General features: G+C 46.0%; 2 protein-coding genes and 1 long non-coding RNA gene across 4 annotated transcripts; 2 read left to right on the forward strand and 1 right to left on the reverse strand.

The window, feature by feature from the left end:
- Positions 1-2,293: 2,293 nt before the first annotated feature.
- On the reverse strand, positions 2,294-72,348 carry pigg (phosphatidylinositol glycan anchor biosynthesis class G). 2 transcript variants are annotated; one of them, XM_049002607.1, is made up of 13 exons: positions 71,531-72,348; positions 70,850-71,055; positions 59,697-59,906; positions 58,933-59,121; positions 49,248-49,386; positions 46,505-46,717; positions 38,118-38,335; positions 33,267-33,551; positions 28,723-29,099; positions 21,781-21,972; positions 15,161-15,470; positions 13,675-13,838; positions 2,294-5,466 (listed from the first exon to the last, which is right to left on the reverse strand). In XM_049002607.1, exons 1-13 carry the CDS (start codon positions 71,682-71,684, stop codon positions 5,247-5,249), a joined length of 2,877 nt encoding a protein of 958 aa, XP_048858564.1. In that variant the 5' UTR covers positions 71,685-72,348; the 3' UTR covers positions 2,294-5,246. The 2 variants fall into 2 exon arrangements, with proteins under 2 accessions (XP_048858564.1, XP_048858563.1); XM_049002606.1 differs by having other exon boundaries at positions 2,294-5,469.
- A 1,143-nt stretch (positions 72,349-73,491) lies between these two features.
- On the forward strand, positions 73,492-76,708 carry si:dkey-109l4.3 (uncharacterized protein LOC559137 homolog). Its single transcript, XM_049002620.1, has 4 exons — positions 73,492-74,458; positions 75,059-75,253; positions 75,388-75,470; positions 75,694-76,708. The coding sequence occupies exons 1-4, from the start codon at positions 74,251-74,253 to the stop codon at positions 75,730-75,732; spliced, it is 525 nt and encodes a 174-aa protein (XP_048858577.1). The 5' UTR covers positions 73,492-74,250; the 3' UTR covers positions 75,733-76,708.
- A 13,075-nt stretch (positions 76,709-89,783) lies between these two features.
- On the forward strand, positions 89,784-103,952 carry LOC125726328 (uncharacterized). The gene is made up of 3 exons (XR_007388157.1): positions 89,784-89,866; positions 94,842-94,956; positions 103,815-103,952. It is a non-coding gene; the product is annotated as an uncharacterized LOC125726328 (long non-coding RNA).
- The last annotated feature ends 40,227 nt before the right edge of the window (positions 103,953-144,179 follow it).

A 144,179-nucleotide genomic window follows, 5' to 3' on the forward strand; every position in this document is an offset into this window, starting at 1 on the left:
GCTGCAGAAATGAGCCATCAAAGGCTGGGATGACAGAAGCTATTTCGGTCTTTGCAAATGCTAAACCTTGTCTACGCTCAGTGTTGACTTTATCATGCACACCTGCTTGTTAGTGCAAACAGTCTGCTCCTCCAAATGGTGGGTTGTGTGACTCAAACGGAATACATACAGGACACACAAGGGGTCACTCACTGTTTGACTAAGCGTTAGGACAGCTAAAATACATGATCTAAACGTTTCTAAACCCGGTGTCGAAACCTCTTGAAATCCTCACTACAGCGTCTAAATAAAAAACATGTGGCCAACAGTAGCTCTGTGGGGCAAAAACACCATGATGATGAGAGAGGTCAGCAAAGAGCAGCCAGACTTGTTAAACCTAACAGGAAGGCCACACGTGCAAAAAGTACAGTACAACTGTGGTGTGCCAAAAGGCTATTCCAAAACTACAACCCGTTTACCACTGTAGTACTTCTGGAGACTAAAGGGAATCTTATTTGTTAGAACTTAGAGGTAGCTAATAAAATGGACATAAAATGTAAGTAAAGAAACTCAGGAACAACTGGACACAGAGGGCATGATTTAGAGCGGCCAGATTCAGTCTGACCCGATATCTCGCCGGCTTTTTCTATACATTGTTTTGAGGCTACTGTATAATGATCGGAATGCGGAGGTTTGAGAAACGAAGCCTGATTTTTTATCTTTACTAATTGATGCCAGGAGGGGATAAATCACGTTTTTCAGCAAGCTATTTCAACTCATTTTTAGGCAAATATGAACAAATTAAAGACAAAAAAGGTACAACAAAAACAATCCAAAACAATATCCTTCCTCAACGCTCCTTAAGGATGCTGGGAACCAGCCCAACAAACGTGAGATTTAGCCGCTTCGTCATTCTTCAAAAAAATGATGGAAACAAATCTTGGGCAGGTGTATCTAACGTCGACTTGTCAGGAAGCGCTCCAGTGTGTGGAGAAGGGTCTGCAGCCGTGACCTCACATCACCTTCCTGCAGTGATTTGTAACCGAGGCCTAATGAGAAGGTAGGTCGACGCATCCTGTGCTAAGCTGCTATGATCATTATGGCTGGTTCCACTTCTGCTCAATTAATAAGCAGATTTGAGATGATTTCCTCCATAGTGGGAGCGCGTAACACATAATGATCTCCTGTAGATGGAGTCATGTTTATTTTATGTTGATTAATAATCCTACTTTATAAATCCTTTTTCTCCCCCAGCACAAATCAGGAATATTATTCTTAATAACCAGCAGGCAGAAACTTCTAAATAGGTTTAAAGTATGTCCATATGTTTATGTCATGCTCTAAGATTCCAGACACTGAGGGAAAACACCTACTTTTTTTCATTGTTTTACACCAACACATAAATATGAATTTATGAATGACATTAATATGGTGCAAAATGCCAGAGGAAATCATTCTGGTTTTGAGTAGGCGGTGATGACTCCAGCGCCCCCCCCCCGTTGACACACGGCCCCAACCTTTCCACCATTAAGACTCCATTAGACTTCACTGAGAAGATGATGAAGGTTTGAGTGGGTATTGAGGATGGGGGGGGGGTGCAGGTTTGCCACCTACTCTTGCAATAAGTTGCACGCCTCCATCGCGAAGCATCCATTTTTGGACAGACGTTGCCAAGGACGACGAGCTGCCAGCTGAATCCCCATGGGCCAGGTGCTAATAACGCATTTCCATGATGCAAAACATCATTATGGCTCCTAATACTGACCAGGATGGGTCACGTGGGACTGGGAAATGAAATATTCGAGATATACGTCACAACACACCGTCAGAGCCTTGAGATTCTGATATCCCTCCATCAGCGGCAAACCTCTGAAAATACGCTTGAAATAATCCATTATAATAGAAGAACATAAAGACACAAAGATGTGACAGCTGTAAAGTGGGATTGTCAAACACATCACACACAAAGAAAAACCCAAAAACATTTTTGGATCTAAGTGTAATCGAACAACACGTTCTCCTACTGGACTTACTTGTCTTTCCAATTCACACTTCAAACCAAGCCTTTTATAAGAGCGATGCCATATAGTCCATATTGATCAGCTTATTATGCAGATGCATTAATCCCGTCTTTCTTCTGCCCTACAAAATGCCCGGTTGAGCCAAACTCAGTTCTAGCAAACCCGTCCCTTTGGAAAACACCCAGTAAGATAGAAAAACCGGACTACTCTCCTGTGCCACCTATTGTCTGATATGCTTTCAAATCAATCTTCCATTGATCACGGAGTACGTGTAATGAATGAAACCCTCCAGATTGTGAAAGTCAAGTCATTTTATTCGTAGCGAAGAACCACAGCATTTCTGGTATCTGATCTGAGGGCGAAATGCGACAAGTACAGGAAACAAACTGTCATTGTTCAAAACAATATCTCATAAGCCCCAAACAGAACATTAAATTAAATGTATAAATCAATATAGAGGCAAGGAATGGACTCCACGCTCTCGATCATTACATATCAACGCCGAAAAAAACCCCAATAAAATATTTTCCTAGAGTATTCCACTGGAAAATGATAAACTGTGAAAATAAAAAAGGAACACAGATTAAAGTTGATGCAAACGACAGATAAAAAACGGTGACATGCACACAAAAAAAAAAAAACAAAAACAAATGGGAGCCCAGCTGGAAAACAACAAAGTGAAAAATGCCCCAAAAAAGGTGCAGAGACTGATTAAGGTGGAGCCATTTGAGAGCCCGGACCTCACGGCCAAGCCGCAGCCTCAGAGCCCCATCATCCCCCACCCCCGACCCAGGCCAGGTGGGACATCATGGAAGTCAATGGGTAACAGAAATCTCTGGAAACATGCTATGTTGAGGGGATGACTTGAGCCAATACTTCCTGGATCTGATCACAAAATGAACACTAATGGAGAATCCAGGACGCAGACCTTCTCTCAGGGGCCAATCACACATTAGCATGACAGAAATTTCCGGATGCTCCATCGTCAACCGCAACTTTTTCACTCCCCCCCCCCCCCCCCCCCCCCCTTCACAAGCCTCATACCCTCGTTTTAAAGTCACAGGCTAAGAGAACGGAATGACTTCCTCTACTCCAGTCGGCTCCTCCTTTGATGACCTCCCAAATGCCGGTGATGGAGGCGGACGTCAGTCCTCTTAAAGCCCCCTCTGGAGGAAGTGGGCCGTCAACAGCACCCAAGTGGCTACGCTGCCAGATGATTACTCTGACTTCAGTGGCTCTATCATATGCAAATGTGCTCAATAAACTGGTACTTGGGTGGCAGGAATGGACCTTGAGTACAATGAGTTGGCGGCTTCCACTCTGCTGCCCCGCGGGCATCGCGGCATGGTGCTCCGTGGGGCGTCGCTTTAATGGTGGGGAATTTCACCCCCCTCCTGCCCCGATTGCATCCCTTCGACAATGACGTATTTCTAGGCTACAGGGAGCTAAATCTTGCCCGCCTCTGCCTGCTGGCTCGGAGGCAGAGGCGTCCTGATGCTGCCATAATTTCGCCTGACATGCCGGCAGGAGTGGAGTGTGCCGCTCCTCTGATTGGTTGGGGGGGTCATTATGCGGGGGGCGGGGCTTTTTAAGATGCACCATGGGAAATGCTAATCACAAAATAAACACTCCCACCCAAAGAAAAACAAGAACTCGGATTATGTTAAAGAACTTCCGAAAAACCATGCCATAACAGAACAGGGCTGCGGCACGCATTTAGTCAATGATAAATGGGCCCGTCCAGGGTTGTAAAGCACATACTCTGCTGCCTGGTTTTGACTCGCTTGACAGAAGCCACACAGTGGGCCCCCCTTACGACTTGCAGTTGTGCTCAAAATGTTCCTCGTCTCTTTATGTTTCCGAGAACGCACACAGTGACATTAATGGTGCTTCGGTATCTCCGTCGATTGTAGCCCTTTCGAATTTTAGGTATGGAAGATGGAGACGGGCGCAACTAGCATCAACATACAAATGTGGCTGCTAACTGCTAAATGCTAACTGCAGTTGCTAACCACTAACAGCTGCCGCTAACTGCGAACCATGGCTGCTAACCGCTAATGTAAGCCGCAAGCCCAGATAACGTCAGCCACTGCCCACCTGCTTCAACTTAGTAGACAGTGTTGCTTTTCCACAGGCAAGAGGAGACAACTAATCAAAGACTAATCAATGCCCCGGGCAGGTAGGGTAGACAGACTGTGGCCCCACTCACCTCTCTAAGCTGGAGACAGAAGACAGACCAGAAAAAAAACATCTGAGAGCAACCCAACGGAAATGAGTAAACAAACGGGTGCAGGAGTCTGTAGAGTTTCCTGTGAGAAACAAGGGCCCGTGGACGGTTCCAGAGGCCAGTGGGATCCACCGTCTGACTCGTGCATTCATCACGGCCAGCAGGCGGCTGCTACGTGTCCAGCCTCCGCCTGAAATTCATGCTGCTCTCCCCACTTCGCCCTTGAGAAAACCTCGCCCCCCCCCTAAATTATTGCCAAATAATTCTCTCACAGTAATAAATACATACATAAAATATACACCTTCACATAAACGCTTATAGATTCCTATACTTTTGGTGACTGCGTAGACAGTTTGGGCTGCAGACAGCCCTTTTCAGTGGGGGGGGCACAGACGAGTTCTGTATGAATAATCACCGCATTAAGCACGAAGGAGACTCTCTCGACTGCCAAATAAGAACATGTGGGGGAAATCTGAACTTTTGTGCCGGGTGAATATTAGTATAAACATTGCATAATGTCAACAGAGCAAGAAAAAATAAAACCACATTTGCTTTGGTAGGCTGTTTTGGTTATAATTTTCCCAGATGTACCCCTCCACATCCATTTCAGCTCTTTGTGTGTGTGTGTGTATGTGTATGTGTATGTGTATATATATATATATATATATATATATATATATATATATATATATATATATATATATATATATATATAGATAGATGTGCCAAATTTGCTGCACACACATGCGAGATGCGGCGCATTTTCAGATGCGCTGTACTGAGACCCTGTCAGTGGGAGGTGAAAATGGCGCCTGGCCAGGGGGCGCATTAGTGGACCATCACCACTGCGGAAGGGGGCAGAAAGGGTAAAGGAGGATCCATAAATAAATCCACGGGGCTCTCTCCAGTCTGGGAGGAGGTTTGGTACAAGCAGGAAGCTTGTGGGATCGTGACGGGTGGGGGGCACCCTCCGTCCTCGTCGGCCTCCAGCGTGGCCCCCCATGAGCTGTGCCCCAATCCTAGAGCTGGATGGTGGGCTTCCGGTCCATGGCGGTGAAGAAGAGGCAGACGACGGTGATCACCAGCGTGTGGGCACTCTCGTACAGCAGCTTGGGGGAGAAGACACTCCAGATGAAGAGGTGGTAGCGCAGGGCGGTGACCATGATGATGTAGGCAGCTGCAGGCGTGGAGCGCAACAGCGCCAGGCAGAAACAGCCGTGACCCAATGAGGGCGCAGCTCTGCTGTGGGGGGAAAGAGGCATGGGGCAGAGTGAGCATTGCGATTGGTTCTACGACCTCCGGGGGAGGGGGGCCGGGACTGGCTGGACCCATATCACATGTTCACAGAGATCATTCAGGATCATCTCTCTGAAGGCAGCCACAAAACCTACAACACAGATATACCTAAGCCAAAGAGAGCGATGAGAGGACTGGGATGATGATGCAATGAAAAGCAGGAGGGAAGGCCTCCTGCCCAGTATTGCGGTGACAGACAGGGACCCTGAATGAAGTTAGGCAGACCCAATCTCTGTTAACGTACTTTTCTAATCTCCCTGTAGACAAAAATCCAGTTCACAAATTTGCTTCAAATGCAGCAATAACAGAGATGGGAGATGGTGACACTACTATATAGGCACTTGAGCTGCGTTTAAGACACTGTCTATAACAATGATGACAAATTGAGCCTGCATTAGCATGAAAATAGCAGAACATAGCTTAGGAGTATAAATTTATATCACAGCCCTGCAGCCCCCCCTCCCCCCCACATCAAAAGACTGACACCTCCCATTAATTTCCCCAGTATATATTCCCCAAATTATTCCTCTGATTTCCACTTATCCTTAATCCAGATGTTAAGCAGCTACTTGAAAAAGACACTAATTCCTCAATTGTCCCCCGGCTATGGTGGCGGGGGGTGGGTGTCTCTAGGGTTTGCCATGGCTTTCGAGCGGACAAAGCCAAATAAGGGCGAATGAAAGGTCTTCGAAGGCCTGGGGAAGGCAATGGAGGCCAAGGTAGGTCAAGCCATGTGATCAACGTGTCCCGCCACGTGCCCCGACCTTAACGACCATCCCCATGGGAAATTTCATACCCAAGACGAGGCTCTCTGAGTGACGGGGCTCCATCATCCTCCTTGGATGCATTTGGCTAATCCCGGTTACCAACTGGGCCTCTTAGAAACCAGTGCATTATTAGAGATGCGGACTAGCAACTCAAAGAACGAGGGTGGGAGAAAGTGCCAACGATAGCATCGGCAACAGCAGGAAGCCCGTTAGCCATCGCTAAGCTTTCCTTCAGCGAAACAGAGGGACCAGAACCTTCCTCTGTAACTGCCCTTGATAAGACCAGGGAGGTATGCTGCATTCCATTTACCTCGGAGGTCTGAACTGGGAACTGGGAACTGGGAAATGACATCACACACGAGTTAAATGCGTTCAAGTTGGAAAGCCATTTAGCAATACCAGGGAGCCGTTTCAAAAACCAAGATTTCTTGCTTAGCTGGATAACTTGTTGGATTTAATTCAACCCAACTGTAAATGGCCTTTATCTTTCTTCACTTACATTTAGCTCAGACTACCATAAATCCGAAAGCTTGCCCTTCTAGGGAAGAAATCCTGCTTTCTGAAACCAGCCCCAGTTCTAGGTCCATTAAATGTTAGCCACTGTTAGAAATATCAGTTGATAACACATCATGTGGTATTTTGCACATAAAAACACCATATCAACATGTTCCCAAATATAATACTGCTGGCCAGTATTGTGTGTACGACCAATTTAATGAGCGACAAATAAGACATAAGCGCCAATGAACAGTATAAAACTACAGCTTTAACTTCTATTGAAAAAGGGTGCAGCCATCTTGAATTCTAAGGTCGGGGTTGTGTGGATCCCTCCAACTTCAGGAGTTGGAATTCCGACTTCAGGGGACATTCCAGTTAAAATTTCTGACTAGGAACTGGGAATATCCAAGTCACGAGTTCAAATGGAATGCGGCAGCACATCACCATTACATGCGTGCCCAGAAAGATACACACAATTAGGTGTTAGCATATAGCATGGTAGCTAACATCACCAGCCGTCATCCAGCTGCTGTGCCCCTTGGTATAAATGGTATAAATCGAAAGTCAACACTGGACAAAAAAAAGTCAGTTAAGAGGCTGGATACAGGCTGCTGGGAGTTACGTGGGAGCTGGGTTTTTGTCGAGCTTCAGTGGTATTGCATTTCCGAGCGGCTCTGCAGGATGCTAAGCCTCTCTAACGTCCCAGCAGCCTTGTTCTGACACGGGCTGTCAGCTGAATCTGCGCTGTCGCTAATGGGCCGAGAGGTCTGGCTGTGAGCGAGCCTGGGGGTGAAGGACAGCCTCCTGCCAGCACCAGCGATAGCAAGCTTCTTTGATACGGGCCTGGCCTGTCGCTTCATAGGAACAGGTAGCTACCGGCTAGTGGCCGGAAGTATCGGAACCTGATTCTGGGGTTGATGTGCATTTACCCCTCTGGAAGGTCTATATGAAATGCATGGTGTAGCAGTGCTGCCCGTTGACTAACCACAAGCCAAAGAGAGATCCGCTGAATTTCTTCCCCGAACACAAACAAATGGGTAGAATGGAAGGGGAAGGTTCACTGATATGGGGATTCACTTCACATCATTACCCTGTTGAACAAACAAGGCTTGGACATGGTTCTTTTAGGACAAAGACGAGTTCTCCTCTTGACAACGTGATTGTAGGGTTAGAGAAATAAGCCTTGTCATTGTCAGAATAGGTAGCTGCTTCCGCACATTACTGCTTGAGGGAGGCATCTTCCTCCCAGGCAACTGGGAGGAGCTAGAGGGACCAGGAGCCTGGGAGCTTGCTGATGCATTGGGGTGGTAGCAATGCGACCAACAGTGGGTTGGGGAGCCAGGATCCCTGCTGGAGCTCCCTGAAATGAGACACAGCCGCACAGTCCATGGACCACCAGGGAAAACCCAATTAGAAATCTTGTTACATCACTGGGCTCAAGGTACATCCAGTCAGGAGGTGGCTTACATCAACATCTGAGGGTTTCAGGTCCAATGGAGCTGGTAAATGCCCCGTGCTCATCCTTGCATGTGAGCAGAATCCTGGAGGGAAGGTGTCACTGCGATAATGAGCACGCCTCGGGAGAAAAGCTCATTTTGTGTTGAGACAAAAGCGAAAGGGAGTGCAGCTCAATCTCACCTCAATGAGATGGTACCCAAAGAGACAGGAAGTCACAGGAGCTCAAGGATCTCCATCGGCATCTCCAACAGAGCCCCAAGACCTTCACAATCTCGTCCCTTCCTCTTATAATTTATCAGTCAAGATCTACCAAAGATCTCGGCCCACGGCAACTGCAGTTCAGGGTGAAAGTTGCCAGATGTGTCACTAGCTAATGATGTTAAATGTAGGCTGCTGAAAACCCAGGGAGACCCTCCCAGCCCAAAAGCGGCTAGTGAGCCACCCCGAGCGTGAAAACATTGGTAATTAACAATTAGAAACTGTAATTGTGCTCAATAATTAATCGTACGCATTTCAAACTCCTATTCTTTAACATTTAGTTTCATAACAAGGCATCACCACATATCATTTTAAACATTCACAAGGCAGAAACGAGTTAATTACACATGAAACACAAGAAAATTACAGGCGCACAGCATTAATTGGTACCAGGCTAGCTCGCGGTTGCTATGCTAAGCCTTTTAATGGGAGGAAATGATATGCTTGCATTTGCAAAGTACTGCTTGGAGCTCGTGGTTTAAAACTGAATTGTTTTGAAATAGGGTTTCCTATCTAGGGTTTTTTTGTATGGAAGCAAAAGATGATATCATTTATAGGTTTTACGGCTTTGCTGAACTGAAGTCAATGTTCCCACGGAAGGTCTATCTGTAGGTTTTCCCGACATGCCTTTGGATGTTAATAGCTGGTAGTCACTCTTTGCGAGTAACATCCACACAGGCTCAGAGGGTCATGTCACAGCGGACACTTTACACAGGAATTTGCCCCCCATAATCCGAGGAACGGTAGGTGCTTAAGGCAAATCCGGTTGTCTGCGTCAAACCATCTTCTTGCTTGAATCTTTACCTCATTTCTACTGGGCAACTGTGTTGAATTCGGCTTCCATGGACATTTCACAGGACTAATATGTGATCACCTACTTCATAAAGTTTGCTATTAAGAAAAACTGATTCATTTTTGGTTTTTCCCATGTTATGAAAACACATGTTTTGGGGGGCGGGGGATATGTTGCATTAACTAATATTTGACTGTCTCGCTAATCAAAAATATTTTTTTTCGAGTTTACCACCACTCAAACCACACAATTGAGTTTGGCCCCAAACAGCTATTTCACTAGGGGGAGCCCTGAAGTAAGTTTTTCACTGGGGCCAAAGCAACAACAAACATAGCCCCTGTATATAGTAGGACTTCAGAATAGGGATCAGGGAAAGTTCTAGGCTTAGTTCTCAGTCTGCCGAAGGCAGTGAGGGACTGTCTGCACCACAGAGCGTCATACTAAGGCCTTTTCCTACAATCGGTGCAGTCGCACTAAGACACAGCCCATATCTTTCCATAATCATGCCGCCGCGCAAAGCCCTCGCGTTCGTGCCGAGCACAAGGTTAAACAGATTCACAGCCCATCCGACAGAGTGATCAAAGGCCCGCGACGGCCGCTCCCCAGGCAGAAGAACGAAATAACGTAAATAAATTAGAGCTGGCACTGCGGTGGCATTAGCGATGCCCCCCATTCACGGATAACGGCTGTGCGAGGGGGGCTTTGTGCTGTAATGAAAGGTGGCTATCTGTAAAGGTCAAGCCCTGATTGGGATTCATAATTAAAGCAACTTGGAAAGCCGGGGCAGGTGCCTACGTGCATTATGATGTCACAATAGCGACCCCGGCCCATGTCGCCGCGGTAACACCCTGCCGAAGCTGCTTTTAGGCGACAAGACTTTTCATTAAATGAGAAAGGCGGGTATTATCATCATATCTCAGAAACTAAAGATGTTTCACTATTCTGGCCCCCAGCCAGACTCTCCGTGGATTTCCATTTTTCCTTTTGACTCTGTTAAGACTTTAATTTCATAAAGTCATCTGGTGTTGAGAGGTGGCCATTTTGTTCTCCATTTCTTGTCTTTTTATTTTGCGAATATGAAAATGAATTCAGCTCATTCTCTCAGATTTTCTTAAGCTTGTTTTTTTTATTTCATTTTAAAAGCTCACATTCCACTTGTGAGCGATTTCTCCCCCCCCACCATTTCTTTGTTTCCCATTACAGAGAGAGAAAGAGAGGGAGAGGGAACAAACAAGAAAGTGGTAGGTACAGTTCTGTGAGAGGAACACATACTGGACTATGTTTATAAACGGTAAAATGCCATGCTGCCTCTCGGGACTGGGGGTTGGAGAGGGCAGAACAGGGGTACAGAACCTTCGGAGGGGTATATATCACACGGCCTGATCAATGCGGCCCGGGAGAGAGTCCTTGGTTCCCTTCGCGAATCCCCTGTGCCACGTTAATGCCACAAAATACCAAGTGGCAGTGAAATGACATAGAAGCCTGTCTGGGCCGTGAGGGGTTCTGAGACCCACTTTGGTAACTCCTGGGGACCAGACATCTTGTTCTGTAGCCATGACAGCTCCGGTGTAAAGAGGGGGGGTTGGGGGTACTTATGAAATGAATGAAATAGAAACGCACGTGCAGTTTGCTCCGGATAAACGATGTGGCTCGACGTCCCGCGAGCAGGATTCGCACGGCGACCGCGACCCGACCATCAGGTTAATAGATGCTGTCGGCTCGTTAAGACATGCGGAGCGGCAGATAAACGTAGGTGCCCGGGAGGGGGGGGGTTTTATAAGTCATATTAATGGCGCGACAGCTTGAGAACATTCCGGTACACCTTCTAGGCGGCCTCCCCGAAGATAAGGGGTGCATGCGAGCGTGTGTATGAGCGCCTGACGTTCCATGTGGGAGATCCCGAGATTACGACGCTCCCGGCTTGATTCAATATGCATCAAGCACTCCGAATTACACCCCCCACACCTCACGCCCTGCCACCATCTCATTTCCCTTAGGGACAGTCACAACTGAGTTACATACAAGATGAGTATTACTCCCGCAAGGGCCCCTCCTCCCTCGTCTTTCCGCTAGTCCCCAATCCTCCACACCACAGCAAATAGAGGGATGTGCAGAGGCTGGAAGACCGTGCCTAGGAATCCAGCTCGCGGTGCATACGGAAGGGGAAAGCCCTCTGATTCTGCTACAGCAAAGTGAGGCGCTGGTTCCCTTAAAGGGGCAGGGTCCCCAGGGCCCGGAGATGCAGAAGCACGCTTGTCTGGCTGAAAGGCCCCTGGCGCATCACCCTCCGACAGGATGGAGAAACGGGGGAGGTTTATTGCTCCACTGTGTGATGCGTCATCTCCATTATGGGCCCGGGATGCTGCGTCGGCGAGTTTTTAAAGAGACAGAAAACAAAAAAGGACGAGGAACGCAAAACAAGAGGGATCCATCATCGGGGCTATGATGAGGCTTCAGAACATAAACAAATATATAAATAAACACCCCCCTGCTCCCCTGCAATTTTCCAGCTCCTTCAAGATGGAGAGTCACTGGTTATTGATCACAGCCCATTTGCGCAGCTCAGTCAGTAACCTAGAGGGCCATTACGGACATGCCGATCCGGCGCCGGCCTGTTGCTTTATCAGGGCTCGCTCAAATGGGGGGGGGGGGGGGGTGGGGGGGTGTGAGAGCATCTGTGCAGCGAAGCATCTAAGGAATAAGGGGGATTTAATGGGGCATCTACTACCTCATGAGAAAATAAAGAAATCAGTCTAATGTGTAAATCAAGGGTCTGTGCAGAAAAGTAGTGGCGGGGTTCCTGCCTATCAGGCAGTGTTGGACATGGCGGAGCTGAGATATCAGTCCACTGCAGGGGACCAAATCTTCATGCTAGGGCTATGAAATTCATGGTAATCAAGGTCTGAGCAGATTCTCTAGCCGTCCTCCACCGGTCAGCCAGGTGTGAAGCCTCTGGCCAATCAGTATTTATTAAACTAGCTACCTGGGAGAAGTGAAAACAAGACCTGGATTTGGAATCAAGGTTCAGAGTAGAATAGCCAGGCTCTATGGGCAATTTAGAGACAGCAGCTTGCAAACTCCAAGATAGTATTGCTAACTCCACACACACAGACACACACACACATACAGAGGGGGGGAATTTAACCCCTAACCCTGGAGTTGTAAGACAACAGCGCTACTCACCGTGCCTCATTTACTGTACTCCATTTACTGTTTATGCTCAACTCTCAGTGCAAATTATCGCTGCAATTACCTTTCCATTAAATGGAGAATGTGGGGACAACACAAAGTCTGATTATTCCAAACTGTTGACAAATAATTCTGGTTAACTCAGGCAGTGATTGGCTGCGTTCTGGTCGGTACGGTTATGCCGAGGAGTGGATGTTATCAATGGGAGTTGGGGGCTGTCTTGACACTTCGGTGATACTTTCATGCAGGGATGGGGGATGCAGAGGAAGAGGCTACCTCTGCCTGCCCGCCGTTCGGCCTCAGTAAAGTTCGTAACGAGGGGCTAGAAGCCATGATGAACTGCGATGGGAAGCCATCATCCGGAAAACGGGGCTTTAAATCCCTCGACTGGCCATCAGATACCGGGCAAGCAAAGCACATGGTGCCCTTTAACAAGGCCTCGGCTATGTGCCGTAGGAGGCAGGAAACGACATTTTCTGGCACATTCTGCCCTTATTTACCCAAACCTCCATTTCTGCTCTCTGAATGGGTTTCTGCATCTTCAGCGTTTTAATCATCACGTTGGATAACCTTTAACAGGGAAATTAATCAGCCGATTTCTTAGGGGAACAATAGCATATGTTGTACAAAATGTTCTCAGCTTTAGATAATCTTTCGTAATTCCTTTATAATGGCTTGTTAATGAATAACTGCCAAAAATGAATAGTCTTTTCATGCGCCTTAATAGACGCTGGCTCTTCCCCTGTGCGGATCGCGTTGGGAATGCTCTAAGCCATCACAGGCATTTTTATAACTTTAAAGCATGTTCTTCCCTCTTATAATGCCAATATGCGGCTATACAAGTGGTGCCCATCACCAGAAGGTTGCCGGTTCAAATCCCGTGGATGGCCTAGCGGTTTCATTATTGGGCCCATGAGCAAGGCTCTTAATCCCAATTATTCCAGGGACTGGCCAACCCTCCATTTTCAAAAATGCACGTTACTTTCCATATAAGCGTCTGCTAATAGATGTAATGCAAATGAGTGTATTACAAATAAAGGGACTTTTGACTATCCATTAATAATGTCCACAAAATATGGTTAATTTTAATGACAAGTCGAGAAACAATTTGGGACAGTACAGAAGGGGTGATGTTTGCGAAGAGAGATATGGGTGAGGAAAGCCGCTTTAGCGCAGTGCGCGGCCCACCTGTCTTGCTGGGAGGTGAGGTACCATGCCAGGTGGATGGCCCAGAGCAGGGGACCGGTGTAGGTACTGAAGGCTGTCAGCAGGCAGGCCGGCGCCTCCACGTAGGTCTCCAGTCCTATGAAGCCTGCTGAGATGTCCACCGTGCCGATGTTGTTGGAGTTACCCTGCGGAACAACAGGCTGGTCAGGATGACCCAATGCTGCTGAGCGAGGAGAACAGCGATGCCAGTGCTAATAAACAGGGCACTGATGCTAATCGAAGCTGGCATCCTACACAGACGTTCCTTAATTGGATTTGCTTTTAACGAACTTGGTAGCATTAGCTTAATCGTGGTGGACACCAGGCCTGATTATAAAACTGCAAACTGCACGACGGGTCGTCAAGACTTCAAAAGTCATCAGTTTCGTTTTACACATGGAAGGAGACCTCATGCACACAGGAGACCACACACAGATGGTACCCTTACCGTACCTTTAAGGATTCAGCTACTTCACAAATTTAAATGTACTGTAAAGGAATGTACCAACTGGCAGAAAGTGGGTGAAAAGGGGGGAGGCGGATGGTTACTTAAGGCCCCCGGTAGGTGGTCTTTCACAAAATAGCCCCTACGAGAACAATGGTGAAGGTTGCTTCTCCACCCTACCCATCTCTTACGAGGGTGCTGGTGACACCGCCAGGACGCCAAGCGTTCAATCCCGGTGCCCGTCCCCCCCCCCCAACACTCGTCACATGATTCTGCTCTCTGGTGTCTTTGTTCAGATTTATTAAAACCAGTGGAGATGCGGGGGTGGTAGTAGGGGGGGAGCATAGCAACAATATGACTGGGGGCCGTCTGAGATCAGTCACAAATTGGGGTCATTGTTTTGTTCAGACGGACATTTTCCAGGGCCTGCAATTTCATGCTTGAGTGGTTAATACAGTAATAACCAAGCAATGGCATATTAATATCCCACAAAAAAAAAAATTATATATATATAATGATTGACAATGGAGAGTAGAGGGTCAACTCAGTCTTCAAATGCAGGCAAAGAATATCCACTGCAGCGAGCCTGAGTGCCCTCAAATTAAATTTCATCACGACAGATCCATAAGTGTGCCGAAGCTTCACAAACTGTGGAATCACTTGTAGAATCACCGATAAGTTCGTGAGTAAAGTTTGGGGCCTAATAGAGACACCAATGGTGTGAGACTGACAATACTGACTGCAGACTGCAGGGACCTGATGACGAGGTTGAGGGAGCAGGGCTGTAAAAAGGGGAGGAACTGCAAACATGAAGCTGCTAGGGCTTTGTGCCAGGGTGATTGAAGGATATTTTTTAAGGTGGAGGGCATAAGAAAGCCCTTAAATGATATGGATTAGTGAACCTTATCATTAACCAATAATATGTGTTGCATCGGTGAGTGACAGGTGAAGCGGCCAATCGTCTTTCAGCAGGGGTCAAAGCCCCTGTGGCCCCCTTAGACTCGCCCCCTTCATACTCTGTACCTGGAAGTAAAAGAAGGCCTGGCCGAACCAGACGTGCATGATGGTGACCTGCGCCGCGTCGTACTGCAGGTCCCTCCAGATGAATCGGGTCATGGCCACCTGGATCAGCAGGCAGCCAGAGAGCACTGGCAGGTTGTGGGGTCGCGAGACTAGGGCAGCCAGCAGCACCAGGCCAGCGTACACCTCCCACAATCCCCTGCTCTTCAGCCCGCCATCCGCCACGGCCACCTGTGAGCGCAGGAGGTCCTTAGCGCCTGTGAACAGGATGCCGAGGACGAAGACGTAGACGAAGCGCGCCTCCAGGACACCCCTTAGTAGTGGGGGAGAGAGAAGACGAAAAAAAAACAAATGTCACCTGTGTATGTTACATATCCATTATCCTGAGAGGTTCACGCAAGGCCATTACGGAACGTGTGCTGAAATACGTCGCATCAATCTCTCGCGACACACCGCAGAGAAGACAGATATGCTCGCAGCCCCCAGTCGCGCCCGTGGCCGGCCACGCGACTGACGCAGGTATGCGAGCGCCTGGCGGTGGTAACGCAGTGGACGGCGCCGCAGAACCTCTGCAGAAAAACCAACATGCGCCTCAGTCCCGTTCTACAACCAAACAGCAGCACACTGTGCCTCCGGACCAGCAGGGTGCCAGCTCAAATCCTAGGGTCAGCTGAGTGAGCAAGGACCTTAACCTGAAACTGTCTCCAGGGACAGTCTGACCCAGCGTTTTCAAAACAAGTAAATCATTCTACAGAAAAGCATCTGCTAAGTAAAATAAATGTACTCAACTGAGTACAGTGAAGGTGAACAAACCATCAGTCAATACAGAAAATAAAGAAAATTGCTTTTGCTGTGGCATTTTTTTGCTGAAACATAATTTGAATGGAATGTAAGGGTCAGCTCATGCATACACAGCAGAAGCTTGGTCTTCTTGGTCTATGACGTCATGCTGGATTATATTTATAAAGCAGAGCTTTTTTTAAAGGCGACCTAAAGGTGGGGTGGTGTCTGGCTCTGTGCGTTAGCGCCTGTCAAGTCCCAAGCCCTGAGAACAGCCCCTAACCCCAACTGCTCCGGAGACGCTGTCCAACACTGCTTTCTGATCTTCACTTGCATGCTGCTTTGGACAAAAACACGGAAGGCAAGGAAAGCTTGCGGTCAGAGATATAGTCAGCCAGCATCCCACGGCATGGGGAACAGCCAGAGCTAAGGGCCCTGCACGGTGCCGATATGTTCACTCTCAGAACCGTAGCTAGGATCTTAAGACAATCCAGGGCATAGGCTAGAAATGTAATCTGTCCTAGGGTACATCAGCTGATAACCATCCATCCATTTTCTAAACCGCTTATCCTACTGGGTCGCGGGGTGTCCGGAGCCTATCCCGGAATCAATGGGCATGAGGCAGGGAACAGCCCAGGATGGGGGGCCAACCCATAGCAGGGCAGACTCACACACCATTTATGTGCACATGCACACCTACTGGCAATTTGAACAACTCCAATTAGCCTCAGCATGTCTTTGGACTGTGGGGGGAAACCGAAGTACCCGGAGGAAACCCCACGACGACATGGGGAACCAGCTGATAACATCTGAGCTAAACAGATGATTCGGGGCTGGTTCAGAATCATTCGGGGCTTCAACCCCATGCTCGTTAAGTCAAGAGGGGATTTATTGTTATAAAAATCATATTCTGTTTACGGCGTACGGTGATACACAGCCTAATAATGTTCCCCAGACCACGGTGCTACATATATACAAGTGCATATATAGACAGGACAAGTGTGTGTGTGTGAGAGAGATAGAGCAACAGAGAGAGAGAGAGAGACCACAGTGCTAGATATATATAAAAAAGAACATGGATAGACAAGACAGAGAGAGAGAGAACATCAACACACAAGGCAAACAATGATGGAATGTTCCAAATGGGCCATGATGGAAGCAGCTGGACATGTGACGGATGCATCCACTCACTCTACTAGCCACAGGATTTAAACCTTCCGGATATGGGCATAGATCCATAACCTACTGAAGCACAATCCTCTGTAAAACGAAATAAATTGTGGGGAATCACCTCACAGCTGGGATCTACGTCTGGCCTGCATTAGGAGCAGCTGCATGGCTCTCTAAGCAGGCGATGAGTGCTAAATACTGGCCGTTCCCCTGTAATAAACCCCACAGCAGGCCTGCTTCAACCAAGCAGAGTGTCGGGGTCTTACAGGCCAGCAGAGAGCTTTCAGAAAGGCCGGCGTAACCGTGGAGAACCTGCACCTCTTCATCTGGCAGAGTGAGTGTGATGTCGTCCTCTCCAGTTGGAGGCACGGTGCCAAATAGCTGAGGGAATCCATCCCGGTTTCCATGACACCTGCAGCCCTGTGGTTGCAGTGCTACTTCACTGTGGACAGCGGGATCTGAACCCCAAACCCCCCCCCACCCCCGGTTTGTATTGCTTTATTGAGACAGAAGGATGACTCAGCTCAATTACCGTGCTAATGACACTGGCTGAGGGCTTACATGCCCGGCTGGACTGAAAACCCACACGAGCGCAGAAGCCGAGTATGGAATCCTGGACAACCTGGGAGCCAAACCTCAAAATAAAGCTGATATGAAGCGTAAGGTAATAGGTCAGGGATCTCCAGAGGTGAAGAGGGCCTATGGCCCCTGGGTATGTTTAGAAGAGCAGAATCTGCATTGACAGGAGGCCACGGAGCCATTGCCGTGACAGCAAGAGGCACCTCGAAACTAAACACCGCTTCCCGAGGTGTAACCATGGTGACCAGACTCGGTGGCATCTAGTCAGAACATTATAGACTCCAAGTTGAAATGTCCCAGGATTCCCTCAGTAGCTATACGAGGCAAAGAGCTGAGAAACTGAAGTACTGAATAATTACCACACCAACACACGTATGTATACACCTCCCCGGTGACCCCTCCACCGAGCCTGGCTGTTTGGCATGCTATACCAGCCTGGTGGCACTTTGATGGAAGCAGGTTCTTGTCAGCTTAAAGATGAGTTGAGTCGTTAGTGTTAGTGCTGGTCCCTGGTGAGTGGGACAGGCGGGGCATAGGGAGAGGCGGGGCATAGGGAGAGGCGGTGCATAGGGAGAGGCGGTGCATAGGGAGAGGCGGGGCAGAAGGAGAGGCGGGGCATAGGGAGAGGCGGGGCATAGGGAGAGGCGGGGCAGAAGGAGAGGCGGGGCATAGGGAGAGGCGGGGCAGAAGGAGAGGCGGGGCAGAAGGAGAGGCGAGGAATAGGGAGAGGCGAGGAATAGGGAGAGGCGGGGCAGAAGGAGAGGCGGGGCATAGGGAGAGGCGGGGCATAGGGAGAGGCGGGGCAGAAGGAGAGGCGGGGCAGAAGGAGAGGCGGGGCAGAAGGAGAGGCGGGGCATAGGGAGATGCCCAAGCAAAGGCCAAGGAGGTGTTTCACACACAGGCGCTCAGTGAAACACGTGCCGAACACAGACATACTAGCTTTGAATTTCCATTTTTAGGGTTACCACGCAGAGAGCATCAGAGTTACAGCTGATTATGTGTCTCACTGTGGTGGGGATGCGAGGGGCGCTGTCCCCCGCAACTGAGCCATGCTGCCACTCCCCCCACTCCCCGGTGACCCTCCCACAGACGCACCTGCAGCAGTGGCACTGAGAATTCATCTCCATCTTGATGAGGGACCTCATGAATAAAAATGAGTAAATAAGACATCAACATGGTCCACGATTGACTTAATTAAGTCTATAATTTTCATCCCTTTTACGCGGCTGCATCAAATCAATTTCTGATTACAGTGTGCAAAAAGTTGTTAAACAATACGTTTGTGGAACATGACAGTAGCTTCTTGTTAACTCTTGAATATTAGCGATAATGCCACCATGATTCCTTACGCTGCTGGTGTAACTGGGGGAAATGTCACACTCCGGTGTTCACAGTGATAGAATTAAATAATGTCAGAATCCATGTCCTTTCAGTTTAAATAACAGTTCTTGACTTTGTGTGATTTGTCTTCAAGGGCTATTGCTAGTACAATTGTACTAATCTACATAGGTGCTGTGTGGCTGAGTAGGTTATACCTGTGACCAAAAGGTCATTGATTAAAATCCACTGGGCCCTTGCACAAGGCCCTTAATCCCCAGTAGCTTCAGAGATGCCAGTCCTAATGAACAAAGCGATACTTTATAATAACTGCCCCTTCATAATGCCTTTATAATGCATTTATATAAACATTCAGTGCACCTTTATAATGCATTCATAGAACATTCATAAGCAGAATGTAAGTATAACTTTACATCCTAACATACCCTAATAGCTTTAATATACATTAATAACAAACATCATATGATTATATCATTATAATGTTTTTTATTAAAATATATGAAAGATGATATGTTAGAATGTTAAGGTATACCTACATGCTGCTTATGAATGTTCTATGAATGCATTATAAAGGCATTATGAAGGTGCAGTTAATGTGAAGTATCAGCTAATACAGTGCCACAAAACAGCCTAAATTTTGCGATTATGAAACCTACGTTTTTTAAACTTTAGAAGCTACAGTACAGAGATTGCCTTCACAAACTCATAACCGCAAGAGCGTCACGTCTGACATGCAGCAGGAACCTTGCTTCATATTTCCATACTAGCCCCATATCTCCATCACTGAGGACTGCGATGAAGCTGTCAATTAGTCTCCTCCAATCCTATCCCTGACAATGAAATTCCCGCACTGCCGCTCGCCAGTACCTCAGCTCTGCCAGATGGCTGCCTTATCGATCCAGGCGGCACATGCAGCTGCTAGTCTTGTTCCGCTACCGGCGTCACCGGAAGGAGACCCTCTATAGCAGTGTATCCCAATCCGGTCCTTGGGGACCAGCAGACAGTCCACATTTTTGCTCCCCCCATCCCAGCTCCATATATGTAGACTGTCTGGCAGGGAGCTGGGAGGGAGCAAAAACGTGGACCGTGTGTGTGTGTGTGTGTGTGTGTGTGGGGGGGTCCATGGGGACTGGGTTGGGAAACACTGCTCTAAGGGATGCCACGGTCCAAAGGCTCCCTTTCAGACCTGATGGATTAGCACATGCTAGCTAGAAATCCATTTGTGTTACTCCAGCCTGCACGCCACATTTAGGGCCCTGTATGGTAAACTTTCCATTTTCACCCTCTGGAGCTCCAGTTGAACTGTTATATGAGGGCATTCCTGTCTAAAGCCATTAGACTGTTCAATGAGTCACCCTGTGAAGGGGGAGGGCGGGGTGCACTCACTGTCTGAATGGACCAGAACCACTTAGGCAAATTTCACATACACAGAACATTCATTCTTCATAATCGTTCCCTATACAACCCGCTGTGCAGCACTGTTAATTTCTGAGCCATTACTAGGTAATTCCATGCAATACCACCCCTCACATTCTTTGCATTGATACAGTTTATTGATGTTTATTTACTGTTACTGTCTATTAATGTCCAAATGTATTATTACTGTCTAAATGTGTGTGCTGTGCTACTGTAAACCTGCAATTTCCTTCAGGATTAATAAAGAATCCATCCATCCATCCACTGGAATTTCTGGGTGCTACTGGGGGCTGGATTTGGGTCAGAAAAATGGAGTGAAAACATAAATGGTCACGGCGATCAGGAAGCCAACAGACAAAAGCAAGCCGAGTCCCGTGGTGAGGGGCAGTAGGTTATTCGAGCTTAGGAATACAAACAGATAGAGGGTGCAGTTAGAAGCCAGAGCACACAACGTGAATGAAAAGAAACCAGGAATGTAATGACAAATGGCCGTAGTGAGCCAGAACCTGCTGGACACGCACACAGATTTCAGTGTGAACAGAGCTGAGCTAAACGAACACGATGACAGGGATTTGAATCAACACCCCTGTGAGTCCTATGTGCGTGTCCCCACACACAACCAGTACGAGGAATGGCTAATATATTCACCATAACGCTTCAGGAGAGATCATCCGGGCCCTTCCTCCAGGGCAGTGTTCCCCAACTCGGACCTCAGGGATCCCCAGACACTCCACGAGGATATGAACCCACAACATTCCGGTCAGTGGGACAGATGTCCAAACCACTGACTTTTAACTTCAGTTTCTTTTGCATACAGAGCGGGACTGTCTTGGGGTACTTGAAGACCGAGTTGGGAAACATATTGCTTTGCTTCTAGAGCAGTGAGTATCATAACCTGGGTTCCATCCCCGCAATCTCTGGCCAAGAGGATGCAAAACGGCTGTTTTTTTGGATGAATGGCTGCGAGGGTGGGTTTCCTTTCCATCTTCTCATCCTACAGCTGAATTTACTGCTGAGTGTGAGTGTAACCTGCTCTCCCAGAAGGTCATGAGGTACAGCCCATAAATGGGGGGAGGAAAGTACACAGCAGATGAGTGGGCTATGGTGAGATTACTTGAGCATTTTAGATGGAGAGGGGGCAGGTAGTAATGACAAACGACAACAAGAATTATGCAGAAATTTGTGACCGATTCATATTTTCCGCTTCATTATTGACAATGAGGCCCTTGGTGAGAAGGATTAAAGCCTCGGTACTTATAACTTTTAAAAGATGATCCTGGTATCAAATAATAAAAAGGAAGTGCAAGAAAGAGGTACGGAAGGGAAGGCTGCAAACTCACTTAGAGAGGTCGCGACCATCCTGTTGCCATGGGAACAGCACATTGCCCACGGCTGCCCGGTAACTGTATACTCCCAGCAGGCCGAGGACCAGGGCTATCTTGGACACCAGGGAGCAGCGCCGATGGACCAGGATGAAGACGAGCACCAGGGAGCCAGCCGCGAGCAGGGACAGGGCCCCCTTGTGTTCCGAGCTGTAGGAACAAAGTCAAACAACTGACCAATCAGGAAGGAACAAACAACCGCAGGCCAATCGGTGAACAGCAAACATTACAGTGCACGGAAACTCCACTTTTATATTTTTAGCATGAGTAAGATGAAGTGATGACTCCCTACCCCCACAAAAGCAGCTCAAAGACGAAAAGAAATCCTGCTGATGTACTTACTCGGCTGAAAGATGCATTTGTCGCATTTTTTTGTGTCCCCAGTATCAGTGACTCCAGCGATTGCAATCCTCTATGGCTTTGCCCAAGTAATAAGATGACCTATCATACAGTTACAAACTCCTAACTCATCTCTGGCTTGTAAGACACAAGATCTACACAAAGTCCTCCTTTGTTACATGGCATGCAGACCAACAGCGATTTACAGAGTTCCCCACATTCGGCATAAACCAAGAGCGAAAACTGGATAGGAAATCCCACCGCTTGGACACCGGGTCTAACGAGACCGCCTTTGCCTGTTAAGAGCCGTGTTGGGTCAAATCATTACTGGAAGGCTAAGAATCTCAGTGCCCTTTGAGGAGAACGCGTACGTGAAAGGGATCATAGGCTGGCTAATGACGGTTAAAGTGACAGTTGACGTAGACCATCGTCGTGGAGGTAATCCGATCACTGTATGCTGGTTGGCTGAAAAAGCTGAGCGGGGGGGGCGGGGGGGGTAGAGGCCGGCTCTCAGCGGCTGTCAAAATCAGGCGAGCACATGGCTGTGGACACACCATGGGGTGGGATCGCCGTCTAGCGGACAGACGGGCGTGACAGTCAGCCTGCAAGACTTCAAAGCTACCAGGCATGTAACCGGTCCTTAGGGGGACCCACTTCGTGTACCGGAATCGAAAGGACATGATGATGATGATACAGGGGTCCTCGGTAGGTCCACTTCAGCACCCTCGTCTGTACATATCCGACAGAATTTGATTACCGTGTGTGAGCTTGGGACTCCCGTTTCTCGGTGTTCCTGCCCTCGCCCTGCTCTCCGCGCCTCGCAAACCCACACAGACACACGCAGACAGGAACAGCCGCACGCCCTGCGTGGGCTCCGCCTCCTCGTGAGAGTTCCCAGGTACACGGCGTCCAGCGTACAAACCGGCACCATTGCTCTGCACTGCCTCTGCTCTTATTCTACTGAATTAGGGTTTGAGAGCAGCACCAGACGCATCTTCCGCACGAGCCGTGTGGGACATTCAGCTCATATCTGCTTCGGTTTCAGACAGGAGCTTGAAGTTTGTCCCTCAGATACCCTGGATCTTTGCTGAAGGGAACATTCTGGCATTAAATAAGGAGTAACAGGAACCACTGGGCTCAACCCTGTTCATCCACCTTCAATGACCTCTTGACCTCACCCCCAGGCTGTCTGTGTGTGAAGCTTGTACATTTTCCCTGTGCGTCTTCCAGGTGTTTTTCCCACAGCCCAAAGACATATGGGTAGTAATAGCAACATTTTGGAAGTAAACATGTGCTCCTGCTGTACGGTCCTCCAGTTCTGCTAGCTTAAGGCTCCATTAATTTATCCATTCATTTTCTATACGACTTTGCGGGGGTCCAGGGCCTATCCCGGAAACAAGAGGTACAAGGCAGCGGATGATGAGAGACACCATTCACATACCTTAGCACGTTTTTGGTCTGTGGGCCACCCCACTTATGAAACCTGTCATACTAAAAGTACACAGATTAAGGAATAAAAAGATACCAGATTCGATTCAGCAATTCCCCAGTCTCCTGTACCCTGTGAGGAACTTGGCTTCTGTTTTAATATCCATGTCTTAAAATGTAACATCTATGTTTATATATTAGCATTTATATCCTATTTATTACTTATTATTTTTCATTTGCACTACAACCAGTGAGCGCGATATTTCAGCTCAGTGTACAACTCACATGCATCCCATCACAAGCTAAGAATAAAAGATACCTTGAGTATTGACATCCTAACTGGTATCCTGTCTAGGGCACCGTTTCCCAACCTGGGCCTGGAGGACCCACAGACAGTTCATGTTTTTGCACCCTCCCGGTAGGGAGCAAAAAATGTGAACTGCCTAGCAGGGAGCTCAGAGGGAGCAAAAATGTGGACCGGCTGTGGATCCCCAAGGACCAGATTGGGAAACACTGGCCTAGGGTGTTACCCTACCTTCTGCATCCCTATGACCTTAATGAAGTTAAGGAGGACACTGGGATGGATTTCTTAGGAGATGTACCCGATGAAGACCTGAGATCCACACCACTATGACTGTTTTTGGTAGCACTGCATGGAATCGTGTACATTTATAGAAGTGACTCAGGCCTTTTAATGTGAAAGTCAGGCAGCATGGCGCCCGTGTGAGTATCTCCTCGCACGCTGCACAAAAACGACAGTCGCACACGAAAGCCAGCGTCTTTGATATCCCGGCGATACCGGCTCACCACTCCCCGGCAAATAATAGGCTGTTCCCAGCATATCGAGGTCATCTCTCAAGCCTCCGGAGTGCCGCAATAGCAACATTCAGGATCTAAACATAGCGACGATGAAGAAGATGCTAAAAATCAGCACTATCTGAGGGTCAATGGGCCGCATCCAGCATGGGTCAGCAAGCGGCAAAGGGGAACGCAGCCAGTCCTGAAACACTCAGCATCAGCGCCCAGACCCACTTTACTTTTAATCAGCTCATGGGCAGAAGCTCAAACGAGGTGCTCGCAATCGCTTTGTTCTTCGTGACCTGTGGTGCCCTGCATAATCCCTGCTCCTCTGCCACCGTCTTTTACAGATAATTCTGACAGCACATCAGTCTATTTTCCCATCATAAACCATACAGAGAACCATGCCGCTTACGTCAAAAGGTACCGGACTCTTTGGTTCGAGGATATGACGCTTTGCGCAAAGGCCATGATCACGGTCAATCACCTGGACCATCCATCCCAATTTAGATACTTTCATGAAATATTCATGACAGAAAGGCAGTTAGCTATTACCTTAGCACACCATTTTACTTCACACAATATTGTCGATTTGCACTGCAAAAAAAAAAAAAGTTAGAGAACAGCTGAAACAAGACGTAAGTACTTAGAACCATCACTACTGTTTCATAAAATGTCAGTTTAGAATGAAGATATAGCCCTTAACCATCCATCCATCCATCCATCCATCCATCCATCCATCCATCCATCCATCCATCCAGCATGTCCAGCACAGAGTTGTGAAGACCACCAAATAAAACCACCTAGATACTCTTTGCACATACAAATTCACATAAATTTAAATGGATGCACATTTCTAAACAAATGCCAGCCCGGATAACGTGCTTCTCACAGCTGGGAGAAGTGTGGTGAAGGAGAGCTTATGCGGCGGCCTTCTGACGCACTTCCCACGAGGGGATTCTGCCCGAAACGAGGCTTTTTCACTACGAGCTCTCAATCAAAATCAGGAGAGAGCAGATGCCTCCCACTACCACCTCGTCGGACGACTAAAGCACCGGAAGCCGACTTCCAGGGAGACAGGAGCCCGGCAAATGGGCCAGAGAACTGACTGCGGACCGGTGACGCGACGTCGATCTCAGCCGCCGGGATCCACAACTTCCCCAAGGACGGTTATTCTGGTCCTGCAGGGGAAACTCCTGTCACACAAGAGGTGGATGTGGAGGCAGAGCTTCAGTCGAGCTTCCAGGCATTCCCGGGCATTCCCCGACTGAATATTCCTCGAGATCTGGAAACACCACTTTCAAGTAGGATGTCCTTCTCCTGGCCTCTCCTTACACCGCGCTGAACACAGAGACCAATTTTTTCCCATGTCAATGAGCAGGAGCTTTAACGAGGCCACTAATTAGGCCGACGTCTGATCCATTCGCAAAAAAGCAGTACTTAGGGCTTTTCAGGAATTACATCTTGACCATCTTCCATTAATTCAAGGGGAAGTGTTAGAATTCCCGTTATTAGTCACATGATTGCTGAATTGTTACATTTTCCTTATACAAAGGGAGCCGACGGCAGATGATATCATTTCAAACAAAATCCTACCATTATCTTAAACATTTTCTATTAAATCCTCAGGGCCTGGGCTGTACCACCTCCGCTCAGATCATTTCAATTCTCACTGACTGGTTTCTCGGCAGCTCAGCACAGAGATTCCTGAGCTCAGCCTTATGAAATGAAGTGGGGATCATAACGAGTGTTAAGCTGCTTAATAAAGAGAGTTCATTGCTGGAATTATGTTAATTGCACAATGAAGCGGCTTTGGAGAGACACACAGGTGATTTGGGACAGATCTTCTTGGATTGAAATACTTCACGGTCCTAAAGCTTCAGACAAAGGCTAACACCCAGGAACATGCAGATACTAAATAAATACAACTCAGTACAAAGGAGTAACTTAATCCACTGGGGTTATTTCCCTAAAAGAACAGCCTTCGAAAGGTAATATGAAGTCTGGTTAAATCGCCATTTGCTCCTTCTTTGAAGATTAACTCAGGCAAAGATGAATTATGAGTTCTGGATCAAACGGCTCATTGTCTGCTGAACTAAGGTAGCAACTGAACCCTCTGTATGAATAGCATCATCAACCTGGGACCAATCCAAGCCATGACAGTAACAGTATACAATGTGATCTACAGTAAACTTGCATCAGAACTTCATGGGTTCAAGACCCCATACAGACACACCTCCCCTCCACTGTTCACCCCTCAGTTCCCAGCACTCACTATTGCGCCGCCTGAAATCAGGGGGGGTCAGCTGGTCCCTGTTTAGCCCATGAGGGACCCCACCTGGCTCGTCCTTCACATCGCTACATTTTTTCTGATGCTGGCGAGACCCCCCCCCCCCTCCCCCCCATCCCCCGCGGAGATACAGGCGGAGAAAGCGCCTTGAAGGGCTAAAAGCAAAGCGAGGGCCCCAGGCAAGGAGGGCCCCCCCACTGAGGAGGATACCAAGGAGCTCTGAGAACAGTAGTCAGGTGGGGCGATCGGTGGGGGGGGGTCGTGTCAAAACATGGAGGCGGACAGTTCAAATCCAAGTTGGCTCCATGTTGGAGACTGGATACGAAATCGAACTTTTGCTATAGAAAAAATCTGTGGCATATATGGTACTGTACAAAAGTACCGTATATGCAACACAGTGAAAGTCAGTGAAAGAAAGTTGTATTTATATGACTGGCATATTGGCTTAGCCATTTCAAATCCTCTCCTAAATTCACCCCAGTATTTGCAGCAGCTGAGCAATATATCCATATTTCTGCTGACTGCACGCATACCATGTCTGGCCAATCAGTACTTCGTTAAATTATCTAACTAATTAAGTTAATTAACTGAGCTGATGGTGAAATTTAATGAATGCGTGGAATGGGCTGGGGTGGCCCTGAGGAGAGGTTTGGGAACTGAAGCTGTGTTCATCTAGACATCCGACTAGATAATGGCAACTTTCTGGAGAACGGAAGGAATTCTTCTTAGTTTTTATTGTGCTGCTGTTAATTTGCATATGATCTAATGTTAAATTGTTCTTTTTTTTGAGAAAATACACACTTTCTAGCCAGATAGACAGATTTAAACATTGCACTTTTTAAGACTTTAGCACAGCATTTGTGTATAAAAAGCACAAAAATGTAACAATTGTGCATCTCATCACCGGGACGCTTTGTAAGTGACCTGTTGCGCCTGAGTGCATCAGTTACCCTGCTATACCGTATATGCTGTTGCTCATCACAGAAATACAGAGATACAGCAACCTTCTACAGGCAGAAGATGCTGACATTCTGACCTCACACCGGTGCTAGATCACCTTGGCCATCGTTCATCTGCTGCGCTGTCACAGACAGAAACACACAAGCCGGGAAACGCATGCTGAATTACGGCCACGCTTCAAAAAAAAAAAATTGAGAATGAGATCTGGCCCCCTTGTTGCCTCCCCGATTTACTGCTGCGGAAAGTGTCACAACATCCCAAGCTCGACAAGGACAAGTGCACAAATCCCGCACTTGACAAAAGAGTTCGGCCACAGGCCAGACCCCCCCCCGCCCCCCCACCCCACCGTCGCATCTGATTAGTCAGCGGTGAGGTGATGCTGGCACACTTGGGGCGTGACTCTGGCGTCAGCCTCCAGACAAGCGGAGAAGCTCGTCGCTTCCTGAATTGTAGGCCTGTGACCGAAAAAAAAAAAATCGAACTTACCATCTGGCAGAAAACTTTAAAGACCCCCAAGACCTTGGCCTAGGAAGGACATGACCTACGTGAATCGCAAAGAGGGTCCTCGCTGATGTTACACGTGCTCACATGTCCACCACATTTCATTATATGTATCCCAGGTCACTCCCGCCCCGACACGCGACTCATCACCCAAATGCTGCCGACTTACTCAAAAGTTGCAACACAAACACAAATAAAAATCACACTTGCAACTCCTCCGAGTTTCCTTTGTTTCTTCCCATAAATACAAACGTCCTTGGTGCTGATTACCAAAGACATTACACCATCCTCGTAATGTTCTAACCTCGGTTATTTATGTCTGTGGCAAAGCTATAGTAATAATAATTTATTAAAAATAAATAAATAATAGAAATATGCTGAGTCATGAGCTTTATTAATAGTGCACAGTATAGAGCCGCATAAAGATATCGACTGCAGACACTGTGTGATCTATCTCAAACACAATCCTTAAATCTTGGCTATAAGATGGATAGTGTTATTTATCTAGCCGAGGGTCACAATATTAATGCCTCTAGAGGTACGTTGCTGGATCCTAACCCTTTATACCCCAAAGTGGTGCTTACCTGGTGAGCCAGTGTCCCAGGTCCGGCAGGTGTGCCCACTGCACCCCCGTCTGATTGAGGGAACGCAGAAGGCGGCAGAAAGTTAGGGTCATGAGGGGCGTGGTCAGGGCTAGCCACTTCCTGTTTGAGGAACTGGAATGGGCCGGTTTGTCACGGGGGGCCAGCAAGGCTCCGTCATCCGCCGGGGGCCTTTTCTCCCGGAAGTACTTGCGGCAGACGTCCTGGAAGACGGCCAGGCAGAGGGTGTTGAGCAGGAAGTACCAGGTCTGGTGCTCCTCCTCGATGAAGCTGCTGGCTGCCAAGCTGAGCGTGTGGCCCACCGTCCCCGACAGCAGCAGGACGTCCAGCTCCGAGAAGCAGCCCGAGTTACCGGCACTCTGGGGATGCGCCAAGAAGGCATGGGACAGCCGGGGGGGGGGGGGGGGGGGGGAGGGAGAGGACAAGAGCTTTTAGGTAATTGCTTAGTTGGTTGTAAAAAAAATATATACAAACATGCACAAACATAATATAAAATATGCAGAGCACAGTGGCTTAGCATGGTGCTGACACCATTAGGGAGGGGGGTTTCAATCCTCTCTATGCTCTATGTGTAGGATTTGCATATTTCCCCGTGTTCACCCATCTGGATCCTGTATTTCGAGGAAACGGTACAGATAGCAGACTACAGTGTCTTCAGAAAACAAGAGGGAGCGAGAGCAGGGTGTGATTGCTGGGGATGCAAGATGTATTTCTTTGGGGCGACACGAGATATTGTCAAAAATCTCAAAGGAAGGACGCAATAAGATCTTCAGAATGAAAGTTCAGATCAAAAAAAGTCAACGAGCAGAAGTGGACTCGAATCAGCCTGAGGAGGAAGAGGGTATTAAACTTCCGAGAAAACGTCCGGGAAAATGCTCGACGTGATCTAAGAACGTTCCACTTATCTGGCTATTAAATACAAAGCTAAATGCCACGGCAGCTAATTCCGCAGCCTGCATTCAAGAGCACAGTACCTTCCAGAAGTGCCCGCGTCCATTTTTGGAAACCTTTATGTAAGTCAAAGCCCACTGGACAGCTCGTGAGGCAGTTGGATTTTTTTTTATGGTTTATCTCCAAGTATGGAAGATGAACAGGCAGCTTGATGGTCAAGGAGAGAAACTTCTGCTTCATCAAACAATGACAGAGCCAAAAGGTCTGCAGAAGATTCAATCATTATGGGGCTTCACTGACACCCCAGTACCAACACCACCCTTGTATTCTAGATATTCTAGATATAAATACGGTCTTACGTCGAATTACGCCTGATCCAGTAGGATGTTAGCGGGTGTGCTACTTAGAGTAACAGGTGCGGGAGAACAGGGGACATTGCCAGCCGGATACTGTAACAGCTAACTCTCCATATCTGACTATCTAGAGTAATGTATTTGTGATGGACAGCTACAATATCGAGATACGCCCAAATTGACATGCATCCAATGTTCCAGGTCCCAAATGTGATCGCAGGTCTACATAAGGCTGCAGAATGTTAACGCAGTAAGATTAGCTCCCTTAAAACGACGCCATTTCAGAAAGTTCACCCAACCTTAGATTTGCATTTCACGTATATAGCGGACAGGTTCGTCCAAAGCGACGTACAAGTGAGGCAAATAGCACATCGTAAACCTACGTGCTGTCAAACAGTTGACTAGGCATAGCTAGGCTGAGCTTCCAGTGGGTGCCCAGGTATGAGTGCCAGCAGTATTGGAGCAGGAGCTACACAACGTCTCCCAAACTAAGTGAGAGGCTAATAAGATTAGGTGATGGCGACACAGATGTGCAAAGGCAATCACTGGGTCCATCCTCACATCATCACTGACAGTCTGGTGCAAGGCCACCGTGATACAGGACAGGTCCAGACTCCTACGCCCTCATCAAGTCCGCCCAGGTGTCAGCTCAGCTGTCACCCGCCCTCCGCCCAGGTCCCTCACACCTCCCGGCCCAAAGAAGGAGCAGGCAGGATCATCGCCGATCCCTCTCCCCCACCCACGGCATCTTTTAAACACCCCATTCTGAGCTGACATTCTGGTCACTGAAAACCAAGACTTTTAGATGCAGAAAGTGATTCTTTCCCTGGGCTGTCGCAGAATGACACTTGACGATATATGTTACGTCCACAATGTCAGGAGTACAACTCTACTAGTTCCGGGAATCCAGCAGGGCACCACGCACCGTACGTTTATCCGTTATTAATTTACTTAAGTTGTTTGTATGCTGATTTTCAGATGTTATCACTGGACTCCTATCCCAGCTCTGTGCTGTTGTTTGTTACATGTTGTAAACACCACGCCGAGCCGAACTACGAACTTACACGGCCAATAAACGTCATTGTAATTCTGATCCTCTGTCTCCAATCACTTTCTCCAGACCCGAACCCTAAAAGTCCAGCTGCCTCGTCCATCTCCCTGCCCGTCATATATATTCCACCCCCATGACGCCCCACTCTTAGGTATGGATTACAAAGTCCCCCCTCCCACCCCCCGGCCCTGCTTAGCTACCTGGGAAATTACTCACAAGCTCAGCATGCTGACAGTTCACTCACAGCTGCGCCTAGGGACACACACACACACACGCGCACGCACGCACGCACACACACACACACACACACACACACACACACACACACACACACAGTTAATCATTGTCCCAATCAGTCACACACTTGTGTCACTCAGGTACACAGTCATAGTTATACATAAATCTGCATGTTTTATGGGGGGGGGGGGGGATTCTCCATACAGAAATACAACCCCGCTCCCCAGCTCCAGCCCAGCTATTCCCTTTATTGATCAGCAGTGCCACACACCCACGCTCCTGGTGGACCGTGTGACCAAGCGCACCTCCGTCTCCACCGCTAACGCACACGGCCAGCCCTCTCCCCAGCCCCCAGGTCTCTCATAAGTGAAATGTGTTCTGGGAAAACTTATACCCGAGCTCTCTGCAGCCCAGCTTCTGATTGGCTACTGCCTCTCTGGCTGCTCCAGCCTGTCACATCTTTGGGGGGGGGGGGGGGGGGATCCAAACTGCCTATTTAAATGCTAATCTGTCACTGCTGCTGGAGACTCCCCTCTGAGGCCTCTGTTGATTGGGGCCACACCCACATCTGCACTCGGCTATGACATCACCGAGCTGCTTCCCGGCCATTAACCGACCGCATATAGCTAAGGGTTACCTGCGGTCAGACGAGGACCCCTCACCTGGCCTGAGGATGCTCAAGTTCACCTACCCCTGACCTGCCTGGCCACTTAATCTGCTTTTTGCATTGGCACTTCCACACATGGCACAGCAGGGGGCAGCAAAGAGCCAAAGGGCAAAATTTCCCTGACAGCCATCGACGTGCGTCCGGGCAGCTAGACACTGGTACGATGACGCGTCATTATGGTGGCAAACATTAACAACAGGTTCAGGCTGTATCACAGCAGGAGGTGATCTCGAGCTAACCTCCCCGTTCCATCTTTGAGTTCTTTGAGGTGTATGCGGCGGCATCTCGAGTCTGAGCGCGCTCCCACGAGCTTTCCCACGCCTTCCCCATCAGCCTCTCTCTGTCCTGGTCTCGCAAGCTGGTCCATGTGAAACCGCTGAAATGCCATCTCCGGTCTGACAGAAAACTCTCCCCCATTAAGTGCCATCGTCGATGGCAGCTGATGGTAAATAATTAAAAGCGATGCACTTAAAATGAAATGCCGTCTTCGTGGCGGGGATCCTCTGCCTCGGAAAGCATTCGCTAATCATTAAGGAGCCTCTTATTATATTACACTAGAGCTGAAAGACAGATTTCATTACGCTGCACGACCTACACAATGCAGGCTTCATAAAAGTGGATACTTGGTGGATTTTTTAACTAGTCTGATGATCCATGCTGCCTTTTCCTCCTTGTCTGCTTTTTGTTCCTGCCCAGATCAACCCCCACCCGCCCCCCCCCGGGGGAATTAGCATCTCCATTTACATTGTGATCCCTGCCTTAGGCCCACCCCAGCCTCTCCCATACCACCAACCCCGCCCCACAACCCCACAACCGATGCCATGTCCGCAGCACCAGCCCTACCCACACCAATCAGCCTAGCCCCCAGCCCCACCTAAGTCCAGCTCACAGCACCAATCCCACCCACACCACCAGCCCTGGCCCCAGCTCCACCTACAGTCCGACCCACACCACCAGCCCTGCCTCTAGCCCTACCCATAGCCCCGCCCACACCACCAGCCCCACCTCTAGCCCTATCCACAGCCCCGCCCACACCACCAGCCCCACCTCTAGCCCTACCCATAGCCCTGCCAACACCACCGGCCCCGCCTCTAGCCCTACCCACAGCCCCACCCACACCACCAGCCCCACTTCTAGCCCTACCCACACCACCGGCCCCGCCTCTAGCCCTACCCATAGCCCCGCCCACACCACCAGCCCCGCCTCTAGCCCTACCCATAGCCTCACCCACACCACCAGCCCCACTTCTAGCCCCGCCCACACCACCAGCCCCACCTCTAGCCCTACCCATAGCCTCACCCACACCACCAGCCCCACCCCAACTCACCTTTGCGGCAGGGCGTCCCATGGGGGCCAGCCTCCGGGCAGCCAGGCTGAGGAGAAGGCAGAGGCCAGCCGAGGCAGCTGTGAAGAGGATGATGGTGGCCCCCCAGTGCAGGTTGCAGGGGAAGCAGAGCTCCCCCGCTGATGTGCACACCAGCACATGCATGGCGGCTGCCAGCAGGCAGAGCAGGAAGAAGGGCAGCGAGAGCAGGGCGGGGCCTAAGGGGAGCTCCACCTCCGCTCCGCTGCTCAGCGCCTCCGGCATGGCCAGCAGAAGGAGCAGCAGCACCTGTGTGGAGAGGGCGGGGCAGTCAGGCCTCACTGAACCCACCCCCCCCCCCCCCCCCCAAAAAAAAATAAATAAAAAACTCAAGTCGGAAAGACACTACTTGTTGCTTTAGTATAAAACATCTCAAACTCTGGGCAAGGAACCAACCAGCTGGTTGGAGGGAAAAAAAAGTGACAGCAAACTAAACCCTGCAGCGTAAATATCGATGTGCGGATGCATGAATGGAATTCGGCAGAAGACTACAGAGCTCCGACCCACAATGACAGCAGACGACTGGCCTTTGAACACATATATTCCCATTTCCTGAAGGAACGCCCACAGACAGACGGCACCAATCCAGGCTGCCTGGGGTCGTTTTGTGATGTTTCCTTCAAGGACTTGGCTAACTGGGCAGCCCCACGATTTAAATGATTGGGGGCGGACGACTAAATCAAGTCACAGACAGCAGACAGAAAATGAAAAAAAAAAAAACAAACAAAAAAATAATTAATTGTTGCAGTTTGAATTTCAGCGTCGGAGTTCAGCCAAGACTTCCAGCCTGACCTTCCTGACCTTCCTCTACCTGCCTGTCTCCAGAGGAGACAGGGGTTTCATATCCACGGTGACAGGGCGCTGGAAACCCCCATTCTGGGGAAGAACTTCCCTGCCTAACTGTCTGTACCCCATCCCTGCGACGAGGACTCGGAGAACGTGAAATCCTCCGTCGTGACCGTCATACATTCCTGCCTCTGTTAATGGCCAGATCCTGTCGCAGAGTAGGCTTTAGGGGCTGTTTCCGCTGTAAATAAGGCACGTCACTTTTTATTCTGTATCCCATAATGATATGTTGCCTAATAAATTTAGAGAATAATTATTTAATAAAAAGACAACGGCAATGGAAGCAATTTTTTCGGTCCTTTTGAGTATGACTGTCTTTTTAACTTCTTAAAAACACAAATAGCCCATCACTGTAATTACTTTAAGTAGAGTGTCCGCGCTACAATACTGATCTGGGATCAAATATCAGAAGAGGGAAAGTAGCCAGACACTTAAGCTGGAAGGTAGCCGAGAACAGAAAACCCCGAAACAGCCAGAGGGCATGAAACAGCATTATAAGGAGGAGGGGGTCAGTCCCCGGGGTCGTTCAGCGCCCCATCCTGGCAGAGGGACATGATGTAATAAGCGCCGATTCTGAACCCGGCACCCCGAGGGAGGTGACTCACTGCCCGAGTAATTAAAGCAATTAAATAGCAAAGGTAAAAGCAGGACTGGAATGCGGCACCCAGCGGGCACTTGGTTCACGACCCCCTGGTTAAGTGTCGATGTCCTGCTTAATTTCTCAAGTGGAGCTTGAGTCGAGACGATATGCACAGGTCAGGAGAGTAGAGGGGCTGGCTTTGGAGGAAGATTATGAACTGTGGGAGGAGAGATAAAAATCCACCCTAGACTAGGTACGGTTTACATTTCTCGGAGTAGAAATGGTGGCTCCGCCTCCAGGTGTTTCCTCCCCGCTAGTTTTTGCCAACGACGAACATGGTCAGCCATTAGCAGTTACTGCAGAGTTGTTCACAATATGAATGGTGGTCAAATGCACGTTTTTCTATGACTGTGGCAGGGGGGACTGGCCACCATAAAGGTGCCCATGCAGTGTTCCTGTCATGGGACCCGTGAGAGGGGGGGCGGATGTCTTGTGTTAATCCCTCACATCTTGTTGCGCGGCTCGGCCACTCGGCTGTCAAGGGAAGGCTCTTATTTACCCTTTGGCTGGAGGCGTACGAGGCCCAGAAGGAATACATGAATTTACAATGTCCCATGACTGCAGGGCTTTCTCACATGCTCTCTCATGGGTAAATTTTGTCCTTTAATACTAGACACTTCCAGCTCGCCAGTGGAAGCCGATTCTGTCGACTCGAAGTGCACAGCCCCCCCGCCACCCCGGGTCAGATATTTCTGAATAGAGCCCCATCTCCCCAGGACAGCAAACGCAGCATCCGAGGGACAGCGTGAAAAAAGCTAAAGTTAAAAGCGCTTAGATCTGTGGAATATCGAGCTTATTTTACCCTCATATATATAAATGTTAGCGTAACGTCTGTCAGCGTAACGCATGTTTATAAACACTGGCAGCCTTTTTGGGCTCCTGCTATGTTTGTAACGCATTACTGCTGCGATGCTGGATATTTCATTTCATGCTTTATATTTTAGTGATGTGAATTAGGTACTTTTTTAAAGGGTGCTACAACAAGCACCCCCCCCCCCCCCAAGTATGTAAGCCAACAACCTTCAGGTATGTTTATAAACACTGACTTTTTTGGGCTCCTGCCTTGTTTGTAGCGCTTCACTGCTGATACCGCGCTCGATACCGATCATTCACTGGATGCTCAGCCTAGCTGCACTCATCCCTAATTGGCTCCTTGAGAGCTGCATGCTGGTAATGCGCCATCTGCTTCACGTCTACGTTGCTTTGGTCGGCTAAATAAATAAACGTACGCGAGATATAACACAGCATCAGCTGCGAGAGAAAAAGATGGATAAGCAGAGATTTGCGCTGCCTCCTCTGTCCCGATGTGGATATTAAACATCTGATGCCTCTGCGTTGGTGGAGGGAGGAGGAGGCTTCGGTGTAGGTCGGCTTTAAAGCACCGTCACCCTCTGCAGAGAGGGTGTGGTCAAAGTGTGGATGGTTATCAGGCTGGACTGGCAGCGGGGGTGATTACCATTACTCAAAGCACGCATTTGTGTGGGGTCCCCTGTTGGCCACAAACAGTCACTACACTAAATTTTAAATAAGCTTCTGATTTAAGAGACGCTGAAGCAGAATGTTCTGCTAACCAGCTAGCTAGCTACCGTCTTCTAACTCGACTCGCCAGATAACGTTAACGTCATATGCAGCCGTGAATGGTTTGTATCCCAGTGGCACCACAAAAGAAAAACTATCAGTTTTTTAGCGGGGGGGGCCCCCAAAACACCAAACCCGCCCCTGGACACACGGGTGTCGCACTAAAAGCCCCTCTTTGATGGCGCTGTCCCTGTTAATGAAAAGCCCGAGAAACAGGACTAACCAGAGGACAGGAACTGCTGGTCTGGGGCAAAAATCACATGTGAATAATCAGCAATGGCATTTCAACAGGGAGCGGATCGATAAGAGTGTATAAGAGACCCGACGGATCTCGTTCCCGCAGCCTCGCCTTCCCGCCTGGAGCCTCGCCAAGCGCCACTGCAGAGGGTCTTCTCCTCCCCTCCCCTCTCTGCACCCCCGATGACGGCAAGAACACTCAATTTCACACCCGTCTACCGAGCCTGGGGCGTGAAGCAGAACGAGGCCCCCAAACCCCACCAGAAGGAACCTTTCCGGCTTTTCCCGGCCTTGAGGCGCTGTCTCCGTTGCGAGCGCGGCCTCCTAATTAACTCTGCAGAGTCACACTCGGCTTCTTACACCCACATAGGCCACCCGTGAATATAGACTGCTCTGTTTATAGTGGCTCAAGCTGCTGGTTACCCTGGAAACCTGCTACTTTCAAAGCAAGAAGACAGTGAGGTGTGTGACACCTGAAGTACATGTGACTGGGCTAATGCTAGGGCTGACGCAGCATAGCGTCCGTGTGTCGTACCATCTGCATGCTGAGTACCTCGGCAGTTCCCATAGACTTCCACGAGCCAGGCACTTAAGCAGTTCTTTTTAATGATCTTTTTCGGAAATAACATTAGGGGAATCGCCCATCAGGGTTTCATTTGCATACGGAAAAAGCTTATTGTAAATTAACCCCTATTTCTTAATCCACACTCAAAGAATCCACATTATAAAAATAAACAGCCTTTAACATAATGCAATACAAACTATCATTAAAGTAACTCCTTTCCTTCAAGAAATGGGTCTTTACACACAGAAGTCGAGGGGGCAGTATATAACACTTGCGACCATAGAAGGTTGTGGGTTCATATCCTCATCGGTCATTGAGAAAGGCCCTTCATTCCAACTGCACCAGCCCCACTGGCTGACTCTACTCTCTGATCATCACTTATATGTCACTTTGGATCACAGCACCTTCTAAATCAATTTAATTGCAAAGATAATATCTGTCATGTACATGTTACTTCGCTGCACTTACCAATGCCCCAAGAGAGACACCATGCAACATAGCAACTGGGGAACCTGTGATCTGATTAAGTGTCTGAGTGAAATAGAGAGGTCTAGTTAACCTCGTGACCACAATACTCAAGTAAGCCATGCTGATTAAGTTCTAGAACAGCTTTTCCCATCCTGGTCCTCAGGAACCCCCAAACGGTCCACATTTTTGTTCCCTCCCAGCTCTTCACACAAAACAAACTAAAGTCAGAAGCCAAGGAGGCAATACACAGCTCCGTGGTTTAGAAACCTGCGACCATGACCGGAAGGTTGTGTGTTTGCATCCCCATTACCACTTAAGAAAGTACCGGGAGTTGGGAGGAAGCAAAAATGTGGACCGTCTAGGGGTCTCTGAAGACTGAGTCGGAAAATATTGTTCAAGAAGAGTCTACAAAGACAAGCAAAGCACAAGCAGAAGAGCGGGTTATTCTCAAACAGGTACCACCATTGGACCTTGGACGCACCTGGAGGATGAGCACCATGCCCAGCACCATGGAGTACATGTCGTACTTCCCCAGCTGCCGGCTGAGTGCTGCGTTCATGGCCTTCAGCGCGTCCAGGTACTGCTTCAGGACCTTCTTGCCCACGTTGAGCAGCACCTCCGACGCGTTACCTTCCAGGTACAGCTTCACCCAGTTGGCGTGGGACTTCTCCGCCACGCGGAACAGCTCGTGGCCTTCCTCTGTGGGGCGGGGGATGGGAGAGGAAGGAGGGCATGATGGGAAATGGACACTTCCTGTGGAGGCCTCTGGCCCTTAAAAAAACCAGGCCAATTGTAACTGGGGGTCATAAAAACAGCGAGTGCTTTTTGTGTCCATTTTATTGAGAAATGTGAAATCATCAGTACTGGGAAACATTTCTCCCCAAAGTGGGGGCTGGCCAGCGTGCGTGTAACGCCCACCCCCCCCATGTACGAAATCTCTGTACATCCCAGGCTGCAGCCCTCATAAAAGCCGGATGCCTCACTGTCACTCAAAAACAAAAAGTGCTTCCCCCATCGCCTCCCCAGCTGAGCCTCCATATCTCATCAGGAGGTCGTCGCAACCCCCAAACCCAGCAATTTTCAGCGTCTGCCACAAGGGACCTCCAGTGCTGATTAAGAGCGTGGGAGGAAGGGAGAGAGGAAGGGAGGGAGGGAGGGAAGGGCGGAGGATGGTGGAGGATGGTGGAGGAGAGGGCTACGGTGCCCTGGCCAGGCCGGTAATGACAGGCTGGCTGGCATTTCTCAGTGCCGGCTTCCTACAGCTCTCACTGCATCGCTGCTGCCGTCAGCCCCATGTGATCTCACCCTCTCAGCGGATGGGAGTCCCCTTCAAGGGAGCGGCCCAAGCCAAACCAGCCTCCACTATTCCGGAACCATCTCCACGCAGATCGCATTGCTTAGACCAGGGGTGGGCAATCTTATCCTCAAATGGCCAGTGTGTATGCAGGTTTTTGAGATAACCTTCAGATCAGCTGTTCAGACCCAGGTGTGAGGACTCTTCAGCAAATCAGTCCTCTAATTAGTAATTAACAGCATACACTGTGGCCCTTTCTTGATAAGATTGGCCACGCCTGGCTTAGACTAACATGGGAACTTCCCTCACAACTGCTTACATCAACGTGAAGCCCAGATTTATACCACCCATTTGCAATACAGTCAAGTTATAAAGAAAGAAAAGCAACATTACCCGATATTTTACCAGCCTGTCCTTGAGAAGCGGTTCGGAAAATGGACAGAGGGTCCTTTAATCATTGGTTGTGACTGGTGCATGACAACAATCTGCATAGATGTATTGTGACTCACAAAATGATGACAAAACACAAGATGTCAGAAGGATTTAGTGCACGGAACGGGCATGATGAAAAGAAGCTGCAGCAATGGAAATATCACTCAGCTGGGGCTGCGAGCCAGTGTGTCATCCCAGGACCAGGATTGGATGAGATGGTCACGTGACCCAGAGGACTTTTCTGGGTCAGTCAGACAGAGAAAGCTAGACGTAAGGCTGCCCAACAGACTCGGCTCATGTGACTTCTGCTGGTTCCATTTCTTTGCGCTGTGGGTTTTAGACACTTATCGATGGGCTCACTCACACATTCTGGAACGTTCCTAAGCCGCCCATCAGCAGCCAGAACGCCCGCTCTGTCCTTCTGTAACATCTGGCAAGATGCAGGTCCAAACCCGGCCCACGGATCGGTACCGCCGGAAGGGCACCCCATTCCAGCTCATCCTGCTCGGCCCAGCTGCAGAATCTTTCCTCAGGCTAAATATTTACGGCTTTTGCAGTTTGGGGGGGGGGGGGGGGGTGAAATTAGCGTAATTATAGGAACCAACCACACAGGGATGTGCAAAAAAAAAAAAGCTAATTAAGGCACTTAGAGAGTTTAGCGATCGCTACAGACACCAGAGCAACTTGCGAGTGATGTCTGTGGTCATCATGCTGAAGGGACCCCCCCCATAAACCCATGGTACCTATCCACATGAGGCAAAGCCAGCCCCGCCCACATGAGGCAAAGCCAGCCCCGCCCACATGGGGCAAAGCCAGCCCCGCCCACATGGGGGCAAAGCCAGCCCCTACTAATTTGGCTGTGGGAAATCAAGCCCACAGAGAAACGCTCTGTGTAGCTGGAAAGTGAGAAAGAGGAAAGGTGCATGAAGAAAGCTCCACCACCAACCTGGCTCACACTATCAGCGATGATCGTCCAAATTACGACAGGTTCAGTCTAAATGCCAAAAAATTACTGTAGAAGCACCCTTATAACTCGGCAAAAGTCGGACCTCATATTTAAGGAAAAGAGCACATGACCGCAGATATATCAAACTTACTGTTGTGATGTGACAGGAAAAGCTGAAGTGCGAATTCATCAAAGTAATGTTTCTCAAACCTGGAGCAGGAAGTGATTTGTTGGCCGCTGGATTCAGGCCGGCCGATGCGGCTTTCAGAACAGAGGGACAGGCCACAGACGCGAGGGGAAAGCCATGACTGACACAGAAAGCCTGAGCAGCCCAGACCTATTTCAGGCAGGGAGGATAAGAGTCTTCATTTCAGTGAGAAATCAGGGCAGTGAAGCCTCCACTCAATGACATTTGAAACATGCATTTCCAAAACACAATGAGAGTGAAAGAAAAAAAAAACCCACATAATTCATCAGCATAGTTCAGCAGCATGAATAACAGTCACCCAAAGCAATACTGACTGCTGGAAGGTTCAGCACCATGAACAGCAGTCCCTGATGGCAATACTGACAGCTGGAAGGCACAGCACCACAGACAGGGGCCCCAGAAGACGACGTGAAAAGCTGGAAGGTTCTGCACCACAGACACCGGCCCCAGATGGCAACACTGAAAGCTGGAAGGTCCAGCACCATGGACAGGAAATGTACACAGTGACACTGAAAGCTGGAAGGCTCAGCACCAAGGACAGCAGCCCCACACAATGACACTGACAGTTGGAAGGCTCAGCACCACGGACAGCAGCCCCACACAATGTCACTCAGTTGGAAGGCTCAGCACCACGTACAGCAGCCCCACACAATGACACTGACAGTTGGAAGGCTCAGCACCACGGACAGCAGCCCACACAATGACACTGACAGTTGGAAGGCTCAGCACCACAGACAGCAGCCCCACACAGTGACACTGACAGTTGGAAGGCTCAGCACCACGGAGAGCAGCCCCACACAGTGATACTGACAGCTGGAAGGCTCAGCACCACGGACAGCAGCCCCACACAGTGATACTGACAGCTGGAAGGCTCAGCACCACAGACAGCAGTCGCACACAGTGACACTGACAGTTGGAAGGCTCAGCACCACGGACAGCAGCCCCACACAGTGACACTGACAGTTGGAAGGCTCAGCACCACGGAGAGCAGCCCCACACAATGTCACTGACAGTTGGAAGGCTCAGCACCACGGAGAGCAGCCCCACACAGTGATACTGACAGCTGGAAGGCTCAGCACCACGGACAGCAGCCCCACACAGTGATACTGACAGCTGGAAGGCTCAGCACCACAGACAGAAGCCCCAAACAGCGATGCTGACAGCTGTATGGTTCAGCACCATGGACATTGACCTGTTTGCAAAGGCCCAGTACTCTGCTGGATTTATTGACCGTCACCAGCCGCCTGTGGCTGCCTTTTACAGCGGGTTGACAGTCCCGGTGAAGGCAAACAATTGGACATTCACCAGTAACCTCACAGCAGGGAGGGGGATTTGCTTCTCTAGCTCCTGAGTGCTCTGGGATATCCGGCCCCCCACAGGGCCTCCCCTCTCCTGCCCTCTTCCTCCTCGCTCCATCACCCCTAAAAAGCCTCATGAAAACATCACTCCAGGACTCTCCTTCAATATCTGACTGAAACAACAGTCCATGCTTCTCTCCAAAAGCAGCCTTCCCTCTTCTTCCGTTTTCTCTGATTTCCACATTCTATGCATTTTTTCACTCCTCTGACGACTTTTCCAGAGATGATGGGTATCATGGGTGAAGGTGCATCTAATTTCCAGATTCAGTTAGAATCATGTTTCGGTTAGTATGGGGGCTGCAAACCTTTTGATGTTTGGGGGGTGGGGTGGGGAATGGATCTTAAAAATCTCTAAATTAACCAAATCCCAGCATGCTAGACACCTCCGCTTTAGTGTCACGTTTGATCGGAAAATAATACAAATATTGAAAACTTCCTTCATAAACGGATGAGCAAATTTCCAAAACAAATTCCTTTGAGTTTTGAAAATTAAAAAAAAAAAATTCTTCATTGGATTAAATGATGACTGCAGTTTTGGCTCCCAATCCTCTAACATACGATGAGGAACCCTGGCTTAGGTCATTGGCAGTTTCATCTCAACAACAACAACAAAAAATGGATTTAATGATTGGAAATGCACATGCTGTAGCAAAGCTGCAAGCCAGGTTCACATAATGCTTCTGTAACACTGCAGCACCCCTAAATCCTCCTCTGAATGCCCAGCACATCCCAGGGCGCTTAATGACCACGGACAGCTGCCAGGCTCAGTATCGGGGGCTACGCACTCGCCCAGCCTGTGCTGCCGTCTCACACCGGGCCAGGACAGCCGGACCTCCATGCCCACTCGCAGCATGAAAGCAAGGCTGACAAAGGAATCACAGAATAGGCGTAGTCGGCTCCAGTTGGGATCGTTTGCATTATTTCTGCTCTTTGGTGATTTGGCAGACGAGGGCTGTGCTGGGCACCAAAAGGGAAGCAGGTAAATTTGGCTGAGAGTTGCCACAGCGAAGGGCTTGGGAGTCGCTGCAGAAAATCAGCGGAGTTTCTTCTTCAGCCAGAGACATTACTAAAGGTGGACCGAGCCCCATTACATATAAAACAGGGTGAGGGTGTTAAGGTGGTTCTCACTTTTGAGTTTGGAATGTAAACAATGGGGGCGAGTGACTGCACACTGTAAACTGCTCAGTGTTGTGGGGGGGGGGGGGGGGGGCTTGAAGGAGTTCAGTCGTTATTCCAACAGTACCAGTCAAAAAGTGTATCAGTACTATCCTCAATTATTTAAAAATGTAATCAAGACATCAAAATTATAAAAATAACAAATATTGAAGTATGACCAAAACAGTAACAACAAATAATAATAATAATAATAATAATTCATTGGAGTGTGGGCAGCTCTGTGAGGATGGGACTCAGAAGGTTGCCGGTTCAAATCCCTGGGTCGGCTGAGTGATCCCACCATTGGACCCCTGACCAAGGCCCTTAACCCCAATCGCTCCAGGGACTGGCTCACCCTGCTGTCTCCTCTACGCCAGATTCATGAGCTGGCCTTTTTCAGCTGTCCTGAAGGAGGACCTACATATATACTTGACCACTCATTGGCCAGTTTTCCTTCACTCTCTGGTCATACTCCACCAAAACGATCTCTTTTGTGTTCATGTCAGGTGGCCAGTTCATCTGACACTATCACTCTCCTTTGTAGGCGTGTCCAAGTAGCGTAAATGGTAACGTATAAGGCGTCTGGTCGTGAGACCCCTCTGGTGAGACCCCTGCCGTGGAGCAGTTCTGGCATGTCATTTTGAAAACCAGGTTACCGGCCAGAAAACACTGACCAATCAGAGGAGGGGTTGGCTCTTTTGGTGCAGTGAGCGAAAGCCGTTAATGGAAATCTGGCTGTGTTTTCGTGTTTAAAAAAAAAAAATAAAATCACAAAAACCCAATTTCCTTTGCCTGGCAACAGCAAAGTTGCAGCCGGTGATATTTCAAAAGCACTGCGGTCGCCATGGAAACAGCGGTGCCCAAAAAATATGAGGGGAAAAAAAAAAACCCCCAGATGATGATGCTGGTAAATGATGCCCAGCGAGAGTTACACCCTCCTCGAGTTCCAGCACCCAGGGATGATTAAGCCACTCTGATTCATTACGAGGCGTTTCTTGTACTAATAAGCCCTAATCAGTAGCAGACCGATCGCAGGGCAGCTGCACTTGAAAACAACATTAGGGGATGGTGGTCAATTTAATCACTGGTGGTTGGAGTCAAGGTTTGGTGCACCTGGGTTGCTTTATGGGTGTGGAGGGGGCTGGAGATGGGGTAGTGATAGGGAGGTAAATCGCCAGGTAGGGGCACCTGTCTATCCCAAAACAACACACATGGAAATTAAAGCCCTTTAGTCAAGGGCCCTCTGTAGATATGTTCAGTCCTGAGGGCTCTCTTTGTTCAGTTACAATGGCTGCCTGTAGTCAGTCTCAGTCGTCTGTCTTTTAGTTATAAAATAACTATAAAACTATAGTTTTATAAACTATAAAAATCTACCTGTGTTCAGTCCTGAATTCTACCTGTGTTCACTCCCGAGTGTTGCCTCTGTTCAATACTGAGTGTTGCCTGTGTTTGGTTATAAAAGTCACCTGTCTTCAGAACTGAGTGCTGCCTCTGTTCAGTCCAAAGTGTTTTCCGTGTTTGGATATAAAAGCCATGTGTGTTCAGTCCTAAGTGCTGCCTGTGTTCCGCCACACAAATTCCCTGTGTTCAGTTCTGAGGACTGCCTGTGTTCAGTTCTGAGGACTGCCTGTGTTCAGTTCTGAGGACTGCCTGTGTTCAGTTCTGAGGACTGCCTGTGTTCAGTTCTGAGGACTGCCTGTGTTCAGTTCTGTCTTTCATCATGAGTAAGTACCAGCTGACTCTCTCTCATATCACACTTCCCCAGGTGCGGCAGTGAGCTCAGACCGACTTGCAGCTGGGAAGAAGACTGTCTGTCCTTTAAGCCAGTCACAGCAGGCTGCAAATCCCAGGGCTCCTGCTACTGTAACCTTTAGCCATCTTCTGTAACAGGCAGGAAAACACATGGAAGCCAAGGCATTATGGGTAAGAATGAGGGACCCAAGCTTCCAGGAAAGAGTTGGGACAATCATGGACGCCGTTTCCCGTAGTAGATGATGGGATGGATTATGGAGTAGGGTAGTGATTGGCCAGTGATCACAGGATGACACCAGTTCCCCAACCATAACAACGCTGAGCATTTAGGCTAAAGACACGCCCCCTCATACCCACAGATGATGAGCATGAAAGACCAGCTCGACCAAAGACCAGCCTTTTCCCCTCCACACAAACACACACATTAACTGCTCGCTCTGGACTCCTGCACGAGTGTTGGCTTTAATCATCGGCAAGCGGATGTCGGGTTAAAGAAGCCAAAGCCTGTGCACTCCTGCACACCGAAACAGCAGGTCCTGGCCTGAGTGGCTGTTAAAAAAAAACAACAAGAGTTTCTTCACCCAGGGACGGTGTTCATGGGGGGAGGGGGTACATGACAAAGAGGTCTTTGGGGGCCCTTTCATCAACACGCTGCATGCATGCATGCAGTTTCTGCTCCACCCATTTAAAAAGCACATTTCTCACTGCAAGCTTCCCTGCTACAGACTGAACTACCTGCCCCACGCTATATAGAAATTTACAATGACTGGCCAGAACGGCATAAACACAGTTCAGAATGGATCAAGATAAAGCTTCACCCTCTGGCTGACTTATGGCTGTCTGTCGATCTACTCTCATTTAAAAATATCAATGGAACCTTTGATTAAAGAAGAATGTGTCAGTGTAACCCAAATCTATCTCTTTATTTACCTCAAAAATGTTCTACTGAGGTGAAGAGGGCAGGCCCAGTGCTCCTCTGGGTAGCCAGTACTATTGGCACATTATTAATCAAAGAGACGTCCCTAAACTCTGGATGGCTGGGTGATACTTTGGAAAGGATTCTAGTCTCTTAGACGGAGTGACAGAACTGGAACAGCTTGTCGGCATGTTAGCTTGGGCTCCGTCTGCCCCAAGAGCTACACCCACGCGAAAAACAACCCCGTATACAGCGCTGAGGGTGAATTCCTGCACCACTTGTTAACACTGCCTGAAGTATGCAGCTCAGTGGGCTAGGCCTCTCCATGTCTGATCGGAAGGTTATTGGTTCAAATCCCGTCCTTGGAAAAATAGTCCCATCTTCATTGGGTGTTTGAAAGAGGCCCTTAACCCCCTGAAAATGCTCTGGGAGAGCTGAGTAAATGGCTGACCCTGAGCTCAGACCCCCAGCTTTGCTCTCAATTGCAGGTGTGTGTCTCTCTCTCTTTTAGAGGAGAGCATGATGGGATATGATAAAAGAAGCATTCTAGTGCACCTGTACTGCACATCATACTCGCACCAACAGTAACTAAAGCTTCACTTCATTACCATACACTGCATCAGTGCAGTGTTAACACGCCCCAAACACTCCTCTATCTGGAGGAACCAGCATAAAAACTTCTAAGCGCCTGAATCAGCCCGTCTCCTTTTCATCAAAGTGAGACAGGACTCAGAGGCAGAACTCGGGAGACTCTGTGCGTGCGATGAATGCCGAGGTGGGATGGGGGGGACGCAGGTGAGGCCTCACCTTTGTGGAAGTGTGGAGAGCTGTCCTTCAGTAGGCGGCTGAGCTGGACGGCATTCAGCTGGAGGTACCGGAGCTGCTGCCGTAGCGGCGTGCTCTGGAAGACGGGCTGTAGCAGACGGCCCACGTTGTTCTGGGGTATGGGGAGCCCCAGACCCAGGGCGAGCGTCGGCGCCAGGTCCACCTGCTCCACGGGCTCCGCCTTCTCCAGCCCAGCTGCAGGAGTGAGGGGGGGGCCACACGGTGTCAATGCCACCGTGTTTTAGCTGGCTGTCTGGGGGGGGCACATTACTCCTAGGAGGATACATTACTACTACAAAAAAGGGTGCTATAAAACCTTAAAAATCACATGGGGGGGGCACATTTATATGAAATTAATTTGGGGGGGGGAGGGGTTAAATACCAACCACCAACACAAAACAATTAACAAGTGATGACTTGAGTTTGCAGGTTATGGAAAATGTAATACGTCAACAAAAAGACATACAAAATCCAAACTGCTTCCTAAAAAAGGTAATTAAGCATAAAATGCCTGATAAGCAAATAATGTAAAATTCTTGTAAGGGGCTCAAACATGGTGCACCAGACCCTGGGATCCTCGCTTCACAGAAGGTGCATGTTAGCATGGGTGGCTTTTACTAAGGAGGAGGGGGCGGGGCCACCGGAGAGGAGAGGTGGAGCCTGCAGACGGCACCCGGCGGTGAGGCGGGTTTCTTAAGACTCCACCCTCCGCTCCAGATGGCCGGCTTTAAGAGGAAACATGCTGCCCAGTCAGCGCGGAGGTCTGAGGTACCCGTCGGCCGAACGCGTCCTCGTCATGTGACCTCCATGACCCTAGGTGCAAAGGCCAGGTGAGGAAACACTCCTCTTCCGTTACCAGGCAACGGGCTCCTGAATGAAGTATAATGACATCGACCAACCAGTGAGGGGGCGAGTGACGGGACGACAAAACTGGTAACGAGAAGCAGGGAAATGCCGGTGGGGACAGGTAGGCGACTCTCCGGAGGAACTCCGAAAGACTCAGCTATGACAGACTTTATTCTGACTCCATGAAGTGGCGAAGGTGCTGAGATGCAGTCCTCAGAGGGCTGGGAGACGGGAAGCTAAAATTCAGGGGGGCTTGGCGGAGCGTGCTCAAGTTTATTACTTTTACTAATAAAAATGCACAAAGCCGGACGGATAACAGACCACGAGAGGCACAAAATGATGATCGTAAATTGGCTTTTAACGGCGCACAGGTTATGCTTAGAAGAAGGCAGGTGTTCAGGTCCTTGGAGTGGACCACCCTTTGTGAGACGCAGAAGAATCAGGATGTGGTTTGTGGATGGAGTGAGGTGGGGGTCACTGAAGCGATCTCATTTCACCAGTATCCTTATGCGGCAAAATAATGAGGATGTCCCACCCATTTAAAGAGACAGTAAAATTATATTCTCTCAACACAGGCAACACTGTCTGGATAACTGATATTAAACCATGACATTGGCCTGTTATTTCTGCAAAGTTTGCATTCTCTTACACTGCAGATCATTACTGAGTGTGAGCACATTGTTGCTCCTTCCTATTTCTTAAAAATTAGTTATGTTGAGCAAAGAAGCAAAAGAATTAGTGTTTCCACGAGGGAGCGATTAGAAATGTCGTCCTGGAAGACTTGTGATACGGAGACACAGCCAAAGGCAAACAGAACAGACAGAAGAGAAATCGCTCAGGGGAATTTTACTTACACAAAAATGTTCTGAGGGCAGAAGGAAAGATGATTGGTTCAGAAAGATAACCAATCAGATTGTAGAGGAGGTGAGCACAAGTAACTGCAGGAGGAGGGACCAACCAATCAGATGTCTTGGTCCTGCCTCCTCTAGTTGCTTGGACCCACTTTCTCTACAATCTGTTAATAAACTAGTTTGTCTCCTACTGAAACACCAGTTCATCAGTTTGGGAGGAATAGCTCATTAATATTCAGTATTTTATGACATACAGAAACACACATATATCACCTGCAATTAAGTAATTCAGGACTGCGTTGTGACAGCGTCTCATTGGCTAAAGAGGCTGAAGGGATGCAGTGGATTGGCTAAAAATACTCCTCATTCATATTCATGATATGAAGCCCTTCAACGCAGGCAGCATGCATGGCTGTAGCTATTAAAGACGTTAGCCTATGATACCCAGCTGCCCCAAGTCACTCTCAGGTATCGGAGTCAATGAGCCTGGGGTTGGAATCCAGGTCCCAAATCACATGAAAACAGCCCTGGTCACCATAGCCCTGGCGTGACGGGTATGGTGCACTGTTCCAGGGTTTGGAAGCAATGCACTCGTACCCTAACACGACAAGGCAATAAGCCTAGGCCGTAAAATTGCCCCATAGATGTAAGTAAAACTGATCTATTTTACATTTTACAAACACTCAAAGGGGGGGGGGGACCCTGTGCCTCGACCTGTGACACTAGGAAAGATTAAAAAAAAATTCTCCTTAACTCAGTATGAACTCCAGCTAAATATTACAAAAATAAAATTCTACTTCTAAAACAAAAAGAAAGAAAAATGTTTTGCTTCATTTTCCAAACTGCGTGATAGCTTAGGGCTGCACTTCTAAACCCAATCTCCTGTCTTTGTCGGGACAAATACAGAACATTCCGGAAGATGCACAAGGCTTCGAAATACCAGGAAAAAATACACCAAAAGTACATGAAGCGGCAAAAGAATGGGTAGTCTAGCACAGAAAAAGACGAGGAAGGTGAGACATGAGCACCTTTCCTGCCGAAGGCTGGGCTGAGAAGCACCAGCGGGGTGTTCACCTCCGGCTCCGACGACCCCCCGTGACTCCCCGTCTCTGACATGCCGTGATCCCCACAAAGGACGAGCAGGTTCGGCAGGGTCCCTTCAGTCTCCTGCACGCCAAAGGGGTCAGAGGTCAGCTCACAGAGACTGATATAACCAATAACACAGTGTTCTCATTTCATTGGACACATAATGGAATTGACAGTATCCTTATGCAGTGACTGCTGAGTATAAAACCACATGCTAGATTGCATATAAGGAGGGGTGTATAGGGAGGTGAGGGCACAGGAGTGTGGGCCCAAGCTGAAAGATGATTGGTCCCCGGAGTACCAATTCACCTGTCACTCACTGATTCAAAACATATCATTGGCTAATAACGTTAGCCCCTATGTATATATTATTATTAAAAAAAAAAAACATCAAAGAATTGCCCCTATACATAATTAAAACATAATAAGTCACAGGCAAACCAAGAGCCCTCTGGTTGAAAATATCAATATTCCCGGCAAGGTGGATGTGTGAACAACCTTGATTGTAAGCCAGAAAAAAGATTTGGAAAAATGGGTCTAATTACAGGATCTGTCACAGGGCAGCCGAACTAATGCACAGCAGCCAGTCAGTAATGCAATGAGTAAATAAGCTGTTGAATCTCAATCTGAAGTAGAGTCCCTTCATTATAATACAAAGATCAGAGGGTTGAATTTAAAATGCCGGCCCGCGACTTTGCCGTCAGCTGGGGTAAAACACCGGAGCCCCCTTGCCTCACGGTTCACCGGGTCTTAGTCTTATCCATGGGGATGCTGGGTAATCTTCTCAGCTTGGCAGCTCGAACCTGTGCACCCCCCCCCCCCCCCCACCAACCAGAGTACTCTGGGAGCTGAGCCAGGTGCCGTGGTCCTGACAGCTCGCAGGTTTTTCTCCCCCCACAGTCCGGTGTCAGCAAAGGCAAACCGGAGCCAGCAGGACCCAGCCCTGGCGCGGCAGAACTTGCCAGAATTCAAACCGACTCGGCCGGATGTGCTAATGAGCCAGACGATGGGAGACGTTAGCCCACAAAAACGGAACAAAAGGCGAGTGCCACATGGAGATCACCGCTCCAGAGCGTGCGCTTCACGGGGAAACTTATACATTATCGTACTGCCATTTTGTCAGAGGTTAGTGATAATGGAGCAGATTCCACCCTAATGAATAAGTCATGTAGAGGCATTCTGACGAGGCAGAGGCATCAGAGGGCGTCGTAAATGGGCCCATTGACAAAGGGAATCCAGAAGTTAAGTTCTGAAGAGTAAATTACATTCAGCTGGCATGATACAGCCTTAAGCTAAAGTGTCAGTTTTTACCTATTTATACAGCTGAATGTGTCTAATGCAGCATCTCTGGTTAGACACCACACACTGTCCCGGGAATCCTGGGATGTGGGAAACGTCACAGGAGGTCCCCTGCTGGTCTTAGTGGTCAGGATCTGCCATTTTCGCCATCAAGTCCTGGGTTCGATTCCCGGGTCAGAGGAAACCATGCGTCAGCCTCAAGAATCCCCCCCAGGACAAACAAAGCACAATTTATTTCGAAATAATTAATATCACCCCGTTATATTCAACACAGATCCGAAAGCTGTGCTTAGGTTTTATGTTCGAGACTCAGACGGATGCCGTGTAGGAATGAGGCACGCGAGCAGGTACACATGAGTAATATGAGGTCACCATCGTTAGGTTCAGCAGACTTGGCTAAATGGACCAAACAGGGGGCCAGTTGGACTACAGCGGGGCAAGTCACATGCCATCATCAGGCAGCACCACGGCAACAGATGCAGGGAAGAGGTTGCCAGGGCGACAACTGAGGTAGACCGTGGAGGACGGAGGGCTGGCGGAGAGACAGAGCGATGATGAGACTGATTTATTGCGTACACCGACCAACAGCACCAACCTGTCCCCGGAATGGTGCTAGCTCACAGCCCCCCTGAGAACATATGTCGCAGGATGCTTGTTCTGGTGATTTAAAACCAGGGCTGGCAAGTGTCGTTCAGCAGGCTGTCAGTGTCGCAAAAGGCCGCCAAGGGGTGAGAGTGCGGAGAGAGGGCGTCCATGTGCTGCCCCCGCTGTCGCTGTCCCTCTCAAGAGCTCAGCTGTATGGAGGAGGGCCTTGTTCCATTGGCACGAACTGCCTGCCCTTCACTCACCCTAAGCTAAACGCTGTACTACATTCGGAGGAGCCTCTCGGACAGGCGTGAATTAAAAGATTACACTGAGGCCATCCTCCTTAAAATGAATGATGAAGACCTCCTGGTGTGCGTGGTGACCTTCATCCTGCTCCTCACGGGCCAGACCTTCTAGGCCAATGTGTGGCTCAGTGGGTCAGGACACCATGCTTTTGATCGGAAGTTTGTGGGTTCAAATTCCTGAGTTGGCAAAATAATCTCACTGCTGGTCCCTTGAACAAGATCCTTAACCCCCAATTGCCCTACTTCAGGTACTGTTCAACCTTGATTTAAATTGTATAGTGCATTGGTTAATACTGCCTACTAAACAAATGTATCGTATTCACCAGAAGGAACCTAGCCAACGGCAGGTGGCATGATGAAGCTACGACGGAGAGGTAACCCCAAATGACAAACAGGGACGGATTACGGGTTGTGTGGGTCCCTGGGCAAAACGTTCGCGAGGGCCCCCCTCCCCCACCACCACCACCACCACCACCACCAGCACCACCACCACAATTCAAGGGCCCCTGGCAGCCAAACGCCCTCCCTATAGGGTCAGGGGCCCTTGTAGGCAGAGGATCAAAGAATGTAGGCCCTCTAAAATAGACAAACGAAAACACATTGTTGATAAGCGTTGCAAATTGTTTTGGGCTAGGGGCCCCACGGGCCCCCTGCACCCCAAAGGCCCCTGGGCAGCGGCCCTGCTGGCCCAGTCCGTAATCCGTCCCTGATGACAAACAACTCGAGTGAAACTCAGCGACCAATTATTTATTTTATTTTTCTTCTTGATTACAGGGGGACACGGGGGGAGTAAGAGTCGTCTGTGTCAGATACAGGTTATTCACGTCAAGTCGTGTGGCAAATCCTCACGTACGATCAACATTACCTGGCATTTACAGACGCTCCATTATACGTCAATATCGAAAGCCGACAGATCTGTACAGAAGTGATCACGCTGAGCATGAGATGATGATTTAATGAGGGTAGCCAGACATGGGAAGATGCGTGTTTACGAGCCCCCCCCCCCCCACCCCACCCCCAGGTAAACGAGGAACCGCCACCATCAAGCACAACCAAAGCTCCAACACCAAGCTGCTCGTGATCGGATGGCAAACAGGAGTCGTCTGCCAATCCTACTCATCAGGACACGACACGGGTCAGTGATCCCGATGTCGGCTTGAAGAACGGGGGGGGGGGGGGGGGGGGGGGGGGTCTGATGCCTTCATACCCTGGTCAGGTCTGAAAGAGATATATAATTTCACACTTAAATGTGCAGCTTCCCTACGATTTTTTATTAATTTTTTTTGAGTGAAAATTTGAGTGGAAAATAGAAAAAAAAAAGCACAAATAGCCAGACAGGCGGTTTGTCCAAAGCGGGGACGTTTTTGAAGTGAGGATGGGGAAATTCAATTTCATGCCCTTGTAAGCATAATCAGAGTACAGAAAGCAACGAAAGGTAAGAGTTACGCAGCTCTTCAGCATGCTTACTCAATCTCTGTATCAGCAGACTCCCAGAGAGCACTGTGTCCTTACGCTATATCCCCCACACGCCTCGGGAGAAACACGCCAAGGCTCGATGACAAACGAGAACTCACTGCAGTTTTTTTTTTTTAAGGCTATTAGACTTTCTTTTGCTTAGGTAGACAGGGGAGAGTTCCCTGATTGGTTCTCCCCTCTCAAGGAAAACGGCGGCACCAATCATCTGAGGGACACACTTCTACAGTTCATCCGGAGCGGCGCAAGAAACTGGGACTCGTCCTTGATTTCGAAAGCAATCGAGTCCTGAAGTGGGCCGACCTCACTGCAGATTACGCTGCTTACCGGGCTGGGGGGAGGCTGCAAAGAGCGGTAAAGTGAAAATGGCCGTCTGCCGCTAGCACCGACTTCTATTCTGATGGCTGTAAACATCAAGTGGGAAAGGAAATGACTCTGTGATTCATTTGGGTCCGTTATTTCATTCCGGTAAGAAGAGGGGGGGGGGGTGTCTCCATATTCTCCAGGGACATGCAAACTCCCTAGATTTGGGGGAGGGGGGGGGCTCAGCCGGTTCGGCCTTAATGCCTGTGATTGGAAGGCTGCCAGTTTAAATCCTTTGCTCAGGTGAGTAGCTACATGCACCCCAGGCTTTTGAACACAGTCCTAAACAAAAAAAAATGATCCAGGGGCAGCAGTTAAACAAGTGACTTCCATTTCTATATATGTGCATGTTTTACAAACAAGGGCAAGATGGGATTTACAAAAACAAACACGTTCCAATGTACTTCTACAAATGGAAAATAATGCTTCGTTGTCATTTCGGGAGTCTGAAAGGGGACGCAGCTACGGTGCAAAGACACTGGGTGATTCACGTCGTCGTTTTGCCTTTGAGAGGGTCTCGGAGCTGCGGGTCGGGAAACAACATTCAACATCCTGGGATCACAGGGATAGAGCTCTCGCATTATGCTAAACGGCTAGAGTTTCATGGCCTGTAGCGGACCGCTACCCGCCAAGTTCTGCTAAAACGTCAAAATCGCGTCCGCAGCACTGAGCTGACACTGGCCTCACTGCCCCAATCGAGGCACGTTCTGCCCAAGCGTGCCTGCAAAACCATGTGAAAGAAAACAGAGTACAAATGGTGACACTGGCCTAATTAAGACAGGAACATGTACGAGAGACGGGAAACGACAGCCCAGGTAGCTATTAGAAGGATTTAATTGGGGAGAGAAAACTGATAGCTTCAGCGTTAATGAAGCCTAGAAGACGCTCTGGAGAAGATGCCGCTGTTACAGTACTACACTTACGGTAGGCGGGCAGCCTGCCGAATCGCTGGACCCACGTCAGCCTGCCGTCGGTCCCTCCGTCTGAGAAACCGAGGGAACCCGAGTGGGCCGAGGCATCGCGGGAGCAGAGGACAAGGAGACTTGCTTGCCTCCATGCTTTAATATAGTCCTGTTAAGGACCGCTAACAGGCACCCAGCGAGCACCGAAGCAAACACGAAGAGTGGAAACACAGGGGCTGTCAGACGCCGAACTGTAAGGTGCACAGACGGTGGGAGATTTACGCAAGTTAAATACACACGGGGGGTGGGACTGAGTAGAGACAAGACACGGGCAAACACGCGCACGACAATAGGGAAATGCAACCATTAGCAACAACAATAATATAACAAGGGCTACTTACACTTGCACGCAGGGCATGCTGGGACACGCAGGGCATGCTGGGACACGCAGGGCATGCTGGGACATGCACCCCACCGGTGCCACAATATGTGGTTTCAACGGCATTTTGAAAGGCATCATTCTGGTGTTTGGAAATCTTGCCGGTAATATTAGCTGAATATGTCAGAACGGGACAGAAGTGCATCTGCAGGCCGACGTGCCTCCATTCTGAAGACATCACGTGAATATGAGGGTCATGTGATCCCACAGCAACCCCCCCCCCACCCCCACCAAGATAAAAGGCCAGCTAATGCTACAGAAACAGCCTCAATGGCATGTCATGCTAGTTTCTTTAGCAGACGCTGTAGAGGAGGCACATGGGAAATGAGTCAGACATCTATATGTACAGGCAGCTAATGACTTAATCCTTACCTGGTCCAAAAAGTTCACTATAAAAGAAGTATGGAAAGACACAATTTGACACCCGTGCCATATGGAAATCCTTGCTTCCCCATCCTCTTAGTCATGGGAGCTTTGAGTCTCAGGTTAGGAAAGTTCACTTGCCAACTCCAGACGACGAGGTTATGAGCACCAGTGCGAGGTGAGGAGCACAGGGCTTACGGAATCGCATTCATAACCTAAAGTCCCAGGTCCTTAAAAAGACCTGCTCTGGAAAAATTCCCACATACCGGGAAACCACGTGTCAGCGTGATCAAAAAATGTGAGAAGATCGAGCTCCATGGCGTTCCCAGCATCTGTCCTGCTAAATATGAACCCGAATCTATTTCCAGGTGCTGCCCTCATCTCCACTGTCCTCTGTACTCCATCTGTATCGAGGACCGGCTGATGAAAATTGGGAGGCATTAGGCAATTAGCGGCCCGGCCTGTATCGCTTTCAACCTTCAGCGATTCCCCCACGCAGCGTTCCGGCCCATTCCAGTCGCTTATTTAAAGGTCAGCAAAACGGCCGATTAAATATTAAAACCGCGCTGAAAGCCTTCTGCGAGCTTGCCAAGATTTAAAAGGCACCGGGTGAACGTTAAATTACATTTGAGGGGTCGTTAAGATCAGAGGAATGGCAGGGGGCGGGTAGGGGGGATTACACGACTAGGCAAATGGAGAGACACTTTGCAGTATTCAAAAAAAAAAAAAACACATTCGTCATATATGCTGCATCCATCAAATGACAGTCAAGACTCATTAAAATTATATTAATTTGACTCAACTGGAGTGGAGAGAAATAGATGAAAAGTGTATGACAGAAGTATGATCTCAAGGAAATTATTTTTAAAAGGATAAAAATTTCTAAAATTCAGCCAAATTCTGTGCCCTTCAGAAAACACACTTTTGCAGAGATTCATCACTGCCGAATCCGGGCGAACAGACCTGAAGACTTCAAGCAAGTTCCCAAGTTAACTGGAGGCGACAAAAACCAGCTAATTTGTCTCGCTAATTCTATTCCACTGCACATTAGGCTGTTTTTTACGGAGTGCTGGCTTGATTTTTCCGTACTGGATTCCAGTCCCGCTTCTGCTGCCAACTGAAGGAGCTGGCGTTCCGGGGACGGGATTCCGCTCGGGACCTGCGCTCGGAAATCATAAGCGGCATTTGCTGGAACGGAGCAGAGTAAAAAAAAAAAAGGGGAGGGGGGATAATAATGAGCACCCCCGGGATGTGATCGCTTAGCGGGGGGAAAGCCTTCATGTGCGGAACTCTGGGGGCCCCGCGGGAATACGACGATGGGGGAGTTGGAATAGAGGGGAAGGCTATTCGTGGAACATGACGGTAAACACCATCACTGGGGGGAGGGGCTCTTTGGAGCGCTCGGGGTGTGATGGAGCCTTGGGGGGGGGGGGTGGGGGGGGCAGGGGGGCACTCAGCAATGGCACTGCCAACGGGGGGGCACCAGTGAATCGTGTCAGAGGATTTTGGGGGTGCCCTGGTAAATGGGGGGGGGGGGGGGGGTCATGAATGTGGAGACCAAGTAGTGTTACATTGAATCATGTTGTCTCCGTAATGACGGGTGATTCTCTTAATCCACTAATGATTGGTTAAATTCTGCTGGGTGGCCTGACAGCTGAGGGGCAGCTTTAGACGACACTTGTCTCTTGACTGTGTTCGAAGGGCACTCGGTATCCACGTCAACCTGGGGGTCTAAAGCTCTGAGCTTCAAATCTGAGCCAAAATCTCAGCACTCTAATCCACTCCATTGCACAGCGCTCCCCCTACTCAACAACCCTGTGGGGTGGGGGCAATTATCTCTGTTCTGGGCACTGAATGCAGTATCAAAGGGCCCCCGGTTATATGTGGATACTTTCAGATGGGGTCTAATGGCGCGGTGTGGCTGTCTGCGCCCACGCACACACACGGGGTGTGAAGGCGGATAAAAAGGAAAGAGAAACACACACTGGAATAAAGAAAAGCGTGAAAGCGAATGGACCCGTGCTCTTTACCGGCTTTTAAAGGAATTTCACAGAGAGCCAAAGTGTACGCTGCAGAAATAATGAAAAGCAGCAGCCTCAGGAGGGTAAATCATTGCATGTGTGTGTGCATGTGTGTATGTGTGTGTGTGGAGTTTCCCGGGGTCTCCTGACAGCGTTCCTGCTGCTCAGGTGAACTTCGGACTCCGAGTTCCCCGCCATCAGCGACGCTTTCCCCTACCACTCAAACCAAGTATTTCTGTGGCGCTCCCTGTTGGACACAAACCGCTACTACTCTAAACATGAAATAAAATACACACCTGATTGAGGGGATGGTGTGACAGCATGTTCTGCTAACCAGCATGCTAGCTACAATCGCTTAACCACTTGCTACATGTTTATTTAGCTATTGAAACATATGAGGGGGTGTGGGGTTTGAGTGAAGCCCCATATACAACAAATCAGGCCATACTCAACATATACTAGTAAATAAGCACAGAATGGCCACCACCCCTCACAGGTGTGATGCAACAATGCAGGGATGCGCAGACGTGCTCTGGGGGAAAGAGGCGTGTTGCGTGATATGGATGCAGTGAGGCATCCCGACAGGCTATTGGATCTGTCGTTGTCCCCTGAGGAAGTCTGGTCTATAATAATGCCTCTAGAAGGTTTTCGCTTGGTCTCGTCTCACCTACAACTCTACAATACTAATTATCGTCTGACGAGAAGGTGAAACAACAGAAAACAAACTGAAAAAAAAACTAAACAAAAGCACTAAGCTCTGTCCTTTAGGTACCTGCTCAGGACCAAGATAACAGCATCGGAACAACAACACATCATATCCGCTAATCATTCATATGGGCAACACACTTCACAATGGCTTTGTTATCTTCTAACACGCACGGATCCTTCGTCGTGATTCTTGGCCTCCGTCAGCGAGGGAAAGGTCTGTCCGGTAAAGGTGCAAATGTCCGGCCCATTATTTTCCCCGAGACATTTCAGGAAGCAGATAATCGGATTTCAATCACCTGGATCCTAGCCAGTGTAATTTAGCTTCCACACGCCATAGTGCAACCTCGTCAACAGGTAATACGGTAATGCATCCTGAAGCAGGGATCCATGCTGGCCAGATGAGGAACAAAATGTGCTGCAGGTCCTAGCTGAGGGGGGGGCTCTGTAACGGAGGGCTGCAAAATGGCCTCCTGGTCATCTGTCAGTCACCTAAGGGCTGCCTGTATTCTGGTCAAACTGTAATTATTTAGAAAGCTCCGACAGCTCGTTAAACGGCTCCGTAGCTCAACAAGCAGCACACTGTGCTAACGTTGTAAAAGGTTGTGGGTTCAGATCCCAGGGAGCATACATATAAACCTTTCCCCATTGGATAAAAGCATCATATAAATGTCAAAAAGAAACTCATCTCATCAGAAACAAAGTACTTGAAATAAAAGCGGTGGAGGTTACAAATTAGTGGGAAGAATATAAAAAGCATCCTGAAGGAAGACAGAAATCAACGGGGAGTCTTCAGAACTGGCATTTTCTTCTTCAAAACAAACACACATTGCAAAGCCTTAAATGGTTTGCAAAAGGACGGAAAGAGATAAAAGTGAGCAGTCTGTGACCGGGCCAGTCTTTGTTTATCCTACATAGTTTAGTTTGGCAGAGATATTGGCTCTCTAATGATCTCACTGCTTCTGAGAACCTTCTCGCCCCTGCGCTGCTGGCTGGCTCCCAAGCTTACAACACAGAGTCTTCTCCCCGGTGTGACCGAAACATTCCTCACCGAGATGCCACTTCATCTGAGCCAAACGCACCCTGTCCGAAACATCGGCAAACCCCCGAGAGCAGAGATATAATAATCAGGTGCTGATTTCTGCATGTAACCAGCAGAGGTGATGGCATACCTTGGAGATGAGGGAGGTGTGGATCTTCTTGAGGACGTTGTCCATCTCGATCAGCTTGGGTCCCACCAGTGAGCTGTGAGGACCACTTAGATGCCCGATGTGGTCCAGGCCCAAGTAGTGGAGGATCAGGACATCCCAGTCATGCCACTCGAGAACCGCGTCCAGATGTCGGGTCACATTGTTGTCCACCTGCAGGGGGGGGAGGCATTGGATTCTGGGGACTTGTGCTGTAACCCCCTAGCGAAATGATTCCCACCCCAGTCTTCAGGGATCTAGAGACAGTCTACATTTTGGCTCCCTTCACACCCGAACCAGGCATTTGGTGTGGCAGGGAGCTCGGAAAGAAACTGCCCTAAAGTATTCCAGGAGATCTACACTGCTTACTTTCCAGCTGAGGTGTTAGATAGCTGAGGGAGTTCTTCTGGTTCGAGTATTCGTACTTGTTGTGATAATAATATTAGCATTTTTCATATCACTGAGTAACTGCCAAAGTGTACTTATGAACCACTATTTGGGTTACAACACATTTTTTGAGCTAAAAAAAAGATTAGACATTTTTGTTCTCAGCATGCCGTGAATGCAGTCCCGTTTTATGTACATTTGTAAACAGTTCGGCTATATCAGTGCAAGTAATAAAAAAATTGCAGAAACACCACATTAGAAAGCTTATGAAACTGACACAAATGGCGGCACAGTGTGTCCCTTCTGTAACCCCATAGCTCATAAACCTCTCACAAGCTCCACCCACCCTAACCCCTCCTTACCTCTGTGTAGTCAGAGACAAAAAAGGAGGTGGTGCCGTCAAACAGCTCGAAGTGTTTGGGGAAGAGGCGCAGCCAGGTGTCGTCGCCGAAGAAGACGAGCCTCTTGCCGGCCGCCCTGGCCTGCCAGATGAGGTTGTCCTCCAGCATGGCGGCAGAGTTCAGGTTCATCACCACGTCGATGAAGCCTGGGATGCTGCCCGTCGTTAGGGCCTTGGGGAGCGGGATGGGGAGGGTGGACTCATTACTCAATAGCACTTGTTACTTTAGCTTCCATTTCTGATACACTGTCCATTTTTAAATCTCATTTTCATCCATCTTCCATAACCACATATCCAACAGAGGGCTATGTGAGCCTGAAGTCTGTCCCAAGAAGCAAAGGGCACAAGGTAGGGGTACACCCTGGATGAGATGCCAGTCCATCACAGGGCACAAGGTAGGGGTACACCCTGGATGAGATGCCAGTCCATCACAGGGCACAAGGTAGGGGTACACCCTGGACGGGATGCCAGTCCATCACAGGGCACAAGGTAGGGGTACACCCTGGACGGGATGCCAGTCCATCACAGGGCAGGGACATCCTGGACACACATACATTCACACTCTGACAGAGATGCCAGTTAGCCTAAGCGCATGTCTAAGGACAGTGGGTGGACACTGGAGGAAACCCACGCAGCACGGGGAGAACATACAAACTCCCCCCACACACAGAGGGGCGGGAATGGAACATGTGGGGCCATGCCACCACCCTAAATTTCAATCAGCTTTAATTCTAATAAATATTTGTATTACCATTGTATCTTTACAAGCCCATTTCTAATTGAGTTACAGCACCACAGGCACAAACGTCCTGCTGGTCTCCCCACACTATAGTTCAAACACTGAAAAGGAACAGGAATCCTCTGGAACACAAACAGGGCCTCGTGGGACTCTTCCCTTTCAGCCGCCCACCAGAGGCCTCCGTCCCGGCGCTGTCCTCGAGGCTGAGTGCCACTGGCCAGTCGCTCATTAAGCAGGAGCCCGGCTCCAGCGCTGACGGCAGGGGGACCGACTCAAAAGGCAGAAGTCAGCATGTCTGTCACCCACCGGGAAGACCCTGCACCGAGACAGGCCTCAGAACAGGGAGCCTGGGCTTCTCATTACTTCTTCCACTAAAGATTCCATTCGGAATGGACCATTATGATGTCACAATCGAGTTTTTTCGGAAATGTTTTGTAAACATACGGTTTAATATCAAAGTGTCATCAAGTGGCTAGGTGTGTACTATTTTACAATTTGTTTAATTTGCAAACACTTTTACCCAAACTGATGTACAACTGAGAGGATAGACTCAGACAGTCCCTGGTTCAAATTGCAGGGCCAGTAGAGTGATTTCACCATTGGGCCCCTGAGCAAGACCCTCAAACCTCAATTTCTCCAGGAATTTGCAGACCCTAAAATGTAAATACGGCCGACCTCGTTCAGGCCCGTCCACAAACGGATAAACACCACAAATCCTGCATAAACACAGCTCCCCCCCCCCAAGTAGGAACATAAAAAGTCACTCATGCACAATGACCCCATCCCTGGGTGTCCCCAGGACACCCATCCCTGGGAGCAGAAGGCCAATCTGTAAGCACCCCAAATCCGCAGGTTGTGGGTTCAGGGCCCCATACTGAGCATTTCTGTAGGCAGGGTGCTAAATGTGGCTGCAAACTGAAATCCCCGGAGGAACCGTGGCAAAGCCGAAATGTCAGATGTTGCAAAAGGGCAAGAACTGCATAGCAAAAGCTGGCGAATTGAGAGGTCCGCTAAAGCAGCTTAATAACTCATTTAAAAAGGGCTTTTCAACAGCACACAGTCCAAATGTTCCTCTCTTTGTTGTACATTATTTCATCGACCATTTAGTTGACCGTTTCACCTAGGAATGAATCAACAAGTCAAGCTGACTTGTCTTATTAAAAAAAAAAAAAAAAAGCTGAACAATCAGACCTCATCAGGAGTAACATTTTGGAGAACCGCATGCAGCCGGAACGTGTTGGAGAACCATGTTTGGGAGCAGCACACTGGGAACAGCGCATTGCAGAATCGCGTCAGGTTCTGATGAGTCCAGAGAGAGTAAGAGGTGAGCGCCCCCTGCTGGCCTCTATCTGGAGGACCCCCCCCCCCTCCCCCCAGCCTGTATTTAATTACAGCTAAGCAGTTAATTATGCTTCACAGCTCCTGATCTCTCATCAACACTGGACGCATTTACATTCCCACTGTTTTATTTCAGCACTCAAAATTAGTAACACGATAGCTGGAATATTAAGGGCGATTTAATTTTATATACTAATGAACAATTTCTAAAGTTTTTTTTTTAATAGCTACCAACTAACTACTTGAAAGACAGATTTGTTTTAATTAAAGTTTAATACTAATCTGCACTTAATTTGAGAGACAAATCAAGTCACATTTGAGAATCATATTTCATTTTAATTAGTGTGCAAATCCACATGCAACTTGTAAATGTTATTTGATATGATGTCTAGTGTTTCATAACATGTCAGTCAAGCTTAAATATTTACAGGGTTTCTTGTAATCCATCCATTCATCTTCCAACCCTTATCCCAGTCAGGCTGCAGGGGGGAAGCGGAGCCTATCCCAGGTAGCAAAGGGCACAGAGATGGGCAAAGAGGTGGGTACATCCAGCCTGGGATGCCAGTCCATTACAGAGCAAGGTTTGTTAAGGGGTAGCGGTAGGCAATCCTGATCCTGATCCTGGAAATGCCGGTCTCCAGGTTTTCCATCCTATCTGGTCTCTGATGAACCACACCTACTCTCAGGCAGACAGTCACTCATCAGGTAGGATAGAAAACCTGCTGGATTCTGGCACTCCAGGATCAGGGTTGCCTGCCCCTGCTGTTAATGCTAACTTCAGTACACTGTCATAGTTGCAGGCCACTCTGCCTCACCTGTTGTAATACTGTAGTCACTGTAAGACTGGACTTAGCATTACTTACCATTGTTATACACTGTTCTCTGTATATCTGTTGTCCTGAATCTGTGGGCTACCATGCAAGAAAGAACTTGCACACTGTGAAAAACACTGTGCTTGCCAGGTGTGACAACAAACTGTAGAATCCATTCAGTAAATAAATAAATAAACACATTCATGCTGAAAAAGTAAATATGTAATAATATGTAATAAAGAGGCATTTCAACGTTAAATTGAAATATTAATTGGACTGTGTAAGAGAAGCCCCGCCCCTTTCCCCTCTGCTCTGCTCTGCTCAGTGAGACACAGTAGGTGCATGTCTGGTAGGAGCAGGAATATCAGGGGGACTGCAGGGAGTCTGGACATCCTGCCAACTGTTCTGTATTTATACCCGCCTGTGCAGTCTAATTGGTCCTTGCAGCCATCCCCTGTTTTCTGATTGGTCGGAGTCCAATCCACCTTCCTGCTACTGATTCTGAAAAATTCATGTGCTCAGCCTAAACTGTGCTCCGTTTGCCACACTTGGACAACATACTGCCCCAGCAGGAGCTCAAACCTACAGACAGTGGGAGGACAGACAAAAACATTCACCACAATCATTTCTTGTTGAGCACTGGAGTTAGCTCCTGTTTGTTGACGAGATTTAAAGGATTTAGGCACGCCTGGAAGGTCAAAATCTGCGTTTCAATAAAAAGCCCTTGCGCAGGTAACGCAGTCGCAGTTGCCATGGTGATAATTTGAGTCACTTCTTAGGGTTGTTGTGGGGGGGGGGGGGGGGGTATTGAAACTGAGGGGACAGCGTGGTCAGCAGGGGGAGCCTGATGTCCACACCCCAGGAAAGAGGCTCTAATGTCAATGTGTGACAAGAGCACAGAACTACACTTGAGCACCACTTAGAGGACAGTGGTGGCATTGAAATGTTATCAATTTAAAGAAAAAAAAACCAAAATTGTATCAATGAGGCTTATAAAATAAGTTCTGAATTTTTTCTTCCAGAGGACAAAAAAAAAAAAGTAACTAAAACGAATATATTTATTATTTCCATTGCTGCAGCAGGGCAATACAAACTTCGGGCTATATTGAGCACATCTCCCCAGTAAAGGCAGTACACCAGTATCACCGGATGCTGTCCACCATTAGTTTGATAAACTCTGCCAATGCAGGTAACAAGCAGAGCGGCTCAAACACAGGAGTCAAACGCTGTGTTCACAGCAGACTTGGGGGGTTCTCTCTGGAATCAATAAAGTTTATGTAATCTAATCAAAATCTAACCCAAATGTAATCCAATCTAAATGTGAAAAACATGTTGCGCGTCATTAATTAAGTCGCCATTTCTGACAAGTTTTCAATCAACGCAATGAGCGTCAGTGATTCCCCAAAATAATGTCATTAGACCATTTTCAGAAATCGGCCAAATCTGACCACTACGAGGACCTTTTCCGAAATGAAAATAAAAAAAGATATCCTCTTTCCCCCACCTTTTCTGACTCCCTGTGTATTTTGTAAAAGGTCACAAAACTAAAGTCGTAGCGTGGCCATATTTAAATATATCAATTTTTTTTTTTAATAAAAACTTTCTAATCTTTTGTAAAATGAAATGGTTAGTTCAAAAAGCTCATTAGTCATGCTGTGAAATAACAAAAGCGATACATAAAGATTCCCCCGAACAGCAAGGCTATATAAGTGACATTTAAATGCAGAACATAAGTGTAAATGTTTGTGAACATAAGATGAATACAAGATGAGAGTTTGCCTGAAGCATTTTAAATGTGTCAGGTTTCACCAGTTTCAGAAGCAATTTGACTAAAATTCTGAAACTAAGCTGTCTGCAAATTGGAGACACGCAGGATTTCATGGTACGTCTGTGCGACTGACAAAACTAGAACTTAAATCCATCTGTAAAACAAGACAGTAAAAACTGTACAATTCTCTATGTTCGTTTGTGCTATACTGTTAATAGTATTATTCTTCATCAGCTGATCAGTGAGCACCTCTATCCTATGAACACAATGTACATCCTGACCAGTTGCTTTGACAGGATATGTCTGTGGTTGAATGCCTTTCTACAGAAATCACAAAAGGTACCTTAACAACAGGGACTCTCTGCCCTTTCAGCCACGACACCAAGTAATCTGCTGCAATGCTACCTGACCTAATATTTTCCATCTTTTGTTCCAGAGTGGAACAGGCGAGTATCATCAGGATTGCAGCTGTCTGATCACAGACATAAAAAGGGTGAAACAGTAACCAGGGAGAGTGTTTCCAAGACCCTTGGCTTTACCGTTTTAATGGCTCCCTTTTCATGATGAAACCACCCATTGACACTGCACTCCACAAACCGAAAGCCCCTGCATCACGGCCCTCGACTGCATGTAAACACTTAAAACCGTTATGCTAACAATTAATCACTGGTCAACGCCGAGTCAAATTACTGAAACCAGAATTGAGGACGAAAAGAGGTCAATTATGGAGAACTTGTCAAAAAAATAAAAAACAAACTGCCAATAACAAAATGGCCCCGAGAGTAAAAAATCCACAAGGACAAGGTCCACACGTAGGACTGGTATCCCCAGACTGCAAAACGCTGCGTCCATAATCGTTTTGTGGGATAATTAACCAAATGCTCACGCCATTGTTTGGCATGACCTCATATGGCAGCCATCCATGGAGACAGTGGTCTGGACTTCTGGCAGAGTAAGCAAACGATCTTGCGCGAAATACCCGCGGTTTGCCAGAGGATGAGATCGCAGCAAACAAACAAAACAAAACAAACATACAAATAAATATTTCACATTTCCACCAGGCATTCGTGATTCGAGTCGGATCTCATAGTAACCCACATGTTTCTGGGTGAGATTCAGCTTCTAATTGAGGTCACGGGGAACCCAGGCATGTTCCAAGCCCGGCGGGAGGCCCAAGAAGGCCAGGCTCACTTTTTCAGCTGGAATTGAAATCTGCCAGAGGCAGTGAATCCAGAGGAGCTGGGGGGGGGCGGGGGGGGAGAGCCTTGGGAGGCTGCCACGCAAAGCTGGCGGGCGAGCCTTGAATAAATAAATCAAAGCAGGTTTTGTATTATACTTACGCCATGCACAGCATCTATATAAAGAATCGAGTATGATGGGGAGAAAAATCAACCAACTAATCACAGAAAGGGAACGAAACCAAGGATTCATGCTGGAAGGTGAAGAGGTACTTCTAAGGGATGAGGAATTGCTCTTTTACCTTTGAGTGGTCTACCTAAACTAGTTTTTCAGAACACAACCTGGGATGAAAACACAGCATACAACCACGCTGATCATTTTGGATAATGACAGAGAGATCGCGATACCATTGCATCAGTAAAAAGCAGGGCCCCGATTGGACTGTCACGCTTTTCTGTCATCTGCTCCCTGGAAGATCTGAATTATCCAGTCGCCTGAGCCTCCATCAGGGCCTCCGACTACACGTGGCCAGGGAGGGCGCCAATCACCTTGCTGAAGTGTGGCCAAAAACAGTCAGCCCAAATTCCCGCCATCGTCACCAAAGTGACACTGGGAAAAGGCCTTACTTAAGAAGTCCTAACGAGGACTGCATGATGTCCCGGAGGACCACAGCACACATAAAGATTCTCCCTTTCACAAACACGGCCCTAAAAGTTTTTCATTTGTGTGGTTGTCGGCAAAGAACGTCGACGTCATGGTGTTGGCAACTACGAAGCCGAAAGGGAGCACAGCTGACTGCAAAAAGCCGTGCCAGCACTGAGCCGGACAGAAAACTTATAGAAGTATCTCTCAGCACAGAGAGCCAAGAACCCAAGGCAGGGAAACGAGGAGCAGCAGTGCCATGATAAGTAACCTTGATGCTGCCCGTGAACAGATGTCACCAGTATTAAGTCAAAGTTGCGAAAGCAAGCGGATGGTAGTTAACTTACTAGTGCAACTGTACTGGGCATAATCCCACCAAGATATATTCACGTTTTTCCCTCCCAGCCTCATCAGCACTTAGGGCTTTCTCACATTCTTGTAGGACCCGCTGATCACATGATCCTTTCGCCCCAGGCTAATGTTACAGCCCTGGTCGGGGTACAGTCAAACCCATTGCGGGTTTTGATGTTCAAATGCCTCACAGATGTACAGCGGGACGAAGGCCCTATCAAAGTAGCATCTATTGCCACGAGCGCTAAACAGCAATAAAAAGTTCTGGCACGGCATGGGGAACACCGGACCCAAAACGTGATAACACATACTCCTCTCTCTGGGACCGGCAATACCAGGCCAATCCAGCCATCCACTACGTACAAAAAGCACCGTTTGATGAAATATTTATGTTTTCGCCCTTCGAAGTACGACTTCTAAACTGAAGCAGGAGCTCCTTTGTAGCTACAGTGTTCTATGATCTAATGACTTTTGTTCTTGACTTCTTCCACATAGGTTACATGGTTGCAAATGGGTACAACAGGCTATTTGTACCAGCAACTCCTGGCCTCTCATACAGAAGAGGTTCTGCTGCCACCTGCTGGCGGTTTTAAGAAATAGCACAGGAGAGACAGGTTCACGATCGACGAAGAGACAGAAGAAAAAAACTTGGAAAATACAAACCTTCAGTGGAAAACTCATAATGACAACTTGCCCTGATAAATAAAAGGAAATAATTTTTGGATGAAATGTTATTTATTAAATTGTGTAAAAATATTCAAAAAAACATTTATTCGCCCGGAATCATTTCAAATTTGAAATAAAGCAAGATCAAAATCGTACATAACTTTCCGGAAATTACTTCACAGAGATATCAAAAATTCACTGTAGCCTATGCCATTCCTTTTGTTGCATAATAGATAAAAGTATAATGTCTCTTCAGACATCGTGGCAAACCCTGGCGATGGGTCTCTCACGAAAGCCTCATCAAGTGACTTTCAATGGAAGGAACGGGGGCTGTTTTTGAAGCATGCCGACTCCTGCGTGTCCCCAGCGGTCACTCTCAACGGTCCCTGTAACACTCCTGTGACTCCTCAATGCTCTTCTCAGCCTGTCATTCACTGCACACTCATTTTTGTAGGAGATCTGGCATTTAGCATGTCAGAGAAATAGTGCAAACACACCTTCATTTAGTACGGGCCTAATCAGGCACTGACATCACACACATATACACAGGTTCTATCACCTGAGGAGAGCCTCAGCTGCTCTCCGGAACATTCTACAGTAGCTTAAGGAGACAGAAGCTGGTTTACAACAATAAGTCCAGAACCTGAATTCTTATAAGTATTAAAGAATATCTAAGCGCAAAATTTTAACCACAATCCCAGAAACATAAAACACAAAATGAGCATCTTCTTTAATAGCAGCATGATACCATCCATCCACCCTTGAAATGTCACTAATTGCCCCAAATTGCCCATCCTTGACCTATGACAGTACTAGGGAGGAAGCCCCACTGAAATTCCAAAGGAACACTCTTTCAGTGTGGGCTAGTCCACTGAGCTGTCTGGATGCTACCTTCTGCAGAATGGAGCAGCATAAGGATGGAGATATCTGACCAATGCTGATATTTAAGCAGGACCTCAGAACTAACTTTAAAGGGACAGTTCACCCAAATGAATAAAAAAAAATATATGCCGTTTTCGTATTTTTGGACAGTATTTATTCTTGGTAAGAAAACACGAAGTCTGGCATATAACAACAGTGCCAGAGCACTATATTTTATGACTGCATACGTTATAAATATTTATAACATTTATAACGGAGAAGGGTCATCAAGTGTGATGTCTTTTGATTTTGCACTGTCTGGTCTGAATTTTCTTTCGCGATCAAAAGCTTGCGTTACTGACTGATTAGCGTTATTCGGCAGGACAGCATCCTGTCATGCTGAAATGTTTATTAGTAGATCCTACTCATGAAATTTTGGCAGATCAAGGGTCACAGAATGCATTTTTAACATCATTAAAATAATTCCACACAGCAGACATTTTTCTGACTGTTCAGTACACCAGTGTGCTAAGTAATTTGGATCACCATTTGGAAGGCAATCATCAGCGGTAAATAACGGCTCATTTTTAACCATCGGCTGATACCGATAGTTGGTCAATACAACTAATGGCAATCAAAGAAATGTCCACCCATCACTGACTCTTACCCAAAAAAATCCAAACACTGGCCAATTAATGCCAAGCCAAACACTCTGTGACACTGATTATATGATTCTGAGTCTCTACAACCCCCTGCCCCCACACTTGCTGGACAGGAAGAGCTAACCCTGCAACCAGTCACGTTGGCCATAGATCACTGTCACGGCTGGGGGGGATAAGAAGCTGACCTTTGACCTCAGTGCTTCTGTGTGGCAAAGCTAACTCGTGTTAATTTCATGTGAAATATACATTTCCAAACCCCGGGAACACTGAATGAAAGCCCTTGTATAGCAGCATCACTAAAGCATTTCAATTCCGCTTTAAGGAAACGTTTTCTATCCTTTCCCGGCATATTAAAATTTTTGTCTCCTAAAAATAGCTGAGTGGTGGGTTCAAATCCTATGAACCCTATAACCGCTAGAGTAGCTGTATCATTGCTGGACCCTTCACCCCAAATGATCCAGGCATGCAGGCTACCTCTGCTTCCTGTGGATGATAAATAAATATCCATTAGTGATGTGTCGGTCGCGAACGAAACGGCTCTCGGAGCCGGCTCTTTGAAGTGAACGATCGGAGCCGGCTGCTGCCTGTGAGCCGGAGTCAGACCCACTTTTTTTCTTTCTTTTTCAAGCTGCACGGATTGGTCAACCACACGATGCGTATCTGCTCTAAGCAGGACGGGGAGGGGCGGTGCTACAAGGTGCGTTCGACTTGGGCTTTAAGTCTTAAGTCGTCTTGCTCTCGTGAGGTTTTTGTACCATGTGACATGGTGACGTTTTCCAGCGCCGGCTGAAGTCGGACAGAAAAATCTAACCATGATGTATTGCTTTAAGCCAGCGCTGCAAACGGCTGCGTGAAGTCGAACGCACCCATAGACAAATACAGCAATCGCAGGCACAGACAGAGAAACAGGAGGGAAGGAGACGCGCGCGACAAAATGAATGACTGCAGGAAACGGACTAAAATTTGGATACATTTCAATTATATTGATAATACAAAAGGCAGAGTGTAGAGCGTGCAAGGTTAAAATCTCATATCGAACAGGCTCTACAAATAACCTGCACTGGCACATGAGAACTGTACATCCATCAGTGCAGTGGGAAGAAAAAAGACAAGCAAGTGAACCTGCTACTAAGGAAAGTGACAGTTTGTCTACTGCAACTGTTGAAAGTGCCAGTTTGTCAATGTCTACACAGTCATCCAGTACAGCACCACAACTACCGAGACCTACAACCTAGAGCTCTATGAGACAGTTTGTGCAAACAGAACACAATTGATGAGGAATTGGCTAAAATGATTGCACGTGATTTCCAACCATAGTAATTAATAAAACTAATAATTGGTAATAAATTCATTTAAGCACCAAAAAAATCTGAAGAGCCACTTGGGAGCCGAAAGAGCCGGCTCTTTTAAGTGAGCTGAGTCCTAAGAGCCGGAATTCCCATCACTAATATCCATGCCAGCACCACGCTGTGTGTATCTTTACATAAACGTAGCAAAAACACTGACACCAGGCTCACTGCGGCTGTCAGGTACATACTAAGGGACAGACCATACCAGGAGAGTTGGGACCATATAGTATGAGGAAGTAAATGGGTCCCGATGTGGGAGAAGGTGTTTCTCAGCTATGCTAACCACAAATGTCCCTCTGCTGCCACCTTGTGTCATAAAGGAGGACTGCAAGCAACGCTGACATTGTCATTAGCTAATCAAACTATGATTGTATATTACACCACTGAGGGAAGTGCTAATCAGAGGTGGAAAGTTCAGGTCCCGAAAGTACGAACCCAGACCAAGATTTTGTTTCAACCAATCTGCTTACTGGTTGGTTGGAACAAAATCATGGTCTGGATTTTAACTTTCTAGACTTGAACTTTCCATCTCTGGTGTAATAATTTCAAAACATTTTTCTTTCCCAATCGGTGATATAATTACAGCTGTTCAATCGATTAAAAACTAAGACACACACAAGGAGAGTTTGGCATAAATGTGAGAAACAATTACTATGCTTTAAGTACCAAAATGATGCATTAGCGGGAAAGTAGAAGAGAAGCACGGTTAAAATGCCCCAGAATGCACTTGGGCCTGAGCCCAGCTTACCTTGATGCGAGGCATGGTGACAGTAGGAGGCCTGGCTTTGGCCACAAAGCTCAATGAAGAGCCCCTCTCAATCAGGCTCCTGGTGTATGGCATGAAGTGCCGGCCTTTGGCCCCGTACACAAAGTCCTCCCGGAGCGCGTCGATCAGCAGCACTACCACTCGGTTAAAGAGGGCTGGGGGCACCTTTGAAGAGTTGCCTGCATCTCCTGCAATAGGAATAAAAATGTGGGAATATTTAAAATATAAGTTAAGTGGCTTTAATAATCACACTTTTACTTAAATAAAAGCTGTGGGGGTCTAATGGTCGCTCAGAGGTATATAACTTGAGAAGTTTATTCTTGTTTTCAGTGGTAGCTTAGTAGAGCAGTGGTGGTCTTGTGGTTAGGGAAGCATACTTGCAATTAAAAGGTTGCTGGTTTGAATCCCTGACCAGCAATGTAACTGACCATGACCCCAAGACCTACTTCCTAGGTGCTAAATTAGATGCCCACTGCTATGCCACACATGAGTTAAAATTAACACATTTCGTCGTTATGCAGTGTGTCTAAAATGAATCATTTTCAAATAAAAGCGAAGCACGACTCATTGCAGCTCTCCTTCCCAGATTACTGGAGTGTTCTTCCTCTCGCAAAAGTGGAAAATCTACTACTAGATTTAATGCACGACTTGCTGATCGCGTACCTGGACCAGGCTCGGCCGGCTGGTCAGAGAGTTTACTCTTCAGGGTGAATGACGACTTGACCGGCGCTGGAAAAAATCCTCGTAGAAAAAGTGCAATGCCACATATTTCCACTATCAGGCAAAGAGAGGCAAACACCGACGAGCGGACTTTCATTGTGTTTAAATGCCAACAAGGATGGTTAATATCGATCTGTTTAGAAGGAATTGGTAAATTTGCTTTTTTATCTAATTTCGCCTGGAATTAAGAAACAACTCGCAACTATAGAGATGAATGTTACCATATCCTCGTGCATTTACACGATCAAGCTGTATTACGTTAACAAAAATTACTGGTATGTTAATACCAACCATTCATTTATATCTAATCACTAAAATGTCATCCGCAAACCGAGTTCTTTAATAGTTGTTCATGAAGAACAGCCTAAGAAATTCACCATAGCCACCCCACGTTAGAACATCGATATGGTTAGAAGGTAACAAAAACAAAGTAACAAACAAGCTTATAAGTCTATAAGTAACAAAAAAGAGTCTTCTTGATTGCCGTGTAGCTACAAACCACTGACAAAATGCTATTGCGTTTAATGAATGGCATCAACTGCTTGACATGTTGAGCGGCACCGCAAAGCAGACAGATCGCGTATGTAAGTCAGTCAAAAAGCTTAAAGAACCGACCCGCACACATTAATGACATTGCAATTAAGGAGTGTTTACTTCGTCGAGAAAGCAAGTATTTCGCTGTTTGTCAAGTAAGAGACGCGTTTTCAAATTGACACTTCCGGGTTCTGTACAACTACGGATCGGTGGAGGGTACAAAATACCAAAACAACGAGGTCAAGATTAAACCAAATTTGTTTCTTTCTATCTACATCTCCGAATGAATATCAAAAGGCAATTAGGTTTTAGCGCTGATTAAATTAGATTTTCTCGGTTCACATTAAAGATAAGTAAATTAAATTAAAACTGAATTTAGTTGTCATTAAACTTGAGTAAATGCACAAGGCGTACTGCATCTATTCTAACAAACTGGAAACGAAGAAGTATCACATTTTTAATAAGTGTGGCTGTATTCATGCACTATTTCAATAGTATAGGAACTATTTATAAAACTGCAAAACTAAATAATTGTAGAAGAATATTAATCCAAACAAAATTTTACTATGCCAATACAAATACAATCAAACTTTTGTTTCAGCTCAATTTTTTACTTAAAATTCTGCATATACATTTTGTGAAATGGTGTAAACTAATAGTTTATGTTCTAGGGATAGTTCTGCTTAAAGATAGGAAAATAATTTACTAAGGGCTAGATGTGTAGTAACAATGTTTCTTGAAAAAGACGTGGGAACACAGTCCCTGTTTACCTATACTATTTATATTAATGTATATATTTTTCGAGTAATTAAAACCACAAATATAGAAACGAACAACATTAGTAAAGATTAAAGTGCTTCAGAATAGCTTAAAAATATACATTCTAGTAATGAAATATACCTTCACATATAAAATGACACTTTTTGTCATGTACTATACACGTTTTTATTCTGTTACCGTAAGAAAGTCAGCAGAAGAAAACAATTTCAAATTAAGGTACATTTGACAGCATTTTATTAGCAACTCACATGACATATGAGATTGTCAACTAGGAGATATTTTTACACTATGACTATAAAATTGAATGAATATATGAATGTTCATAGCTTTGCCTGAATGATCCATTTAAAATGAAACATACTAATAACCCTATCGTTCAATCAACTACATGAACTTCGCCGTAAAAAAGAAAATCCGTTCAGTTTGAGAAAGCCTCTGCTTATTTTTAATTTTTCGCGCGGAGTTACTCTTTAAAGGATCCACGTGGTTTATTCAGACCTCTCATAGCTGCGAAAAAACTGCCTAAATTATGGTTGAATATTTGAACTAATTAGACACACTAAGGTGAAACTAAACGTTTTTATTTATCAAGAGAATGTAAGTAACGTTTATGCAGTAAATGACATATTCAAATTGACAATTCTCTTTAATTTTTTCACTACAACTATGCACGGTTAAATCTGGCACCTGAAAGGGCACCACAGAGAAACCTGCTTTGTTTTTCTTCATTCTCGTGTTGGAAACGTACGGCGCGTACCATTAACAGCACTGTTATTTAAGTTGGTCTAAGTTCGTGTATTATTATTATCATAATAAAAACAGCATTAGAGTTATTAAACGGATAATTTACTAGACTCGTTAACGTTTTGGTACTAGCCAGGATTATGCCGTATTTTAGTTGTTCTTAATGGATAGCTAAGTAACTCCAGCCGATTATTAAGAGGGATTACAGACAATCGGCAACTTTTTAGTATAGATGTTTTTAATTGATCGTTTAATCGTATTGACAGTAATATATCCAGAAATCGTATTTTAGCTTGGTTTGCATTAGGAGATTTAAAAAGATTCGTGGTTGCTGTAAATTTAGGTACAGACATTTCATGTTTACAGCAAAACTAAGGCACAACTGAACTACTTTTGTCCCCTTTCTCGGGTCTTGTAGTTAGCAGTCTTATTACGACAATACTTTTGATTTAAGAAAACAGTACATATTCTGGAGAAAAGGCGCAGGGGTTTTATGATTTTTACTCATAGTTGCATCTCCCTGCGTTCAGGTCATTAATGGTCTATCTGTAGACAGATCGTTCGTTAAGTCGGGTAGCAGTTGGTATTTGCGGCCTTTCGCTTGCATGGACGTCGTTAGCGGGTTACCGACGAGCTCGGATGGCTGGATTTCTGGCCACTGGGGCACAGGGTTTGCCCAGCAGCCGTCGGATTGCCTACCGAGCAAACGGAAGCGGAGCTGCGCTGGAGGCGACGGCCCGCCTGCAAACGGCCACATTCAGGACCACGGAGGGCCGAAGCTGTGCCCGATCCAGGGCATAGTTAAAAAACACCGTGAGTGCTCTCCCCCCGCTAAAAATATGAAAACGTCTCTTGTCGAATAGTCGGGACCCCCACGCCCCCAATTAGATGAGCACGAGTCCTCTGTGTTTGTACGAACAGATAGAACTGCATGTCCTAGGTATGTGTTTGGGCAGTATCGATGCTGACATGACAGCTCACACAGAACAAAGAACATAAAGCAGATGATAAAATTAAGGGATAAAGTAGTGCAGAGCATTGCAAGTTGTGCCATATACTAACAATAATTATAATAATGATAAGTGGAAACAAGAACAGAGAGATTCAATAATGGAATATGAAAATATGATGAGATGTACAAAGATGCGTGCAGGATGAGAGGAGGAGTGACAGGCAGGGACTGTGCCAGTGGGGGTTAAGGGGCTTTTAACGAATATCTGGGTAATAAAATCCTACCTTTTTCTAATCTTTAAATATACGGCCATAACGCTTAAGATCTTTACAGTGTTGCATGCAGTATATCGTAAAGATGATGATGTCATTTTTAAAAACTTGTTTTCTTGAAGCGTTCGGTTATGACTGGCATATCTGTATGCTGCCCCCTTATCTCTCTCTCTTTTTAATTCCTCTAAGGAAGCTGCTTTATCCCCATTGACGGAAACAGAGGGGTGTATTACTCTGAACGCTGGGAACCCAATGGGAGTACGCTGTATTTTCCAGTCACAGGGAGCCTCCTGGCCAACATGGACAAGTACGACCAGATAACGTTTGAGCAGGGATGCTTCTTTACAGGCGACGAGTCCGGAGGGTTCCGCCAGAAGGCCCCAGGTAGCGATTGTCCCTTTGCATCACTCTGCAGGCCAAATAACACACATCCCACTTACACCACTGCAGCCGGCAAAGGCAGTTTTTTTTATGCATGAATGTTTGCTATGAGAAGTTACACTCTTCTCCCTACACAGGTCAGGCTATTCACTGCTGGCGGTACAGTGAACGGGAAAAGAAGCTTTTTATCGCACTGTCGTACTTCTTCTCCAGCTTTGATGTAAGTATAGATTGGGACGGGTCAGATATAAGAGAGCTTAGACATTCGCCCGATGTGGGTGTTAAACTAGAAAATGAACAGGTCATTGCTTTAGGTTTCATTTATAAATGAATTTGAGGTAGAATCTGTGAATTGTGACATTAGGTACAGTCGTACATGAGCAGTTCTCGAAGCTGATATTCCTCAGGTCTGAGTATTTATCTGGATGTTACTTGTTCTGCAGGTGTTTCAGGATGTTGTTAGCTCTCTGGGAGGGCTGTAAGGGGAGCAGCTGCACTTTACAATGGAAGATTCACAGAATTCAACAAAACCTCAGAATTTCTCTCCAGTCTTGGACAGAGATGGTCAGAATGAATCCCGAATGGATCAAAATTACCTGTGAAACGGCTTTATGTGTTTAGTAAGAATAATGATAATATTTACTGATTTTTCCAAGTTATTTTAAAAGCACATTCATATTTCAATCCTTTTTTTTTCTTCACTGTGGGCTTGGAAAAACAAAGCTTGTTCATACACTCTATATGTAAGGGATCCTAAAGACTTTTGATGTTGCAAAGATGTCCATAAACTGAAAGGTTTAATAATCCAAAAGTGAATTAACTTTTCATCGCATTTGGTTGGTGAAACTACATTTTTTACCATATGTAGTTTGAATTTATCTGCTCTTTCCAGGTAACACTGTTCAGTAGTAAAACGGTTTCCCTCTTTCACGCGTGGATAAAGGTATTTTACTGCTGCCAGAGTATTTCTTTTGAATCCCAAATTGATGCGAGATTTTAAAATATGAGTAATGAGGAGGATGGAAATTCCTCTTCTGATACTTGTTGCACTTTGAAGATTTCACCACAGAACACCTGTCAGTATTCTTTGTGACTTTTTCTTGTGATGTTTACATCTCTGTCAGCAGGACTATCTAGAGGACTAGCTGCATTTTAGATGCATTACTGAAGCTGCAAATGTGACGCCCACCTTTCTTAACGACGGCACAAGTTGTTCCTCAGACCTTTGCCGTGCGCGTTTATCCGCAGGTTGTGGTGGCAATAGGTTGTGCCTCTGAAATGGAAAGTTTAGGAGCACAAGATCCGGTGTTGGCAAGAAACGTTCTTTTTGTCTATCCTATTTTTTTAAGTATAGTTTCAGATCTGTTTGGTTGCTTGGCATTTGCATGTGTCTGCCCTGTTTTTTATAAAAGCCTTTTTTTTACTGTAATTTTAAACAATAAATGCTGTTGGAAACTTTGTGTGGAATTAGTGTTTCCTACATTGACTCCATCGAACTGAAGCATTTTCACATCTGGGTCCTCTTTTTTTTATTTTTAAAGGGTGTCCTCTCTCACTTGTGGACTGGGCTTTAAATTTGTCCCAGTAGTAGCACAGATGCAGTGTCCTGAGTAAAATATCAGTGATTCTTAATTGTGCCTAATTTCAGTGTTCCGAAGACAGATGTTTTCTCTAAATCCTGCCATTTTGGAGGTTAACTAAGCAGTAGGACATTATAAATGAAAATCTGAAAGAAGCACTTTATCAATTCAGTCATTCTCTCGTCTCGAAGCTGGTACTGAATCTCCATCCTTTTTGTACTTTGGTCAACGAGTCATTCGGCTGGAGGGACCTGAAGTGAAAATGATCCGAATGAAATGAAATGTGAAAATTGTTGTAGGGCTTTGATGAGTAGCTGCATAATGGGTCCACCGGATTCAGTTATATATCTGTTGTATGATTTTTAAATGAGCTCCTTTAAATGACAGGAAGGTCCTAATTTTACAGGATATTAACAAAGCATACTTTCATTCTCTCAGACTGGTCACAGACTGGCCTGGAAAGATTCCCCTGTGGCACTGGGCTGGGGTACATCCTGGACAGGATGATGGTCTGTTGCAAGACACATGCAATCATACTCCCTGGGGAATTTAGAGAATATCCTTACCCTAACCATGTCTTTGGACTGGGGGAGGAATCTCACTCGACAGAGCGAACAAGCACAGCACTACCAATCGGTGTGGTCCCTGCTCGCAGCCTGCTAATCGAAATTTGTGAAAATTTCCAGTAGATATATGTATGGAATGTAAATTAAGGTATAGCTGGGGTGGTGGGTGCAATGCTTAACACCCTCACGTTACGCCTTTGGGTCCTGGGTTCGAGTCTCCATGGCTCCATGTGCATGGATATGCATGTTCTCCTTGTTGTCATGGGGTTTTCTTCTCGATACTCCAGTTTACCCCCCCCCCCCACAGTCCAAAAACATGCTGAGGTTAACTGGAGTTACTGAATGGCGTGTGAGTGTGCCCTGCGATTGGTTGGTGCCCCACCTTGGGTTGTTCCCTCCACCAGTGATAGAAGCGAGGCACTTAACGAACTCTATCAGCGAACAGCTGACGGCTCACCCAGATGGATTTATCATCACAGCAGGAGTTTTCAATCATGCGGATTTTAAGGTTTTATTTCCCGAACTTCACCAGCATGTTGACTTTCCAACTAGGGGAGACAACATATTGGACTTACTTTACACAACATGAAGGGGAGCTTACAGGCCCTCCCCCCTCCCCCACTTGGGTCTCTCTCACCACATCACAATCATGCTGAGACCTGCATACAGACCCAGAGTGAGAGCCATCAGACCAACACAAAAGGAGGCACGGGTGTGGCCAGAGGGGGGGCTCCTATGCACTAAAGGACTGTTTCATTACCACAGACTGGGACATTTTCAAATAAGCTGCCACTCAAAACAACATGGAGGAATACACTGAGGCCATTACAGCATACATCTCTAAATGCATTGAAGACGTCACTCATACTAAGCCTGTTACCGTTCGTGCAAATCAGAAACCATGGCTGACAGGAGAAGTACACAAGCTCTTGAGAACACGGGACGCAGGGCCAGTGACACCGCAGGCCTAAGTACAGCAGGAGCTAACCTGTCCCATGGAATCAAGATGGCAAAACAGCAATGTAACAATAAAATATCTGGATACTACAGCAACACTAGAGACACACGGAGACTGGCGGGACATTCAAACCCTCACAGACTACAGACCACCTCCTCAGACTTGTGATAACGACATCTCCTTGCTGAACAGTCTCAATGACTTCTTCTGTTGCTTTGAAGCACAGAACAACACACCAACACAGAAGACCATCCCTCCCCAGGGAGAGCAGTCTGTGTGTCTGTCTACAGCCAGAGTGAGGAAGACTCTCTCCAGAATAAACCCACACAAGGCAGCTGGACTGGATAACATACCTGGTCGTGTCCTAAAGGACTGTGCAGAGGAACTCAAGGATGTCCTCACGGACATCTTTAACATCTCCTTGAGCCAAGTGACTGTTCCCACGTGTTTCAAAGCCTCCACAATAATACCGATTCCGAAGAAGCCCCACCCATTCAGCTTTAATGATTATCGGCCTGTTGCACTGACATCCACCATCATGAAGTGCTCCGAGCGACTGGTCAAGGAAAACATCAAGTCCATCCTCCCCTCCTCCCACGACCCGATGCAGTTTGCATACAGGTCAAACAGGTCCAGAGAAGATGCCATCTCCGCTGCTTTACATCCCGCCCTCACACACCTCAACTCGAAGAACTCATATGTACGAATGTTGTTCCTCGACTTCAGTTCAGCATTCAATTCTATCGTTCCCCAGCAGCTTACTCACAAACTTGGATGTTTGGGACTCAAAACATCCCTATGTAACTGGGTGTTGAACTTCCTAACAGGGAGGACACAAAACGTACGGGTCGACAACAACACCTCCAGGACCAGGATGCTCAGCACAGGGGCTCCACAGGGGAGTGTACTAAGCCCATTACTCTTTACACTACTGACACATGACAGTGTGCCAACATACAGCACAAACCACTTCATCCAGTATGTACTGTAGTAGGCCTCATAAACAACAACGAGGAAACCAACTACAGAAGGGAGGTGAACCACGTGGTCCAGTGGTGCAAGACGAATAATCTCTTCCTCAATGTGTGGAAGACCAAAGAAATGGTTATAGATTTCAGGAGAAGACCTCCTCAGCATGCCTCACTGACCATTGACGGCGTTGCTGTGGAGGGGCTGACAACAACCAAATGTCTGGGGGTGCCTATCTCTGAGGATCTCTCCTGGATGAATAACATCACATCACTGACCATGAAGGCGCAAACACGCCTCTACTTCCTCCGCAAACTGAGTGAAACTCCGTGAAACTTCCACCCCCATCATGCTCTCTTTTTACAGAGGCACTATTGAGAGCGTCATCACTGGCCGTATCGCTGTGTGGTTCGGAAGCTGCTCTGCCTCCTGCCGTAAGGCTCTGCAGCGGGTAGTGAATACAGCCAGCAGGATCATCGGCACCTCCTTGCCTCCCACATGGACACTTTCCATATCCTCCTCACCCGCAGAGCCATCAGCATTGCTGCTGACTCCTCCCACTCCTCACACTCCCACTTCAGCCTCTAGCCTTCAGGGAGAAGGTACCGGAGCCTCCCGGCTCGTTTCACAAGACTCTTAAACAGCTTTATCCACCAGGCTGTCAGGAGGCTGAACTCCTGTCCATTGCCTCCCCACTCTGCCTCCTGCCCCTGGACAGTCATTTTCTTTTTCCACTGACTACCTCAAGAACTGTTTACACTCATACCTTTCCGGCTGCTAATTTGTATTTGTATTTCACTTGTATGATTGCTACCATTTGTACTGTATTGTTCACCATTGGCATCACTACCTTATCTATGTTTACCATTTGCATAGCTACCTTAATAATATTACCATTTTGCACAATCGCCTCTTCTACTCTTACCATTTGCACAACTGCCGCTTAAACCGTAATCATTTGTGCAACTGACTATATGTTTATTGTTACCATTTGCACTCTGCACCATCTGCACTTGTCGATATGTCTCTGGCCTTGCCAGTTTGTCCTGTCTTATCTGTTTTTTATTTTTTTTTCTGTATAGAATGTCTATAATTTTGTAATTGGAGGGCACGCACACCAGTGAGCGAGAAACAGCACTTCAGTTCTCATGTGTGTCTTGCACATATAATGTGAACTGACAATAAAATGTCTTTGTCTTTAACTTTTTGACTTGTACCTGCAGCCTTTGGTATAGGCTCTATACTGCCTGGGATCCTGAACGTGATGAGCGGTTAAAGAAAGTGGTTAGATTAAGGCATAGTTAGTGCAGTTTTACTAGAGAAGTTACTTCCTCCAGTCAATCTCAACTTATTTAAAAACGTATCAATGCTTTTCAGTAAGGTTCAGCTTCCATACTCTGCCTTCAGTAGGATGGCCCCTAATCGACCTCTGCTTTTGAGGGAAGAACCGTGAAGGTATCCGGTTGATTAGCTGCCCTGAAAGCCAGGCTCCCAGAGGGTTCAGCTCCCTTGATAAGCTCTGCTTTGATGAGCGTGTTTGTCCATGAAGCAATAATGAGCGTGACACCGTTAATCGAGTCTCGTTGACCTGTTCCGGGAGGGAGATAAATGATGATGCATCAGCCCTGAGATTCTTCACCCTTTTTTGTGGCTGTACTTAGCAACTGGGGAGGTTTAGCAGATAATTCAATCCAATTGTGGTTCGGTACCTTTACGGATTCTCTGGTATGTGTGGGCGTGTAGTAGCCATCCAAACGGATTCTCTGACCAGCCAATCAAACTGGTTTTTCATAGACCAAATTTAATCAATCAATAGTCATTTATTATCATCATCCCAGGACTCCCCCCCCCCCCCCCCCATAAAAGAGCTCAGGGAGCCATTAGTTTAAGTCGAGAACTTTTACCGTGGTGCCCTTCCCTCTAGTCAACAACTATTACTGTTGTTACTCCTAAGCTCATGACTTATACCGTCCCCTCCACCCCACTTGAAAATTTTTGCACATCTACGGACCCCTTGTCCTCCCTCCCACCCAGAACCCATAACATAATTTGAACCCAACAAACTTAGATTCCCACCCCAGGATTGTGTGCCGGTACCAGAGCTGCTCTTCAGCATCACCATGTTTGCAGAACAACAGCACATTCTGCTGATCCCAGCTGAAAAATGCTGAAGCACAGTCCGCTGTACCTGACTGAGCAATGACCTCCGGGCGGGATCTTGACAAACAGGACCATCAAGACCGGACCTTTTTACTTCCAGTCTACGATAGCTTGATTATTAAACTTTGGCTCTGAAGCTGTGTAAGGAACCAAAAGCAATCAAGAAAACAATTGCGCTATCATTTTTGGTCATCACGTCCATCTGTCTTGACCCTGAGGTACTTGAAGGCAATTATTGTAGTCATTCAGGGCAGGATTTGGCTAAAATTAGGCCAGTTCTGATGGCCCTGACGTGGTCTATGGAAGCCCTGAAGCTTAACCAAACATATGAAAAAGAGATTTTAAAAGCACAATACCTTGGGTTTATTTATTTGTTTATGTGTCTGTTTGGAAATAAATTCTACTCTGCTTTTTTCTTTTTTTTTATCTGTGAAAGGATTACTCCTTTATTCTGGATTAATGAGTTGTCACTGCACACATCTGGGCCTGCGGTCTTCCTCACAGACCCAGCACTCTACAGCCTGAGATTGCGAGTTCTTCACATCATTTTTATTTTGGAGGGGGGGGGGCGGGGGGTTTCTCCCAAATTGCAAAGACACGCATCTCTCATGAGTTGGTGACTAAGTCACCTTTAAGTCTAGTCATATAGCCTTTACTGTCATGTCGTCTATATACAGCGATACAACGGCACAAAATAACATTTCTCGGAAACTAGGGTGAGACATACAGATAGCAAGTGTCATGGGTGGGTTTTCACAGAACTTTAAAGTGTGAAAATACAGGACAGTGCAACATATATACATACACAGCACTATATACATAGTGACTGAATGTATGTGGACTGCAAAGATCATAAAACGTACAATGTAAAGTGTGACTGACCTGCTATAGACTAAATTCTGTATTGAAAAAAGGCTATTTACAGTAATATGGGTGATTTTATTTTATTTCTAATTTATACCCATACAAGTTACCAGAATCCGAATATTTTTTTTATTATCCCAGAGAGAGAAACTGAGCATCATTACCATGCATCTCATAAGATAGAGGGAACTTTTATACCCAGCCTATTTTTCTGCTGTTGTGACATTCAGCGGTGCGGTGTCAGGTTGTTACGACATCACAGGCTCACCAGAGGAACTCTTTTGGACCAGAAGCGGTTTCAGAGCAGATGGGACAGAGAGTAATTAAAAGCTGCTATGACTCACACCAGGAGGTTGGGCTGGCATCTTCCCAAAGGAGGTCTTCATTATTAACCCACCTCCCCTCCTGCCAACGCCGCCCCAGAGATCCTCCAGGCAGCGTACCAGACTGCCTCCAGGCTAGGAGGCTCATCGCAGGGGTGGCTGGGTAGCGGGCCAGGCCTGCCTTCTCCCGTCGTTGGGTACCTGATTAAGTGAGACTGTGGATGCACGGCCTACTTGAGACAAGTACAAAGCACAGGAACCCCAGCCAACACGGAAGACCTCTTTATCTTTTCCCAGGTGAGCAATGCGCTGTATTTAGCGGGAATAGGCCTAGACGCTGGCGGGTCATTTTTGTGCCTGCAAAATGTGGATATTAGGCAAAGCTGAGATAAGGTTCTGCAACACCGGAGAGGTCTTGGGGATGCCCATTGTGCGAAGGAAAGTGGGAGAATCTCATGCCAGCTGTTTTGAAGGATTCCTGAGTGATTCAACAAGACATTTACAAATGTGGAGGAATTCTAAAGTGGGACAGAAACCTTCATGTGGATTTGGTGACCATTTTTTGAATCCCTAACATACTATGAGGTTGGGCATTTCAGATCCCGAATCTACAAATCCTGAGCAGGAGTTTGTTTCTACCAACCGGCTGAGCATAAAGAGCCACAGTCACAGGGGACTCACCTGGTTGGTAGAAACAGAATCTTGGTCTGGATTTGTAGTTTCTGGACTCGAAATGCCCAACACCGCTTCCCAGTGATTTACACCTAAGGCGCAAGGCAGTTTCTTTCCAAATAATGATTTCAAGTAAACGCATCACACAACAGCTGAATCTGAAGAAACCACAATGTTTCTGACTCTCCGTTATGGTCAAGATGAGGCAGGACATCTGATTTTTCATTGCTGCACTGGGACATTATTGCTGTTTGTATCATTTATTCTGCTTTTTGGGTGTTTTTTGTAGGGCTGTTTGGGGGGTCACCGCATACCACACAAAGGACCCCAAAAGTGGGTGCACCATGTATTATGCAGCTTGGAACTACCAGTCATTTTTTTTTACATTATTTTTTTACATGTTCAATTAAAAAGGCCCCTGAAAGAGATTTGTTTCATTCAGGTTGGCATATTCCAATGGAGAAGCAAAGCTTTGTAGGAGATGAAGTGGAGCTTTTACTAGCTCTGCCAGAAGTTGGCTTTTGATAGCAATGCCACCTGGAGGCATGACGGCAGTCACAGGCCTGTGTTTGTGTGTGCGTGGTGTTTGTGATGTCACAGATGAAGTCATGCAGTTGCACTATGATGTCAGAGAGCCGCGGAGCCCATGAGAGAACCCATGTGAATGTGTGGTGAGATTTTATAAGCGTTCACTTTGGTGTTGGAGAAATGTTTTTTCAGGCTAAGAGCTAGTTACAGTTTGCTTCCCATTATTTTAAACTTTGTTGCACCCATGACTCTTTTCAGCATCTGTCTTAAATCGTTCCCATTCACTTCTATTCCTCCCCAAATTCACCCATAAAAAAAAGACTGCCTCGCTAATCCATCTAAATTCTTTTAGTATTTATAACACGGTCACACTGATTTATTTTTGCTTAACTCTGTCTTCAGACTTTGATGGAGTTTTCCAAGACTGTTCAGGCCAATCTTGGGAAATGCTCTTTTGATCGGTCCGGTTACGAAGATTGCGTCCCACCCCTCCAGGGTGCGAAGAACAAACTGGTCGGCGACCACATTAACCCAGGCCTTGTCTTAAAGACGCTGTGCATCTGGGAAATGTGGCCCTCCATCATTCATCTGTCTCTGGATGTGTTCATTTCCATCGGGGGGGGCGTCTTCCTTCGAGGATGTGTTTCTGCAGCACCCATGAGTGAGGGCAGATTCGCTTAATGTGGGATAAATCGAGGAGGAACAAATGAGAAAGGGGTGACATGGCTTTTACACCACATTCTCCATCCGGGGATAATAATCATCATCAGTTGTGTCAGTGCTTGAACTTGACGTGCAATCAGTGTGAGTTGACAGCCCAAACCTCTGGCACCTATAAAACCTTTCAGAGGAGACACCTTCATTACCTTAAAATATGGGTTTCTATCTGCCATCTGGGCTGTAAAGAAAGCTGCCCAGTGCATCACATATTTATGGGTTTTATAACACCGGAAGCTTGATGCAGGGAGAAGAGAGTTTTGTATGTAAAAATCTCAAAGAACCAATTGGTTTAAAAAATGTACGGTATGTCACACGATGCACGCCTAATCCTTACGTTTTTTTATAACCATGCGCTCTGTGCTTATGCAATAAAGAAACATGTGCCTTTAACATTATGCGACAATATCTGACACACAAAAATCAGAAGGTGCTTGACTGAAATGTTGATCTTTGGCCTAAAATTACGATCAGTCTCTATGTTGATGTCCTGTGGGAGAGTGTAGATATTGCTCAGATGTTCATGATGTAAAGTCAGAGTGCTCATACTGTAGTAAAGAGTAAAACACGCTCAGTATCTAGTGAGTTGTCAGACTTAGATGACATCAATCCTTATAAAGTTTCATCATTAAGTCTTATAAAGTCTCGACTCTAATTCTTATAATTTCATCATTGAGTCTTATACGGTCTCGTCATTAAGTTTCATACTGCAAGAAACTCATTCTGCAGCTGCCCAAAATGCAGGAGTACTAAAGTCCCTGGCTACAAATGAGTCAGAGATGATGCCATCCCATCATGATAATTCTGGTTGTCATGCATACTTTGCCTTCGTAAACAAAGGCAGCTCCTTGCGCGGTTTAAATGCAGCTGGCAGCTTGAGGTGAGCGACTAACTGATCAGTCATCAACGACTAGCAAAACAAGCAATCGACATAATCTAAGGCAATAAATGTAACTGGTCTGATGATGAGTCTCGGGACCAGCGGCACCGATCGACTTGGTGGCATGAGAGTTCCGTCTCAGACTTGGCGCGAGTCCAAACCCATTTTCGTGGGTACCGGAGAGGTTAGCATACCCTGACAGCCCATTAATCTACTGGGGTCCCTGCAGAGCTGACTCCCTCCTAATCCCCTCCCACGGCAGACCGTCAGGCTCAGACGGACGCGGCCCGTCTGCGGCCTTATCAGCGGGTAGCTGGTCGTTCCGTCAGGCTGGCTCTGCTCCCCACGGGCGGGTAACCGCGGGGATTGGACCGCGAGCTCTGAGGTTCTAGCAGCTGACTGGCGGCGCTCGATTTGACACGAATATGCTTATTATCTGAGCTGTGGACAGAGTCCCACCTTCTACGTGTCCACACCACCTCATCCATCAGAAACAAAGCATGCACTCAAGTGAAGGCTTCTACTCTGTTGTTTAGTTTTTCCTCTCTTTCTTTTTGCTTTTTCATAGCCTTCTTTGGTGGGTCCTTGTTTGTCTCACTTGAGGTGCTCTGTTGCTAAGAAGCCAACAGCCTACCTTTTTTTACCAAGGAGTTGACAGCATCACAAATCCATATACTGACTAAACAAAATAGGCATATAATTAGGCATGATCCTCAGGTCCTCTAGCTTAGTGTTTCTGGCCCTCGGTGCTACTTTTGCCACTATTCAGCAGTTTAGTTTGGTGCCTTCAGAGTTCATTGTAACTTTATGCCGAAGTCTGCGAGATCAGCTCCAGGAGTCTGTAGTCTGCATCTTTGCCCACTAACCAGGACAATACTTGTTACTACAGTAACTTTCCCTCCATCTCCAACAAGCCTGAGGCTCCTACAGTTTATTTGCTGCTGTGTCTGAAATCAGGACTCAAAGGGAATAATGATACTCTATATGCATAGAGAGAAAAGCTTAAAGCCATATGATCATTTACTGGAGATCCTTCAAGAATATGTAGATACAATGTAATAAATATTAAGGAGGCTGTAGTAAGCTATGTGCTGTAATACCCAACAGTTATTTTGAAGATACTGTAATTCTGTATCTAGGCGGCGACAAACGATATTTTTATGTAACAGAATATTGAATATTATAATGCTTCTTGATTTCTGGATTTGAGTCTCATCAGGATCAAGATGATGATGATGATCATCATCATTATCATTTTCAGGATCAGTGCATGCCCTGTCCTGTTTGACGTTTCCATGTTTGGCCAGCAGGTGTCGCTGGCCATACCATTCCTGGTGTCTTAGTGCTTAGTGATTATGACCCTCACCTGTGTCTTGTTATTCTGAGCCCTAGTGTTTGGTTTACCCATTTATGTGCCTGCCTTTGCTCTGTTTTTTGTTGGTCGTCGTATTTGTAACCCGCCAGTGTTTCTTTGTGATCTTTGTAGATATTTTTTGCTTGTGTGTATTATTCCTTGTGATTGTGTTGTTTTGCCCCTTCATGGTCCCATCTGCCTTGTGTTCGTTTGAGTTCTGTTTTATCATAGTTCCTGTTTGATCATAAACTGCACTGTGGATCATCCTTCCATAATGCCATATCATGCTTACTGCTGTTATTATTATTATTATTATTATTATTATTATATAAGTTCTAGTGAAACCACTGTCATTGTCTGTTTTGTGAAAGTGGCAGTGGTGTATTAGTTACAGAGTTATATGGTGTCTGAATTCACACTCTCGTTGTAATTTTACTCATTCCCAATATCCGATGATTCAATAGAAAACAGCATTGATAACGTTAAGTAAGTCTGAGGCCATGAGTCCTGGTAAATGTAGCCATCTGCAGGTCTTTTGTGAGTGCTCGTCGACAGGTCCTGTTACGGGCTGTGAATCCGAACCCGTCTTGCGCCTGAAGTTTGGCCCTGTAATGAACTGTGTCTAACCCTCAGACAGTGTCTGTCATCAGCGTTCGCTCTCGGCATTGTCGGCCCGGCAACCACAGCTGACTAATATCTGTCTTGTAGCCTGTGCCTGCTGGCAGCATAGCAGATCGGAGACTGAAAGTGAGTGAATGCTAGCTCTTGCACTGCGCTTCTTCCATTCCTTGCAAGCCCTGCCGCCAAATTGAGACTGGCCTCCAAAGCCCTCCATCCAGCTAAATGATTGTGGTCGTCCTTGTTATTTTATATTAATTCGTTGATTCACTACAGGAAACGTGAGGTTTTTTATTTTCTCTCAAGTTTGGTCCCTGGAATTTCCCTTTTGAGCTCATCAACACGTACACTTCAAGAGGAGGATTTCATTCCAGCTGTGCAACCCTCTTGCGTTACATAATACCTTAGCATTACTTTCTAACTCTGAGGAATCTTACAGATATAGGTTGCCGAATCATCTCGTCAACCATGATCATCCCGAAGCATGGATCTGCACAACGGCTCCTTCAGCATTGGGTAGGTTGGGTGTTTTAGGAATTGTCATTGAAAAGTGTGAAACGAGGAGAATGCGGATGTTTCAGGCGAGGTGAGATTGCAGAACCAGCCGCCGTATTCATCTGTATCTAGGTGCTTTAAAAGTGTAGAGCTGTGCATGTTAGGGTGAGTATACAGATGCAATGGGTCAGTTCTTTTAGCTTGATGATTTCGCCTCTTTACGTTATAGACTGCAGCGGTTACTCTGTAACTTGCTGGTTGCTCACTTCATCAACAGGGTGCTGAAAAAAATAAATCACCCCGTTCCGTCCTCCCACCCAACGGATCTGTTTGTCATCCGGAATGTCATAGTTTTTCACAAATGGTAGCCTGGTTAGACTGACATGCAAGCACAATTTGCCATTAAAATGAATCTCATGGTGGGAAATTCAGAGAAAGCATACAGAATTTCTTTGTTTGTTTTCCTTCAAACTTCATCCTTTCAAATGTCATCTTTTCCCTTTGTTTGGGTTCTGTCTCCCGGGACACAGATTCCAGCCTGAGGCAGTCTGACAGGCATTCAGACCTCGGGGAAAAGTCTTGTCCGCTCTTACATAACTGCGGTACTTCACCTGGATCTGGCATTCCTCAACCACTGGCTTCCATTTATCTCTTGTCTAATGACTTTCGGGGCTATGCAATCTATCTCTCTCCATAGCTTTGAAAAGATTCGCCCGTTGGAAGTTATTTGTTTGTGTCTGTTAATCTTGAAGCATTTCCAGTGACTTCAGCCCGTAGGATTAGCGATTTATCATGACCACGGCACTAAATCTTCACCATCCCTCCCTCACCTAATTGAAAGGGTCTCACAACTTCTGGCTGGCAAATGTGGCTCACAGACAGTGGTGGGATAATATGCCAAGGAGTTACTGTCAGTTACATCCCGGCTAAGGAAACTGTAAATTGGGCATCATCCCAAGTTTTTGGATCATATTGGAACACCGTGAGTTATGGATGAACTTTGAAAGGGATAGAAAATAGGAAATATATTGTTGCAACACTTTAAACTTTAATGAGCCATCAGTTTTTTTTTAATTATTAAAATTATAGCTAGCACGCATCTGCACTGAAAGGAAATAAGACAGCATCTGTTGTTATTATCTACCCATCTTGCATAACTGCTTGTCCAGTGCAGCTTTCGGTGAAGCACAGGATGCCACATTTGGAAGTGTCCAGAACAAGATTGCTCAATCACAGCGAGATCATGCAAATTCCACATACTGAGCCCTCTCTACCAAACCCTACAAGTCTCTCTACCAAACCCCTGCCCCAACCTGCTCTCTCACCACGAGGTGTGTGTGTGTGTAATGACCAGGGCCGGCCCAGCCCATTATTGGGGCCCTGAGCAAAATTTGATTAACCTAGTTGTCATTGTCATCTTCCTTCCTGGTCAGATAGGGCGCCACCTGGTGGCCACTGGGCCCTAAGCAAGTGTTACACCCCCTGAAATGGGTAAAAAGATCATTTTAAAAAACACAGACACAGTTTTGTCAGTTTATTCCATTGCGTGACTTTATAAGAATGAACGAAAACAGTGCACGCTCCCCCCAGTGTTCCCTCACAGGCATAAATAATCAAACCCAAGCAGCCAAAACAAAGCAGTAACAGATATTACAACTATTAAGCACACGCAAACCTCAGATTGTGAGTAACTTCGTTTGCGAGTGTTTTGCAAGATGAGCAAAAAATGTAAATAAATTTTAACTTGATAAACGAGCGAGGTCTTGCAATACGGGTATTATGTATACGCTTTGTCTGCCTAGCGTCACGTGATCACAACTGAGCCGATGGTTATTCTCTCTCTCTCACTGTGGGATTGTGGGTAATTGTCTGCCATGCTCGGTCTCAGTCACTCGTATAGTCAAAATTTAGAAAAGCACCACCGGAATAAGGGTGAGGCAGTGCGAACGATTCATCTCTTTAACGACAATGCAATGTCACATTTCCGCGAAATCGGAAAGGAGGCAAAAGTGGCTGTCATTGGATAGGTTCCTTGTTTAAGTCGCACAAAAAGAAAATGATTCCTAGAGCCAACAGATAGCAGTGATTCCGTTATAGTGAAAGTCATCCTACAAAATAACCCTTCTCTTCTCTTCTCTCTCGTTTCCCTCACACCATCCACGATTCTTTCTAAAGGTAAAGTGCAGGTTAATTTGTTTTATGTATTTTTACTTTATATTTTGTATTAATCATTTTATATGAATATTTTTGAGTTGTGGAACGAATCATCGGAATTTCCATTATTTCTAATAGGAAAATTCGCTTTGATACTGTATACGAGTGCTTTGGATTACGAGCACGTTTCGGGAACGAATTGTCCTCACAATCCGAGGTTTTACTGTATCTCCTGTTATCTACCCTTTTTTATAGTTATCTGTTAAAGTAAAATAAATATACTTCCCTCAGGAGATACAGCTAATAAACATACATATCACACAACTGCTTAGTTCACTTATGCTTTGGGCTGGCCCTCATACTGTAATTACCTTAAGCGGTTCTCTGTTAAGGAGATCTTCAGTGCCCCTCCCATGAAAATTGATTTTTCTAATTCCATTTACGATTAGTACCATATCCCCCGCTTGGCAAATTTTACCACAGCCCCTCCCTCTACTCCTGTATTTCTGCAGGGGCTAAGATCCCTAAATCCTAGAATCACCGCTAATAATGACTATAAAAAGATACGGCTTTACAACAACAGTTCCTAAACTTTCAGAGTCCCGCGGCGTGTCTGGATAATGAAGGCACAAGCCTGTATGAATCCATTTACTGACCATCCACTTTATTTATTAATGGCTTAAGGTTTACCGGCTGGCCGATGTAACTCCCGTGAAGTGCGTTATGATTAATGTTCACTCCATAACCGAATCAGTTAGACTACTATCTGGTATTTGTCTTCACGGCACGGTATCGACTCTGGGGTGGCCATGTGGAAAATGAAGTGTCGTGTGTGGAGGTGGCCACTGAACGGAAGCGTAGAAAAAAAAAAAACAAGCCGGAGCCAGAGACGCCCGGTCCTCCTTGGCTGGAATTGTCTGCGTCTCAGGCTGAGAGGCAGAGGAACGACCGTCCGATGGGATTCATATTTCAAAACCTCACAAGGCTTTCAGAAGAAACCAACAGTTTTTGTTTTTTTTTCCTGGAGATAGATTTGAGAAGTGACTTTGGAGAAACTTCCTATTCCGGTGAAAAAAAACCATCATATAAAAGACACGTTTTTCCACAGATAGACGCCCAGTGCCGCTTGATTACTGCGTCCTTATCTCCAGACGCAGCTCTTATTGAAAGCGTTAATAAAACCTCCGCAGATTCAGTCGGCATTACTATTCATGCGGTGCGGGATTCCTGCAATCCAAAGCCAGATAGACGTCTAATGTTCAGGAAGAGGATTTTCGCTGGCTTTTAGGCGCTGCACCAGTTTCATTTTCTGGAGGATGTTACAAATCCCTACAATGCTAATGCAAGGCGGTGAGAACAAACAGCAGAAGATAATTTGTGCTGAATGGCTGGTTGTTCTTGGGTATCTGGCAAACGGGGTGTTTTTTTACTCTGCTAGATCCCTTGACTTCTTCCTTAGAGCTTAAAAATGGCACAGATTTCACTTTGTACGAAAGTCTAGACTGCAATGAGAACCAAGCTGTCATGAAGGCCTTCTGTGGAGTCTTCTGGCAGTGGAGTATCTATATAGAACAGTGTTTCTCAACTCAGTTCAGACAGTGCACATCTTAGCAGAGGTGGAAAGTTCAGGTCCAGAAAGTACAAATCTAGTCCAAGGTTTTGTTTCTACCAACCAGTTGAGTATAATGAGTCACAGTCACAGAATACTCAACTGGTTGGTTGAAACAAAATCTAGTCCCGGATTTGTACTTTCTGGATCTGAACTTTCCACCTCTGCATCTTGGCTTTTGTTCAGCTCCCAATACACCTGTACCAGATATTCAGTGTTCTTGATTGGCTGGAAGCTGCGAGGGAGCAAATATATGTACTGTTTGGGGGGTCCCGTAAGACTGGGTTGAGAAACACTGTTATAGAACATTTTGGTCCCTTTTCTACAGCGGGGGTTTCACCTCATGGGGAAAAGAGCCCACAACTTTCAGACCTGGGCTGTAGGGACTGCAGATTCATGCCAGGTTTCCATCATTATGTCAAGTCTTTACCATTTGTGCTAGAATTTGCTAATTAGCAATCAGCTCGCATACATGCACACTGAAACACACACCTGGTACCTATTAGGACATTTTCAGCTTCTCCAGATTGAATTGACTCTCCAAGTCTCTCTAGAGCCCTTCAGACCTTAGGGAGACAGGGAATGTGGCCCACACAGAAACCCACAGCCCCGATTTCTTCTGACAGTCGATGCTTTGCAGCTGGGGATCACGGGAATCCGAGAGCAGTGAGGAGCCGGCTGCCCGGCGCCAGCAAAGGAATTGATTGTTCCAAGCAGATAATTGTACTGCAAGAAGCATGGAGTCGAGAGGCCTGAAAGTTATCAGCGCCTCTGTGGCCTCCGTTACTGATAAGCAGGGATATGAGAGCTGGCAAGGTACAGCTGTGAGGCAGACTTTCTCATTATCGGCCTCATAGAGCCGCTAACTCTTTCTTATCACTGTGTTTCTGCTTTTTTTTCCTACTCATTGTTTGTGGATTTTTGCTTTGCTAGCCCATTAGCTGGGCAAATGTGCAGTCCCCGTGGTATTAAAATCCATTTCTGTCCCCGTTTTGAAGCCCGTTTGACGGAACTACCGCTGAATTTTAAGTCGTCAACAAAGGAGGCCAGCAGAGGATCCCAGTGCATTCTGGGAAATCTGGAATGCCACGTCAATCCGTGCATTTTTGCAAGTTAGCATAAGGAATCAATGAAACGAACACAGCTCCTGTGGATCACCTTGGGTCTTCCGCGACACACACATCACAACGTCCTGTTTCCAAAGTGCGGAAAGATCCAGATCAGTCCAAAGCCAGCAGAGTCAGAAATTGCTGCCTCCCCAGCTGCCTGACTTTTGCTGCACTAACGGTTTAGCAGATCTGTTGTGTAATATTATATTAACAAGCTATCACTTAATAATAATTCTAAGTGCTAAAATTGATGGTTATAGACCGGTGACATAACAGACTGAGGGAAAATTTGTGAGAAACCTTGAGACAATTTGAGTCAAAATTGTTTTTTACTTCATAAGTTAAATGCAATATAACGGAATGAGGTTTGTAGCATCAAGTTCGCCACAGAGATTAATTTTCTTAGCAAAACATTGAAAGCAAAAACAATGTAACATTGTGGCTAATAACAGTGCAAATTACATCAGTAATGGATTTTACTGGAGCGAAAAAAAATATCCACAGTGTTTTATTAATCACATATATAAATGTTCTCCCTCCCTGGGACAACTTGGCTTGTCAAGCCCAACTGTGATGATTGAGTGCACCAATGTGTAATAGGCCATTCTCACGAAAATATAATTTCCTCTTATAAAGCAAAATTATTTACACTGAAGCAGTCTGCATCCCATATTAAACTGCAGACCCCTGAAGTTCCCCATAGGAGATCCTGTTTATTGTCTATCTTTGTAGTAACAAATTAAGCTTGCTGGGGACTGTTGCTATTAGCCTAAAAAGACTGAAACACCTAATAAAAATGACTAGTAAACCTTTTTTATTAGGACTCTTTTTCATTCTGAGCAGAATGTACCAATTCTGCATTTCTTTGTTTGACAGGGTTACAATTGGTCCACCTGTCCACTAGAGGGCGGCGGTACTCAGCGTTAAAAGTTTACTTGTACTCTGTGCTTGTTTTGGCAGACAGTAAAGTGGATCATGTGCTGTGCTCTGTCTCGAAGTTGACTCCATTGCCTCATTTAAGGGGTTTATAGTTGTTTATGTATTTCAGCACTTCATGCTCCAGCCTTCTGCATTGATTTCTGTCACTCTAGCACATTAGCTGTATCCTAACTGCCTTTCCCAGTCCTTGCTCCAGCTCATCAGATAGTCTTGGTGGTAATAGGATACCAAAGCTCTGCTAAAGGTCTGCCCTAACTGTGATTTGTGGAATACCAGCCACCTAAGGGCAAGTCGTCCAGCTTCTGGAGAAAAGGCTGCGGCAGTTGCCTCCATGCCACAGTAAACGCACGCTGCCGGTCAGCCCGTGACAAGTAGAAGAACCACAGCAATTACAGACATCGCTATTGATGCTGTTGAGTCGGCCAGTAATGAGATCTATGCAGCGGCTGTACTCTTCGCTGCTGGAGTATAGCCTGTGAAGAGCAGATGCTTCCCAGAATCCCTTTCCCCTGACAGCAACAGTAGATCGGTAACAACGCACACCAGAGAGGAACCATTGACCTGTGAATGATGCGCGTAGCACATTTTTAGCCAGGAGAATGACTAACAGAGGGATCTACATGTGGACACACAACCAGCAGAGGGACCCGAGGCCTGGAATGTGCTGGTGAGCTTGGCAGTGGTTGGCAGTGGTGTCTCTGCTGAGCCTGGGCCTCAATCACCAGCCCCATTATAAACTCATCTCAGTGGCTGGAGTCACTGCCCCCCTCCCCCCGACACGATGGCATCCATCTGTTCAGTCCCGAGTTCACACAGAATGCGGAGGAGGGAGGCTCTGCCTGGCTGCTTGATGGATGCTAATTCCGCAAGAACTTCCAGTGGCTGCAGAGTAAACAAGGCGGTGTGCAGTCATTCATTCCGGCGCTTGTCAATACTGCCACCTACAAAGCGGTGGCCTGCTTGTGTCTATGTGAATGACATCATCGTGCACTATTCACCATTATTAGTAGAGTCAATAAACACAGTACTAAATGCACTGTTTTATATCATTAGGATTACCCTGCATAAGCCCTAAATGAATTCTTTGTTCTTACAGGTCTTCCAGAAGAAATTAATGTCCTGAAGCCAGTGCAGTACCCTGTGCACACAGCTTGTTGAAGAAAGAGACCGGAAAGAAGAGAAAAACAAACAAACATCAATATGGTATCTAGGTAAAAAGAGCAATGTCTAGCAAAGAGCACACTAATAGCATTAGAAGGAGAACGCTTAAAACAACCAACACATTTATAGACTGATATATCCCCAAAGGGACTAAATTAGAAAAGAATTAGAAAAGAAATAAATGGTGCCCACCTCCGTTATTTTGGTCTAGGGACTTCAGCTTTTCCTGTGCCAGCAAAATGGGACAGGTCACTGGGGGGGGGAATGCCTATAAAAGCCCCAGTCAGGGCCAAATCGTCCCCGTGAGGAAGGTGTCATGTACCTCCCCTAGGGTCTCATCCCCGTCCTTGAGATTACGGTGCCTGCCTTTGTGTACCAGTACGGTTCCTCACCATCAGTGTTTACACCATTTTATCGCTCTACATGGCGCTGGAGTCATGGATATCAGTCCCCCCTCCGCTGGGGAGGGGGGAGGTCAGGGCTCGATCTCTGTGATCTCCATCCAGACCTCACACCTCAGTCTTATCTATCGTGATTTCTATAAGCCCGCAGCGATACAGGCTTGCCCTGACCCAACAGAAAGACGAAACAAACAAAAATCCCTTAAGGAAAAAAATAACAAAAAAAGTTATAGGTTAGAGTTATAGGTATAGGAGATATAGACTTAATAGGAATGATGACGTAAAGTTTTAAATTGCTTGCTGCTGATTATAAACAGCAGCATGTGAGCTCATACAAATATAACAGAGGTTCAAAACACCATAACTAAATGAAGGTGCGTGCCGAAATCACACACATAGTGTTAATGAGAGACAATTTGACTAATTTGGGGGAAGCCCTATTAAAAATACATGGAGGCTTCGTAAGGTGTTCGGTTAACGCTGTTAGTGCAAGTGCCAGTACGTGAAATTGGTAAGGTGTGCATTCCTCTGGAGATCCTCCTGGCCTGAGCAAAGTGGGTTAAAATCGAGAAGTGGGGGGAGGAATTCTTCACAGTCATTTTAATCAGCCCCCAGAATGGATAGCAGAGCCAGCAAGTCATAATGAACTTTCTTTGCATTGTGCCTCCTAGGGACTGGATCACGTCTTTGTGATTCCCTCTCCTGGAGAATAATGGCACTTGATCCAATGCTGCTGACTGTTTACCATCTTCATGTGGGTACGAGACTCTCAAACAGCCGGACGGTGTCGCTGTTCTTGCTGATATATGTCATATGTCCTGCTGGGAAATGTACCTTCCCTGGTGAATGACCATTCTTGAAGTCCTTTGGATAAACTATATTTGGAAAGGCGCTATATAAAAATAAAGTGTATTGAAACCCACTTGGCTTTTCAAGAAGGCCTTCAATAACAGATGACATAGCTGGTCAAAAACTGAGAGTCATATTAAAATTTCGTGGTAGCTTTGGAAGTGAATTTCAGAGATGTAACCGCAAGGCCTTCAATCATTGGAGTGGTGAGTATTATGAATTTGTATGAAGCAGAAGTATGGATGATGTACTAAATAGAAGTAAGGATACAATTTACTGTCTTTTCTGACCACACAAGATAGTGCTCTAAGTTTGATTTGGGGCATGCTTTGTGCCTCTTTTTTGTACTGAGAGCACCATCTAGTGGCATAAAAAAAAACAGCAAATGGTTCATGAAGTGTCATAGTGTCCATCGCTATAAGGATGTTGATTGCTGATGTCTGCTTATTTTCACATCTTTGCCAGACATCACTGCTGACAGAGTTAATAAGGACACAAGTATTTAAAGTAAATTGCAGATTTTGAGAGCACCTTTCTTCACCATCTTGAACTCTAAGGCTACAGTTAGATGTAAACTATACCCAAGCATCAATTTACTTTAATGGGGGATTATTGTAATCTTGCCTAATATTTCTCATTAAAGCATTTCGATCAAAACAGTTAATGATCCAGTACTTCATATTAGATTTAATTCAATTGATTTCAGATAAAATCTAATTGTTCACAACGTAGGTGCCCCGAAAGCGTCTACCTAAGATTCGACAGAAACAAATCCGTGGACTAACATAACGATGGGTCATGTTATACAGCAGCAAAAACTATGAGCGGAAAAATAGCCAGGAGTCAACTGGGAAGAGGAAATGAAAAACTCCTCTAGTAGATATAGGAGAGAGGAATCTGCATGGGTCTGAGGTCAACTTGCTGCCCCTTCCGGGTACGCCAACATTATATAACTCAGAAATAAGTTTCTGAGTTATATACTAAAGTTTGGCCTGGAATGACTGTCTTCTGTTCAGCCAAGGATGGTCAGCAGGTCAGCCTGCAGTGTTTCGGTGCCCATGGCGTGTGTTGAGCTTGATGGCCTTTAAGGTCACGTTCTGCTGACGCTTGCCCAGAGCACAGATAGCAGATACAGGAGAGAAACGAAATGGTGGATGTATTGAAAAAGAACTTAGGCCATGTAGATCTGCACCAAGAGCATGATTTATTGTATGCTTAATTAAGAGGCTTGCCTGAACTAAAAATAGGTCATCAGTCTTAAGTACTTAGACTGTCAGGTAATTCCTTAAAATAGCTGCATGTTCCATAGGATATAATCCCTGTACCTGGAGACTTTACCTGCAGCAGTTATATTATATATTTGCAGAACAGCAGCAAGCCCTGTATCCTGCATCCTGCAATCTCCGAGCACGATGTACAGAATGCACTCTCGGCCACGCGATAATTTACTACAGCCCAGGTAGGTCGATACAACAAAAAAAAAAATTATTTGCCCAAAAAAAAAAAAAACGGTACAATAGAGTTTAGCTGAGTGAAGATGTAATGGAACAGAATGGAACAACTGCAAAATTAAAGTAGTAGGTCAGGTGTGTGAAAAATGATTCTGGGGGGTCCTTGGTCCGTGCAAGCAGTCTGTATAGCCTTCTTAGATGAGCTACACACTCCATTACTGAGTTACCAGGCTAAATTAGGGGAATTTAATAAACTATTTAATGGGTCAGCTGCAGTAAACAGATAGCTGTACCAAGATGGGAAACCCAAGTTTGCAGTAGAGTGTAGGCTATCTGCTCCTTTGCAATACTCACAATATTTGCATTACGGTTTGCATTGCAGGGTTTTTATTGTCTTACATATTTATTGTCGACATATTTATTATCTTATTGCGACACCTTGATTTGTTTTTAATTTGTGTTTACTGGTGGCTAGAAGGTCACGCAGAGTAAGATTTTTATTGCATAGTTTGATTGTTTTACTGAGCTCAGGGCTCGGCGATATCTAAAATAAATAATGTATGATAGTATAATATAAAAATATCAGGACACATGATAATATTGAACTGTCCAATACCCCCCCGCTCCACACACACAAACACACACACACACACACACACACACACACACAGACCTGTACTTATATCTTTGTGGGGACCTTCCCTTTTTTTTATGGGCAAAACCCTAATCCCAGCAATGACAGCCTTAACCCCTACCCACCCCTTAACCATAAATCTGTATTATTCCATTATAAACCCAAAATTAACTATACCAAAAGCGTTGGGGTAGTTTTCAAACCTTACAAACTATTAACAAGATAATACAACTACGACACACATGTAAATGCATGTGCAGACCTGTCTCTAATTGAAAATCTCACACCGGCCAACTGACTAAAGTGTATACCCCTGAGTAAGTACTAGAATCTTTTGTACATACTGGAGTCCCTCCATGGGCTGCTTAGCCCCCACCCCCACTTCCTGCTACAGTACATCTCACTCTCACCCTTGTCTCCTGTTTCGGACAGAGGGCAGGACAGGTGGTGCCGAGGTAGTGGAATCTAAGCTAAAGGAGATGGCAGCAAATTCCATCATAAGATGCCCACCATCTTATGCAAAGAACGACTGTAGGACGGAATGGAAACTGGTAACAAAAGCCACTAACCAAAATAAATGAGGTCTGGGTCATCTTTGAAATATCAGCAGCTGTGATTGTTTGTTAGAATTTCAAATGCAGCTTTTTCACTTTTATGCACTAAGCTTCAGAGGATAAACATCTGACTCCCCACAATAGCATCAGAGCTCAAACCCTGGAAATTCCTCATGAGAGATGCAGTTAGTAAAAATGTCAGAAAAAATAGATCCGCGTTCTTAATGGGGTCATTATTTTGTCATACACATTCATAAAACAGAGCTGTACAGAAAATGCCTGTATTATTCTCTGATTGACGTACAGGGCCGGGTAAACACTCTACATAATTGAGACAATGAGGATTAAATCGGAGAGTAGCATCAATACTGCAGGCCTTGTGCTGATGTAATGGAAATATCAGATGATTTAGGGATGATTAAAGAATTTCTAGGGCAAACGACTGGCTCTTGGGCACAGGAAGTCAGCTGGTCGACAATCACATTTTACCTATGTGTGTTTGTTTGGGGGGGGGGGGGTGGTTGTGTATATACTTCATCGTGGGCACCAAATGTTATAAAAACTGGTTGTTCGGAACACTTTTTTCGGTCCCCACGAAGGGAAAACTCAATTTTGGTTGGTTACCGATGCTTAGGGTTATGGCTGGTAGGGGTTCAGGTCGTTATTGTTGGGATTAGGGTTTTTCCCCATAGAAATGAGTGGATGGTCCCCACAAAGGAATAAACACAAAGATGCGTGTGTGTATCCGTGTGTTACAACCCTGGTTTTCCGAGTGCTATTTAATTATTAATAATTAAATTATTACATAATTCTGTAAACAGTTCAATCATCTGTCAAACTAAACTTGAAAAAAGGCCAGTGCAAAAACAAAAATACAACCTATTTCTGATTTAAACAGCCATTCTTCGTAATTTATAAATCCACACAGCAGGCCATTTTACTGAAGTAATTCAGGCTGAGTGCCTTTTTAAGAGGTACAGAAGTGGTGTTCCTGGAATTTGATCTTGCAATGTTCTGCTGAGTTCGCTCACCTTGCGTGCTGATTAATGGTCACGGTTCTACCTGTCAGGTGAGAAATCACTCATGTTCAGGAGCAATAAGAGAATCGGAACAGTTGGGCACATTTGACAGCATGTGGGATGCTACTCGCGTCCACCCGAGCGTGTTGTTAACCCACGGAGACAGACTCGCTCCTCGCATTTTCTTTATGTTGTTTAATAACAAGAGAGTTCACATACTTGAAATGTGGCAATACAAAGTTGTGCAGTGAAAGTTGGACTTTTATCACATGTTATTGAAGATTGATAGCGAGCCTTTGAAACGGAGACATTACTGCTTGAAATGTAGCCCATAGTTTTACAAGATTACATGAAACACTAAGCATGGCAGCATGTCTGGGCATGCAGGGAACCTCCTTTTCACTGATTTATCAGAAGCAACCAGGATTCGAACCCAAGACCTCTGCAGTACTTGTACAACACACCATTTCTTGCTACCCTGGCTGGAGAACTTGCAATGAACTTGGTGCTGAAAGCAGTGTCCCCAACCCAGTCCTGGGGGACCTCCAGCAGTTCCACGGTTTTGCTCCCTCCCAGCTTCTAGACAATCAAGAACTCTAAATATCTGCCATGGGTGTCTTAGTAGCTGAAAGAGAGAACACAAATACGCAGTGTCTGTGAGCCAGTGACGACTGGGTTGAGAAACACTGGCAAAACTGTAGTAATACAACATTTATCATATGGGATAAAAAGCAGTAGGATTACAAACCCCTGCTCCACTTTGCAGGCTGTTGCTGTTAGCGTTCCCTCATGCTATTTCATTCCTTACATCGAATGTGGATAATTGAAAAAACCTAAATCAATCCACCTTACAGCTAGGATCTGTGCTGTTGTGTTCCATAAAAATGATTTGTGAGGTCAGTGGACATGCACAGTAAATGTACAGAGTGAGCGGGAGGCTCTCACTTCTAGATATATAGAATACTAGAGTGCAGAAAATACATTCATAGAAATATACGTGACATTCTGTGCTTTCTGATTCCTGCTGCCTACATTCTTAAGAAAGGTCAAAGGTCAGGCAACAGATGACTATTTCCCCCCACGGTGGGTGCAGCTGAAGCTCAGCTCAGCGAGCCTGTATGTGTTCTCTCTGCTGTCTTGTGTGCTTCCTCAGTGCTTAGTTTCCATAGAGATAAGACCCCGGGCGGGCAGGAGGCAGTGTGCTGGAGTCACCACTAAAGAGTAATCCTCCTGGACTTGGGTGAGACTCCACTGGGTCGCGGAGCCACCAAGACTAGTGAGATCAACAGCAGTAAGAGAGGAAGATATCCGGCCACCTGCAAAAAGACTGCAACTTATTACATATTTTTTTTGTTTGACCGAGGACAGCTTGACATCACATGGGCATATGTTCCACCCTACTGCACTGAAGAATTCTTATAAAAAATAAAAAATAGACAGTGCCTCCCGAAAATATTTCATCTGTCTTTGGTAGACAGTCTCCCTTGACTCTTTGTATGAAGTCGCAGCCTAGCTCTGCCAGGTTCGGTAGACCTCAGATGAGTTATCTTAAAATTCCTTAGCAGAGCTGATAATAAACGTAATGAGTTTGAGTAAAAGAACTTGTAACTCAAACTCCAGAACTGTGTAAGCCAAAAGGCCCCCATTAATCATGAAAAAAAAAGTTATGCTCCAAAGCATTCTGGTCATTTAGAAGTCGTTGGTCTGCAATTGTAATTTGTTACCTCATGTTAACCAAGTGAACTACTTAACAAGACATGTCACCCACAGCGTTCAATGCTTGCCGAGAAACCCTGGACTGAGCTTCTGGCATTTCAGGCCATGATGTTCGAGATGGTTGTGAGATTGCTGGGGTCTTTTTCTAATCTGAGCCCTCTGGGTAGCAACGCCTCCGGCGTTATCTGGTCAAGTCAAAGTCAAGTCATAATCAAAGTCAGTAAGTAGAATACTGAAACATTATATACAAATTAATACTAACATGACATTTTCAGACATGCATATTAAGACAGACAATAGATACAGGTAACCACAGAATTTGTGCAGGAAGGATTGCGTAAACTGGTCTGCAAGTTTTGCATGGAAGCAGAGTAAGCGATAAATAAATAGGTGTAGTATCAGAGTTAAAAGTGCAGAAATATTAGTTCTTTTAACAGACCTCATCCTAGGCTGGGAGGGGTCAGAGTATTCAGTAGTTGAGGTCAAAAGCTGTTTTTAGGTCTCACTGTCCTGGCTTTGTGGCTGTAAACCACTCAAACAGGTTCTTATAGCCAGAGATTAGGGCAAGGCATTGGCGCTAGGTAACTGCTGCTGTCCAACACATCGTCTAATAAGCTTTGTGTTTTGAGGGCAAAAGGAAATATGACTGGTTCAGAGAGATACCCAATCAGATTGTAGAGGAGGTGGGTACAAGCAACTAGAGGAGGTGGAACCAGGACAGCTGATTGGTTGATTCTGCCTCCTCTAGTTGTTAGGACCCACCTCCTCTGCAATCTCATTGGTTATCTCTCTGAACCAATCATTTTTCCTTTTGCCCTCAGAACATTTTTGTTAGTAAGTAAAATTTCCACGAGTGTGTAGATTTGGCTTGGATTCTGGAAACGTGATAAAAGCGCTAACAGATACACATGCGAGAGTGTTTTTTGATGACGCCGGTTTCAAGGAGGCGTGGGTTGTCATTGCCGCCATCGAGCGTCACCCTACCTGCCGGCATTTCCCACATTGCGTTGTACGTCTTTGTCCTACTTGAAACACAATGAAAACCCCTGGGATGGAACAGACACAGTACCCGTTGGATCAGAGCACCATGTTGAGCACCACAAACATTCTCCCAGAATGCCGAGCCTGACAAATCATTGCTGGTGTGCATCAGGAGTGCCAGCGATAGCGCAATAGACCACGTTTACCATTGCAAATGAACATTCACCTATGAAAATAAAATAACACGCACACACTCACACACCTACAGCTATTCATATGCATGAGGTCCATCCAGCAGACTGCCAGTCAGAGCTGGGGCCGTGAGCTACATGTCTGCGGCTCAGGGGGGATTGCTGATGAGAGAGGGGGGTGGCCGAGGGGGCAATGACTATTTGTTTTTACCTGCTGTGGGATTTTAGCAAACATGCAGGGAACACAGACTCCTTACTGTGAAGTCAACAGAGAGCCAGGGCAAAAGGTGGAGGGCTTTTTTTGTTTTAAGGGTTTGCCAGTTGCCTGCACTGATAATTCCCTTCCATTTTAACAAGGGCTGGAGCTTGTAATGCTAACACCAAACCCACATGCACGTGGCCTCTTAAATTATCCACAAAACATCATCCAGTGGGAATCACGATAGAAATTGTATAAGATACAGCTCGGCATTACCAGCCACCTGGTCGACGGGCAAAAACACGAGCCGAGTCAGATGGCTCTGTGTACAAATATCTGTGAATATTACATACCAGCCTTGAGCATCGTCTCGGATAACATAAAAGGTATTAAATTAATGTTTATAGTTTGCCGTCTTCACAATAAATTATTCTGTCCGCCATGCTTAACCACACGGATATGCACACTCTTATTAATGGATATAGGGCGATGAAGAACATGCGATGTTAAAAAAGGGCTGTGAGGGAGAAATACTGATGAAAACGCAAAAACCGATGTTGATTCTGAAGCTGTGAGTCGTACTCTGCTTTCATCACACGCAGGGATGGCTACATCGCAACTACCTTTGTTTTCCTGCTTGAAAAATGTCCCTACATAAATATGCCTTGGAAATACTTGCACGCTTGCATTTCCTGTGAAAGATATGCATGGGTTGCAAAATAAATAAATGAACGGACAATGTCAAATTGCGAGAATAATATATAACGGAGAGGATGGTTTAATGTGTGATAGGATGACTACGTCTTATTTCAAATGAGATCTCACTGTCGTGCTGTTGAATTTGAGGATGTTATTTCCAGGTCAGAAGAAGGTATTGGCTGTCTCACATCTCCCTTGTGTTTTGGAAACTCAGAGTAGTCGCTTTGAACCTTGGACAGCAGGTGGGACAGCGGTGTGGGAGCTGGATCGAGGAGGTGGTTCACGTCTCCGGCTGGGAGGCAGGAGGAGAGAGGAGACGCGGTTAATTTCAGCAGCAGGGATGGAACTGCATGTAGGTCACCCACTAAACTCGCTCCAAGCTAGTTTGCTGTCGACGCTTCCTATGCTGATTTTGGTGTGTGGAGGGGGGGGATGTTTTGTGTCAGATGGAAAGATAAAGCCTGTGTTTGGAGATGGAGATGATCTCATTCTGGCTGCCACACGTGTCATGCAGGCTCCCTGCCACCTCCCAGCTGATGTGCACCCCCTCACACCACACACCCCCCCACCCTTGCTGCTGTTCCACTTCTCTGCCCCCCCCCGACGATAATCTCCTGCACTCTGTTATGTTTTTTTAACCTGATTGAGATCTCGCCTCCGAATACCAGATTGTTCTCGGTTGGCTTCGCTGGATTTTGCTTTACCGGCTGCGATTGATTAATATTGACCTTCAGAAACCTCAGGTATGATTCTCAGTCAAGGGCACCCATCATAACCGAAAGTCACTGCTCGGTGGACATACCCTAACTTACACCCCAATACTGCCAGTACTCGAAGGGAATCTAGACTGTAATCATTTTGAAGCTGGAGTAAACAGCAGATTTCCAGAAGACCAAACGTCATACTGTGGCACAGTGTGGTGTGGTTCTGTGCTTGTGGTCATGGTCATGTGATGGTGCTTTTCAAGCAATCGGGCAGCCAAAACTCCACTCATGCGAGACATTTCCCAGTCCGTGACGGACCGGGGAGCAATTCCTCAGAATGCTGGCACAATTAAACTCCCATCTCCTACTCTTTGGTTTTCTAAGTGCCCTCGGAAACAACCTCAAGCATGGTGGGCCACTAGCTCCCAATTGAGACAATATTACACACGCAAATACTAGCTTCACCCTCCTAGGTATTAGCATCTAGCAGTAACCATTAACACCAGAAGGGGGCAATGTTGGCCTTTGGTTCCGCCGGCAACACAAGCAACAGGAGGGGGGAAAAAACGTGGCTGCACACCAGGAATCTTTCTAGATGCTTCCATCATGGACTGTGCAGGGTGCATCTGTACAGAGGTGTTTACAGACTTAGCACGTGATGTATTCACATGTTGCACACACGTGCAGGTAACGGACGGCTGCTTTAATTTCACAGGAGGCCGGTATTGGCCTATCAGAGCAGGGAGATCCCCGAGACTTGCTTTTAAGAACAGTAATAAGTTCCAACTGATGTGGACATTAAATCCTTAAATCCAAGGGCTTCTCTGTCACCGGCAGCTACACATCTAAACACTTCACCACTCATGCAAGGACCAGACTTAGCTAACAGTTAAATACTACGCCTGTGTATAGTTCGATATTTTTAATGAGGCCGCAGCAAATAAATCCAGCAGCAGAAAAGGTCCCACCTAGAATTGACCAGAAGTCCAATTTTCCTAACCGCTGCCCTACGTTACTGTCCTGGCTGCTGTGAATTTACATCCGCTAATCACCACTTGCAGCAGCTACTTTGACAGAACTGCTTCACTGAGCCCCGAGGTTCATTTCCGAGAGCTTGAGATCGTGTGGCTGTGTGTGTGTGTGTGTGTGTGTGTGTGTGTGTGTGTGCTGCTGGGGTATGTTCAGACCATGTCTGAATCCACGCAGTTATGCTATTGCTCTCCGCATGTATGTTGTGCGTGTTTGTCCGTGTGCCTCATCGGCTGATGCATGTGGACGTGTGTTGAGCATCACGTGTGTCATGACTGAGGAACGATGTCGAAGCGATCCTCCAGCCAGGCCAACCCCCCCCGCGAAATGTTTCATAAACTAAATAAATACCTAGCCAGTATAGTCAGAAGATGATTAACGAAACATGGTGTTTCAGTATAGATCTCCTAAGTAAGGAACATTTGTTTAATATTTAGCGTAGTGACTGTTTGTGGCCAGCAGAGGAGGCAAAGCTGGGGGGGGGTTGAGTGGCGGCCCCTCGATTGTACCAGGCCTGGGATCAGTATGGGACTGTAAGGGAAAATTCCTGCTCTGCCCAGTGGGAGCCCCTCTGAGAAGCTTCTGCCAATAAGTGTTATGTTGGGGTATGGTCATCTGCTAAGTTTAGACCTCAAAGCTACTGCCTCAGGACAGAAATGGAAAACTTTGATGCTGAGCTTTGAAAAGCAGACCATTATCCTTAGGATGGTACATACTCTCCAACAGCAGAGTTACGATTTGTAACAAACAGCAACGAGGGAGACACTGCAGCCAGACATATACAGTAATCACACGCAAATCAGGGGGCAGCCACAAGGATATACAAGAAAGAAGCTGGGAATTGTGGGTAATTCACCACAGGTTTGTTAGAGGAGCTGGGAGCCATGAAAGAATGGAATAACGCAAAAGAAAGAAAAAACACTAAATGTGAAAATAAATGGGTCGTTCTGGTAGTTTGAATAAAAAAGGCATTTTGCTAATAGAGGTCTTGGGGCCGTCATCAAGACATCAGTCTGGGTTACTGAAGGTGAAATTAAACAACAACACAGCACATTGCCACTATGTCAGAGATGTGGATGACTGGGTAATAATAATAATAATATAATAATGGCCGCTTCGCTCTCCCTTCTGAAGCTTTTTCTTTTTTTTTTACTGTCTTTGTTTCTATTTTTTTGACTTCACTTTTTAAAAATTCATGGGCTCCCTGGGAGGGTGGTATGGAGGATCAGTGGGTAGTGCTGATTCCTCACACCCCCAGGGTTAAAAAAAAGAATGAGATGCTGCTTTATTTGCGTGGCTACATTGGCATGTCTTGTTTTTTACGTTTCTCATGTAGCTCTCCTTTAAGACATACACAGACACGCACATATATACTCATACAGAGGCAACGGCAAAGCTTGGGCTCTGAGCACAGGACCAGATGGTTCTTTTCTGGATCCACTGGAACGTTTTTAGGGGGGGTCAAGGGTCTTGATAAAGAACCAACAAAACTGTGACAGTTCGGCTAAGGACGAGATTTGAACTAACAACCATTTGAATGCAGGTACAGAGGCTTAACCTGTTGTGTGTGTGTGTGTGTGTGTGTGTGGATTAGGTTTATATTACATTGTGGGGACCAAATGTCCCCCACAATATGACAAAGCGTATTACTTTGACATTATGGAGACTATTTTTCAGGTCCCCACAAAGATCTGTGAATTCAATCAAAAAAAAAAACCAAAAATTCCAAAAGTCTCATATTTTGTTTGGTTACTTATGGTTAAGGTTAGAGCTGGGTGGGGGTTAAGGGTGTGATGATTGGGATTAAGGTGTTTTCCATAGAAATGAATGGAAGGTCCTCCTTTAGATAGGTGTGCCAACATGCAGGGCTGTCACAATCATGAAATTTTAGTAGACGATTAATTGTCATACAAACAATTGCGATTAACGATTTGTCTTTCTAAGTTCATTATATAACCCTATCAGTCTAGAGTTAGCCTAAGCAGTTGCATATTACATACACACCTTATGAAGAATTAAATATTGTAGCAGCAATGGGGCGCATATCCCAGCATGCCCCGCGTGCAAGTTGTAAATAGCCCTTGTATTGTTGCTGTTATTGTCAATGGTTATATTTCCGTATTGTTACCCATGTGTTTACCTGTGTCTTGTGTGTACCCGGTCTGATCCCCGTGTGTAATTAGCTTACATAAATCTCCCACCGTGTGAGTATCATACAGTTCAGCACCTGACAACCTTGTGTTTCTTAGGTGTAATTGGGTTGGTGTTCCTTGGGTGCCTGGTGTAGGTTTCAGGACTACTAATAAAGAGCGTGTTTTCCCAGACAAGCGAGTCTCTATGTCTCTGCTCCAGTGATTCCTCGGTCTGCCCGACGCCACAATATTGAATATTAAAAACATAAATAAAAATTGCTTTTGCCTATTAAGCTTCGTAAGCAAAAATTATAGAGCCCTGATGTGACATTACAAAATAAGTTAAACGCCTTGAGATAAATAGTTGGTTTTGTCTTTCCCCGATCCATACCACCTGCCTGATTTTACTTCACATGTTTGCAGCCATCTGCTCACACTACCATTTTACTGCTAGTCATATTGTCTACATTTACAGCAAACTAAGCCGGATAACGTATTGAAATTAAGGTAGTCTGCAGTAAATATAAGTGAACGAAGATAAAAATCCATTTAAACCGGGGTAACTTACATATGACAAGTTGTCCAGGTAAGCAGGAAATCTGGCTTTGTGAAACATCATATAGACAGAGCTTTGGTTCACTATAAACTGGAATATGAATTTTGGCGTATTTTGCTTCAGCCATATTTATATACAGATTCGCGCATAACTGGTATGCAACTATGCATTGGCCGTATATGAAAAATCATATTTATTTTATGTGCATATGACAAGAAATGACTGCATTTTAGTCTTTATAAGGAATAAATAAGTACAAATTAACCACAAAAAGGTTAAAATGTACAGTAATTTCCTCTCAGAACAGAGCGAATGCGCATAAAATAACTAAGCCAGCGTGTATCGCTTGATGGGAAATTCGTACTTGCGAACCAGTTAGGTGCATCTGTTTATATCACTCCAAAACAGTGTGATCAGAAATAAATGGACAAAATAACACACATTTCTCTAGTTATTTGTCCTATAAATGAACCTGAAGTACTGAAAGAAAATACTAACAGGATCAGACTGGGTCATGAAAGTGTTGTGAAACGAAGTGGTACAAATCGGGCGCCATCGTAAAATTTGCTGTTAAGCGTAATGCTGCGCGGTTGCAGACGTGCCAGGTACAAATACGGTGGGTGTTACGCGTCTGTTCAGAAACGCAATGAGATGACATCATCAAACAAGCACCAGTCAGACATTACACGGTAGAACGCGGTATTTTTATGCCTAACGATTATGTATAATCACGGTCAGTTCAAATAATCGCGATCAGGCGATTATGTAATAATTGTAATAGGGCTACCAACATGTGTGTGTGGGGAATTTGTGCGTGCTTCCTGTGATGTGTGAGCTTCCTGCTTCCTTTTACTCTCTGAAGATATGTAGCTGGGTGACATGGGTGCTGAATCCGGGTTCCCTTCTGAGACGATTTTTTTGTCCAACTTTGAGAGCAAAAAAAAAAAAAATGATGAAATTACACAATGACAAATACTCCCACACCATTTATTTCTGCTAGATAGATGTCATGTTGCCTCCGCAGAGGAGATGTCGAGGGAAACACCTCAGAGCATTCACTGTCGTGCTCTCCCTTGGGGGGCTCGTGTTCGTCGGCGGAGGTGGTGGGGGTCGCGGGGTTCCTGCGACGGATGTGTCAAACAGCCCAGCCATGGTGCTCCATTTCATGCCCATCTGCGGCGTAAATGGTGATTAATCCGGCACTCAGCGGCCCGCCTCAAAAATTAATTTCCAGATGAAAGGCTCTCCCACTCGCTCATCCCCAATCTAAGGTCCCACGCATTTCTCAAAGCGCACAATCGCAGAGGCCAAGCTCTCGCGCATCTTTCTCGAGTTAAGATCAAAAACATTTAGATCTATTCAAGCGTAACACAAAAGGCACATATGTGTGTTTTTTTTTATTACGCGGCAAAGAAATGCACAAGGAATCAACCCCCTAGCGTCTTCCAAGGAACAAAGCAACACACCAATCAAACCAGCTGCTTGTCAGCATTAACATACAGCAGACAGATGTTCCCGCACTAACATAACTTTTTATTTCATTGAGCACCACTGCTTCTGACAATAAGAAAAATGATAATATGACATATTATAATTCTAAAAGGAATCTGCACAAAACACTGTAAGAATGTGGAGGTCTATGCATCCTGGGAGGAAAATCAGGTGTTGATTAGTTCTGCCTGTCTCCTGATCCCACAAGTGATGTAAATTGATATGTTGTGCGTGTTTGGTTGCCACTACCCCTGGCTACAGTTACTAGGGTTATTTCACTGTTTGGTTGCCCGCTTGTCTGCCCGAGTTTGCTTTTCCTTCTTGCCAAACGGCTTCTTTATCTCTGTGCCCACTTTTGTTTGCTCTTGAACCCCATGCCTGTCCCAGTCCATACCTTCTGCAAAGGACACCCCATTCTCTAATAAACTGTCATTTCCTGTCCAACCCCTGTGTCAAGTGGCTCTTTTCTCTCAAGGGTTTCTCTCAAACACATAATCCTAAAAGTAAAGCGAGTCGAAATCCAAGGCAAACAAACAGGAAGCATCATGGCTATTTAAGGTTCATCACCTCTGGTTTTCCACCGCAATCTGCTCCTCACCTGTGCGTCTTTGTGCACATTGCCGCCATCACCCCATCTAAACGGAATTCAAGAAAAATGACTTTCCGAAGCAGGAAGATAAAGTTTCAGAGGCCAAACCTTAGATTCCTTTCCTAAGCCGAAAAAAGGTAATTTTTTTTGCTTCTCTGCCAGCTGTTCTGTTAAATTTCTTTCACCTACCTTTTGGATGGGAAAATAATTAATAATAGAGACTAGTTTGGTACAAATCCCTTTGTCACATGTTTACTGGGAACGAAAGAGAAGCATTTCACAGCATGCTTGCTGGACAACTGGAAGCCTGTGCTCCCTTTCTGTAAATTATAAAAACAGCAAACGGACTTTTGAAAAGATACGGGTTGTGGCACAGCGTGGGAGGACCAGAGATGTTTGCCTTGGAGGTCAACAGCACAGTTTGATCCCCATCTATCTGAGTTTGGACCCGTCAAAACATTTCCATCTGGACATTGGGTTCACCTTCCTTCTGTTTTGGAAAAAGTATCCGAATGAGAAAGTCTGAGGCACTCATATTAAAGTATTTAATATGGGGAAGGGCTGAATATTCTGGAGAAGGTGCAATGCTGCTTGTTGAACCCTGTCTGGCTGTGGGCGAGTCGCATTTTCAATGGAGAGCTTGGGTATGCAAGCCCACAAACATGGGCTAAATATATTAGCATAGCTCAACCTGTGGAAAGAGTGCAAAAGTGATTGTGCTGGAGTATTTGTATGTTATTGAGGGACTTGTGCTGAGGGTAGGATAAATATTAGTGGTTATTAAAAGAATAACATTTGGCAAGGACAAATTATTCCTGCAGCATTGTATTTTACATTTCTTCATATACCTGATGCATTTATCCAAAGCAGTCGAGGAAGGGGATATAATTCATGTGCACTCCCTAGGATTTGAACCAACAACCTACAGTATTCATAAAGCTGGTCACTTTAGTTAGGTGGACTGTGGAAATGTCGTGTCACTAATTCTAACCTGTTATAGCCTGTTTGGATATAATGCCTGGTGGACTGGGGGGGGGGGGGGCGGGGAGGGGCTTTAGTCATAAACAGCAGTCAGGAGTCCATCATATATTGGCCACCTCGCTTATCAAAGACTTCTACCACTTTCTTCCAGGTCATCCTTCTCACCACCGCCACGGTGTTCCAGATGGCCGACGGTCCAGGACGGGTGTAGCCTGTGGAGAGGAAGCTTGAGTTTGGAAATATAATTTTGGGAATAAAACCTTTTTCTGGCCCCATTGGATCCTCTCTTGTCAATATATCACAGAAGGCAATTCATTAGAGAGAGCGACTCCTGTCTCATTGAATGGAAAGAGCATAATTACTGCTATACACTGTGGAGCGCCATTTCAACAACTCCCAATATTGTGAGGGATATAAATGAAGGAGACAGCTCTGGTAATAATCTCGTCTTAATGCATGTCACATAACAAGAGAAGGGGGACACCTGGATTTCATCTTCCATCTCGCTCATATCTGATTTTAACTGGCATCCACTTCATTACTCAATCTTGCCTCTCATTGTGTCCGGGATTAAAACAATACTTAGGGGAATTTTTCTGATGTATATCGTTGAAGAAATTAACAGAATCCTCTGCACCAGTGTTTTCCTACCCCAGTCTGCGGGGACCATCAGACGGTCCACATTTTTGCTCCATCCCAGGTCCCAGCCAATCAAGAACATTGAATACATGGTACAGGTGTACTGGGAGCTGGGAGGGAGCAAAAATGTGGACCGTCTGAGACTCACTGAGGACTGGGTTAAGAAACACTACTCTATACTGTGTCTGTACCGGGAGCTGAATTGCCAGATCATGTATGACTGTTAATGATATTTTAATTTTGTCTTCTCTCCCTCACTCTCAAATTGAAACTGAAAATGTCACAGAGATGTCTGCTTAGTTACCAGTAATGGGAAATTCAGATACTTCCCTTCTGTGAGATTTATTTCTTATGTTTTTTCCATTTTATAACAAGAATTAATTATAGGGAAAAAAAAGACATTCGGCTATAACCCCCATACAACAAAAATACAAACAACGAAATACACGCAAAAAAGACATTCATGCAAATTCAGTACAATTATCCATTAATTAATCAGGCAGAACATTATTTGTCTTCTTGCAAGAAAAAATAAGGTGATAAAAAAATGTATGACTATCCACAGCGGCTGATTTTAAATGCAGGAGATTGTGAGTGTTTACAGTGTAGTTTACAGGGGAACGTGGGGAAGCAGACGAAGGCTCCGGGTTAGATCCATGAGCCGTGTGATTCAGCCGTGCTGCTGTCCCCGGCTCGCTTTTCCTCCACCGTCCCTGGTAGGCACTTAAACAGCCATTTCACTCTCTCCTTCCTCCCAAGGTGTTCATGTAGATCCTGCCTAGGATCAAGTACTGACTTGAAGTAGTCAGATTCAGCCCAAAGAGGATTATGTACACATACACGTAGAGTAGAACCAACCGACTAGATCATTCTCTGTACGCTACTCCAGCAACTCTCGTCCCTCATCTGCCCATTACTGTAATTTCGGTACCTAAGTCTCCCCCCGGGGGCGTCATGGTGGTGCAGTGGTTAGCACTGTCGCCTCACACCTCTGGGACCCGGGTTTGAGTCTCCGCCTGGGTCACATGTGTGCGGAGTTTGCATGTTCTCCCCGTGTCGTCGTGGGGTTTCCTCCGGGTACTCCGGTTTCCCCCCACGGTCCAAAAACATGCTGAGGCTAATTGGTGTTGCTAAATTGCCCGTAGGTGTGCATGTGTGAGTGAATGGTGTGTGAGTGTGCCCTGCGATGGGCTGGCCCCCCATCCTGGGTTGTTCCCTGCCTCGTGCCCATTGCTTCCGGGATAGGCTCCGGACCCCCCGCGACCCAATAGGATAAGCGGTTTGGAAAATGGATGGATGGAAGTCTCCCCCCAAAAAGTCCACACTCATTTTAATGTTCAATGTTACTACAAATCGAGACACTCCAAACTAATTTCGTATTCTGTTCACATTCCAGAATGTCTTACAAAACAATGATGAACCTTTTACAACTATGTGTCTGTTTCTTTTACATTCTGTTTCATTCTGGCTAAATTATATCGTCGCATTACTTACAGTTATCATTATATTAGAGTCAGGTAATTATTAAGATAAATTCTCAAAACAGTAGAATGATTAATGAATGAAAGAAATTTCTCCACGCTGTTTACACATGTGGCGTTTTGAGTCGTTTCATTGGTCGAGGAATGAAATCGGGCTTATGTGCTAGTGGTGTCAGGCTGCCTCACTGGAGAATATAAATGTAGAGCTCGCTGTTTTCTTTGAATCAGCTCCTGTCACATGATCAGATCCCCTGAGTCACTTGCTTTACTTCCCTCCTGGGACTACCGACCTGTTGTGATGTCACCAAGGGTTTCCCACCCAGTGCTAATTGGAGTGCCTGTGCTTCACTGTAATCACAGAGCTGATATTTTAGTGATGGCAAACTTATGCAGAAGGGGGGCCCAATATCCAGGGCCAATTTTTAATCCCAGTCCAACCCTGGTCATGCACATTGTTAATCAGGGACTACCCGCCCCCCCACACACACACAAATCTCCACAATACACCTCCTTGTCCAGATACCTCACCTCCAATTTAAGCATGAACCTTCAAGGCTCAGCTGGGTTTTGCCGGACCTGATGTTCCACTGACTTGGACCCAGAATGAACACCTGGCCATTACACCCACAGGAACTTTTATGACATCCCATTCTAAATCCATTGGCATCAATATGGAGTTAGTCCCCCCCCCTTTGCAGCTATAACAGCTGCCACTCTTCTGGGAAGGCTTTCCGCAAGATTTTGGGTGTGTCTGTGTGAATTTATTTAACCAGAAGATCATTTGTGAGGTCAGGCACTGATGTTGGACGTGAAGACCTGGCTCACAATCGCTGTTCTACTTCATCCCAAAGGTGTTCAGTGGGGTTGAGGTCAGAGCTCTGTGCTGGCCAGTTGAGTTCTTCCACATCAAACTCACCCAACCGTGTCTTTATGGACCTTGCTTTGTGCACTTTGGCACAGTCATGCTGGACAGAAAAGGTCCTTCCCCAAACTGTTCCCACAAAGTTGGAAGCATAGAATTGCCCAAAATTTCTTGATATGCATGCCAAGGCATTTTGGACAATTCTATGCTTCCAGATGTCATCTTCGGGATGAACTATAACAGAGATTGCGAGCCAGACCTTCAGGTCCAACATCAGTGCCTGATTTCACAAAATGCTCTTCTGGATAAATGGGAAAAAATTCCCATAGACATGAAATTATTCTTTTCAATATAATTTTTTATGTATATTAGTATGGAAGGACATTTTATAGACGTGGTCTGATCCGAAATACCATTACAGCAGAACCTGCTGCTTGAATCGGTACTTGCAGCTATAGACAAACCTGCCTCCAACAGAGCTCTTCTCTAACCTAAATAACAGCCTAAACAATTATTTTCCCCCATTTCCCTCAATACAAACCTCACGTGCCCCTAGAGGTTGCCTTCCAAACCAGCATCTTTTCAGACTCCGGTCACCAATGGCATGATTAACTCTCAGCTGTCTGCACAGACAGGCTGCCGCAGGGAGCGACGAGCAGAGCAGCTCCAGCAGGGGGCGCTGTGCCATCTCAATGCATCTCAATTGGCACAGGGCCACAATTGGCGCTGGATCACGGTAAAGTCAGTCAAAGCAGGTGTACGAAACTACCAGTAAGGATACCATATGTCTGATACTAATAACTCGAACACTTACAATGGAACATATTTGAAATTATTTTGTTTCAATGTACTGGAAAGCTGTTATAGACAAATTCTGCGCTAAACTGGGCTGCCAAAAACACATTTCAGGATACATCCTGGTCTCGGTTGTGTTTCATGGGTCACCGGCTGTGTTTCACCGTTTAAACAATCCCTCCGGCCATGTGTGGGGGTGTTGGCCAGCGGTCAGGAATGGAGCCGGTTTTGAATGTCAGGGCTATCCATGCCCCGGCGGGTGGCCTGGATGGGCGATCAGGTGGCCCTGCCCTAGATGCACTTTTCATCATGTGTGCCAGGTTACCCGCCAGGACATGGCAAGGAAGCTAATAAGGGTGGCTGTTGATAGATGTAGATGCGATTCTTCAGCATTACATTCATTCATTTATCCTGGTGCATTTATCCAAAATGACTTTCAGCAGAGCAGTTTTTCTCAAAATGGGTCTTCGGAGACACTGAGACAGTTCATGCTTTTGCTTCCTCGCAGCTCCCAGCCAATCAAGAACAAGGAATACCTGGTACAGGCGGCTGGGAGGGAACAAAACTGTGGACCGTCTGGGGGTTCGCTGAGGACTGGGTTGAGAAACACTGCAGTAGAGTGAAGGGTTACAAACTATGTGCATGGGATTTGAACGCATGACCTTTGTGTTGTTAGTAAAATATACTTATTATGAACAGTCGACTTGTTATTAACGTGACAATGTAGCAGTCCCAGTGTAAATTTCTGTGGGTATCTGAGGGTCTGCAACAACGCTGCCTTCTCCACTTGTCATTCAGCAACTGGACCTTCTTGGGGGGGGGGGGGGGGGTGCGTAGTTAAAAATCACCTTTTAAATCTTTTTTTAAAACTCAAGATAAATAAATGTCTGCTTTATGTCACCTGACCCCGACCATAAAATCTTAATCTTTAACCCTGAATATCGCTTCGCAGCCCAATCTGATCTGTTGTTTCGTTGATAGGAAAGAAGGCTGATTTGAGCTCTGATGATCTGACAGTAGCCTGTCAGTTGTGATCCGTGACCCTCTGAACCAGCGGCCGCTGCTTTGCGTGTGAATGGATCAGCAGGTTGTAGACTACTAGTGCTTGAATATGGTCCATGTGACACAGAGAAGGGTCTGTCTGTGCCCCCCTTTTCATATTGCTGTTAAGTTATTATTGACAGTCTTTTTATTTTAGAAAGTTTTTTTTTTTTACAGTTTTTCATTAAAAAGATAAATTAATCCACACAGACCGTAGCACAAAAGAAGAATGAGATATTCCTCTTTAAAGGGCCTAAAATGACAACAGAAATCACCACGTGACATGATAAAAATAACTAAATGATTAATGGTGTTTGAGTACTATACCCTCTGATCACAAACAGCCAATGAAAACCCTCCAGCATTCAGAATAATAATATTGCACAGAAATGGCTGTTTTTTGCAAACAGACCGGGCACATCAGCCCTGCTCGTCACTGAAATGCATTCAACTCCTGCCTGCCTGCAGTTTTATACACTTTCTGCAATCCTGCACTTATTAGTGCTTTATGAAGACTGACTTAGGAGTGTCCCAGTAACTGTATGTAAATGAGAGGCAGGAGGGGCCCGCAGGAGAGAGCTATTACACGGAGATCGCTCAAGGACATCCTGAACTCAATCATCACCTACCCCCCAAGTATGCTGGCATCGCTCCCAAACAGGAATGAAGCCCCCTGATAAAAGCTCACCTTGGAGAATCAGTTGGGGTTTCCACCCCACTTACAGTGTATTTGCTCCAAAAAAATATGCTTTTTCCTTAGGCACAAAAGAGGGGCGTAGTGTGTGGCTTTGCGGGTTAGGTGACCAGAAGGTTGCTGGTTTGAATCCCATGGTGGACACAGGGATTGCGCCTTTGGGATGTTAAGCAAGGCCCTTAGCCTCATTTGCCTCCAGGACTCCGCTTTCTCAATAGTACATTTCTTTGGGGATAAAAAGCATCTGCTACATAAATGAATTAAAAATAAGTTTGTTAACCGATGTGAAAATGTCACATCCAAACCATTCTGACCACACCACTTGTAACCGACAACAGGAACAGTATGCTTTGTAAGTATGACTTATAAGCAGTGGCTTAATCCTGCATTTTAGTTTTAGGTTTTCTGATTGGCAGATAGGTGGATGGCAACTGTACAAGGCTGTTCTGGAACATTCTGGAGCCTTCCGTCCAGGGTGGCGTATAAGGTGACATGAGCTCCTGTTTTTGTTTTAACATGGCATGTTAAAAGCTGATCATTCGCCAGAGGAACGGGATGAGCCCGTTTGATCGAGGTGGAGCCTTTCGGGATTGTCTTTGTTTTCCTACCAATCAAATAAATAAATAGATAAAAATGAAAGCTACGGCCCATTATGGTGCTGCCAGAGAAAATTGCAGAGCTACCCGAGTAAATTGGCCCCACAGTCGCGTCCCTCCTGCCCGGCCCACAGGGGGCACCCCTCACGTCTGTGGCCCAAACCTGCTGCCTCTTTGTATTCATAAATCCTTTCATCCGAACCCCGCAGAGCCCTGCAGACATCCAACAAAGAATCTGACTGGTTTAGCTACACTGAGGTCCCAGGCCTATTAGGCACACAGGGGGTCATCGGCCCGGAACTTTGTATGCTGATGCCATTGCGCTGGGTAGACTGGAGCACTGCACAGGACTGACTATTTATCACGAATCTCTGGATATGCAGTTATAGCACTTATAGTATAGGGAGGCTGGGATAATATATGCAATCATTCAATATTTCTAAAGGCAAGGTCCATCAATCCAAGAGAGTATACAGGGGCGGGGTCACAGGGGCACTGGCTCCGGCTGAAACCTGATTGGCCCTCTCCTCTGTCACTTACCAATTTAGCACATATCATTGGCCAATAAAAAGGTATTAGAACCTTAGAATCAAATCCATCCATCCACTTTCTTTGACTACTTAGGAAATCTACTATAGGAAGCATAAGACACCCTGGATGGGATGCCAGTCTATTGCAGGCCAAATACACACAGACACACACACACACACACACACACACACACTCAATAGAGATGCAAATTCAAGCAACTGCACATCTTTGGAGTGTGGAGGAAAACCGGAGTACCCAAAGGAAACACAAACAAATTCAGGGGGGGCATGCAGACTCCACACACACAGCTACCCACCGAGCCATCATGACTTGCAAAGATAAGGTGCGAGAGGAAAACTAGGAACATCCCGTTCAAAATAAACCAAAGTAAGACGGACATTACTCAGCCAGCATGAAGATCATGGGCTCTATGCCTGGGGAGAGACATCCTAGTTTCCCTAAAATCTTTCCAAAGGCAGCAAGACGTAGACTCATCAGCCTTGATCTGGTGGAGTCCCGTGACCACAGAGCACGCTGAGAACATGTCCAGCTGTCAGCCACCGCGGTTCGGCCTGTCGTGGCAGCGGCCCGCCACCCGTCTATGCAGGAAGGGGCGGCCCGCCAGACGACCTGAGTCTTGGGAGATGTGGATCAGAGGCACGGTGACGGGGGGCTGTGCTGTGCAAATCCCTGGCGTTTGGGATCAAAGAATAAATAAAGGAGCCTCCCACTGCTGGGAACGACACAGGCCCGAGCAATTTCACTACATCTGTGCGCGTCGAGCAGCGCTGTTTACATGGCAACTGGCTGCGTGTAAAAAAAATAAATTAAAAAATAAAATAAAATCCCTCTCCAGCCTTGTGAAACAGAGTTCTTCAAAGGGCAAGCCTGCTAATTAGAGTCCTGTTATAAAAAGACATCTAAGGGATCCAAGACCTTTGGATTAAGCACTATGTACCCAGAATGCAACGGGCTCTTAAAAAATACATGAAGAGCACACAAAGCGAGGAACAACTGGATGCTAGTTGATGACTATTGTGGCTGAAATGAGGATCTAAGGTACAAAGGCAGGCTGGTGCTGTGGTGGAAATAACAAGGAGAGCATGTCATACTGAAGGGTCGCTGGGGGGGAGCGTTTGGGGTCTGCACAGGTTTGCCCATCGCTCTGTCCTGGCTAAGACTGGCGTGCCGTTAATGCAGATCACGGAAACAAAGACTGGTTCGTCAGGCTCCCTCCTCCTCCCCCCGTGGGGCGAAAGGTGAGCGGGGCGGACAGCAGACGGTCCATCGAGCGCAAGGTCAAGGCTTGTGGAGATTCGACACGGGGACCGGCGGTTTCCGCAGCTAATGCAATTCTAATGCAAATCTCTCTTGTCAGGCCAACGGGGTGGAGTGCAGTTATGGTGCAGGGCTGGATTTGGGTGATCTCTCATATTACCCTTATGATTGATCACCAGCCCCATGCCTGGGAAAGGAGACAGCAAGGTCTGCTGGCCTGGCACCCAAAATAAGCCTCATTCCAGGGAAGCAAGGGCAATCCTAGAGTTTTTTAAGGTTGGGCTATCAAAGGGGCTATAATTCATATATAGTGTCTAACCTTATCATTAGCCAATGATGTGCGTTGAGTCGATGAGTGACAGTGGAGGGGTACTCCGGGGGCCAATCAGCTTTCAGTTGGGGCCAGTGCCCCTGTGGCCCCACCCCTGTATTCGCCCCTGCGGAGAAGAGTGTTAGTGTCTCCAGTGCACCAGTGTTTTCACCATTAATCTGCCTGTTTTTGGCACCTTTTCTGCAGCGTTAGTGTGGATGTGTGATAATTTGAAGAGGTCGCCTCATCATGTTTTCTGTGCTGTATTAATAAAAGCTGCTGTTGTCTGAACCTTACTGCCGCAGCCTTGATCGGGCCAATGGAGCACCTCTCCACCCTGCAGACTGCCATGCTTTTACATTTTTAATGTATTTTTATTGATAACGGTTGCGACATTAACTGCTGTTTTACACTGTGCAGCATCCTAAACATCAAGCATTCAAATTTACAAGAGAAAGCCCCTTTCAGTTAAATCGGACATTTAACACTGTCACTCTGTGTCGGTAGTATAAGTTTGTTTTAGGAGATTTCTTACTTCCAAACCACAGTGAAGATCAATACTTCACCCGAGTCTTGAGTCGATATGAAACGATCCCATATTTTTCCATCTTTCAGCACCGGGTCGGGGCCGTACCATTTCTCATCTTCAAAGAGACAGGAGGACACACTTTATGTTTTCCCTGCCCATGTCTCCGAGGCAGAGCTGGTGGGAAATCACTCCTGCGCTGACCGGCCTCTCAGACACGCAACGCTGGCCTTGTCGCCACTGCTCCAGATCAGCCTCGGACGGCATCTCGTCGGCCCTCGCCACCTCATTTCCTGGCTCGCTTCATCCTTCCAGGGATCCTCCATTACATTCTAATTTCCTCTGGCCCTCTCGTGCTACCAGTGGCATCTTATTGAATTTTAATAACCATAATAGACCCTCCTTCTCTTTTGTGACGTCTGATCTCATAAGCTTGTTTCCGATGTGATCCGGACTCTCCATTTTCTGCCTGCTGTAACTGTTTAGCATACTAGTACTGGCATACTATACTAGTACATGAACATCAGACACATGCAGTATAACATAAGCCTGTGTTCTGTGAGTACCTTTTGTGGGCATCAGTGTTGTTTTAGGGGGGTAGGATTCTTGTCTTCCACGTGGGAGGCATGGGTTCAACTCCAGGCCACTCAAGCGAGGTCTTTGTTATATGCGCATGATGACAACAAAGACATTATATTAAGAATAGATATTCCTGCAGGTCATAGCGAAACATCTAATCTCATAGTCAAGCTAACAGGGGACACCCAGGATGGAATTCTAGTCTACAGCGGGACACACAGATCTTGACCGATGCAGGGTCTTTTACCTTCCAGTGAGAGAGACTCAAGTGCTGGAGTCTAGCTATGGGCTGCTCAAATATATATTTTTCAGGCCTCAGTCCTGATAAAGTCATTTTAATTCTCAGGGTGTAGCAGCCGATATGAATTCTTGACTGGAGTGAGCTGACTGGAATGCATGAATACCGGACTAACAACGGTCCTGCAGAACAGAGCATGAGTAATTTAAGAGACGTGGATTAGCGCAGCTTTACAGGAACTCTCGGGGCCAATAACGAGCCGCGTATCAAATTCCCACCCTCATAACACAATATACAGTGTTCTTTCATTGGTCTGTGGGCGTAGCTATCCTGCTTCAGGTTCCAGGGCTGCAGTGACATCAGTAGTTGTTAGCCTTGTTCCTCACCGGTGGCTGTCACATGCTTTAATGTATAAATAACACGCAAATAAAAAATGTAAGGTTTCTCTCGGGTATTTAGTTTTGCTTATTACATGTTACTGCTCAAAAGAAAATCTTGGATATTCGTAGAAACATTGGACATTGAAACGGCACTTGGCTGTCCCTGTAACGTAGACTAACATCAATCCTTGCTCTCTTTCAGATTGCTGAAGACGTCACGTGTCACAAGGAGCCATGAAGGCGCCTCCTAGTGTCTGGAGCTGAAAACCGCAGCACAGTTGGATCATGACTAACTAATGTCTTCGCACTTCCAGACATATTTCTCATGAGTAGGGATGTAACGATACACTCAACTCGCGATTCGGTGCAATTCACGATACTAAGTTCATGATACGATTTTCTCGCGATTTTTTAACAATGGGCTGCAGACAAATCTATGTAAAAATATTCCTTTGTGCAAAACCTCTTCTTTACAGTGCAACTGAAATTGAATAAAATACTGTTTTTTTTTTTTTTAAACTTCAAATAAATAAACGGTAACACTTTACATTAGCTGCACCTTCATAATGCTTTTATATTGCATTCATAAAATGTTCAGTACACCTTCATAATGTATTCAATAAGTATTCAGAAATCATTCATATACATCATGCATGTATACCTTTACATCCTAACATCCCTTAACAGCTGTAATATACATTAATAACAAACATATTATAACAAACATTATAATTGTAAAATCATGTAATGTTTGTTATTAATGTATATAAAAGCTATTAAGGGATGTTAGGATGTTAAACTGCACTTGCATGCTGCTTATGAATGTTCTATGAATGCATTATGAAGGTGCACTTAATGTAAAGCGTTTGCATGTTCGTTGTGCTATTTGTGTGTTATCAGCCTTTTATAATGTCTGCACGCAGCTTTTCTCTTGTCTGTGCTTCTCTCGCCGTTTTCGTTTGTGATTACCAGAAAGCTACAATGCTGCCACACTGCCGATTTGAGATCAGGGGGTGTGTCCTCAATTTCAAATTCGCTCGGCAATCGCGCATGCAGTCAAAACCAAAAAACTAGCGTACGACGTTGACGTGAATACGTGATATCTGACATCGAACTGACGTCGTGAAATCAAATGTAATATTACACCAGTGTTTCTATTAAGTAAAGTACCGTGAAGTTCTCCTAAATCAGCGATTCGTTTTCCACATCATTCGGTTTAAATCGTCATACATTTACATCGATTTTTAACCGATTCACCATTCATCGTTACATGCCTAGTCATGAGACAGCCGAGCTCTACAAATATGTAAGTGTAAACAGCTGGAGACAACAGCAACATGGGTGTAACAGAGGGGTTCGGTCATGCAAACGAAGGGGTTATGAAGGCGGGGGAGCCTGGACCTTAACAACTGTGAATAACCGCGGCTCCTTCACTATAAGGAAATCAAGAGTGTATCCCTAAGCGTGTGAATCACCAAGTAAAGGTTTGAATCCCCAAGATAAGGTGTGAATCCCCAAGACAGGATGCCAGGAACAGTGGAAATAGCGAAAGGGCTGCTTATAGATTCACACGTGTTGGAAGACATTCCGGCAAACCCAGAAAATGCAAGAAAATCATTTAATTTATCATGTGTCACCACCGAGGGTGCGTGTCTTGCTTAAATGTTAAGTGGTTTGCAGTATCTGGCTCACAACCAGACATTCAGATCCATAGTTTCCATAAACATAAAAGATACAGACATGGCACTAATTAGACTAATAATCAAATACTTTGTTAGATCCATAATTTGACAACCATGTAGTCTACAGATTTCATTTCAATTCATTTTATTATTGACCTTGGTTTTCTACTGACCAGTTTGATAAGTGAGAGAGTATATATAATCGAAATATAATAAAATGTAAATAAGCAAAACAGATTTTTCATAGATATTAATATTTCTTAGACAATATCATATCATCTTGTGTTTTTGATAATTTTTAACTTCCTTTCAGCAGACAGTGTAATACAGGCCAGCGTATGTCTTTTTGATATTTTGGTCCAGAAAACAATAATTTCAAAGCCGTTCACGGTTACCTGGCAACCGCCCTTAAAACTCCAGTGAAACTGGAGGTTCCGCAACGCCCGTGGATGATGATTAGACGCGACTCCTGACACGCAGGGTTGTTGGAGAGCTGTTATTTGGGAAGACACCCGCCCTGTCGCTGCTCTGCTTGGGTCTGTGTGGCATAAATCATACTGACGGGAACAGGCCTTTCTGTCCACCTGCTAATTTGCCTAACATCAATACTACGTTTATTACGGTATCGGGTTTTGGGGGGGGAATCCCAGTTACCTCATTTATATGCTTTTTCTACCATACACTTAGGGAATGCTCTTCTCGTGTGATTTATTAAAATGCCACGGATTCACTTTGTTTCAAATCTAATTCAAGTTTGCCTCAGTGCGTCATTGTCTTTCCTCCTTTTCTACATAAAAAATATACCCCCTCAAATTTGGTTTAATTAGAACAAAATAAGTGTTGTGGATTCATTGCCTTTAACCCTGGTTACCTTTATTGGGACTCATCAACAGATAAGACTGTCCTGTTGCCCATCTGCTTTCTTTACCTGTTCTAGAAATTCCAGTAACCTTTCGGCACAATGGCAATCTGTGCGGCGCATGCTTCGATCTATGTCTCCATTTTTCGCCCACCGCAGCTGCGCGTCCCCGCTGGTGACAGAAGGCTGACAAGGCTGAGCTGCAGATCACCTGCGGGGAACCTGGGGGAGATGAACTGAAACTGGCCCCAAGCATGAAATTTTCATCTTCATTTAGGTTAAGGCACGAAGACTCAACCGAGAAGCAAGATTGTATAAACTGAAGTTGGAGGTCGACAAATGCTATCGCAACACAAAGGCAAAAAGCAGGGTCATCCAAAGCTTGGACCATGTGGGGTTAAGGGTCTTAGTCAAGGGCAAAATCACTCTGCTGAGCATGGGATTTGAACCAGTGACCCACCGATCATAGGCACTCAGCCCTAATCCACAGAGACGCATACCACCATACTAGGGTCAAGACAAGAAGCAAGTTGGTTAAATCAATGATTTGGCCAAAGCTAAAATATGTGGTTATAGACCAGCCTGAGAAACACTGCAGCTGCTGACTTAGTGACCTTAATTTGTGATCACGAGAACATAGAAAAACAAAACTGCAGTTCATGATCAGCATAAACAGCTCTCCCTTTAAACCTGCCCACCTTCCACTACTAAGCCGCCCACTGGCCCGATTAAGAAATGCCCAAAAAATTATTCATTTGAATGCTCTGCAACCTCAACAAGGCTAGAGGATGTTGCACGGAGAAGCGAATACTTTTACAGTTCATATAATGTCATTGGTCTACAACTTGATTATTCGAACATGCGAATTTTCCACATGTGGCTGTTTAATGCATCCATTTGGGCCTGACGCCCTAGTCTTTCTCAGGTTCATTCAAAGGACGCCACTCCATTTTATTAACCGATTATTATTGTCACACTACGCTTGAGGAATGTGTGGCAACCGGATGGTGTGGCTGTCAATATCAGTGGGTCATATTTAGTAAGAGATCTAACCTCTGTGCACTTCCTGTTCCCCGGAAGCTTACAGAATGGACGGCCGACATTTCACTCTGGGTGCCGTTCTCACACCCCCTGAGTTCCTCGAAAACGACAAGCGGAAAGAGAAGACGGTGACAGTCAAGGGACCGCAGCTCACCTGAGGGTGTGACATCATCATGGTGTGACATCATCATGGTGTGACAAACTGAGACTGTGGAAGCACCCTTTAACGTTTTAGTCACTGAAGATATCCCAGTGACTCAGGTGATGGTCCCATCGAAAAGAAGAAAGAACTGATCTAAAAGGTCAGATTTAAGAACCCTAAATGCCATCCTAGTATTTGATCTGCTCATAGACTTTGAAAGATATGCGAAAAAGATCTTGCGGGGATTCCCTGGGGATCCCCATGTGGAGTCATGTGACCTGGGGTTTAGAGAATGAAAAATAATTTATCAGGCAGGGGATTTTCCTTCGGGAATTACCGAGCAGACTGTACTTCATTCCACACTACATAAAAATTAAACACAAAAAAAAATAAATAAGATGTTTTGGCAGAGAGTGGAGGGGATGGGAATCGGAAAATCCCAAATAAACATGTGTACTGGCTGCGGGATCCATAGACGAGGTTCTCGGGGGTGAAGCCAAACACTGCATACTCATGTGCAACAAGGGATCAGTGTCAATAATCAAGACAAAAACACCCTGTTCACATAATCCTGGTCTCAGTGCAGGAATGCCCACAACCCCCATAAATCTCAATCCTCAGCTTACAATAATGAGAGGCAGGGGCACTTCTAGGAGGGCATAAATAGGAACCACCATTCATTCAGAGGGGCCAGTCTTATCATTAGCCAATGGTATTTTTTGAGTCGGTGAGTGACAGAGGAGGGGCACTCTGTGTGCCAATCAGCTTTCAGCTGGAGGAGGCTCCTCTGTGGCCCCGCCCCTGTACAACACACCTGATCAAAAGTTTCAGTGACAAGTTAAAAAAACTGTATGAGCCCATATAGTGTAAAGTATTAACATCTGTTGTTACTGAGAAAGCGAGGCCTAAAATCTTGACTCTGAAAAAAGCAAAAAAAAAGCTAATTTTTCACTAGACCCCCATTCTTGTTAAAGACAACACAAAAGACCACCCTCCATCTTAAACCTATGTACCAAGAGAAGAGTTTAATAAAAAAAACACACACACAGGCAGGCTATTCCCCTGTCTTAATTCAGCTGGTATTTGCTGGGGTAAAGACACAGACCACTCTGAGAAAAATTATCTGCTCCTGACATTATTAAATGCCCAGTCTGATTAAAGAGGGACTCAACTTCAAAAGCGAAGAGAGAGGGGGCAGAAACTCATCTCTAAGTAAGAGGTCACACTCAAAGCCCTTGAAACAGAATAACAATTTCTCCCTCCTCCATGTCCCGCCCCATCTCACTGTCTAAAAAGGTTAACGGTGTTTCACCCACAGCCGACCATTGTTGTGAGATTTTCATAATTGCTACTGCCACCTCCAACCCAGAAATGTTCTTGCAGGATTCGTGCCCCTGTCCGGAGGGCTGTGCCTTCCCAGAACTCAATGAGTCAGGCAGCTTTTTTTGAAATGCTGTTACCACAGTCAGCTGCATGGACCTTGGGAAGTTGTGTCCAACTCTGAGGACAGTATCAGCCAATCGCATGAGGAGTTGGGCGTCCTTAGAACCCATGCTTTCATTTCCCAGGCTCTAAAGGACGTCTTGAATGGCTCCAAAGATCCTCATGTCATTGAGTCGTAAATGTTTTCACTCACAAGGTTGCGTCACGTAATGACATTTTTCCTGGAAGCACATTGAAAATGACAAGCGCCGATCACAGCCTATTTAATATCATGAATTTCTATTAGATTTCGCTATGCACAATCGGCCAGATATAACATTTAATCCTACTTCGGGGCAGTTCGGGATCAAAGAAACATCATTAATGTTTATTTCTATATCGGCACAGAGATAGGTAACCTTGTGTTTTAGTGCAACAACTCATTTGTGCTTAACCACTATGTTCCTTTCATCTTATGACAACATTTTATGTCAGGCAGCTAGTGAACAGAATAATTAAACCCAAGTGAAGACACATTGATGTATTGCTTTATTAAAGAACTTACGATGCCAGATCTAGGAATGGAAAAATCCATCTTACAAACCTACTTTACATATGCAACAGCACAAAGCTCTGAGGTCATGCGAAGAAGGTGCTGAAATGTGGAAATGCTGACTCTCACTTGGCATACAAATTCAGGGAATATTTTGAGTGAGATACCTTGGGCCAAGGGTGGAATGGTGGGTCGGTGATCAGGACCAGGGGGTTGTGGGTTTAATTCCCGGCCCCAGCTCCTTTTGTAGGGAATCTGCCTATTCTCCATTTTTTTGCCTATATTTCAGAACTCAAAACACTTAATAACCAGTATGTACAAACATACTAGCACTGGTTTTGGTTCGCTGACCAACATGAAGTATGGCACAACAGTAAAAAAAACAGAAGAAGAGACATGCAAAACTAAAGAAAACAGTAGAAATAACAGATTTATAGAAAACACAGTACAAGACGTCTTATAAATTAGCAGTTTCATGTGCAAAACTGACTGCAAAGTTTAAGGGAACAATATGCTGAAAATTTCCCACAGTCACTACAGTTTTCTTCCAAAAAGATTTTGTATCCCATAATGCATGAGTGTGCCCTGCGATGAACTGGCATCCCGTCAGGGGTATCCCCCCGCTCTGGCTTTCCTGGGATAAGCTCCGCGCACTCTATGACTGGATTAGTGGTTACGGATGAGTTATGGTTGGACCTCGCCCTATTGTTTCGACTGGGTGAGCAAGACAACGGAATTACATCCATTCGTAAAGCATAAACAAGCGTGCGAAGCGCGGCAGAGGATTTGCCGCATGAACCGATGCGCGTGTCCCAGTGAGAAGTGAGTAATCGCTCTACAGGGCCAAACTTAGAGGTGGGGGGGGGTCGAGAATCGGCTGTTGGGGGCTGGGGTGAGCCAGGTAGGGTCAGCTGCAGGACCTGTGGTTGGCTCCCTCCTCCTCTCTTCTGGCAACACGAGCCACAATTTCACCTATGTTACCATATGGTGGCGTCGGACGCTGTCCAAATCAAACCCCGCCCACTCCCATCAGGCTGCAGGTAGCCAGTCCGGTACAGGAAGCTTGAACTCTTGCTCAGTCGTATTTGTTACTTGGATTTCAGATATTATAGCTCATTTTTCATTGTTTATTTCTTCCTTCTGACAGCTGGTCGAGGTGAGGTCCGATCAATGATATGACCTCAGGTCAGAACTTTTCAAGGGCCTGGACTCTGAGCTGCAAACCACCCACTCCTGAGTTTTTATTCTAATAAACGAGCTAATAGTCAAGGCCAGTTGAGGTTTCATTTTTTTTTTTTTTTTTTATTGGTTTGGATAAAATACTTTTGCTCCAATCAGGTTTGATGTTTTTCTGGTATAGCGAATAATATTTTTTCGGATCGATGGGAACCCTGATGTTACAATTCCTGAGAAAGTCTCACATTAAGCTAATAACCTGCAAGTTAATCTTACAAGCTACCCAAATAAAAGTAGCCAGATAAATAGATCAGGTTTAATAAATCATCTGGCAGGGACATTTCTGTGGTTCACATACACCATATGGACAAAAGTATCGGGACATCTGGCCATTACACCTACTGGAAATTTTACGACATCCCATTCTAAATCCATAGGCATCAATATGAAGTTGGTCCCCCCTTTGCAGCATTAACAGATGCCACTCTTCTGAGAAGGCTTTCCGCAAGATTTTGTAGTGTTTCCGTGGGAAGTTTTGCCCACTCATCCAGAAGAGCATTTCTGAGGTCAGGCACTGTTATTGGACGTGAAGGCCTGGCTCACAATCTCTGTTCTACTTCCTCCCAAAGGTGTTTGATGGGTTGAGGTCAGGGCTCTGTGCTGGCCAGTAAAGTTTTTCCACATCAAAGTCACCCGTCCATGTCTAAATGAACCTTGCTTCGCGCACTGGAGCACAATCATGCTGGAACAGAAAAGGGCCTTCCCCAAACCGTTCCCACAAAGTTAGATGCAAAGAAATGTCTAAATTATCTTGGTATGGTGAAGCATTAAGAGTTCCCTGTGTTGGAACTAAGGGGCCAAGCCCAACCCCTGAAAAACAACCTTTACAACATTTAAAACAACATTATCCCTCTGCCACCAAACTTTACAGTTGGCACAATGCAGTCGGGCAGGTAACGTTCTCCTGGCATCTGCCGAACCCAGACTTGTCCATCAGGCTACCAGATAGCTAAGTATGATTCATCACTCCATAGAACATGTTTCCAACTGCTCCAGAGTCCAGTGGCAGTGTGTTTTACACCACTCCATCCAACTCTTGGCATTACGCTTGGTGATGTCTGGCTTTCATCCAGCTGCTCGGCCATGGAAGCCCATGAAGCTCCCGGTGCACAGTTTCTGTCCTGGGGTCAATGCCAGAGGGAGTTTGGAACTCTACAGTTAGTGAGTCAACAGAGCGTTGGTGTCTTTTACACACTATGCACCTCAACATTCGGGGACCCAGCTCTGTTACTTTACATGGTCTGACACTTCGTGGCTGAGTGTCTGTCGTTCCTAAACACCTCCACTTTGCAGTAATGCCACTTACAGTTGACTGTGGAATATCTAGCAAGGAAGATATTTCACTAACTGACTTATTGCAAAGGTGGCATCCTATGACACCTTAATACACTGGGCTCTTCAGAACGACCCATTATTTCACAAATGTTTGTAAACTTGACTGCATGGCTGGGTGCTTGATTTTATACACCTATGACAGTGTAGGAAACACCAGAATTCAGTGATTAAGAGGTATGTCACAATTCCTTTGTCCATATATAATATCTAGCAAACCATGCTAATACGAATGACACTACTATGGTATTTTTTGGCAGATACTCCTATCTTAAAACATATAAAAAAGAAGGAAACGTTAGGTTTGAGATGTACTGTATGATGAGCACTTCGGATGAGCAAAAGATGTGAATAAATGTTTAGCATGTGGCTAACCAGCGAGCCTTCCTCGGGAGCTGAACGCCGCAGATTGTGACATAACCAAGACGGTTAGTCGGAGAGAAGCATGCGGCCGCCTGCTGATATGCGTTTTGATGAATATCTTCCTGCCCTCGCTGCAGCCCTGTGGGACAGTATAATTATAACTTTCCATTTTTCCACAGCAGAGTTACTGGTGTTGGGCTGGGGGCTAGAGAGCGGTTACATGAAATAAAAAAAAACTCTCATCGCCGTCTTAAGTAAAATATCCCGTCGTCATCGTCGCCGTCCCCTTTAACTTGTTTAAAAAAAACGCCGTTTAAACTGAAACAAGAAATGGCTTTTCGTGGCAGAAGAGGCTCTGTGTTACACGGATACATCAAAGGGGGAGATTTAGGGGAGAAGCCCTTTTATTTGTGTGCACAAGTGCATGCCTACATATCAGCCCGGCTGAAAAAACAAACTGCAGTGGGACAAAGGTAGTCTCTACAGTTTAATTCAAATGCTCATCACAAAGGCGGGTGCTCAGGTATGGTTTCCATAATTATCGTCGGAGGCAATTACGCAGTTATCTCCGACCGCAGTTATAGCAGCGAACATAAACAAAAACTGAATTAATAGCTTCTTAGAAAAATCACACTCAAGTGAGGCGGCAAGGACGCTTAGCATGCAGACATAATTACATCAGCACGGCACGACGTCCGATGAATACAAACCATGCAAACCAAAACTAGGAAAATACGCTCAATTGATGAAAATAATTTGATGTCGTTTTCGAATAGGGTAAAAAAAAAGTACGATCGCTTCCGTCAGCTGTTACGTAATTACCCTCACACGTAAAATACACTCATCATATGAAGGCGATGTGAAAGACTGAAAAAAATGTCAAGGCGAAATTGCAAATTGGACGCGGAAGTACAAGGGCAGGGGGCAGACATACCTTAAGAGTTCTGACAATGCAGCTCAAGGGAGTTTAATATCTAAAAAGGTTGTTCCTGTGTGTGTGGTTTGAGTGTTTGCAGGCTTGACACATCCCCTGGGGTGAGAGTGCTTCAGCAGAGTGTACCGAAAGGGCACCTTTTATCCACCTCAAGATGACGTTTCACGCAAACACATTCCTCCCAGTCTCAGGCCATGTGCCTCATAATTGCGCATATGTTTAGTAGCAGTTAAAATCTAATTAAATTCTCAGAATCAATGACATCACGTGGGAATTTACCCCAGTTCCCGATACCATCTGCTTCGTTGTCTTGTGGAACAGGTGATTCCGGTAGCTAAACACTTGTCTTGGGAATCCATTCCAACAGAGCTATATGACATGCCTTCAAAGATATGAGCAATTCTTCCCTGTGAGTCAGTTAACACCTTTATTCACTGGAGAAGTCTTGGATCTTATTTGATAGGGTTCACAGATGTGCAGTGCAGAAAAATAATTAACTATTAAAATCTTGAACGTGCACAAGGTTAAAGGAAGAGTCAAGCGCGCTCACATTGACATGTACTTTAGCGAATGCTTTTACCCAGTGCAATACATAACAAACAAGGTCATCAACAAACAGAGGAATCCAAAACTCCAAAAACCTTTAGATCAGAATTACTTGCATGTCTTGGTAACACACTTGCGTCTGAAGATACTGAAATTATGATCCTTATTAGCATGCAAATTACTTTGTTAAAAACGAGTCAAATCTTCTTGCTTCTGAAACTTTGCGGGTCGACCGCTCAGAGCCGTGCCAAGATAGAGTTAGTGTCATCAATCCAGCCAAAATCGAGGAGCTTTTGAGAGTGGTACCTGAGCACGGGGGCCATCTGTTGCCGTGGCTGCGGCAGTGGAGCAGCTACAGATGTGAGGACCTCGTTGAACTCATCGTTTTCCCACAATCATGTCTCATCTGCAAGGGCAGGTGAAGGTCAGCCTCTGTCCGGCTGGATGCCACACTCTCTGGCATGTGTTAAGTCCTTCTAGCATGGGCAGAGAGATATTTCCGGACTGAGTGAATAAAAATATTCAGGATTTGCTAGGGGAAAGATAGAAAGGCAACACAAGAAATGAATCAAAAAGAGGAATGGTGCATAAAGAGAGACTGAAACATGCACTCTGGGGTGTATGGCTGCAGTGTTAACCAAAGACTAAAATGTATTGCTTGCCTTAGAGAAAAACAAGTCTAATTACCAGAATAGAATTACTGTTGATGGCAAATCCAGGCAGTGCAATACTGTGTGTGAGTAAAGCAAGGAACTCCGTCCGTAAAATAAAGGAATATCTCAAATCCAAACGTTTCAAATATGAGGGCGTGAGGATAAACCCACTGGCAGCTTTTCAGAATTGTGGATTCAATGGCGAAGGGAGCGAATTACGCTGGATTTGCAAGTATTACAGTTGGTGTCAATAGATCGGCCCGATCATGTGATCGTGTGCATGCCCTGCGATGGGATTCACCACAACTCTGCATGGGTAACACTTGTTTTAGATTTATATTGTCCAAAGTGACGTACAGGAGAGGTACATAGCACATTACAAACATACGTGCTGTCAAGGAGTCAACTAGGCATAAGTGCAGCTAGGCCGAGCTCCCAGTGGATGCCCAGGTATGAGTGTAAGCAGTGCTGGAGCTGCAGCTACGCAACGTCTCCCAAACAAATTCAGAAAATTCAAATGACAACTATTCAAATAAGCTGAAATTGCAACATTAAAAGCATTCAGGGAACATGGAAGGGTATCAGGATTAGTAAATGGTTATGGAAAAGAAATGCAGATACCAAGACTGATTAAAGTAATTATTCCCAGATTAATTCATCTCAAAACTGAATGAGTATTTAATGGCAAACAAATCATGTACACAAAATATTTTAATATTGTTTTTCAGCCAACGGAAAAGCAATAATGGATTATTTCTTCATTAAAACTCCCCATCCTTTTGTGCCACATACTTGAAAACAATCGTCCTCAAGATTATGGGCTTGTGACACATTTTTCTGAATGCATCTTAAGGTAATGTGTAATAGGTCCTACTGTGCAGATCACAGCCACTGATTAGGGTTGAGCTTAGATACGTATCTTCCTGATGTCTTTCCAAACTGTGTGTCCAAAGCTTGCTGCTGTCTCAGATAGAAGCTTCCATTGTAGCAAGCATGAGATGGCATCTCACGGTCAGCGTCTGCTAGCTCTCCTCTCCTTGTCCCATGGAACAAAGGTAACCCCCACACACACAAACAGCTGCCTACACTAAGATGAATTTTGGTAATAGACAGAGATCTCCACTACAGTAGCCTCCCCAAAGGGATCCATCTTTTGATTCACCTTCAGCCCTTCCCTGAAATGCCAGAGGTAATTATCATAGGATGCAAGGCCTTCATATATGTTATTTATAAACCCTGCTGCTCTTCTGCATGTTGCTCTCTTATACATGCTTATTATGTGCAGTGTCTCTTTTTCTAAATTTGTGAAACTGAGGCTCTTGAATTTCCACACGGCACACTGTTCCGCAGACAGTAACGAAAGATTAAACAGACTAGAAAAGATTTTCACTGAGCGTATTCCTATAGAAGTTTGGCAGGGTTCTACAGATGTGTTTGGTTATCCCTCAGCCTCAGCGAACGAATATAACAGACAAATGGGTCTTGAAATCGTGTGAACGTGTGGACTCCAACCTGTCACAACTGGGACTGGATCCAGCTTTGATAGATGCAATGGGTTTGGTGCAACTGGCTCCAGTTTCGACAGAAGAAAAAAAAAGTCAATTCTTACTCTCACAGAAGCTTAATTTGACATCTGCAGGTGAAGTGATTGGAGGTATTCTTTAATCTCCCTTCCTCCAGCAAGATCTCTGAGTGTCATGAATCATTGCAGGGAAAAATGTATCGTGGGGAGAGACGAGATGGATGCAAGATTAAATTCCTGGATTTGATGTGGATTTGCAGTAAGTGCCTTTGAGACTATAGAAGAGAACAGCCAACTTAATACACAAAAAGAATGCTGTTCTATCTAATGGAATATCAGCCTTAATAATGGGCATCATTCGAATCTTGGTACACTCCCAAGTTTTATGTGTAAAAGATCTCGAAACAGCCCAAGGCAAACTCAAAATGTCAAAAGAAAGCACGGTAGGGAATCAATCAAACTTTTAGATTATATAAAATCATATAATATGAATTTCGCCCTTCAGACATGCATTTTTACCTGATCATTGTGGACAATGTTGCAAAACGCTCAGTTATATCAGATCGGCCGCATATGTAAAAGCCTGTGACAGACAGGATCTCGTCACATTAACTTAGCACCTTCTGTAAAAGGTTAATCTGTTTAAGCAATTACCTCCGGATGACCACCTGACAAGTGCCGCCCACTTACGGTGAATTGTAAGTGCGTCGAGTTCATTAATGTTTTTAAAAAGGTTAAGGCAAGTTAAAAGTGCAGGCCTGACATTCGGCATTTTCTGAGATGGCATCGCCCTGGGTTATGAAAGGACAAGGAAAATGTGTAAAAGTACCAGATTTCAAAAGTACTTTAAGTGTGGTAAATGTCACAGGAAAGAGACTTCAGATATCCATCCATCCATCCACCCATCCATCCATCCATCCATCATTTATCTAGGATAGGGACACTGGGGCTTATTGCTGGAAGGACTCAAGATTCAAGATGTTTATGGCCATATGTAACAGTTGCATTTTAATGCTTACTTGTTTAGCCACCCTTGATCACAAAGGGACTAAAGACAGTGAAAAACAAATACAAGGCAGTGTAAACGAACACAGACGATGTAGAACAATACAGGACAGTGTGAAATAGCACAGGCCGTCAATAGTAGTAAAGAAAAGTGACCGAGGAAGTTCAGTAACTGTGCTGTAAGTACAGGTGCCATGGATGTAACTGTCGTAGAAGGACAGGGCACAAGGCTGGGAACACCGAGAAGAAAATTCCAGTCCCTCACAAGGCACCCAAACACATACTCGCAAATTGACGCACTATTTAGGGATGCCAAGCCACCCAAATGCATGTGGACTGTGGACGGAAACCGGAGGGGACCCACATGCCATGCGGAGAGCCAGCAGTTTCACGCACACACAGAGAGGGAGGCGGGACTCAAACCTCCAACCGTAAAGGTGTGAGGCAGCGGCGCCGCCCACTGAGTCACTGCGTGCGACTTCCTCTCTGTTTATTCGGGCAACTCGCGAACACAGAGGCTTCATCCTTTTACATGATTGAACGTCCAACTATTCAAAGGACGAGCCGGACGGCTTGTTGAATACGCCGTTCCTCATTTCTTCATACTTGCATTTCGTTTCTAGCTTTCACTGTGTGCTAACCCGGGTGCGAAAGCTGACGCTCACAGAACGCACGAACAGTTCTGTGCGTCTTCCTTTGGCCAAGGGCGCCGGGAGCTGCTCAGCGGCCTCAAGGCTGAGCTGCACCTACAAACACTTAGTACGGTAAACCGTCACGAAGACTGTGAGGGACTGAGCTGCGATGGCCTCCAACATGTTTCCCTAAACATGCTGCCGGTGAATGGATGATATGATGGTTACTGGTAAGCCCCCCCCCCCATGTTACCCCCGTCTCCCCCCAAAAAAAAGCTTCCTAATTCTCAAGGTGAAAAATGAACCATGCATTTGAAAAAAAAAAAAAGATCGATTCCCAGTATTCCCAGTTACTGCGTGAGCCTGTGACAACATTACGGCTTGCGACCGTGACCCCAGAAAGTCATTCAGCGGTGACTGTAACTCTAGCCGGAGGTGACTGTAATTCTCCATTGTGCCTTACAAGGTACTGTAACCAGATATTTTGCTACTTCTTATTTTCATCATATTGGACCTACTGGAAAAAAAAAAAAAATGAATTTCACAGGAAAAGTGCTGGGGGCTTGAAGGCTTGTATCTTGGGCAAAGTCACTGATGAAATACCTGATGAAATGGACAGTGGCACTTGCTGGAATGTTGTGATTCCCTAGCTGTCATTAGCTGAATAGACAGGGTGCGGATGTCAGCAACAACATCCATACACCCCATAACCACCTATTTAATGCAGGGTTGTGGAGAAGCTGGAGCTTTCCACCACGCACACAGAGCAGGGGACGATGGCCTGGATGCCAGATCATCGCAGGGTCGCACACACTGTACCCAGGCTCATTTGCTTGGTATTCTTTAATGTTAAGGTGCCCATTACTTTAGAGTTTTTGGTTCCTCTCCGTTGTCGTCCGGCTGGCTCTCTTCCGCTCTCCCATCTCCCTGTTTCATGCATCATTTTGTATTACAAAACCAGGATTTATTTGAAAGCGAATCAGGGATTGACATAACTGGTACGCTAGTATGCATTCATCTTTAAAAGCGATATGTGCGGCAATCGATTGTTGTAACATCGTGGATACATACTTACCTGATGTGCATTTGCACTGATATGACAAGAAATTATCATGCATTTTAACCTATAAATGCTAATTCAAACTTCATTTGTGGTATAGAGGTTGAAATGCACGGTGATTTCATGTCATATTGCCGCAAACGCACATAAAATACGTACGTATTTGAACTGTTGCATTAATCGATTGCTGCACATGTCGCTTTTAAAGGTGAATGCGTATCAGTTATGTCAATTCCTGATAATAATGAATTGTCACACACTTCTTAGGGTGACTGTGTTGTGAAAGGCGCTATATAAAAATAAACTGATTTGAATATTACATGTTATGGCACCGATTCAGCTGAGCGAAGTATCGGAACTGCAGGAGGAAACAGACACACGGTGGAATAACCTCGCTCCGCCTATGGGAACGGGGGTGGGAAATGAACCCCCCATGTCGGAGGTAGGAGGCAACTGTGCTACCTACTAAGCCACCGCACCCCCGCAGCAGTACCAGATGCTGAAACCCCTACTAAATAGACCGTTTTCAAAATGTAAATGTTGTCATCAGCTTGTCACTTTGGCAAGGCTTCCTAGAGAAGCTCGGGAGCCAAAGCGGGGTGCAGCCGAGAAGGAAGCCGGCTCTGGGCTGCATGGGAGTGCAGGCCGAGGATGACAATGCTGGGCGATGAATCATGCAGTAATGAAAGGAGGACGAATGCACAGAATAGAGAGGCTGTATAAAGGCGACTGGCACTAGCTCCGACTTGAATAATGGGCCAAAAGGGCAAGACCCAATGTAAGCATCCAGCAGTGGACACCAGTGATTTATAGCTTTCCCGTGAGCTCAGGTGCTCGGCACGGCATGCCGCAAAACCCATTTTTAATTTCACTCTTCCAGGCTTCTTAAGCAGTCTGAACCCATAATATGAGAAGTCAATTCTAAGCAGTGCTGGTTCTGTAGAGCTCCATTTAACACCTTTACTTGGAGCCAGCACAATAACATCTCTTTCCAGGCCTTCAAGGGCTGAGAAGAAATGCAGGAAACACACAGCTGGCTACTGGTCCTTGTGGGGGGGGGGGGAGATGTGGTTAGTCATTGGCTTATGTAGGGTGCGTAGCTGATCATTGGCCAACGGCTGGCCTGTCCCATGCATAAAAGAGTCATCCGGAATCTTCTGGTGCCTGTGCGATCAGGAATTCCGCTCCGTGGCAGGATGTAGTACATTGCAAAGATTCATGGCACATATGTTGAGGTAGACAGAGGCCAGAATGTACTGCCCACCTCATCCTGTCTCAGACTGTATGATGATTCTTCAGGATAGGCATGTGGTGATCACACCGGGAGAACCAAACAGTTAAACATCACCCTGAGTTTTTCCTTTCCTGTTATTTAACAGGCAATAAACAATGTAGCGCAGTGAGTTAGACACTAATGTATTCATCCGACGCATGTGGCTAAGTCAGCTGGGCTATTGCTTTCATAGCGAAGTAAGACGGAACTGGCCTTTCCGCATAATGGGAATCCTTGGGTATGATAAAAGCATTTTCATTTTGCCGAGTGAGATCGGAAAGCATGTGTAGTCTAGTTAATTACCCCAACTGTTGAATTTAAATGAAGGCAATATTTATAGCATCCTTAACAGATAACAGCTAGCTTATTCTGGATAATTAATTGAAAAAAATTGTATTACTTTTGCTAGCTAGCTATGCAACAACTGTAAGTCATATTTACCTTACAGTTGAACCCATCAATAATAGGCTGAATACATGTGTGTCCTACTGTTTCCAACTCCCCATCATTTACTGGATGAGCAAGTGGAAGATTTAAGGATAAACTTATAATATTTAGAATTTAAAAATCACGTTAAGCACACCGCTCAAAGGTACAACAGCAAGACGCACGCTCCGGGTGCTAAGACCTCAGCCTTTCAGTTAAGGCTCCATCTTTCCCGGCATTTTTCAACACTTGTTTATTTTCTCGGAAACGTTTAATTCATTATTAAATTCGTGATGACTTCTCTGCCACCAAAACTTAACGGAAACTTTTAGCTGAGCAACTATACTGCATGACAAGATGTCAGCCGACGAGACGGGGACTTAAGGTGAACTGCAATTTGGAGAGTGACATGAAGGGAAGTCGCCCAAATAAAGCTGCGTCTGAGACGCTTCTGAGGAGATCGCGTCCCGCCGACGTCCCCCGATAGATACGTGCAGTGCTGTGTCACTCTCCCCACAACACTTTAACATCACCACAATTACTCTAATAGGCAGGACCTCTCTCCTGGAAGCCTTAACCTAGTTAATAGAGCTATTGCACAGGAGGAAAACAAAGCAGAGCAGTAGACCCCGTCACACGCTTCCTCGTCTAAGAAAGACAGGCTTTCGCTGGCTGGCTGCCGCTGCCACTTCCTCAAAGGGCTTCCACACGTCCTGTGACACCTTCCCCACCTACTATTGTGTTGGAAGCCAAAGCCGGCAGATCTCCATTGATCTGCTCCAGAGCTGGGATAATTAGACCATTTACTGCTGGGAACTGGGCCGGCTCGATGCACACCTGCATCACGGAGGCCTTATTTCCATCCCTCTTCCATTATTTCCGGGAGTTGACTGGCAGAAGACATGACAGCGAGAGATGGGTCCACTCCTCTCCTCTCCACATCTCACTCAACTTGGCATTCTAGTTTTACCGGCTGACCTCAACGCAACGTAGAGCAAAGCGGCTGCCCTTATTGCTGGAGATCCTTATCCGAGGTCCATTTACATGTATTTACATTTGTTTAGCGGACGCTGTCGTCCAACAGGACATACAAGTCAGGCAAATAGCACATTACAAACATACAGGCTGACCGGGAGTCAACTAGAGAGGAGTGCAGCTATGCTGACCTTCCAGTGGATGCCCAGGTACGAGTGTAAGCAGTGTTAGAGCAGGAGCTACAGAACAACGTCTAACAAAGCAGGAACCTAATAAGGCTATTCAATGAGCAGAGAATGCAACATTAAGAACATCAGGTTAGTAGAGTAACTCCTAAAACAGATAATTTGCTGCAACAACAAAAAGAAAACAAATCACATGATATAAAAAGGCAATTAAAAATTGATAAAATGGTTACATTTGACTCATTACAGTCATTGTGGGCTATTTTATCTATCTATCTATCTATCTATCTATCTATCTATCTATCTATCTATGTGTGTGTGTGTATATATATATATATTTATATATATATTTATATATATGAAAATCTCTCAATAAATGTGCGTGCTGGCGTGCCACAGTAGCGGAGAGAGTTAAAATGATTAACTCTGAACCGGAATGTAGGACAAGGCCTCGGGCCTCACGCCGGGCGTTGGATGCTAAACGCTGACGTCGAAGCCAAACAGGGCTGCTGCAGGCTTAGTTTGGGGCAAACAGGGAGCCCTTCAGGCATGCAGAAGACGGCAGGCTGAAGTGACAGCCCTTCCTGAAGAGCGAGACACCCGGTTAGGGGATTCGCCTGCTGGGCATCAAACTGGCAAGCGAGCATGGGGGGATTTGATGCCTCAATTGCGAGCGTGTCAGTGATTCGCCGGCGGGGTCAAGCAAAAGAGAGTGTGTGTGGGCCGTCGCTGATCTGTGGCTGTCTGGCCTGATCAATAGCCTGCAGAAAGAGATCCCGCAGAGACCCCCCTGTCCAACGACGCAAAATCATTGAGCAGAACCATTCCCGTTCTGCGGCGCTGCTAGCTACACCTCCCTGACACAGCCTTCAACCTTCAGTGGGCCGATGGCCAACAGTCTTCCGAAAGTTCCTTCACTTTAGTTAAGACTCCGCCAAAGAGCAGAGCTGTGAGCTATTCTTGGCCTTATATTTACGACCATGCTATGGAGATAGAACAGATTTGAAACAACTGGGTCACTCGCAGCCCACGATTTTCGCCAATTGCAAAGTTTCAATCAACAGCCTTCGCTTTATTTATAATTCTGTTTACGTCCGTCGTCAATGTTTTATGCGTTATTCGCAAGCTGAATAATTGAAAAGTTACCACTCAGGCTTCTGCCCGAGTAAAGCAGAGGAAAGCAGTTTTTCTTTCGGACAGACTGACATTTATTACTACAGGAAGTCAGTTTTTAAAAAATGCATCGACTTGAAAAGGTGCCGCCTGTGGAGGTTGGCTGGCCACAGTACAGTCTGTGCAGGTCGTGTCTAGTCCACTATCCCTTTACGGAGATGATGAATGAGGGATGTCTGGCCCCTGAGTAGCGATAGCAACTGCGCCATCTTCAAGAACATGGAGCTTTCAGCCACTTTACTTCATTCCAGAATTGCTTACATCCCATAATCTCACAAGAGGCCACTCAGCATCCATGACTCTCCAGTTTCCTGCCTGACTCTCGCCTGCATCTCCCGATGGCCGCTTGCCACACTCTTGATTTCCCCATCAGATAAGGATTCGGGGTCCGCGTTTGCCGAGGCGAGAGATAGTCAGGGATTCGCTTTCAGATAAATCCTGAATAAACCCATTTTGTCAATGGATAAGTGTGGGGGCTCCAGAGCGCAGCGTTTCGGTGAAGGGGAGCATTACTTACTGTAGACCTAAAAAAAAACCTTTTCTCACTTGGAGAATCAACCTTTTTTGTCGGCATTTGTTCAGAAATCTCCACAAAACAAAGAATTTATTCCTCCTGCTTTCTCCATTAATTAGTTCCGTTAGTGATATGAATTAAACTCTGCTGGATATCAAACAATAATAATAAAGTACAGTCAGTGCACTAAAAAGTGAGTTTAATTTTAGCATGGCTCTAAAATAATTTCCGTATTTCCTTTACTCAATCTCGAGTTGGATGGATAGAAATTGTCTTTAAGTGTTGTGTCTTTCGTTGCAGATGCACGCTTCTGAGTAGAACAGGACTGTGTTTTGGCTTGGAGCGCGCGTACTGTATGACGGCAACGATTTTGCCAGTCACTACTGTTCGTACGGCGATGCCCCTTTCACAAGGCGTAAAGATGCTGGGCAAGAGGAGATGGCAGGAAAAAGAAGAGCTACTGCCTGCGGGTGTCACACCGTTTGAAGTTTAAATCTTGAGATGCCAGAGTGTCAGAGGGCACGCAAGCAGACACTGGTGCGTTCTGGGAAATTTGCAGATGCCTCTGGAGGGGAAACTGTAGTGCCTGGAGGAAATGTAACAAACATGCGGAGACCATGCAAAAGGTGGCCTCCACAACATCAAAATAATAGGTTTTTATCACATTCAGGACGTTTGGTCCATGAACCCCCCGCCCTCCCCAACACACACACACACACACACACACAGTGCAGTGACAGTGCTCTCCACTGGGCCGCTCGGCTGCTCACTATATAACCAATAAGAAATATCATTTTAATACTCTTAGTCAGATCGGCCAAATAAAGCAATATAATCTTCTGCTCCCATTTGTTGAAGGAGAGGGACTGCGGTGTGGCAGGGAGCCTCCAGCTGTCCTGTGAACTTCGTTTGCCCGCCACTGTGGAGCTTTCTAGGGTGCAAAGTGGGGAGAGCGGCACTGGCTGCGGATCAGCCCGACTCAATCAATACACAGCTGACAGCTCCGGGTGACACGCTGCGCTCTGCGGGGCTCTGGATGAACTCCCAGTGCCCCTGCCTGCCTCCTCTCCCCTTCTTTCTCGATCAGGAAGAAAGTTAACACTCCCTTGCGGGACGGTTACTCTTTATCTCGAGCTGCCTTCCAGCAGCACGCTCCATACGCGTCAGCTGCTTCTTCTAATTTTACGACCAGGAGATTCTCCCAAGGGAAAATCAAGGATGGGGCTGTGCGCGGAGTGTCATTATTTCCTGTCACATGACCCTTTCCCCTATCACACTGCTCAGATCTTGCAGTCAGGCAATTACCACAGTGGCCTGATGGATGTTTGGGAAGCATTTGGCGCAGCAAGCGATGCAGTGAAGCGCGAGGAGAAGCAAAGACGGCCTGAGACACTGCACTACGCATTTGATTGCGTTTCACATTTATGGGCAAGCTTAGGCATGGGTTTCATTGTTGGAAATAATGTATCTCCCATACTGTGTCAAACCAGCACATATTAAGCCCTTAAAATATCCAGACGTCCGACTCATTTAAAGTGTTATTTTCTTAGATTTATAAGGCACGAGTTACAGTCTTGGTGTTCCTCCGTCTCTAATGTTCTGACTTTTCCCTTTCTTCTCCACAACCTCTGTATATACAGGCCTATTTGTGGCAACTTTCCATTATCTCTAAAACTCAGAAATGCATGAACACTTTTTTTTTGCATGAAAAATACATATATGCAGCTTAGCTTTTTAAAGATACTTTTCTGCAGAAGTTTATTTGGCGGAGATCAAAGAAAATCCGGAAATCCAAAAAAAACTGAAATCCATTTCTTTACACCAGAAGTATGCGGAGTTACGCCTTATTTCCAGAAGACTCACATCCTTTTAAATTCCAGGATCTTCTGAGGTTGAGCGGCAGGCCTGATGTGGATTTGGTAGAATTAACTGCTATTCTTTACTCCTCACCTCTTTACCATGTAAAACACTTCACCTGTTACCAAAATCATTCAAACTTCTCCCTAAATGAAAGTAGCTATAAAACTTAAATTCGTCTTTCGCATTCTAACCAAAATCAAAAGCACTTTACTCCTTTTTACGCCTTTTACTCCCCTCCCTGCCACCTGCTATCCCTCGCTTCACTAATTGGCTGACTAATCATCCAATCACAGCTAGGATCCTCATACCTGCATCAAGCAGTAAACAATTTGCCCCAATGCTCGATACCACCTGCTATTGATTCCTTCTTAAAAACTAACACTTAGAAACTTGTGCTCGTATAGAGACACAAGCACAACATTACTTTGATGAACTCAGGACCTTCTCCCCTGCCCCCATGAACCTTTTGAATTTTTCAACTTCCGAAGCCTCCCTCAGCTTTACTGTATTGCTTTTGTTGTAAGAACAAGTAAGAGTAAAAACACAACAACCTTTCTCCATGGGAAATGAAAAGCGGGGCGAGATGTTTCTTCTCAACCAATTGCACAGAAATGCAAGCTCTCGCTTTAGAGGGTATTTTTCTGCAAGCTTATTTAGATAAAAAAAAATATATCAATTATGTCTTATTCCTTTAGCAGATACTTGTATTCAAAGCAACCTACAATTGAGAAAATGGGCCAGTCAATCCCTTGAATAACTGGGGAGTTGAGGGTCTTGCTCAAGGGCTGAATGGTGACATCGCTCAGCTGACCCTGGAATCGGAGCCAGTGACCTGGTTGATCACAGCTACAGCACCCTAACTTAGTCAGGCACCATTCAGAACAAATGTATGTAATCAATGAGAGTGGAGCTTCTTGATTGATGAGGAACAAAATATACCATATTGTCGCTTGTGGGTTTCTGATACTCCAAATTTCACTGGCCGATACCCTCAGCAAATCCCATTGTCCTTCTCCATAGTCACCGGGGAGATCTGCCTCACGCTGCCCCACAAGATACACAGACCCCCCCCCCAACACGAACCCTGATGCCGGGAGCTTTATTCGGTGCAGGCATTCCAATAAAGTTTTTGATTTGAAATATTTGCAGCAGGAGGGGGTGGGGTGGGGTGGGGTGGGGTGGGGGGGGGTCTTTCATCTACTTGTCTGTGCCTCGGGAGAAGTGAATGGAGAACACATCAAACAATAAACAGAAATAATAAGTGGATTAACACCGGCCTCAGAGGCTTCTACCCGGTGTTGTTTATGATTTGGCGGTGTGGCTTTCGCTGCTGTGGCCAGAGATAAAATTGCATCGCAGGTAGGGACTGTGGGCCCGGATGCGGCCGCTCATGGCAGCTGAGTCCCTGAATGAGGAGACGCGGGTAAACAAGACGCTAACCAAAAATACTGCGTGCCAGGATTCTTCTAAGTGTATGAAAGATGTAGGCAAACCAGGCTACTGGCAAGGCTGGATTTACTAATGGGCTGTAGCCCGGGGGGGGGCCTCAAATTCTAGGTGCCTCAGCATTTGTTTCTTGTTGCTACGGCAGCATTTTATGTGGTAGGTAGGACCCCAACAATGACTTTAGCCTAGGGGCCCCCCAGCCCCCACAAATTTGGCCCCAGTGGTTTGAAGAGTTGCTACAGAGATCCCCCGTGAATAACACTTCTTGTCCATGAAACATCACTGCATTCGTGGGTGACTTTGCACATGCGGC

The sequence above is a fragment of the Brienomyrus brachyistius genome, unplaced genomic scaffold (assembly GCF_023856365.1).
Source record: "Brienomyrus brachyistius isolate T26 unplaced genomic scaffold, BBRACH_0.4 scaffold70, whole genome shotgun sequence".
Lineage (NCBI taxonomy): Eukaryota > Metazoa > Chordata > Actinopteri > Osteoglossiformes > Mormyridae > Brienomyrus > Brienomyrus brachyistius.

What these genes read in the sequence shown, in the direction of transcription:
- pigg (XM_049002606.1), bottom strand. Translation starts at nt 71,684, where the DNA reads ATGAAAGTCCGCTCGTCGGTGTTTGCCTCTCTTTGCCTGATAGTGGAA. An exon ending in CTCTCCACACTTCCACAAAG is followed by an intron (nt 38,336 to 46,504) that starts GTGAGGCCTCAC and finishes CCCGCCCCACAG; the next exon opens with AGGAAGGCCACGAGCTGTTC. An exon ending in AGGCCTTCTTTTACTTCCAG is followed by an intron (nt 13,839 to 15,160) that starts GTACAGAGTATG and finishes GTTGTTCCGCAG; the next exon opens with GGTAACTCCAACAACATCGG.
- si:dkey-109l4.3 (XM_049002620.1), top strand. Translation starts at nt 74,251, where the DNA reads ATGGACGTCGTTAGCGGGTTACCGACGAGCTCGGATGGCTGGATTTCT. An exon ending in GTTCCGCCAGAAGGCCCCAG is followed by an intron (nt 75,254 to 75,387) that starts GTAGCGATTGTC and finishes CTCCCTACACAG; the next exon opens with GTCAGGCTATTCACTGCTGG. An exon ending in ACTTCTTCTCCAGCTTTGAT is followed by an intron (nt 75,471 to 75,693) that starts GTAAGTATAGAT and finishes CTTGTTCTGCAG; the next exon opens with GTGTTTCAGGATGTTGTTAG.